We start from the raw sequence: 142,500 nt of genomic DNA on the forward strand, positions 1-142,500 counted from the left end.
TATATACAATCTGCTCTATAACCTGTAGATAGGACACTATATACAATCTGCTCCTCTATAACCTGTAGATAGGACACTATATACAATCTGCTCCTCTATAACCTGTAGATAGGACACTATATGCAATCTGCTCCTCTATAACCTGTAGATAGGACACTATATACAATCTGCTCCTCTATAACCTGTAGATAGGACACTATATACAATCTGCTCCTCTATAACCTGTAGATAGGACACTATATACAATCTGCTCTATAACCTGTAGATAGGACACTATATACAATCTGCTCTATAACCTGTAGATAGGACACTATATACAATCTGCTCTATAACTGTAGATAGGACACTATATACAATCTGCTCCTCTATAACCTGTAGATAGGACACTATATACAATCTGCTCTATAACCTGTAGATAGGACACTATATACAATCTGCTCCTCTATAACCTGTAGATAGGACACTATATACAATCTGCTCCTCTATAACCTGTAGATAGGACACTATATACAATCTGCTCTATAACCTGTAGATAGGACACTATATACAATCTGCTCCTCTATAACCTGTAGATAGGACACTATATACAATCTGCTCCTCTATAACCTGTAGATAGGACACTATATGCAATCTGCTCCTCCCTATAACCTGTAGATAGGACACTATATACAATCTGCCCCTCTATAACCTGTAGATAGGACACTATATACAATCTGCTCCTCTATAACCTGTAGATAGGACACTATATACAATCTGCTCTATAACCTGTAGATAGGACACTATATACAATCTGCTCTATAACCTGTAGATAGGACACTATATACAATCTGCTGCTCTATAACCTGTAGATAGGACACTATATACAATCTGCTCCTCTATAACCTGTAGATAGGACACTATATACAATCTGCTCCTCTATAACCTGTAGATAGGACACTATATACAATCTGCTCTATAACCTGTAGATAGGACACTATATACAATCTGCTCCTCTATAACCTGTAGATAGGACACTATATACAATCTGCTCCTCTATAACCTGTAGATAGGACACTATATACAATCTGCTCCTCTATAACCTGTAGATAGGACACTATATACAATCTGCTCCTCTGTAACCTGTAGATAGGACACTATATACAATCTGCTCTATAACCTGTAGATAGGACACTGTATACAATCTGCTCCTCTATAACCTGTAGATAGGACACTATATACAATCTGCTCTATATCCTGTAGATAGGACACTATATACAATCTGCTCCTCTATATCCTGTAGATAGGACACTATATACAATCTGCTCCTCTATAACCTGTAGATAGGACACTATATACAATCTGCTCTATAACCTGTAGATAGGACACTATATACAATCTGCTCCTCTATAACCTGTAGATAGGACACTATATACAATCTGCTCCTCTATAACCTGTAGATAGGACACTATATACAATCTGCTCCTCTATAACCTGTAGATAGGACACTATATACAATCTGCTCTATAACCTGTAGATAGGACACTATATACAATCTGCTCCTCTATAACCTGTAGATAGGACACTATATACAATCTGCTCCTCTATAACCTGTAGATAGGACACTATATACAATCTGCTCCCTCTATAACCTGTAGATAGGACACTATATACAATCTGCTCCTATAAACCTGTAGATAGGACACTATATACAATCTGCCCCTCTATAACCTGTAGATAGGACACTATATACAATCTGCTCCTCTATAACCTGTAGATAGGACACTATATACAATCTGCTCTATAACCTGTAGATAGGACACTATATACAATCTGCTCTATAACCTGTAGATAGGACACTATATACAATCTGCTCCTCTATAACCTGTAGATAGGACACTATATACAATCTGCTCTATAACCTGTAGATAGGACACTATATACAATCTGCTCCTCTATAACCTGTAGATAGGACACTATATACAATCTGCTCCTCTATAACCTGTAGATAGGACACTATATACAATCTGCTCTATAACCTGTAGATAGGACACTATATACAATCTGCTCCTCTATAACCTGTAGATAGGACACTATATACAATCTGCTCCTCTATAACCTGTAGATAGGACACTATATACAATCTGCCCCTCTATAACCTGTAGATAGGACACTATATACAATCTGCTCCTATATAACCTGTGATAGGACACTATATACAATCTGCTCTATAACCTGTAGATAGGACACTATATACAATCTGCTCCTCTATAACCTGTAGATAGGACACTATATACAATCTGCTCTATAACCTGTAGATAGGACACTATATACAATCTGCTCTATAACCTGTAGATAGGACACTATATACAATCTGCTCTATAACCTGTAGATAGGACACTATATACAATCTGCTCCTCTATAACCTGTAGATAGGACACTATATACAATCTGCTCTATAACCTGTAGATAGGACACTATATACAATCTGCTCTATAACCTGTAGATAGGACACTATATACAATCCTGCTCTATAACCTGTAGATAGGACACTATATACAATCTGCTCCTCTATAACCTGTAGATAGGACACTATATACAATCTGCTCTCTATAACCTGTAGATAGGACACTATATACAATCTGCTCCTCTATAACCTGTAGATAGGACACTATATACAATCTGCTCTATAACCTGTAGATAGGACACTATATACAATCTGCTCCTCTATAACCTGTAGATAGGACACTATATACAATCTGCTCCTCTATAACCTGTAGATAGGACACTATATACAATCTGCTCCTCTATAACCTGTAGATAGGACACTATATACAATCTGCTCTATAACCTGTAGATAGGACACTATATACAATCTGCTCTATAACCTGTAGATAGGACACTATATACAATCTGCTCCTCTATAACCTGTAGATAGGACACTATATACAATCTGCTCCTCTATAAACCTGTAGATAGGACACTATATACAATCTGCTCCTCTATAACCTGTAGATAGGACACTATATACAATCTCTCCTCTATAACCTGTAGATAGGACACTATATACAATCTGCTCCTCTATAACCTGTAGATAGGACACTATATACAATCTGCTCTATAACCTGTAGATAGGACACTATATACAATCTGCTCTATAACCTGTAGATAGGACACTATATACAATCTGCTCTATAACCTGTAGATAGGACACTATATACAATCTGCTCCTCTATAACCTGTAGATAGGACACTATATACAATCTGCCCTCTATAACCTGTAGATAGGACACTATATACAATCTGCTCTCTATAACCTGTAGATAGGACACTATATACAATCTGCTCCTCTATAACCTGTAGATAGGACACTATATACAATCTGCTCTCTATAACCTGTAGATAGGACACTATATACAATCTGCTCTATAACCTGTAGATAGGACACTATATACAATCTGCTCCTCTATAACCTGTAGATAGGACACTATATACAATCTGCTCCTCTATAACCTGTAGATAGGACACTATATACAATCTGCTCCTCTATAACCTGTAGATAGGACACTATATACAATCTGCTCTATAACCTGTAGATAGGACACTATATACAATCTGCTCCTCTATAACCTGTAGATAGGACACTATATACAATCTGCTCTATAACCTGTAGATAGGACACTATATACAATCTGCTCCTCTGTAACCTGTAGATAGGACACTATATACAATCTGCTCCTCTGTAACCTGTAGATAGGACACTATATACAATCTGCTCTATAACCTGTAGATAGGACACTGTATACAATCTGCTCCTCTATAACCTGTAGATAGGACACTATATACAATCTGCTCCTCTATAACCTGTAGATAGGACACTATATACAATCTGCTCCTCTATAACCTGTAGATAGGACACTATATACAATCTGCTCTATATCCTGTAGATAGGACACTATATACAATCTGCTCCTCTATACCTGTAGATAGGACACTATATACAATCTGCTCCTCTATAACCTGTAGATAGGACACTATATACAATCTGCTCTATAACCTGTAGATAGGACACTATATACAATCTGCTCCTCTATAACCTGTAGATAGGACACTATATACAATCTGCTCCTCTATAACCTGTAGATAGGACACTATATACAATCTGCTCTATAACCTGTAGATAGGACACTATATACAATCTGCTCCTCTATAACCTGTAGATAGGACACTATATACAATCTGCTCCTCTATAACCTGTAGATAGGACACTATATACAATCTGCTCTATAACCTGTAGATAGGACACTATATACAATCTGCTCCTCTATAACCTGTAGATAGGACACTATATACAATCTGCTCCTCTATAACCTGTAGATAGGACACTATATACAATCTGCCCTCTATAACCTGTAGATAGGACACTATATACAATCTGCTCCTATATAACCTGTAGCTAGGACACTATATACAATCTGCTCCTCTATAACCTGTAGATAGGACACTATATACAATCTGCCTCTATAACCTGTAGATAGGACACTATATACAATCTGCCCTCTATAACCTGTAGATAGGACACTATATACAATCTGCCTCTATAACCTGTAGATAGGACACTATATACAATCTGCCCTCTATAACCTGTAGATAGGACACTATATACAATCTGCCCTCTATAACCTGTAGATAGGACACTATATACAATCTGCTCCTCTATAACCTGTAGATAGGACACTATATACAATCTGCTCTATAACCTGTAGATAGGACACTATATACAATCTGCCTCTATAACCTGTAGATAGGACACTATATACAATCTGCTCTATAACCTGTAGATAGGACACTATATACAATCTGCTCCTCTATAACCTGTAGATAGGACACTATATACAATCTGCTCTATATCCTGTAGATAGGACACTATATACAATCTGCTCCTCTATAACCTGTAGATAGGACACTATATACAATCTGCTCCTCTATAACCTGTAGATAGGACACTATATACAATCTGCTCCTCTATAACCTGTAGATAGGACACTATATACAATCTGCTCTATAACCTGTAGATAGGACACTATATACAATCTGCTCCTCTATAACCTGTAGATAGGACACTATATACAATCTGCTCTATAACCTGTAGATAGGACACTATATACAATCTGCTCTATATCCTGTAGATAGGACACTATATACAATCTGCTCCTCTATAACCTGTAGATAGGACACTATATACAATCTGCTCCTCTATAACCTGTAGATAGGACACTATATACAATCTGCTCTATAACCTGTAGATAGGACACTATATACAATCTGCTCCTCTATAACCTGTAGATAGGACACTATATACAATCTGCTCTATAACCTGTAGATAGGACACTATATACAATCTGCTCCTCTATAACCTGTAGATAGGACACTATATACAATCTGCTCCTCTATAACCTGTAGATAGGACACTATATACAATCTGCTCCTCTATAACCTGTAGATAGGACACTATATACAATCTGCTCCTCTATAACCTGTAGATAGGACACTATATACAATCTGCTCCTCTATAACCTGTAGATAGGACACTATATACAATCTGCTCTATAACCTGTAGATAGGACACTATATACAATCTGCTCTATAACCTGTAGATAGGACACTATATACAATCTGCTCCTCTATAACCTGTAGATAGGACACTATATACAATCTGCTCCTCTATAACCTGTAGATAGGACACTATATACAATCTGCCCCTCTATAACCTGTAGATAGGACACTATATACAATCTGCCTCTATAACCTGTAGATAGGACACTATATACAATCTGCCCTCTATAACCTGTAGATAGGACACTATACAATCTGCTCCTCTATAACCTGTAGATAGGACACTATATACAATCTGCTCCTCTATAACCTGTAGATAGGACACTATATACAATCTGCTCTATAACCTGTAGATAGGACACTATATACAATCTGCTCCTCTATAACCTGTAGATAGGACACTATATACAATCTGCTCTATAACCTGTAGATAGGACACTATATACAATCTGCTCCTCTATAACCTGTAGATAGGACACTATATACAATCTGCTCCTCTATAACCTGTAGATAGGACACTATATACAATCTGCTCCTCTATAACCTGTAGATAGGACACTATATACAATCTGCTCCTCTATAACCTGTAGATAGGACACTATATACAATCTGCTCCTCTATAACCTGTAGATAGGACACTATATACAATCTGCTCCTCTATAACCTGTAGATAGGACACTATATACAATCTGCTCCTCTATAACCTGTAGATAGGACACTATATACAATCTGCTCCTCTATAACCTGTAGATAGGACACTATATACAATCTGCTCCTCTATAACCTGTAGATAGGACACTATATACAATCTGCTCCTCTATACCTGTAGATAGGACACTATATACAATCTGCTCCTCTATAACCTGTAGATAGGACACTATATACAATCTGCTCCTATAACCTGTAGATAGGACACTATATACAATCTGCTCCTCTATAACCTGTAGATAGGACACTATATACAATCTGCTCCTCTATAACCTGTAGATAGGACACTATATACAATCTGCTCCTCTATAACCTGTAGATAGGACACTATATACAATCTGCTCTATAACCTGTAGATAGGACACTATATACAATCTGCTCTATATCCTGTAGATAGGACACTATATACAATCTGCTCCTCTATAACCTGTAGATAGGACACTATATACAATCTGCTCCTCTATAACCTGTAGATAGGACACTATATACAATCTGCTCCTCTATAACCTGTAGATAGGACACTATATACAATCTGCTCTCTATAACCTGTAGATAGGACACTATAACAATCTGCTCTATAACCTGTAGATAGGACACTATATACAATCTGCTCCTCTATAACCTGTAGATAGGACACTATATACAATCTGCTCTATAACCTGTAGATAGGACACTATATACAATCTGCTCCTCTATAACCTGTAGATAGGACACTATATACAATCTGCTCCTCTATAACCTGTAGATAGGACACTATATACAATCTGCTCCTCTATAACCTGTAGATAGGACACTATATACAATCTGCTCTCTATAACCTGTAGATAGGACACTATATACAATCTGCTCTATAACCTGTAGATAGGACACTATATACAATCTGCTCCTATAACCTGTAGATAGGACACTATATACAATCTGCTCCTCTATAACCTGTAGATAGGACACTATATACAATCTGCTCTATAACCTGTAGATAGGACACTATATACAATCTGCTCCTCTATAACCTGTAGATAGGACACTATATACAATCTGCTCCTATAACCTGTAGATAGGACACTATATACAATCTGCTCCTCTATAACCTGTAGATAGGACACTATATACAATCTGCTCTATAACCTGTAGATAGGACACTATATACAATCTGCTCTATATCCTGTAGATAGGACACTATATACAATCTGCTCCTCTATAACCTGTAGATAGGACACTATATACAATCTGCTCCTCTATAACCTGTAGATAGGACACTATATACAATCTGCTCCTCTATAACCTGTAGATAGGACACTATATACAATCTGCTCCTCTATAACCTGTAGATAGGACACTATATACAATCTGCTCCTCTATAACCTGTAGATAGGACACTATATACAATCTGCTCCTCTATAACCTGTAGATAGGACACTATATACAATCTGCTCTCTAAACCTGTAGATAGGACACTATATACAATCTGCTCTCTATAACCTGTAGATAGGACACTATATACAATCTGCTCCTCTATAACCTGTAGATAGGACACTATATACAATCTGCTCCTCTATAACCTGTAGATAGGACACTATATACAATCTGCTCCTCTATAACCTGTAGATAGGACACTATATACAATCTGCTCCTCTATATCCTGTAGATAGGACACTATATACAATCTGCTCCTCTATAACCTGTAGATAGGACACTATATACAATCTGCCCTCTATAACCTGTAGATAGGACACTATATACAATCTGCCCTCTATAACCTGTAGATAGGACACTATATACAATCTGCTCTATAACCTGTAGATAGGACACTATATACAATCTGCTCCTCTATATCCTGTAGATAGGACACTATATACAATCTGCTCCTCTATAACCTGTAGATAGGACACTATATACAATCTGCTCCTCTATAACCTGTAGATAGGACACTATATACAATCTGCTCCTCTATAACCTGTAGATAGGACACTATATACAATCTGCTCTATAACCTGTAGATAGGACACTATATACAATCTGCTCCTCTATAACCTGTAGATAGGACACTATATACAATCTGCTCCTCTATAACCTGTAGATAGGACACTATATACAATCTGCTCCTCTATAACCTGTAGATAGGACACTATATACAATCTGCCCTCTATAACCTGTAGATAGGACACTATATACAATCTGCTCCTCTATAACCTGTAGATAGGACACTATATACAATCTGCTCTATAACCTGTAGATAGGACACTATATACAATCTGCTCCTCTATAACCTGTAGATAGGACACTATATACAATCTGCTCCTCTATAACCTGTAGATAGGACACTATATACAATCTGCTCTATAACCTGTAGATAGGACACTATATACAATCTGCTCCTCTATAACCTGTAGATAGGACACTATATACAATCTGCTCTATATCCTGTAGATAGGACACTATATACAATCTGCTCCTCTATAACCTGTAGATAGGACACTATATACAATCTGCTCCTCTATAACCTGTAGATAGGACACTATATACAATCTGCTCCTCTATAACCTGTAGATAGGACACTATATACAATCTCCTCTATAACCTGTAGATAGGACACTATATACAATCTGCTCCTCTATAACCTGTAGATAGGACACTATATACAATCTGCTCTATAACCTGTAGATAGGACACTATATACAATCTGCTCCTCTATAACCTGTAGATAGGACACTATATACAATCTGCTCCTCTATAACCTGTAGATAGGACACTATATACAATCTGCTCCTCTATAACCTGTAGATAGGACACTATATACAATCTGCTCTATAACCTGTAGATAGGACACTATATACAATCTGCTCTATATCCTGTAGATAGGACACTATATACAATCTGCTCCTCTATAACCTGTAGATAGGACACTATATACAATCTGCTCCTCTATAACCTGTAGATAGGACACTATATACAATCTGCTCCTCTATAACCTGTAGATAGGACACTATATACAATCTGCTCCTCTATAACCTGTAGATAGGACACTATATACAATCTGCTCTATAACCTGTAGATAGGACACTATATACAATCTGCTCCTCTATAACCTGTAGATAGGACACTATATACAATCTGCTCCTCTATAACCTGTAGATAGGACACTATATACAATCTGCTCCTCTATAACCTGTAGATAGGACACTATATACAATCTGCTCTCTATAACCTGTAGATAGGACACTATATACAATCTGCTCTATAACCTGTAGATAGGACACTATATACAATCTGCCTCCTCTATAACCTGTAGATAGGACACTATATACAATCTGCTCCTCATAACCTGTAGATAGGACACTATATACAATCTGCTCCTCTATAACCTGTAGATAGGACACTATATACAATCTGCTCCTCTATAACCTGTAGATAGGACACTATATACAATCTGCTCCTCTATAACCTGTAGATAGGACACTATATACAATCTGCTCTATAACCTGTAGATAGGACACTATATACAATCTGCTCCTCTATAACCTGTAGATAGGACACTATATACAATCTGCTCCTCATAACCTGTAGATAGGACACTATATACAATCTGCTCCTCTATAACCTGTAGATAGGACACTATATACAATCTGCTCTATAACCTGTAGATAGGACACTATATACAATCTGCTCTCTATAACCTGTAGATAGGACACTATATACAATCTGCTCCTCATAACCTGTAGATAGGACACTATATACAATCTGCTCCTCTATAACCTGTAGATAGGACACTATATACAATCTGCTCTATAACCTGTAGATAGGACACTATATACAATCTGCTCCTCTATAACCTGTAGATAGGACACTATATACAATCTGCTCCTCTATAACCTGTAGATAGGACACTATATACAATCTGCTCCTCTATAACCTGTAGATAGGACACTATATACAATCTGCTCCTCTATAACCTGTAGATAGGACACTATATACAATCTGCTCTATAACCTGTAGATAGGACACTATATACAATCTGCTCCTCTATAACCTGTAGATAGGACACTATATACAATCTGCTCCTCATAACCTGTAGATAGGACACTATATACAATCTGCTCCTCTATAACCTGTAGATAGGACACTATATACAATCTGCTCCTATAACCTGTAGATAGGACACTATATACAATCTGCTCCTCTATAACCTGTAGATAGGACACTATATACAATCTGCCCTCTATAACCTGTAGATAGGACACTATATACATCTGCTCCTATAACCTATGGCTAGGACACTATATACAATCTGCCCTCTATAACCTGTAGATAGGACACTATATACAATCTGCTCTATAACCTGTAGATAGGACACTATATACAATCTGCTCTATAACCTGTAGATAGGACACTATATACAATCTGCCCCTCTATAACCTGTAGATAGGACACTATATACAATCTGCTCCTCTATAACCTGTAGATAGGACACTATATACAATCTGCTCCTCTATAACCTGTATATAGGACACTATATACAATCTGCTCCTCTATAACCTGTAGATAGGACACTATATACAATCTGCTCCTCTATATCCTGTAGATAGGACACTATATACAATCTGCTCCTCTATAACCTGTAGATAGGACACTATATACAATCTGCTCCTCTATAACCTGTATATAGGACACTATATACAATCTGCTCCTCTATAACCTGTAGATAGGACACTATATACAATCTGCCGCTCTATAACCTGTAGATAGGACACTATATACAATCTGCTCTATAACCTGTAGATAGGACACTATATACAATCTGCCCCTCTATAACCTGTAGATAGGACACTATATACAATCTGCCCTCTATAACCTGTAGATAGGACACTATATACAATCTGCTCTCTATAACCTGTAGATAGGACACTATATACAATCTGCTCCTCTATAACCTGTAGATAGGACACTATATACAATCTGCTCCTCTATAACCTGTAGATAGGACACTATATACAATCTGCTCCTCTATAACCTGTAGATAGGACACTATATACAATCTGCTCCTCTATATCCTGTAGATAGGACACTATATACAATCTGCTCCTTCTATAACCTGTAGATAGGACACTATATACAATCTGCTCCTCTATAACCTGTAGATAGGACACTATATACAATCTGCTCCTCTATAACCTGTAGATTGGACACTATATACAATCTGCTCCTCTATAACCTGTAGATAGGACACTATATACAATCTGCTCTATAACCTGTAGATAGGACACTATATACAATCTGCTCTATAACCTGTAGATAGGACACTATATACAATCTGCTCCTCTATAACCTGTAGATAGGACACTATATACAATCTGCTCCTCTATAACCTGTAGATAGGACACTATATACAATCTGCTGCTCTATAACCTGTAGATAGGACACTATATACAATCTGCTCCTCTATAACCTGTAGATAGGACACTATATACAATCTGCTCCATAACCTGTAGATAGGACACTATATACAATCTGCTCCTCTATAACCTGTAGATAGGACACTATATACAATCTGCTCTATAACCTGTAGATAGGACACTATATACAATCTGCTCCTCTATAACCTGTAGATAGGACACTATATACAATCTGCTCCATAACCTGTAGATAGGACACTATATACAATCTGCTCCTCTATAACCTGTAGATAGGACACTATATACAATCTGCTCCTAATAACCTGTAGATAGGACACTATATACAATCTGCTCTATAACCTGTAGATAGGACACTATATACAATCTGCTCCATAACCTGTAGATAGGACACTATATACAATCTGCTCTATAACCTGTAGATAGGACACTATATACAATCTGCTCTATAACCTGTAGATAGGACACTATATACAATCTGCTCCTCTATATCCTGTAGATAGGACACTATATACAATCTGCTCCTCTATAACCTGTAGATAGGACACTATATACAATCTGCTCCTCTATAACCTGTAGATAGGACACTATATACAATCTGCTCCTCTATAACCTGTAGATAGGACACTATATACAATCTGCCCTCTATAACCTGTAGATAGGACACTATATACAATCTGCCTCTATAACCTGTAGATAGGACACTATATACAATCTGCTCTATAACCTGTAGATAGGACACTATATACAATCTGCTCCTCTATAACCTGTAGATAGGACACTATATACAATCTGCTCCTCTATAACCTGTAGATAGGACACTATATACAACACTATATACAATCTGCTCTATAACCTGTAGATAGGGACACTATATACAATCTGCTCTATAACCTGTAGATAGGACACTATATACAATCTGCTCCTCTATAACCTGTAGATAGGACACTATATACAATCTGCTCCTCTATAACCTGTAGATAGGACACTATATACAATTCTGCTCCCTCTATAACCTGTAGATAGGACACTATATACAATCTGCTCCTCTATAACCTGTAGATAGGACACTATATACAATCTGCTCCTCTATAACCTGTATATAGGACACTATATACAATCTGCTCTATAACCTGTAGATAGGACACTATATACAATCTGCCCCTCTATAACCTGTAGATAGGACACTATATACAATCTGCCCCTCTATAACCTGTAGATAGGACACTATATACAATCTGCTCCTCTATAACCTGTAGATAGGGACACTATATACAATCTGCTCCTCTATAACCTGTAGATAGGACACTATATACAATCTGCTCCTCTATAACCTGTAGATAGGACACTATATACAATCTGCTCTATAACCTGTAGATAGGACACTATATACAATCTGCTCCTCTATAACCTGTAGATAGGACACTATATACAATCTGCTCCTCTATAACCTGTAGATAGGACACTATATACAATCTGCTCCTCTATAACCTGTAGATTGGGACACTATATACAATCTGCTCCTCTATAACCTGTAGATAGGACACTATATACAATCTGCTCCTCTATAACCTGTAGATAGGACACTATATACAATCTGCTCTATAACCTGTAGATAGGACACTATATACAATCTGCTCTATAACCTGTAGATAGGACACTATATACAATCTGCTCCTCTATAACCTGTAGATAGGACACTATATACAATCTGCTCTATAACCTGTAGATAGGACACTATATACAATCTGCTATATAACCTGTAGATAGGACACTATATACAATCTGCTCCATAACCTGTAGATAGGACACTATATACAATCTGCTCCTCTATAACCTGTAGATAGGACACTATATACAATCTGCTCCATAACCTGTAGATAGGGACACTATATACAATCTGCTCCTCTATAACCTGTAGATAGGACACTATATACAATCTCCTCTATAACCTGTAGATAGGACACTATATACAATCTGCTCCATAACCTGTAGATAGGACACTATATACAATCTGCTCCTCTATAACCTGTAGATAGGACACTATATACAATCTGCTCCTCTATAACCTGTAGATAGGGACACTATATACAATCTGCTCCATAACCTGTAGATAGGACACTATATACAATCTGCTCTATAACCTGTAGATAGGACACTATATACAATCTGCTCCATAAACCTGTAGATAGGACACTATATACAATCTGCTCTATAACCTGTAGATATGACACTATATACAATCTGCTCTATAACCTGTAGATAGGACACTATATACAATCTGCTCCATAACCTGTAGATAGGACACTATATACAATCTGCTCCCTCTATATCCTGTAGATAGGACACTATATACAATCTGCTCCTCTATAACCTGTAGATAGGACACTATATACAATCTGCTCTATAACCTGTAGATGGGACACTATATACAATCTGCTCCATAACCTGTAGATAGGACACTATATACAATCTGCTCTATAACCTGTAGATAGGGACACTATATACAATCTGCTCCTCTATAACCTGTAGATAGGACACTATATACAATCTGCTCTATATCCTGTAGATAGGACACTATATACAATCTGCTCCTCTATAACCTGTAGATAGGGACACTATATACAATCTGCTCCTCTATAACCTGTAGATAGGACACTATATACAATCTGCCCCTCTATAACCTGTAGATAGGACACTATATACAATCTGCTCCTCTATAACCTGTAGATAGGACACTATATACACTCTGCTCTCTATAACCTGTAGATAGGGACACTATATACAATCTGCTCCTCTATAACCTGTAGATAGGACACTATATACAATCTGCTCCTCTATAACCTGTAGATAGGACACTATATACAATCTGCCCCTCTATAACCTGGAGATAGGACACTATATACAATCTGCTCCTCTATAACCTGTAGATAGGACACTATATACAATCTGCTGCTCTATAACCTGTAGATAGGACCACTATATACAATCTGCTCCTATAACCTGTAGATAGGACACTATATACAATCTGCTCCTCTATAACCTGTAGATAGGACACTATATACAATCTGCCCCTCTATAACCTGGAGATAGGACACTATATACAATCTGCTCCTCTATAACCTGTAGATAGGACACTATATACAATCTGCTCCTCTATAACCTGTAGATAGGACACTATATACAATCTGCTCCCTCTATAACCTGTAGATAGGACACTATATACAATCTGCCCCTCTATAACCTGTAGATAGGACACTATATACAATCTGCCCCTCTATAACCTGGAGATAGGACACTATATACAATCTGCTCCTCTATAACCTGTAGATAGGACACTATATACAATCTGCTCCTCTATAACCTGTAGATAGGACACTATATACAATCTGCTCCTCTATAACCTGTAGATAGGACACTATATACAATCTGCTCCCCTATAACCTGTAGATAGGACACTATATACAATCTGCTCCCCTATAACCTGTAGATAGGACACTATATACAATCTGCTCCTCTATAACCTGTAGATAGGACACTATATACAATCTGCTCTATAACCTGTAGATAGGACACTATATACAATCTGCTCCTCTATAACCTGTAGATAGGACACTATATACAATCTGCTCCTCTATAACCTGTAGATAGGACACTATATACAATCTGCTGCTATAACCTGTAGATAGGACACTATATACAATCTGCCCCTCTATAACCTGTAGATAGGACACTATATACAATCTGCTCCTCTATAACCTGTAGATAGGACACTATATACAATCTGCTGTATAACCTGTAGATAGGACACTATATACAATCTGCCCCTCTATAACCTGTAGATAGGACACTATATACAATCTGCTGCTCTATAACCTGTAGATAGGACACTATATACAATCTGCTCCTCTATAACCTGTAGATAGGACACTATATACAATCTGCACCTCTATAACCTGTAGATAGGACACTATATACAATCTGCTCTATAACCTGTAGATAGGACACTATATACAATCTGCTCCTCTATAACCTGTAGATAGGACACTATATACAATCTGCTGCTCTATAACCTGTAGATAGGACACTATATACAATCTGCCCCTCTATAACCTGTAGATAGGACACTATATACAATCTGCTCCTCTATAACCTGTAGATAGGACACTATATACAATCTGCTCCTCTATAACCTGTAGATAGGACACTATATACAATCTGCTCCTCTATAACCTGTAGATAGGACACTATATACAATCTGCCCCTCTATAACCTGTAGATAGGACACTATATACAATCTGCTCCTCTATAACCTGTAGATAGGACACTATATACACTCTGCTCTCTATAACCTGTAGATAGGACACTATATACAATCTGCTCCTCTATAACCTGTAGATAGGACACTATATACAATCTGCTCCTCTATAACCTATAGATAGGACACTATATACAATCTGCTCCTCTATAACCTATAGATAGGACACTATATACAATCTGCTCTATAACCTGTAGATAGGACACTATATACAATCTGCTCCTCTATAACCTGTAGATAGGACACTATATACAATCTGCTCCTCTATAACCTGTAGATAGGACACTATATACAATCTGCTCCTCTATAACCTGTAGATAGGACACTATATACAATCTGCCCCTCTATAACCTGGAGATAGGACACTATATACAATCTGCTCCTCTATAACCTGTAGATAGGACACTATATACAATCTGCTGCTCTATAACCTGTAGATAGGACACTATATACAATCTGCTCTATAACCTGTAGATAGGACACTATATACAATCTGCTCCTCTATAACCTGTAGATAGGACACTATATACAATCTGCCCCTCTATAACCTGGAGATAGGACACTATATACAATCTGCTCCTCTATAACCTGTAGATAGGACACTATATACAATCTGCTCCTCTATAACCTGTAGATAGGACACTATATACAATCTGCTCCTCTATAACCTGTAGATAGGACACTATATACAATCTGCTCCTCTATAACCTGTAGATAGGACACTATATACAATCTGCTCCCCTATAACCTGTAGATAGGACACTATATACAATCTGCTCCCCTATAACCTGTAGATAGGACACTATATACAATCTGCTCCTCTATAACCTGTAGATAGGACACTATATACAATCTGCTCTATAACCTGTAGATAGGACACTATATACAATCTGCTCTATAACCTGTAGATAGGACACTATATACAATCTGCTCTATAACCTATAGATAGGACACTATATACAATCTGCTCCTCTATAACCTGTAGATAGGACACTATATACAATCTGCTCCTCTATAACCTGTAGATAGGACACTATATACAATCTGCTGTATAACCTGTAGATAGGACACTATATACAATCTGCCCCTCTATAACCTGTAGATAGGACACTATATACAATCTGCTCCTCTATAACCTGTAGATAGGACACTATATACAATCTGCTGTATAACCTGTAGATAGGACACTATATACAATCTGCCCCTCTATAACCTGTAGATAGGACACTATATACAATCTGCTGCTCTATAACCTGTAGATAGGACACTATATACAATCTGCTCCTCTATAACCTGTAGATAGGACACTATATACAATCTGCACCTCTATAACCTGTAGATAGGACACTATATACAATCTGCTCTATAACCTGTAGATAGGACACTATATACAATCTGCTCCTCTATAACCTGTAGATAGGACACTATATACAATCTGCTGCTCTATAACCTGTAGATAGGACACTATATACAATCTGCCCCTCTATAACCTGTAGATAGGACACTATATACAATCTGCTCCTCTATAACCTGTAGATAGGACACTATATACAATCTGCTCCTCTATAACCTGTAGATAGGACACTATATACAATCTGCTCCTCTATAACCTGTAGATAGGACACTATATACAATCTGCTCCTCTATAACCTGTAGATAGGACACTATATACAATCTGCTCCTCTCTATATAACACTATATATGTTCTTCTAGTCTCCTATATGAAGTTCTGGGCGTCTTATTGTAGGATCTGGTCATGTTGGATTCGGCTCCAGGTTTCCCTGAGTTGCTTCTGATCAGTCAGTAGTAAATGCAGTTCATACCTATAGGATTATATATAGTAGTATATAGGGGAATTGCACATTGATCAGATTCTTTTTACTTACAGGACACATTGGACAGGCTCTTACGTATCGCACATTCATCGGACGCGCTCTCAGAGCCAGACAAGGAGCCGCCGCCCTGTAACAGAACAATCGGATGACGATAGAGCCGTATTCACACTGATAAATCTCATTAGACATCGGCCTATGGGTTATATCTCTAATTTTACCCTTTTGCACATACATGCCACACCTTTGTGCATAAGTTTTAGGCAGACCACGTGATCACCACATTCCCCGACATCTCTGAGACCTCAGTCTTAAATATCAATACTCAGAAGTGAAAGGGTTAAAAGCGTGTGCTCACCACGAGGGAGTCTATAGGCAGGTGTATACAGCTCAGGTGCGCGCTCAGGTCTTCTCTCTTGGCCACTTCCTGGAAGAAAACTGAGAATGACTCCAGAACTTATCGTGTCGCTCATCAGACTAGTCGACACCTCACAAGTTTCCATTAAAGGGGTTTCTCAACCAAAAACTTCTGTGAAATATACATTATATGTGAAGTCCAAGCTCTAGTGGCAACGAAACACCTGTGCTGCACAGCGCCAAGTAATGGTGACCGGGCCCCAGCACCGCTTATTATCTAGGCCAGAACCTCCTTTACTGGGTGTGCGGTGCTCCTGTAAGGCCCCTATGTAATATATAGGCGTCTGTGCCGTGCAGGATACGTCTGCAGGAAGAAATCTTCCCAATGCAATCGACTGATGATGACGGGTTTGGCTGCTGGAAATACCAGTGACCGGCTGAAGGTGACATGTTGTGTTTAGTATTACATGGGCAACCATCTTCTATATGGGCAACCATCTTATATATGGGCAACCATACTGTATATACAGTACATTCTGTCTGGATTTCCATGTCGGGCAGACACGACTACAGTCGGTCTGGATTACACTCCTGAGCGCACAAGACTACAGTCGGTCTGGATTACACTCCCGGGCGCACACGACTACAGTCAGTCTGGATTACACTCCCGGGCGCACACGACTACAGTCAGTCTGGATTTCCCTGCCGGGCGCACACGACTACAGTCAGTCTGGATTTCCCTGCCGGGCGCACACGACGACAGTCAGTCTGGATTTCTCTGCCGGGCGCACACGACTACAGTCAGTCTGGATTTCCCTGCCGGGCGCACACGACGACAGTCAGTCTGGATTTCTCTGCCGGGCGCACACGACTACAGTCAGTCTGGATTTCCCTGCCGGGCGCACACGACTACAGTCAGTCTGGATTTCCCTGCCGGGCGCACACGACTACAGTCAGTCTGGATTTCCCTGCCGGGCCCACACGACTACAGTCAGTCTGGATTTCCCTGCCGGGCGCACACGACAACAGTCAGTCTGGATTTCCCTGCCGGGCGCACACGACTACAGTCAGTCTGGATTACACTCCTGGGCACACACGACTACAGTCAGTCTGGATTTCCCTGCCGGGCGCACACGACGACAGTCAGTCTGGATTTCTCTGCCGGGCGCACACGACTACAGTCAGTCTGGATTTCCCTGCCGGGCGCACACGACAACAGTCAGTCTGGATTTCTCTGCCGGGCGCACACGACGACAGTCAGTCTGGATTACTCTGCGGGGCGCACACGACTACAGTCAGTCTGGATTTCCCTGCCGGGCGCACACGACGACAGTCAGTCTGGATTTCTCTGCCGGGCGCACACGACTACAGTCAGTCTGAATTTCCCTGCCGGGCGCACACGACTACAGTCAGTCTGGATTACTCTCCCGGGCGCACACGACTACAGTCAGTCTGGATTTCCCTGCCGGGCGCACACGACTACAGTCAGTCTGGATTACACTCCCGGGCGCACACGACTACAGTCAGTCTGGATTTCCCTGCCAGGCGCACACGACTACAGTCAGTCTGGATTTCCCTGCCGGGCGCACACGACTACAGTCAGTCTGGATTTCCCTGCCGGGCGCACACGACTACAGTCAGTCTGGATTACACTCCCGGGCGCACACGACTACAGTCAGTCTGGATTTCTCTGCCGGGCGCACACGACAACAGTCAGTCTGGATTTCTCTGCCGGGCACACACGACTACAGTCAGTCTGGATTATACTCCCGGGCGCACACGACTACAGTCAGTCTGGATTACACTCCCAGGCGCACACGACTACAGTCAGTCTGGATTTCCCTGCCGGGCGCACACGACTACAGTCAGTCTGGATTACACTCCCGGGCGCACACGACTACAGTCAGTCTGGATTTCCCTGCCGGGCGCACACGACAACAGTCAGTCTGGATGTCTCTGCCGGGCGCACACGACAACAGTCAGTCTGGATTTCTCTGCCGGGCGCACACGACTACAGTCAGTCTGGATTAAACTCCCGGGCGCACACGACTACAGTCAGTCTGGATTACACTCCCGGGCGCACACGACTACAATCAGTCTGGATTTCCCTGCCGGGCGCACACGACTACAGTCAGTCTGGATTTCTCTGCCGGGCGCACACGACTACAGTCAGTCTGGATTACTCTCCCGGGCGCACACGACTACAGTCAGTCTGGATTTCCCTGCCGGGCGCACACGACTACAGTCAGTCTGGATTTCCCTGCTGGGTGCACACGACTACAGTCAGTCTGGATTTCCTTGCCGGGCGCACACGACTACAGTCAGTCTGGATTTCCTTGCCGGGCGCACACGACTACAGTCAGTCTGGATTTCCCTGCCGGGCACACACGACTACAGTCAGTCTGGATTTCCCTGCCGGGCGCACACGACTACAGTCAGTCTGGATTTCCCTGCCGGGCGCACACGACTACAGTCAGTCTGGATTTCCCTGCCGGGCGCACACGACTACAGTCAGTCTGGATTTCCCTCCCGGGCGCACACGACTACAGTCAGTCTGGATTTCCCAACCGGGCGCACACGACTACAACCAGTCTGGATTTCCCTGCCGGGCGCACACGACTACAGTCAGTCTGGATTTCCCTGCCGGGCGCACACGACTACAGTCAGTCTGGATTTCCCTGCCGGGCGCACACGACGACAGTCAGTTTGGATTACTCTGCGGGGCGCACACGACAACAGTCAGTCTGGATTTCTCTGCCGGGCGCACACGACTACAGTCAGTCTGGATTTCCCTGCCGGGCGCACACGACTACAATCAGTCTGGATTTCCCTGCCGGGCGCACACGACTACAGTCAGTCTGGATTTCCCTGCCGGGCACACACGACGACAGTCAGTCTGGATTTCCCTGCCGGGCGCACACGACTACAGTCAGTCTGGATTTCCCTGCCGGGCGCGCACGACTACAGTCAGTCTGGTTTTCCCTGCCGGGCGCACACGACGACAGTCAGTCTGGATTACTCTGCGGGGCGCACACGACTACAGTCAGTCTGGATTTCCCTGCCGGGCGCACACGACGACAGTCAGTCTGGATTTCTCTGCCGGGCGCACACGACTACAGTCAGTCTGGATTTCCCTGCCGGGCGCACACGACTACAGTCAGTCTGGATTTCCCTGCCGGGCGCACACGACAACAGTCAGTCTGGATTTCTCTGCCGGGCGCACACGACTACAGTCAGTCTGGATTACACTCCTGGGCACACACGACTACAGTCAGTCTGGATTTCCCTGCCGGGCGCACACGACGACAGTCAGTCTGGATTTCTCTGCCGGGCGCACACGACTACAGTCAGTCTGGATTTCCCTGCCGGGCGCTCACGACTACAGTCAGTCTGGATTTCCCTGCCGGGCGCACACGACTACAGTCAGTCTGGATTACACTCCCGGGCGCACACGACTACAGTCAGTCTGGATTTCCCTGCCGAGCGCACACGACTACAGTCAGTCTGGATTACACTCCCGGGCGCACACGACTACAGTCAGTCTGGATTTCCCTGCCGGGCGCACACGACAACAGTCAGTCTGGATTTCTCTGCCGGGCGCACACGACAACAGTCAGTCTGGATTTCTCTGCCGGGCGCACACGACTACAGTCAGTCTGGATTATACTCCCGGGCGCACACGACTACAGTCAGTCTGAATTACACTCCCGGGCGCACACGACTACAATCAGTCTGGATTTCCCTGCCGGGCGCACACGACTACAATCAGTCTGGATTTCTCTGCCGGGCGCACACGACTACAATCAGTCTGGATTTCTCTGCCGGGCGCACACGACTACAGTCAGTCTGGATTTCTCTGCCGGGCGCACACGACTACAGTCAGTCTGGATTACTCTGCCGGGCGCACACGACTACAATCAGTCTGGATTTCTCTGCCGGGCGCACACGACTACAGTCAGTCTGGATTACTCTGCCGGGCGCACACGACTACAGTCAATCTGGATTTCTCTGCCGGGCGCACACGACTACAGTCAGTCTGGATTACTCTCCCGGGCGCACACGACTACAGTCAGTCTGGATTTCCCTGCCGGGCGCACACGACTACAGTCAGTCTGGATTTCCCTGCCAGGCTTACACGACTACAGTCAGTCTGGATTTCCTTGCCGGGCGCACACGATTACAGTCAGTCTGGATTTCCCTGCTGGGCACACACGACTACAGTCAGTCTGGATTTCCCTGCCGGGTGCACACGACTACAGTCAGTCTGGATTTCCTTGCCGGGCGCACACGACTACAGTCAGTCTGGATTTCCCTGCTGGGCACACACGACTACAGTCAGTCTGGATTTCCCTGCGGGGCGCACACGACTACAGTCAGTCTGGATTTCCTTGCCGGGCGCACACGACTACAGTCAGTCTGGATTTCCCTGCCGGGCACACACGACTACAGTCAGTCTGGATTTCCCTGCCGGGCGCACACGACTACAGTCAGTCTGGATTTCCCTGCCAGGCGCACACTACTACAGTCAGTCTGGATTTCCCTGCCGGGCGCACACGACTACAGTCAGTCTGGATTTCCCTGCCAGGCGCACACGACTACAATCAGTCTGGATTTCCCTGCGGGGCACACACGACTACAGTCAGTCTGGATTTCCCTGCCGGGCGCACACGACTACAGTCAGTCTGGATTTCCCTGCCAGGCGCACACGACTACAGTCAGTCTGGATTTCCCTGCCGGGCGCACACGACTACAGTCAGTCTGGATTTCCCTGCCGGGCGCACACGACTACAGTCAGTCTGGATTTCCTTGCCGGGCGCACACGACTACAGTCAGTCTGGATTTCCCTGCCGGGCACACACGACTACAGTCAGTCTGGATTTCCCTGCCGGGCGCACACGACTACAGTCAGTCTGGATTTCCCTGCCGGGCGCGCACGACTACAGTCAGTCTGGTTTTCCCTGCCGGGCGCACACGACGACAGTCAGTCTGGATTACTCTGCGGGGCGCACACGACTACAGTCAGTCTGGATTTCCCTGCCGGGCGCACACGACGACAGTCAGTCTGGATTTCTCTGCCGGGCGCACACGACTACAGTCAGTCTGGATTTCCCTGCCGGGCGCACACGACTACAGTCAGTCTGGATTTCCCTGCCGGGCGCACACGACAACAGTCAGTCTGGATTTCTCTGCCGGGCGCACACGACTACAGTCAGTCTGGATTTCTCTGCCGGGCGCACACGACTACAGTCAGTCTGGATTACACTCCTGGGCACACACGACTACAGTCAGTCTGGATTTCCCTGCCGGGCGCACACGACGACAGTCAGTCTGGATTTCTCTGCCGGGCGCACACGACTACAGTCAGTCTGGATTTCCCTGCCGGGCGCACACGACTACAGTCAGTCTGGATTTCCCTGCCGGGCGCACACGACTACAGTCAGTCTGGATTACACTCCCGGGCGCACACGACTACAGTCAGTCTGGATTTCCCTGCCGGGCGCACACGACTACAGTCAGTCTGGATTACACTCCCGGGCGCACACGACTACAGTCAGTCTGGATTTCCCTGCCGGGCGCACACGACAACAGTCAGTCTGGATTTCTCTGCCGGGCGCACACGACTACAGTCAGTCTGGATTTCCCTGCCGGGCGCACACGACTACAGTCAGTCTGGATTTCCCTGCCGGGCGCACACGACTACAGTCAGTCTGGATTACACTCCCGGGCGCACACGACTACAATCAGTCTGGATTTCCCTGCCGGGCGCACACGACAACAGTCAGTCTGGATTTCTCTGCCGGGCGCACACGACTACAGTCAGTCTGGATTATACTCCCGGGCGCACACGACTACAGTCAGTCTGGATTACACTCCCGGGCGCACACGACTACAATCAGTCTGGATTTCCCTGCCGGGCGCACACGACTACAATCAGTCTGGATTTCTCTGCCGGGCGCACACGACTACAATCAGTCTGGATTTCTCTGCCGGGCGCACACGACTACAGTCAGTCTGGATTACTCTGCCGGGCGCACACGACTACAGTCAGTCTGGATTTCTCTGCCGGGCGCACACGACTACAGTCAGTCTGGATTACTCTCCCGGGCGCACACGACTACAGTCAGTCTGGATTTCCCTGCCGGGCGCACACGACTACAGTCAGTCTGGATTTCCCTGCCAGGCTTACACGACTACAGTCAGTCTGGATTTCCTTGCCGGGCGCACACGACTACAGTCAGTCTGGATTTCCCTGCTGGGCACACACGACTACAGTCAGTCTGGATTTCCCTGCCGGGTGCACACGACCACAGTCAGTCTGGATTTCCTTGCCGGGCGCACACGACTACAGTCAGTCTGGATTTCCTTGCCGGGCGCACACGACTACAGTCAGTCTGGATTTCCCTGCCGGGCACACACGACTACAGTCAGTCTGGATTTCCCTGCCGGGCGCACACGACTACAGTCAGTCTGGATTTCCCTGCCAGGCGCACACTACTACAGTCAGTCTGGATTTCCCTGCCGGGCGCACACGACTACAGTCAGTCTGGATTTCCCTGCCGGGCGCACACGACTACAGTCAGTCTGGATTTCCCTGCCGGGCGCACACGACGACAGTCAGTCTGGATTACTCTGCGGGGCGCACACGACTACAGTCAGTCTGGATTTCCTTGCCGGGCGCACACGACTACAGTCAGTCTGGATTTCCCTGCCGGGCGCACACGACGACAGTCAGTCTGGATTTCTCTGCCGGGCGCACACGACTACAGTCAGTCTGGATTTCCCTGCCGGGCGCACACGACTACAGTCAGTCTGGATTTCCCTGCCGGGCGCACACGACAACAGTCAGTCTGGATTTCTCTGCCGGGCGCACACGACTACAGTCAGTCTGGATTTCCCTGCCGGGCGCACACGACTACAGTCAGTCTGGATTTCCCTGCCAGGCGCACACGACTACAATCAGTCTGGATTTCCCTGCGGGGCACACACGACTACAGTCAGTCTGGATTTCCCTGCCGGGCGCACACGACTACAGTCAGTCTGGATTTCCCTGCCAGGCGCACACGACTACAGTCAGTCTGGATTTCCCTGCCGGGCGCACACGACTACAGTCAGTCTGGATTTCCCTGCCAGGCGCACACGACTACAGTCTGTCTGGATTTCCCTGCCGGGCGCACACGACTACAGTCAGTCTGGATTACACTCCCGGGCGCACACGACTACAGTCAGTCTGGATTTCCCTGCCGGGCGCACACGACTACAGTCAGTCTGGATTACACTCCCGGGCGCACACGACTACAGTCAGTCTGGATTTCCCTGCCGGGCGCACACGACAACAGTCAGTCTGGATTTCTCTGCCGGGCGCACACGACAACAGTCAGTCTGGATTTCTCTGCCGGGCGCACACGACTACAGTCAGTCTGGATTATACTCCCGGGCGCACACGACTACAGTCAGTCTGAATTACACTCCCGGGCGCACACGACTACAATCAGTCTGGATTTCCCTGCCGGGCGCACACGACTACAATCAGTCTGGATTTCTCTGCCGGGCGCACACGACTACAATCAGTCTGGATTTCTCTGCCGGGCGCACACGACTACAATCAGTCTGGATTTCTCTGCCGGGCGCACACGACTACAGTCAGTCTGGATTACTCTGCCGGGCGCACACGACTACAGTCAGTCTGGATTTCTCTGCCGGGCGCACACGACTACAGTCAGTCTGGATTACTCTCCCGGGCGCACACGACTACAGTCAGTCTGGATTTCCCTGCCGGGCGCACACGACTACAGTCAGTCTGGATTTCCCTGCCAGGCTTACACGACTACAGTCAGTCTGGATTTCCTTGCCGGGCGCACACGACTACAGTCAGTCTGGATTTCCCTGCTGGGCACACACGACAACAGTCAGTCTGGATTACACTCCCGGGCACACATGACTACAGTCAGTCTGGATTTCCCTGCCGGGTGCACACGACTACAGTCAGTCTGGATTTCCTTGCCGGGCGCACACGACTACAGTCAGTCTGGATTTCCTTGCCGGGCGCACACAACTACAGTCAGTCTGGATTTCCCTGCCGGGCGCACACGACTACAGTCAGTCTGGATTTCCCTGCCGGGCGCACACGACTACAGTCAGTCTGGATTTCCCTGCTGGGCGCACACGACTACAGTCAGTCTGGATTACTCTGCGGGGCGCACACGACTACAGTCAGTCTGGATTTCCCTGCCGGGCGCACACGACGACAGTCAGTCTGGATTTCTCTGCCGGGCGCACACGACTACAGTCAGTCTGGATTTCCCTGCCGGGCGCACACGACTACAGTCAGTCTGGATTTCCCTGCCGGGCGCACACGACAACAGTCAGTCTGGATTTCTCTGCCGGGCGCACACGACTAAAGTCAGTCTGGATTTCCCTGCCGGGCGCACACGACTACAGTCAGTCTGGATTTCCCTGCCAGGCGCACACGACTACAATCAGTCTGGATTTCCCTGCGGGGCACACACGACTACAGTCAGTCTGGATTTCCCTGCCGGGCGCACACGACTACAGTCAGTCTGGATTTCCCTGCCAGGCGCACACGACTACAGTCAGTCTGGATTTCCCTGCCGGGCGCACACGACTACAGTCAGTCTGGATTTCCCTGCCAGGCGCACACGACTACAGTCAGTCTGGATTTCCTTGCCGGGCGCACACGACTACAGTCAGTCTGGATTTCCCTGCCGGGCGCACACGACTACAGTCAGTCTGGATTTCCCTGCCGGGCGCGCACGACTACAGTCAGTCTGGTTTTCCCTGCCGGGCGCACACGACGACAGTCAGTCTGGATTACTCTGCGGGGCGCACACGACTACAGTCAGTCTGGATTTCCCTGCCGGGCGCACACGACGACAGTCAGTCTGGATTTCTCTGCCGGGCGCACACGACTACAGTCAGTCTGGATTTCCCTGCCGGGCGCACACGACTACAGTCAGTCTGGATTTCCCTGCCGGGCGCACACGACAACAGTCAGTCTGGATTTCTCTGCCGGGCGCACATGACTACAGTCAGTCTGGATTACACTCCTGGGCACACACGACTACAGTCAGTCTGGATTTCCCTGCCGGGCGCACACGACGACAGTCAGTCTGGATTTCTCTGCCGGGCGCACACGACTACAGTCAGTCTGGATTTCCCTGCCGGGCGCACACGACTACAGTCAGTCTGGATTTCCCTGCCGGGCGCACACGACTACAGTCAGTCTGGATTACACTCCCGGGCGCACACGACTACAGTCAGTCTGGATTTCCCTGCCGGGCGCACACGACTACAGTCAGTCTGGATTACACTCCCGGGCGCACACGACTACAGTCAGTCTGGATTTCCCTGCCGGGCGCACACGACAACAGTCAGTCTGGATTTCTCTGCCGGGCGCACACGACTACAGTCAGTCTGGATTATACTCCCGGGCGCACACGACTACAGTCAGTCTGGATTACACTCCCGGGCGCACACGACTACAATCAGTCTGGATTTCCCTGCCGGGCGCACACGACTACAATCAGTCTGGATTTCTCTGCCGGGCGCACACGACTACAATCAGTCTGGATTTCTCTGCCGGGCGCACACGACTACAATCAGTCTGGATTTCTCTGCCGGGCGCACACGACTACAGTCAGTCTGGATTTCCCTGCCAGGCGCACACGACTACAGTCAGTCTGGATTTCCCTGCCGGGCGCACACGACTACAGTCAGTCTGGATTTCCCTGCCAGGCGCACACGACTACAGTCAGTCTGGATTTCCTTGCCGGGCGCACACGACTACAGTCAGTCTGGATTTCCCTGCCGGGCACACACGACTACAGTCAGTCTGGATTTCCCTGCCGGGCGCACACGACAACAGTCAGTCTGGATTTCCCTGCCGGGCGCGCACGACTACAGTCAGTCTGGTTTTCCCTGCCGGGCGCACACGACGACAGTCAGTCTGGATTACTCTGCGGGGCGCACACGACTACAGTCAGTCTGGATTTCCCTGCCGGGCGCACACGACGACAGTCAGTCTGGATTTCTCTGCCGGGCGCACACGATTACAGTCAGTCTGGATTTCCCTGCCGGGCGCACACGACTACAGTCAGTCTGGATTTCCCTGCCGGGCGCACACGACAACAGTCAGTCTGGATTTCTCTGCCGGGCGCACACGACTACAGTCAGTCTGGATTACACTCCTGGGCACACACGACTACAGTCAGTCTGGATTTCCCTGCCGGGCGCACACGACGACAGTCAGTCTGGATTTCTCTGCCGGGCGCACACGACTACAGTCAGTCTGGATTTCCCTGCCGGGCGCACACGACTACAGTCAGTCTGGATTTCCCTGCCGGGCGCACACGACTACAGTCAGTCTGGATTACACTCCCGGGCGCACACGACTACAGTCAGTCTGGATTTCCCTGCCGGGCGCACACGACTACAGTCAGTCTGGATTACACTCCCGGGCGCACACGACTACAGTCAGTCTGGATTTCCCTGCCGGGCGCACACGACAACAGTCAGTCTGGATTTCTCTGCCGGGCGCACACGACTACAGTCAGTCTGGATTATACTCCCGGGCGCACACGACTACAGTCAGTCTGGATTACACTCCCGGGCGCACACGACTACAATCAGTCTGGATTTCCCTGCCGGGCGCACCCGACTACAATCAGTCTGGATTTCTCTGCCGGGCGCACACGACTACAATCAGTCTGGATTTCTCTGCCGGGCGCACACGACTACAATCAGTCTGGATTTCTCTGCCGGGCGCACACGACTACAGTCAGTCTGGATTACTCTGCCGGGCGCACACGACTACAGTGAGTCTGGATTTCTCTGCCGGGCGCACACGACTACAGTCAGTCTGGATTACTCTCCCGGGCGCACACGACTACAGTCAGTCTGGATTTCCCTGCCGGGCGCACACGACTACAGTCAGTCTGGATTTCCCTGCCAGGCTTACACGACTACAGTCAGTCTGGATTTCCTTGCCGGGCGCACACGACTACAGTCAGTCTGGATTTCCCTGCTGGGCACACACGACTACAGTCAGTCTGGATTTCCCTGCCGGGTGCACACGACTACAGTCAGTCTGGATTTCCTTGCCGGGCGCACACGACTACAGTCAGTCTGGATTTCCTTGCCGGGCGCACACGACTACAGTCAGTCTGGATTTCCCTGCCGGGCACACACGACTACAGTCAGTCTGGATTTCCCTGCCGGGCGCACACGACTACAGTCAGTCTGGATTTCCCTGCCAGGCGCACACTACTACAGTCAGTCTGGATTTCCCTGCCGGGCGCACACGACTACAGTCAGTCTGGATTTCCCTGCCGGGCGCACACGACTACAGTCAGTCTGGATTTCCCTGCCGGGCGCACACGACGACAGTCAGTCTGGATTACTCTGCGGGGCGCACACGACTACAGTCAGTCTGGATTTCCCTGCCGGGCGCACACGACGACAGTCAGTCTGGATTTCTCTGCCGGGCGCACACGACTACAGTCAGTCTGGATTTCCCTGCCGGGCGCACACGACTACAGTCAGTCTGGATTTCCCTGCCGGGCGCACACGACAACAGTCAGTCTGGATTTCTCTGCCGGGCGCACACGACTACAGTCAGTCTGGATTTCCCTGCGGGGCACACACGACTACAGTCAGTCTGGATTTCCCTGCCGGGCGCACACGACTACAGTCAGTCTGGATTTCCCTGCCAGGCGCACACGACTACAGTCAGTCTGGATTTCCCTGCCGGGCGCACACGACTACAGTCAGTCTGGATTTCCCTGCCAGGCGCACACGACTACAGTCTGTCTGGATTTCCTTGCCGGGCGCACACGACTACAGTCAGTCTGGATTTCCTTGCCGGGCGCACACGACGACAGTCAGTCTGGATTACTCTGCGGGGCGCACACGACTACAGTCAGTCTGGATTTCCCTGCTGGGCGCATACGACTACAGTCAGTCTGGATTTCCCTGCCGGGCGCACACAACGACAGTCAGTCTGGATTACTCTGCGGGGCGCACACGACTACAGTCAGTCTGGATTACACTCCCGGGCGCACACGACTACAATCAGTCTGGATTTCCCTGCCGGGCGCACACGACGACAGTCAGTCTGGATTACTCTGCGGGGCGCACACGACTACAGTCAGTCTGGATTTCCCTGCCGGGCGCACACGACTACAGTCAGTCTGGATTTCCCTGCTGGGCGGACACGACTACAGTCACTCTGGATTTCCCTGCCGGGCCCACACGACTACAGTCAGTCTGGATTTCTCTGTGGGGCAGACACGACTACAGTCAGTCTGGATTTCCCTGCCGGGCGCACACGACTACAGTAAGTCTGGATTACACTCCCGGGCGCACACGACTACAATCAGTCTGGATTTCCCTGTCGGGAGCACACGACTACAGTCAGTCTGGATTACACTCCCGGGCGCACACGACTACAGTCAGTCTGGATTACACTCCCGGGTGCACACGACTACAGTCAGTCTGGATTACACTCCCGGGCGCACACGACTACAGTCAGTCTGGATTACACTCCCGGGCACACACGACTACAGTCAGTCTGGATTTCCCTGCCGGGCGCACACGACTACAGTCAGTCTGGATTTCCCTGCCGGGCGCACACGACTACAGTCAGTCTGGATTTCCCTGCCGGGCGCACACGACTACAGTCAGTCTGGATTACACTCCCGGGCGCACACGACTACAGTCAGTCTGGATTACACTCCCGGGCACACACGACTACAGTCAGTCTGGATTTCCCTGCCGGGCGCACACGACTACAGTCAGTCTGGATTTCCCTGCCGGGCGCACACGACTACAGTCAGTCTGGATTTCCCTGCCGGGCGCACACGACTACAGTCAGTCTGGATTTCCCTGCCGGGCGCACACGACTACAGTCAGTCTGGATTTCTCTGCGGGGCGCACACGACTACAGTCATTCTGGATTTCCCTGCCGGGCGCACACGACTACAGTCAGTCTGGATTTCCCTGCCGGGCGCACACGACTACAGTCAGTCTGGATTTCTCTGCGGGGCGCACACGACTACAGTCAGTCTGGATTTCCCTGCCAGGCGCACACGACTACAGTCAGTCTGGATTTCCCTGCCGGGCGCACACGACTGCAATCAGTCTGGATTACACTCCCGGGCGCACACGACTACAGTCAGTCTGGCTTTCCCTGCCAGGCGCACACGACTACAGTCAGTCTGGATTTCCCTGCCGGGCGCACACGACTACAATCAGTCTGGATTTCTCTGCCGGGCGCACATGACTACAGTCAGTCTGGATTTCCCTGCCAGGCGCACACGACTACAGTCAGTCTGGATTTTCCTGCCGGGCGCACACGACTACAATCAGTCTGGATTTCTCTGCCGGGCGCACATGACTACAGTCAGTCTGGATTTCTCTGCGGGGCGCACACGACTACAGTCAGTCTGGATTTCCCTGCCGGGTGCACACGACTACAGTCGGTCTGGATTTCCCTGCCGGGTGCACACGACTACAATCAGTCTGGATTTCCCTGCCGGGTGCACACGACTACAGTTGGTCTGGATTTCCCTGCCGGGCGCACACGACTACAGTCAGTCTGGATTACTCTCCCGGGCGCACACGACTACAGCCAGTCTGGATTTCCTTGCCGGGCGCACACGACTACAGTCAGTCTGGATTTCCCTGCCAGGCGCACACGACTACAGTCAGTCTGGATTTCCCTGCCGGGCGCACACGACTACAATCAGTCTGGATTTCTCTGCCGGGCGCACACGACTACAGTCAGTCTGGATTTCTCTGCGGGGCGCACACGACTACAGTCGGTCTGGATTTCCCTGCCGGGCACACATGACTACAGTCAGTCTGGATTTCCCTGCCGGGCGCACACGACTACAGTCAGTCTGGATTTCCCTGCCGGGCGCACACGACTACAGTCAGTCTGGATTTCCCTGCGGGGCGCACACGACTACAGTCAGTCTGGATTTCCCTGCCGGCGCACACGACTACAGTCAGTCTGCATTTCCCTGCCGGGCGCACACGACTACAGTCAGTCTGGATTTCCCTCCCGGGCGCACACGACTACAGTCACTCTGGATTTCCCTGCCGGGCCCACACGACTACAGTCAGTCTGGATTTCTCTGTGGGGCAGACACGACTACAGTCAGTCTGGATTTCCCTGTCGGGCGCACACGACTACAGTCAGTCTGGATTTCCCTGCCGGGTGCACACGACGACAGTCAGTCTGGATTACACTCCTGGGCACACACGACTACAGTCAGTCTGGATTTCCCTGCCGGGCGCACACAACTACAGTAAGTCTGGATTACACTCCCGGGCGCACACGACTACAATCAGTCTGGATTTCCCTGCCGGGCGCACACGACTACAGTCAGTCTGGATTTCCTTGCCGGGCGCACACGACTACAGTCAGTCTGGATTTCTCTGCGGGGCGCACACGACTACAGTCAGTCTGGATTTCCCTGCCGGGCGCACACGACTACAGTCAGTCTGGATTTCCCTGCCGGGCGCACACGACTACAGTCAGTCTGGATTTCCCTGCCGGGCGCACACGAGTACAGTCACTCTGGATTTCCCTGCCGGGCCCACACGACTACAGTCAGTCTGGATTTCCCTGCCGGGCGCACACGACTACAGTCAGTCTGGATTTCCCTGCCGGGCGCACACGACTACAGTCACTCTGGATTTCCCTGCCGGGCCCACACGACTACAGTCAGTCTGGATTTCCCTGCCGGGCGCACACGACTACAGTCAGTCTGGATTTCCCTGCTGGGCGCACACGAGTACAGTCAGTCTGGATTATACTCCCGGGCGCACACGACTACAGTCAGTCTGGATTACACTCCCGGGCGCACACGACTACAATCAGTCTGGATTTCCCTGCCGGGCGCACACGACTACAGTCAGTCTGGATTTCCCTGCCGGGCGCACACGACTACAGTCAGTCTGGATTTCCCTGCCGGGCGCACACGACTACAGTCAGTCTGGATTACACTCCCGGGCGCACACGACTACAGTCAGTCTGGATTACACTCCCGGGCACACATGACTACAGTCAGTCTGGATTTCCCTGCCAGGCGCACACGACTACAGTCAGTCTGGATTTCCCTGCCAGGCGCACACGACTACAGTCAGTCTGGATTTCCCTGCTGGGCGCACACGACTACAGTCAGTCTGGATTTCCCTGCCGGGCGCACACGACTACAGTCAGTCTGGATTTCCCTGCCAGGCGCACACGACTACAGTCAGTCTGGATTTCCCTGCCGGGCGCACACGACTACAGTCAGTCTGGATTTCCCTGCTGGGCGCACACGACTACAGTCAGTCTGGATTTCCCTGACAGGCGCACACGACTACAGTCAGTCTGGATTTCCCTGCCAGGCGCACACGACTACAGTCAGTCTGGATTTCCCTGACAGGCGCACACGACTACAGTCAGTCTGGATTTCCCTGCCGGGCGCACACGACTACAGTCAGTCTGGATTTCCCTGCCGGGCGCACACTACTACAGTCAGTCTGGATTTCCCTGCCGGGCGCACACGACTACAGTCAGTCTGGATTTCCCTGCCGGGCGCACACGACTACAGTCAGTCTGGATTTCCCTGCCGGGCGCACACGACTACAGTCAGTCTGGATTTCCCTGCCGGGCGCACACTACTACAGTCAGTCTGGATTTCCCTGCCAGGCGCACACGACTACAGTCGGTCTGGATTTCCCTGACAGGCGCACACGACTACAGTCACTCTGGATTTCCCTGACAGGCGCACACGACTACAGTCAGTCTGGATTTCCCTGCCAGGCGCACACGACTACAGTCAGTCTGGATTTCCCTGCCAGGCGCACACGACTATAGTCAGTCTGGATTTACCTGCCGGGCGCACACGACTACAATCAGTCTGGATTTCCCTGCCGGGCGCACACGACTACAGTCAGTCTGGATTTCCCTGCCGGGCGCACACGACTACAGTCAGTCTGGATTTCCCTGCCGGGTGCACACGACTACAGTCAGTCTGGATTTCCCTGCTGGGCGCACATGACTACAGTCAGTCTGGATTTCCCTGCCAGGCGCACACGACTACAGTCAGTCTGGATTTCCCTGCCGGGCGCACACGACTACAGTCAGTCTGGATTTCCCTGCCGGGCGCACACGACTACAGTCAGTCTGGATTTCTCTGCCGGGCGCACACGACTACAGTCAGTCTGGATTACACTCCCGGGCGCACACGACTACAGTCAGTCTGGATTTCCCTGCCAGGCGCACACGACTACAGTCAGTCTGGATTTCCCTGCCGGGCGCACACGACTACAGTCAGTCTGGATTTCCCTGCTAGGCGCACACGACTACAGTCAGTCTGGATTTCCCTGCCGGGCGCACACGACTACAGTCAGTCTGGATTTCCCTGCTAGGCGCACACGACTACAGTCAGTCTGGATTTCTCTGCCGGGCGCACACGACTACAGTCAGTCTGGATTTCTCTGCCGGGCGCACACGACTACAGTCAGTCTGGATTACACTCCCGGGCGCACACGACTACAGTCAGTCTGGATTTCCCTGCCAGGCGCACACGACTACAGTCAGTCTGGATTTCCCTGCCGGGCGCACACGACTACAGTCAGTCTGGATTTCCCTATAAGTAATTGGCCGCACTTCGCAGTCAATGTAAACACTTACAATAAAACATACGGCACAATCGTCCTCATTTATAAAGGATGAAGCTATAAGTAATGCTGCCCGGGCCGGGGATGATGAATGGAGTTAGTAATCGTCCTTGTTGTTATGATGAACATTCCCCGTCTACGCTGGAGCCGCCACCGGCCGTTCCGTACACTCAGCACAAAATCATTTCCCACTTGGTGGAAAGTGAATTTAGATTATGTGAATGCGAAATGAAGCAGCTTAAGAAAACAAGGCGTGCGTGCGGCCCGTACTGAGCCGGGGTGTGCGGAGCTTGTGTGGTCTCCTAGTACAGTACATGGAGTACCAGGTCGGCGACTACTTAGATACATGGACAGTATTATATAGAGATTTGTGTCTGATATCAGAGGTCAGGACCCGTGGTGTCTATGGAGTGGCCGAGCCTTCCCCTTATTGTAGTACAGACATCTCCTTCCTACTTTACTATCAGGGAGTTCTCATTATCGGCCATGTGATAGACCCAGTGGAGCTGCAGCCCAGTCACGGCCACTGCTTGTCCCATGTTAGTACACATAAGACAGAAGCAGATATAGAAGCGGCTTTATCATGGCATGTTATAGACTCGGTGGAGCTGCAGCCCAGTCACGGCCACCGGTTGTCCCGTGTTAGTACACATAGGACACAAGCGGCTTTATCATGGCACGTTATAGACCCGGTGGAGCTGCAGCCCAGTCACGGCCACCGGTTGTCCCGTGTTAGTACACATAGGACACAAGCGGCTTTATCATGGCACGTTATAGACCTGGTGGAGCTGCAGCCCAGTCACGGCCACTGCTTGTCCCATGTTAGTACACATAAGACAGAAGCAGATATAGAAGCGGGTTTATCATGACATGTGATAGACCCAGTGGAGCTGCAGCCCGGTCATGGCCACCGGTTGTACCGTGTTAGTACACATAGGACACAAATGGCTTTATCATGGCACGTTATAGACCCGGTGGAGCTGCAGCCCGGTCACGGCCACCGGTTGTCACATGTTAGTACACATAAGACAGAAGCAGATATAGAAGCGGCTTTGTCAAGGCTTGTTCATTTATTTTAGGTTCCTGTCTGAATTTTTGTACCATTTTTCTTAGCACGCCTCTTTCCTCAGCGCCTTGATGGGGAGAACCTCAGATGTCTCATTGATTCTACATAAGTGAGCCCACGAGTCCACGCCAGCTATCATTTCTGTTTAATCGCACAAACTCAGGAGGAAGTTTGGAAATGATGCTGAGGCCTGCACCTCTTATATATTATAGTGTAGGGGCAATGGTCTTGATAAAGGGGCCCTATAGGCCGAGGTGGACCACTGGGCTAGGATAGGAATGGCTTCTCTAGTTCTTCAGTAGCTTTTATAGAGCTCCTGTTTCTCTAACAAAGCTCTAATAATTGCAGCAATTAGTCATAAGCGGAGCCCCTTACATGAGACCTAACAGATCCTGTAGGTGGAGGTTTAGGATGGAATTGGGCCCCACAAGCACTCCCTTTGTTGTACACAATGTCTGTCCATCTCCGGAGTCATTGCCATTGCTGCTGTAAGTACAGGACTGTCCGTCAGACTCCCTGTAGTGCGCAGGTTACTGAGAGGTATACAGAAGATAGTGCGCAGGTTACTGAGAGGTATACAGAAGATAGTGCGCAGGTTACTGAGAGGTATACAGAAGATAGTGCGCAGGTTACTGAGAGGTATACAGAGGATAGTGCGCAGGTTACTGAGAGGTATACAGAAGATAGTGCGCAGGTTACTGAGAGGTATACAGAAGATAGTGCGCAGGTTACTGAGAGGTATACAGAAGATAGTGCGCAGGTTACTGAGAGGTATACAGAAGATAGTGCGCAGGTTACTGAGAGGTATACAGAAGATAGTGCGCAGGTTACTGAGAGGTATACAGAGGATAGTGCGCAGGTTACTGAGAGGTATACAGAAGATAGTGCGCAGGTTACTGAGAGGTATACAGAAGATAGTGCGCAGGTTACTGAGAGGTATACAGAAGATAGTGCGCAGGTTACTGAGAGGTATACAGAAGATAGTGCGCAGGTTACTGAGAGGTATACAGAAGATAGTGCGCAGGTTACTGAGAGGTATACAGAAGATAGTGCGCAGGTTACTGAGAGGTATACAGAAGATAGTGCGCAGGTTACTGAGAGGTATACAGAAGATAGTGCGCAGGTTACTGAGAGGTATACAGAAGATAGTGCGCAGGTTACTGAGAGGTATACAGAAGATAGTGCGCAGGTTACTGAGAGGTATACAGAGGATAGTGCGCAGGTTACTGAGAGGTATACAGAGGATTGCAGCTCTGTCTACACTGCACCTTGCTGGGTATATAGGACTCGTCTTCCTGCGCTGCCCAATATAGACATGGACCACTAGGCCTAAAGACAAAAAGTAACTCAAAGGGAAAATGGCCGAAATTACCCAACTTTTATTGGAAAATGAAAACTGTCACAAACCCAAGTCTATACCTAGACGTATCAGTCCTAGGATCCCGTGTAGTGTCGTCTGTGTCTGTATTAGGAGCGAGATCCTGCACCGCCACATAGACATCCTGTATCATGGCCCTGCAAAGAGATGACTGTACGGAAGTAATCTTAGTCAGTAAGGGGTTAACATTCCTAAGCAGTGGTGCCGACCACCAGGGCCTCACAAATGGGGGGTTTACGGCTTTCTTTATTATTTTGGGCAGAACTCTTTATCTTCTCTCCTGATGAATCTGGTGTTTATTATCGACACCGGAAGAAACGCGTCGGGGGTGTTTGTTGCATCTATACAGTACACGCGGGCGGTGACCCCTATATAACAGCTGACATCTCTGCACTGCTCTCGTCTTGTAGGTTTCTTACGCCGCCAGTCATCTCTTTGCAGGGCCATGATACAGGATGTCTATGTGGCGGTGCAGGATCTCGGTCCTAATACAGAGACAGACGACACGGGATCCTAGGACTGATACAGCTACTTATAGGGTTGTGACATCATAGAAGTCTGTGACATCATAGAAGTCTGTGACATCATAGAAGTCTGTGACATCATAGAAGTCTGTGACATCATAGATGTTCAGTTTTACTGTCATTTACCAATAAAGTTGACTTTTATCTTCCATCACGCTTCGGCCATTTTTCCTTTTGTTAGTGTTCAGACTGCGAGTGAATAAAACTCCCAAACCCCAGAGAGCCCTGGGTGGCAGATGAGAGATTTGGGATTATTCCCCTACAGTATCAGCGTCAGAGATAAATAACAATGAATAGACACCTAACATGGTTATAAAGCAATGAGACAATAAACAAGATGGCGGTCGGGTCCATATGATTGTGTAGTGGCGTGCGATTCATCCTGATTGCACTGAGACCCTGGAGAGGACAACCCAGTGGGGCGGCCTGGGCACCGCCTGCACCCATTCTATGGTCTCTATGTCATCTTCAGGGGTCCGGGACAAGAAGTCCAAGTCTCCAGGCCGGTAGCCGAGCAGATCGTTCAGACCATCAGCGTGTCGCGTCCTACAAGGTGGTCCTGATAACCCAATGTCAAAGGGGTGTCAAGGGGGGAAACCTGCCGCCATATAGAGACCCCCCTGCTCTGGCCTCTACTGCCGCACTGACAACTCCGACTACCCATGTGACCACTGCCGCCAATCACTGGCCAAATGGGGCCCCGCTTACCATCAATACTAGGGGTGTCTTCTATTATAAAGCTGCCCCCTCGGCCCCCCCTGCGGAGATGACACCCCATCATTAGACCTTTAGCCCCTTTGTATCGGACTTCGGCCTCCTACAAGACGACCTGCCAGGAGGAGTTACCTCGGTCTGAAATCCTTCCACCAGAATGGCCACCAGCAGGTTGAACAGGACGTAGTTCCCGAAGGTCATGAGTGCGATGAAGTAAAGTGCGGCCCACGACGACGTGGAGGCCATCCCATTGTACAGGACTTTATTCCAGTCTTCCTGCGTTAGGATCTACAACGACCAATGGAAAGAATAGAATCGGGACAAGCGGAACAATGGAGGGACGTTACACGGCAAGCGCCTCATACCTGGAAGACGGTCACCGTGGCCCAGAGCAGGGAGTCAAAGTTCTTCCTATCGGGCAGCGTGTCCCCGTCCTTCTCCGATGCAAATTTGCAGCCAAAGAGATGCATTCCTAAAATGCTGCAAACACCAAAAACAAGGGGGTCACTCTGCAGAACATCGCAACTCTCCACTGACGTTACAGCCGAGATAACCAAGGAATATATAGAAAATATACTAAGTGACGGGGGGATGGTGTGAAGTCCCCCGAGCACTGGCACCGCACCAATCCTTCTAGGGACGTAGCAGGGCCCGCACAATAGTGGAAGACACAAATCTGCCCAATAGGAACAAACATGTGCAAGTCTTTCCATCCTACAGAACAAGGCGCAATAAACCTCCCCCATAAACCTACCTGAATATGAAGATAAAGAGCATCAGCAGCATGCAGAACGTCGCCACGTTGTCCATCGTCTTCATCAGCACCACCAGCTGTCGCTGCAGGGCCGGCATGAAGCGAACCAACTTCAAGACCCTCATGAGACGGAAGGTTCTGAGCACGGAGAGGCCGCCGCCCTGTTGTCCGATGATCTCCCAGACGCTGCGCAGATAAGAAGACGTCACATACAACATTCTACACGTTCCGGATATTCGTGTTAACGGCCTGCGGGAGATAAACCCCGGCCCCGGAATCACCGGATCCCAATACTGACCAATCAGGGTCAATCGCCAGCCCGGCTGCTCCATGACATGGCTGAGACCCCCCTCCCCCAATATATCCGGGTGTCACGTAACGTGAGGCTGTATCTGCTCATATATAATACAAGTGACACAGGGACCATCGGGGCTTATTCACACTATGGGCGACACTTGGACAGCCCGAGGGCCCTTTGTACTGCTCGGGGCCCCAGCCTGTGTTACGGAGCCCCATCCCCCAGGCCCCAGTCACATGTTCGGGGTTTGGGCACCACATGACCGATTTCTGGCTGTGTTTAGGTCTGGCCGGCTCAGTACAAGTCACCGGCTCCATCTTTACGTCTGTCCACGTGATTCGCATCTGAGTAACGTCTGTTATAAACTGACCAATGGGTGGCGTCAACTCAAAGCTCCCGGGCCCCGCTGCAGAATCTGTAATGGGCCCCCTACCACCTGGGAGACGGGCGCACTCGGGAGTAAGAAAGACTCGGCACCTGCCGGTAAGTGAGAGCGCGAATAGCGGAGCCTTCTACTAATGAGCCCGTCCTAGTGACCCCGATCCCGGCCTAATCCTTTACACCAGGTGTCATGGCAGACGCAGAGCCCATCCCCCAGCACATGAATAATGACCTCATTATATATACTGTATATACACAACCCTACCCCATGTACCAGATAGTATTACGGTATTATTCAGCCATATCTTCCATCCTGGCACCTGCTCGGTGATCGCCGGGCTGGTAAGTTCTAGCCGTCTCTGTGATGGCCGGTCCCTAATCTTACACGTTCCCCGCACTAGTCACTGACTGATAGTAAGAATATAGTAACAGGGGATGAGTGTCCGCTCACCAGGGGTCCGACTACTATGATGAGGATGACAACCTCTGAGTGCACCGTGTGAATACGGCCTTGGTGCACGCGCTTGGCCGCCACTTATAGGCTTGTGATCCAATTTATGCTTAAAGGGATCCTATCATTACAACACAATATTCTGTGACCAACACGTAGGATTAGCCTTAAGAAAGCCCCTTCTTCTCCTACCCTTAGATGTCTTCTCCGTGCCGCCGTTCAGTAGAAATCCTGGTTTTTGTTGGTATGCAAATGAGTTCTCTCGCAGCACTAGGGGCGGGCCCCAAAACTCAAACAGCACCGGGGGCGGCCCCAATGCTGCCAGAGAACTCTCCAGCGCCACTTCCATCTTCTTAAGGAACGACCTCTCTGCGCGTCTTCTTCCGGCGGTGGGGGTGAAACTTCTAGGCACACAGTGTTACTACACAGTAAGTAAGCGGCCATTTTCTTGTAGCCAGCAGGCATGCACAGTCGGTTCTGCCCAAGGCCTAGAAGTTTCATCCCCACCACCGGAAGAAGACGTGCAGAGAAGTCATTCCTGAAGAAGATGGAGGCGGCGCTGGAGAGTTCTCTGGCAGCATTGGGGCCCGCCCCCAGTGCTGTTTGAGTGCTGGGGCCCGCCCCCAGTGCTGCGAGAGAAGTCATTTGCATACCAACGAAAACTGGGATTTTTACTGAACAGCAGCGGAGAAGACAACGAAAGGTAGGAGTAGAAGGGGCTTTCCTTAAGGCTACTCCTATGTATTCGTCACAAGAAATTGTGTTTTAATGATAGGATCCCTTTAAGGAAAGCGTTATTTAGTAAGGGAATATGTCACTGTCCAGTGGGCGCAGGCGCAGTTTTCGGAATTTACTAATGGGTATCAGGTAGTGTTTGCATGTAGCAGCTTTAATGGTGGGCCCTAGGCGTCTGACGCCGTGCTGGTGGGTTAGTGACCATGTGACCCTGGGAGAGGATCCCTTTAAGATAGACACTATTCATTAAATTGGGTAAAGCAGAATCACCTGATGATGACGATGATCCCATCGAATATATTATAGGGGTTCTTAATGTATCCGAATGGGCCGTACACCAAGAGCTTCAGCACCATCTCCAGGGCGAAGAGGCTGGTGAAGACGATGTTACTGATCTCCAGGGCGTTGGTCAGCTCTTCTGGCTGCCGGGAAAGAGGTTCATACATTAGTGAGGACAAAATGGAGGAAAACCCAACACTGAGACGAGCGGCTGCTCCGGGAGCTCTACAGCACATATACATATATATATAGGACAGGGGATAAGAGTCCAGGACCCCCAGCGATCACAGGAACTACCCCATGGCCATCATAGAGATGCAGTGCTCCGGCTCCTCTCCAGGGAATCCTGCGCAGCCGCACTGCAGTCACACATGGGGACCCCCAGCGATCACAGGAACTACCCCATGGCCATCATAGAGGTGCAGTGCTCCGTCACCTCTCCAGGGAATCCTGCGCAGCCGCACTGCAGTCACACATGGGGACCCCCAGCGATCACAGGAACTACCCCATGGCCATCATAGAGGTGCAGTGCTCCGTCACCTCTCCAGGGAATCCTGCGCAGCCGCACTGCAGTCACACATGGGGACCCCTGTGATCTCTCGGGCTCCTGGGAGTCATCCGTTTCCTATGGTTTCTGGAGGACATCCCCTTTAAGTGTCTGCTACACATGCCCGTACCTGTTCGTGATACTCAATGCCCATGCTCAGGGTATTTATCAGGATTGCGATCATGATCCCTCGGCCAAAGTACTTGCTGTCTACGATCTTCCTGAAGGTCTCGCACACCATCTTCCAGGCCCTCATCAGCTTGCTGGGGTTCTTGGCGACCGTCTTCCCCTTTTTCTGCTCCATTTTCTCATTGCACTGAGTGTCTTGAGAGAACTCGTAGGCGACGTCGCTGTCGGACTCCAGGTCCTCGTTGTCAGGGGGTTCGGGCTCTTTGCAGTGAGAACATAATTCCGGCTCTAGGGATTCGATCTCAGGACTCGCCGCTTGGACCGAGATTTTGCAGGATCCTTTGCAGATCCCTAAAGTCATAAGAAGAGATAAAAAGAACTCGGCAAAGGTTTCGAGCGAGTGACTTCTAGTTGCACATGCAGCTCACGTACGGCAGTATAAGGACCCCTGACAGTCACAGCAAAGCAAAGGAAAGACTCAACACTGTAAAGCGGCGCCGTCCATACATGATACCGCATATCGGGGCCCTACATCACATCGTAGTGTGGCCCTATATTACAGGAACGTTATGGATCTTATATATACCTAACCCCCTACACCAGGGTCACCCCCACATCTGCTGGGAGCCGCCATCAGCGAGTATATGTCATGTGATGGATCCAGAACTGGGGGGCACCAAGCCATAAAGGGGGCTTAAAGGGGGCTGGTTAGGTCAACGGCCAAGTGCCGAAGCTCCGTATATACATGCACACTTGGCTTGGCCTGAGTCTACGTCAGCGGAGTGTTACATCCCCTACAGCTTGGCCGTCATTAGGTGATCCAGGTCCCCCAGAGTCCTGGTCATCACTTTTGCAGGGGGCAGTGGGGGAGGCCGAATCTCCTGCACCTCTGCTGATGGCCGACTCCATTTCTCTCATGGACCTGTGGTCTGGTGAGGTCAGAGACAGTCGGAGCGGCTGTAGGGGGGAGGTATGAGAGTCCTCACCAAATGCCCCCTGCAAGAGAATAATCCGGGCTCTGGGGGCCAGGATGTTTATTAGTAATAAAGCAGATCCAGTGCAGGGAAGTCCGGACACATTTTAGGACTCCCAGATGATCCCTTTAAGAATATATCATTTCAGATGAAGATGGAACGTGTAGAAGTGTAAACATGGAACGTGGACAGAGGGTGACGATGACGATGGAAGATTTTCACCATCAGGACGGCTTGTCGGGTGACAATGAATGACTGACTCGCCCTGGCAGAGCAGAGGCTGGACCGCAGTCGCTCCATATGGCTGTATCTCGGGATTTACACCACCTAGAACAGCCGTTCTGAGACCGTATTAAAGCCGAGGTTCTAGCTGTGACTATAACACTGGAGATCTCACCCAGCTGGGAGTCAATGCCGTGTATGAGGACACGCGTCCATCTACTACACAGTACACACTACTACTACTGACTGATTCTGTGACCGGACAAGGACCCCTCTCTATACAGTGACGTCCCACACCCCCAGCACGGCCGGCTTTATGGCGTCAGGTTCCCGATGGAGTTTATGAACGGTCTCCATGTTCCTCTTTACGGCTCTTCTATTTGATATAAGGATCTATAAGGTACCACTTATTAACACTGGAGCACGGTACGTGGCCCGCTGCCCGACCACTACAACTGGCCAAAGCCCCCGGGGTCTGACGCCCACTGATCTCCATGTTACCCACTCACTCCAACCCCTTTAATGGGTATACCATTGAATATAGTTATATGCAGACCAATCAGGTAATGCTCAGAAGTCTATATGTCCCTATAAGCTTCCTATATGGGTAAGGTCCCACTTGGCAGCCAATAGTTGGTCCATAGTAGTCTGATACTGATAGCCTATTCTATAAATGCCTTGTGTGAATGCACGTCTATCAGTTAGATGGCGGTAGCGATTGCTCCATCAGTACCACAGATGGCGTGGAGCCCATTACCACCCTATTTACACACTTTGGGACCCCCATTCTCATGGTCGTTGACTATAACCATAGGTTGACTCTCGTTGACTCCCAGTAACCATACACCTATCACCTATGCTGTGGACAACCCCCTGACGCCTATGGAGATCTCCACCATTACCAGCTCTCTGATAACATGCAGGGACATACAATCCCCACTGGACTGCGTATTTGGGGAGAGTATATATTGCTAAGTCTATGCCAAAGCGAAGCATGCCTGCATGCCTACATGCGTCCATACACCGAGGGCCGGACCACCCTGGGCTCTCCAGCAAACCGCTTTCCTTCATAGTGCAGGATGTCCTAGCTGTGAATACAATGATATAATAGATGTAATAATAATCACTCGCCTGCTCGCATGCTCGGGACGTTTAACTAACTCCGGCTGAGACAGAACATGACGCTCTCTCGTGGCAAAACCTGGCAAGCATCAAACAAGAGAGCACCAATCACCTATAAGGTGCGGCACAGCAAGGTCCACCAGTTACCAGCTTTACGGATTATCGCCACACAGAGCATTCGCCGACATTCAGACAGATGGACGGACAGACAATACGACGTCATCAGAATCCAAACACACAACAGCCATAGAGCACCATGCCAGATGGCGGGCGTACCTGTACTCTGCGTCTCCAGCAGCCGGTTCATGGAGCTGTACATGGGCCCTGTGTAAAGGCTGGGGTCGCTGGTGATCACGAGGCTTTCGGAAACGTCCCCTTGCTCAGGTTTCTTCTGCAGCTCTGGCGAGACGCTCGGGTGTACGGTAGGATAGTTTTTATTTCCTACAATACTCGATTGTACAACCTCCGTATGTGGCACCACTGTACCAGGCTGGGCAAAGGCGGGCACGCAATGCACAGGTTCAAGATGGCAGTCGGCATGGTAGATGCTGTGAATGGATTGCGTGTTAGAGGCCGAAGCAGCGATGGGCGAGGTCGGAGCCCCGGAGAAGGAGAGCATCAGTCTAGTTCCATTATGAGGAGAATTGGTTTCCACTTCGCTGAGCTCGGGGCTGGCCTGGGGCGCTCGTAGGCTGCCATTTCCCAGGTGATAATGGTGATGATGATGGTGATGATGATGGATTAGATGGTGCACTGAAGACTTTCTTCTCCTATGCTTGCGGTTTGGCTTTTCATGGTTGGTCTTCACTGCAGGACTAGACGTGAAACCAAGTTTAAAGACGGCGGCTCGGTAGAGCTGGACGAGCCTCTTGCTCGCCTTCCGAGTCACATACACCAAATACTTGAGAAGCTCATCGTAACAGCTGCCAGGCTCAGAGAAGCTGGCCAAGGTGCTGGCATTGGAAAGAAAGCGGACTCGCTGCTCCTTCATAAGTTGGCTCTCCCGCTGCTTAGTTTCAGAAAACTGAGTAGCTATGACCACTAGACAAAGGTTGATCATGAAAAATGATCCAATCTAAAGAAATTCGAAGTAGTTCTAAGATTAGTACAAGCAAGTCAGGAAGGAGAACGGTATACTCAAGAACAATCGAAACGGAAATTTCACAATAAGTCGTCTGACCTGGAACAATTTTCTGATACCTGGACTAAGAAGACCGGAAAATCTGTCATGGCTTCCCTGGTTGATGACCAGGACCCGGGCTGTCTTCACTAAACTCCCCAATATGACAATTAGTGATACAGAGCCAGGAGCTAAACTGGAAGACCATGGTCCGAATCTGCTCCAGGGCACCAGCTGTCTGAATCCCATAGATATGATCAGGAGCTACCAGCGGGGCAATGCTGATGCTGGCCAAGACCAGGACCAAATGTGACCCGGAACTTGGAAGGAAAGTTTAGGGGTCTGGTCTGGGGTCTGATGAATATTAGAGGTCTGGTCTGGGGTCTGTATTAGTTTAGGGGTCTGGTCTGGGGTCTGTATTAGTTTAGAGGTCTGGTCTGGGGTCTGTATTAGTTTAGGGGTCTGGTCTGGGGTCTGTATTAGTTTAGGGGTCTGGTCTGGGGTCTGTATTAGTTTAGAGGTCCGGTCTGGGGTCTGTATTAGTTTAGGGCTCTGGTCTGGGGTCTGTATTAGTTTAGGGGTCTGGTCTGGGGTCTGTATTAGTTTAGGGGTCTGGTCTGGGGTCTGTATTAGTTTAGGGGTCTGGTCTGGGGTCTGTATTAGTTTAGGGGTCTGGTCTGGGGTCTGTATTAGTTTAGAGGTCTGGTCTGGGGTCTGTATTAGTTTAGGGGTCTGGTCTGGGGTCTGTATTAGTTTAGGGGTCTGGTCTGGGGTCTGTATTAGTTTAGAGGTCCGGTCTGGGGTCTGTATTAGTTTAGGGCTCTGGTCTGGGGTCTGTATTAGTTTAGGGGTCTGGTCTGGGGTCTGTATTAGTTTAGGGGTCTGGTCTGGGGTCTGTATTAGTTTAGGGGTCTGGTCTGGGGTCTGTATTAGTTTAGAGGTCCGGTCTGGGGTCTGTATTAGTTTAGGGCTCTGGTCTGGGGTCTGTATTAGTTTAGAGGTCTGGTCTGGGGTCTGTATTAGTTTAGAGGTCTGGTCTGGGGTCTGTATTAGTTTAGGGGTCTGGGGTCTGTATTAGTTTAGGGGTCTGGTCTGGGGTCTGTATTAGTTTAGAGGTCTGGTCTGGGGTCTGTATTAGTTTAGGGGTCTGGTCTGGGGTCTGTATTAGTTTAGGGGTCTGGTCTGGGGTCTGTATTAGTTTAGGGGTCTGGTCTGGGGTCTGTATTAGTTTAGGGGTCTGGTCTGGGGTCTGTATTAGTTTAGGGGTCTGGTCTGGGGTCTGTATTAGTTTAGGGGTCTGGTCTGGGGTCTGTATTAGTTTAGGGGTCTGGTCTGGGGTCTGTATTAGTTTAGGGGTCAGGTCTGGGGTCTGTATTAGTTTAGGGGTCCGGTCTGGGGTCTGTATTAGTTTAGGGTTCTGGTCTGGGGTCTGTATTAGTTTAGGGGTCTGGTCTGGGGTCTGTATTAGTTTAGGGATCTGGTCTGGGGTCTGTATTAGTTTAGAGGTCTGGTCTGGGGTCTGTATTAGTTTAGGGGTCTGGTCTGGGGTCTGTATTAGTTTAGGGATCTGGTCTGGGGTCTGTATTAGTTTAGAGGTCTGGTCTGGGGTCTGTATTAGTTTAGGGGTCTGGTCTGGGGTCTGTATTAGTTTAGGGGTCCGGTCTGGGGTCTGTATTAGTTTAGGGGTCTGGTCTGGGGTCTTTATTAGTTTAGAGGTCTGGTCTGGGGTCTGTATTAGTTTAGGGCTCTGGTCTGGGGTCTGTATTAGTTTAGAGGACTGGTCTGGGGTCTGTATTAGTTTAGAGGTCTGGTCTGGGTTCTGTATTAGTTTAGGGGTCTGGTCTGGGGTCTGATGAATATTAGAGATCTGGTCTGGGGTCTGATGAATATTAGGGGTCTGGTCTGGGGTCTGTATTAGTTTAGAGGTCTGGTCTGGGGTCTGTATTAGTTTAGAGGTCTGGTCTGGGGTCTGTATTAGTTTAGGGGTCTGGTCTGGGGTCTGATGAATATTAGAGATCTGGTCTGGGGTCTGTATTAGTTTCGGGGTCTGGTCTGGGGTCTGTATTAGTTTAGGGGTCTGGTCTGGGGTCTGATGAATATTAGAGGTCTGGTCTGGGGTCTGTATTAGTTTAGGGGTCTGGTCTGGGGTCTGTATTAGATTAGAGGACTGGTCTGGGGTCTGTATTAGTTTAGAGGTCTGGTCTGGGGTCTGTATTAGTTTAGGGGTCTGTATTAGTTTAGAGGACTGGTCTGGGGTCTGTATTAGTTTAGAGGTCTGGTCTGGGGTCTGTATTAGTTTAGAGGTCTGTATTAGTTTAGAGGTCTGGTCTGGGGTCTGTATTAGTTTAGAGGTCTGGTCTGGGGTCTGTATTAGTTTAGGGGTCTGGTCTGGGGTCTGTATTAGTTTCGGGGTCTGGTCTGGGGTCTGTATTAGTTTAGGGGTCTGGTCTGGGGTCTGATGAATATTAGAGGTCTGGTCTGGGGTCTGTATTAGTTTAGGGGTCTGGTCTGGGGTCTGTATTAGATTAGAGGACTGGTCTGGGGTCTGTATTAGTTTAGAGGTCTGGTCTGGGGTCTGTATTAGTTTAGGGGTCTGTATTAGTTTAGAGGACTGGTCTGGGGTCTGTATTAGTTTAGAGGTCTGGTCTGGGGTCTGTATTAGTTTAGAGGTCTGTATTAGTTTAGAGGTCTGGTCTGGGGTCTGTATTAGTTTAGAGGTCTGGTCTGGGGTCTGTATTAGTTTAGGGGTCTGGTCTGGGGTCTGTATTAGTTTCGGGGTCTGGTCTGGGGTCTGTATTAGTTTAGGGGTCTGGTCTGGGGTCTGATGAATATTAGAGGTCTGGTCTGGGGTCTTGTTTCCCACAAACAATCCTTGGTGTAGACTTTATAAATGTCACTATTAATGTTCCGCTCGGACCCTCACATGACTGCAGCCCCCGGTAAGTCAGCCATTACTAGGACCCCCGTATGGAGCTTTATAACAGGACTGAGCCGGGACTTGTATTTACTATAGTGACAATGGGTGGTAGCCTTCCATTGTTGGTCCTGAGGTGGGACACCCCTGCCGCTGTGACCTCCTAAGAGGGAAACCCCGCTCTACAACATCCATAGGCCTTAGTAGGGAATATAAACAGGGATGAGACAACCCTTGGACGCTCTACATACGACCAAGCCAAGACTCGGCAGTGGGCTTCAGGGATCTGTGTGGGATCTGATTTTTTTTCGGCATGCTCTAGATTTATGACCATCCATGTTACACAAGTATGTCCGGAGCCGGAGCACGACTTCATTAGGATTAATAGGGAAACAAAAGAAGAGACTCAGGCAATGAACGAAACATGTCCCGAAGCCTCAACTATGTGGATGTGTCTAATGAGCCTACGAATGTCCTCAGACCCAGAAGATATTCTGTAAGACCTCCGTCCTGTGTGTCTATGTGCATTTATACCCTGGATGACGGATAGGTAAACATCATGTAATTGGGAAGTAATATAGACCTAGAATAATGGAGCCCGATGACCCAGATGTGGATGGCTGGAGGCGACGTCTTCATTGTAGGTCCTATAAGGACACAAGCCAATGGTGTAAGGACTCAGCACTACATAGGCTTAGTAGGATCCTGTTCTCAGTACTATCATACAGGTGGTGCCAAAAAAAAAAAAATATATAAAAAAAAAAAATCTGGTGGCCCCTGGAACCTCAGCCCAACATGTCATGGGGGCCCCACTACTGGACTCCACCAATCTTCAGAACAGGGGGTTTCTAAGCTGAATGGAGCTACAGACCCTCCGAGGTGTCACCAAAAGTCTATGGACCTGATGGTTGAGAAAAGCAAATCGTCACCAGTCCCATAGACATTAAATAGAAGGAGACTTTGGGCCCGTCCCTTTAAGGTCTCCCAAACACGAGCATTATATTGTGTAGAAAGAACATTCAATAAATGTATAAAAACCAATAAACTTACTATAATTAGAAGAATAAAGTAGATAAAGTTGTAGAAGGAGTGAGCATCCATGACAAAATACATGATGTCCACCCAACCCTCCAGAGTAATCACCTGCAAACAAAGAGAGAGGAGCCATTAATATGGGGGGGAGGGGGTCTATGACGTGTAGGGTACATGTATGTGGGTGATCAGAGACTACATGGCAAACCTAACCAAATAGAACATAGGACATCGCCAAGTCACCGTAGAGCCAGCACTGCCCTATATACTGCTCCTGTAAGAGGATATCCGTCCAGACCTGGCCATAGGTCATCCATATCAGATTGGTGGTGGTCAATTAGTAGGGGCCGCCACCGATCAGCCGTTCTAAGCAGTCACTACAAAGAAAGCCAAGCCTGAAGAAGATAGAAGATCCATCATGGAGTGCCTGTATAGATATTGTATACATCACACTGCTCTCTTCTACCTCCTGCTTATATAGTCCACCATGGAGTGCCTGTATAGATATTGTATACATCACACCACTCTCTTCTACCTCCTGCTTATATAGTCCACCATGGAGTGCCTGTATAGATATTGTATACATCACACTGCTCTCTTCTACCTCCTGCTTATATAGTCCACCATGGAGTGCCTGTATAGATATTGTATACATCACACCGCTCTCTTCTGCCTCCTGCTTATATAGTCCACCATGGAGTGCCTGTATAGATATTGTATACATCACACCGCTCTCTTCTACCTCCTGCTTATATAGTCCACCATGGAGTGCCTGTATAGATACTGTATACATCACACCGCTCTCTTCTGCCTCCTGCTTATATAGTCCACCATGGAGTGCCTGTATAGATATTGTATACATCACACCGCTCTCTTCTACCTCCTGCTTATATAGTCCACCATGGAGTGCCTGTATAGATATTGTATACATCACACCACTCTCTTCTACCTCCTGCTTATATAGTCCACCATGGAGTGCCTGTATAGATACTGTATATATCACACCGCTCTCTTCTGCCTCCTGCTTATATAGTCCACCATGGAGTGCCTGTATAGATATTGTATACATCACACTGCTCTCTTCTGCCTCCTGCTTATATAGTCCACCATGGAGTGCCTGTATAGATATTGTATACATCACACCGCTCTCTTCTACCTCCTGCTTATATAGTCCACCATGGAGTGCCTGTATAGATATTGTATACATCACACTGCTCTCTTCTACCTCCTGCTTATATAGTCCACCATGGAGTGCCTGTATAGATATTGTATACATCACACCGCTCTCTTCTACCTCCTGCTTATATAGTCCACCATGGAGTACCTGTATAGATATTGTATACATCACACTGCTCTCTTCTGCCTCCTGCTTATATAGTCCACCATGGAGTACCTGTATAGATATTGTATACATCACACCGCTCTCTTCTGCCTCCTGCTTATATAGTCTACCATGGAGTGCCTGTATAGATATTGTATACATCACACCGCTCTCTTCTGCCTCCTGCTTATATACTCCACCATGGAGTGCCTGTATAGATATTGTATACATCACACCGCTCTCTTCTACCTCCTGCTTATATAGTCCACCATGGAGTGCCTGTATAGATATTGTATACATCACACCACTCTCTTCTACCTCCTGCTTATATAGTCCACCATGGAGTGCCTGTATAGATACTGTATATATCACACCGCTCTCTTCTGCCTCCTGCTTATATAGTCCACCATGGAGTGCCTGTATAGATATTGTATACATCACACTGCTCTCTTCTGCCTCCTGCTTATATAGTCCACCATGGAGTGCCTGTATAGATATTGTATACATCACACCACTCTCTTCTACCTCCTGCTTATATAGTCCACCATGGAGTGCCTGTATAGATACTGTATACATCACACCGCTCTCTTCTACCTCCTGCTTATATAGTCCACCATGGAGTGCCTGTATAGATACTGTATATATCACACCGCTCTCTTCTACCTCCTGCTTATATAGTCCACCATGGAGTGCCTGTATAGATATTGTATATATCACACCGCTCTCTTCTGCCTCCTGCTTATATAGTCCACCATGGAGTGCCTGTATAGATATTGTATACATCACACCACTCTCTTCTACCTCCTGCTTATATAGTCTACCATGGAGTGCCTGTATAGATATTGTATACATCACACCACTCTCTTCTACCTCCTGCTTATATAGTCCACCATGGAGTGCCTGTATAGATACTGTATACATCACACCGCTCTCTTCTGCCTCCTGCTTATATAGTCCACCATGGAGTGCCTGTATAGATACTGTATATATCACACCGCTCTCTTCTACCTCCTGCTTATATAGTCTACCATGGAGTGCCTGTATAGATATTGTATATATCACACCGCTCTCTTCTACCTCCTGCTTATATAGTCCACCATGGAGTACCTGTATAGATATTGTATACATCACACTGCTCTCTTCTGCCTCCTGCTTATATAGTCCACCATGGAGTACCTGTATAGATATTGTATATATCACACCACTCTCTTCTACCTCCTGCTTATATAGTCCACCATGGAGTGCCTGTATAGATATTGTATACATCACACCACTCTCTTCTACCTCCTGCTTATATAGTCTACCATGGAGTGCCTGTATAGATATTGTATACATCACACCGCTCTCTTCTGCCTCCTGCTTATATAGTCCACCATGGAGTGCCTGTATAGATATTGTATACATCACACCGCTCTCTTCTGCCTCCTGCTTATATAGTCCACCATGGAGTGCCTGTATAGATATTGTATACATCACACCGCTCTCTTCTGCCTCCTGCTTATATAGTCCACCATGGAGTGCCTGTATAGATACTGTATATATCACACCGCTCTCTTCTACCTCCTGCTTATATAGTCTACCATGGAGTGCCTGTATAGATATTGTATATATCACACCGCTCTCTTCTACCTCCTGCTTATATAGTCCACCATGGAGTACCTGTATAGATATTGTATACATCACACTGCTCTCTTCTGCCTCCTGCTTATATAGTCCACCATGGAGTGCCTGTATAGATATTGTATACATCACACCGCTCTCTTCTACCTCCTGCTTATATAGTCCACCATGGAGTGTCTGTATAGATATTGTATACATCACACTGCTCTCTTCTGCCTCCTGCTTATATAGTCCACCATGGAGTACCTGTATAGATATTGTATACATCACACTGCTCTCTTCTGCCTCCTGCTTATATAGTCCACCATGGAGTGCCTGTATAGATATTGTATACATCACACCACTCTCTTCTACCTCCTGCTTATATAGTCTACCATGGAGTGCCTGTATAGATATTGTATATATCACACCACTCTCTTCTACCTCCTGCTTATATAGTCCACCATGGAGTGCCTGTATAGATATTGTATACATCACACCGCTCTCTTCTACCTCCTGCTTATATAGTCCACCATGGAGTGCCTGTATAGATATTGTATACATCACACCGCTCTCTTCTGCCTCCTGCTTATATACTCCACCATGGAGTGCCTGTATAGATATTGTATACATCACACCGCTCTCTTCTGCCTCCTGCTTATATAGTCCACCATGGAGTGCCTGTATAGATATTGTATATATCACACCACTCTCTTCTACCTCCTGCTTATATAGTCCACCATGGAGTGTCTGTATAGATATTGTATACATCACACTGCTCTCTTCTGCCTCCTGCTTATATAGTCCACCATGGAGTGCCTGTATAGATACTGTATATATCACACCGCTCTCTTCTGCCTCCTGCTTATATAGTCCACCATGGAGTACCTGTATAGATATTGTATACATCACACCGCTCTCTTCTACCTCCTGCTTATATAGTCCACCAAGGAGTGCCTGTATAGATATTGTATACATCACACTGCTCTCTTCTGCCTCCTGCTTATATAGTCTACCATGGAGTGCCTGTATAGATATTGTATACATCACACTGCTCTCTTCTGCCTCCTGCTTATATAGTCCACCATGGAGTGCCTGTATAGATACTGTATATATCACACCGCTCTCTTCTACCTCCTGCTTATATAGTCCACCATGGAGTGCCTGTATAGATATTGTATACATCACACCGCTCTCTTCTGCCTCCTGCTTATATAGTCCACCATGGAGTACCTGTATAGATATTGTATACATCACACCGCTCTCTTCTACCTCCTGCTTATATAGTCTACCATGGAGTGCCTGTATAGATATTGTATACATCACACCGCTCTCTTCTACCTCCTGCTTATATAGTCCACCATGGAGTGCCTGTATAGATATTGTATACATCACACTGCTCTCTTCTACCTCCTGCTTATATAGTCCACCATGGAGTGTCTGTATAGATATTGTATACATCACACTGCTCTCTTCTGCCTCCTGCTTATATAGTCCACCATGGAGTGCCTGTATAGATATTGTATACATCACACCGCTCTCTTCTACCTCCTGCTTATATAGTCCACCATGGAGTGCCTGTATAGATACTGTATACATCACACCACTCTCTTCTGCCTCCTGCTTATATAGTCCACCATGGAGTGCCTGTATAGATATTGTATACATCACACCGCTCTCTTCTACCTCCTGCTTATATAGTCCACCATGGAGTGCCTGTATAGATATTGTATATATCACACCGCTCTCTTCTGCCTCCTGCTTATATAGTCCACCATGGAGTACCTGTATAGATATTGTATATATCACACCGCTCTCTTCTGCCTCCTGCTTATATAGTCCACCATGGAGTGCCTGTATAGATATTGTATACATCACACCGCTCTCTTCTGCCTCCTGCTTATATAGTCCACCATGGAGTGCCTGTATAGATATTGTATACATCACACTGCTCTCTTCTGCCTCCTGCTTATATAGTCTACCATGGAGTGCCTGTATAGATATTGTATACATCACACTGCTCTCTTCTGCCTCCTGCTTATATAGTCCACCATAGAGTGCCTGTATAGATATTGTATATATCACACCGCTCTCTTCTGCCTCCTGCTTATATAGTCTACCATGGAGTGCCTGTATAGATACTGTATACATCACACCGCTCTCTTCTGCCTCCTGCTTATATAGTCTACCATGGAGTGCCTGTATAGATATTGTATACATCACACTGCTCTCTTCTGCCTCCTGCTTATATAGTCTACCATGGAGTGCCTGTATAGATATTGTATACATCACACTGCTCTCTTCTGCCTCCTGCTTATATAGTCTACCATGGAGTGCCTGTATAGATATTGTATACATCACACTGCTCTCTTCTGCCTCCTGCTTATATAGTCCACCATGGAGTGCCTGTATAGATATTGTATACATCACACCGCTCTCTTCTGCCTCCTGCTTATATAGTCCACCATGGAGTGCCTGTATAGATATTGTATACATCACACTGCTCTCTTCTGCCTCCTGCTTATATAGTCTACCATGGAGTGCCTGTATAGATATTGTATACATCACACTGCTCTCTTCTGCCTCCTGCTTATATAGTCCACCATAGAGTGCCTGTATAGATATTGTATATATCACACCGCTCTCTTCTGCCTCCTGCTTATATAGTCTACCATGGAGTGCCTGTATAGATACTGTATACATCACACTGCTCTCTTCTGCCTCCTGCTTATATAGTCTACCATGGAGTGCCTGTATAGATATTGTATACATCACACTGCTCTCTTCTGCCTCCTGCTTATATAGTCTACCATGGAGTGCCTGTATAGATATTGTATACATCACACTGCTCTCTTCTGCCTCCTGCTTATATAGTCCACCATAGAGTGCCTGTATAGATATTGTATATATCACACCGCTCTCTTCTGCCTCCTGCTTATATAGTCTACCATGGAGTGCCTGTATAGATACTGTATACATCACACCGCTCTCTTCTGCCTCCTGCTTATATAGTCTACCATGGAGTGCCTGTATAGATATTGTATACATCACACTGCTCTCTTCTACCTCCTGCTTATATAGTCTACCATGGAGTGCCTGTATAGATACTGTATACATCACACCGCTCTCTTCTACCTCCTGCTTATATAGTCTACCATGGAGTGCCTGTATAGATATTGTATATATCACACCGCTCTCTTCTACCTCCTGCTTATATAGTCTACCATGGAGTGCCTGTATAGATATTGTAAACATCACACCGCTCTCTTCTGCCTCCTGCTTATATAGTCTACCATGGAGTGCCTGTATAGATACTGTATATATCACACCGCTCTCTTCTGCCTCCTGCTTATATAGTCTACCATGGAGTGCCTGTATAGATACTGTATATATCACACCGCTCTCTTCTGCCTCCTGCTTATATAGTCCACCATGGAGTGCCTGTATAGATATTGTATACATCACACTGCTCTCTTCTGCCTCCTGCTTATATAGTCCACCATGGAGTGCCTGTATAGATATTGTATACATCACACTGCTCTCTTCTGCCTCCTGCTTATATAGTCCACCATGGAGTGCCTGTATAGATATTGTATACATCACACCGCTCTCTTCTGCCTCCTGCTTATATAGTCCACCATGGAGTGCCTGTATAGATACTGTATATATCACACTGCTCTCTTCTACCTCCTGCTTATATAGTCCACCATGGAGTGCCTGTATAGATACTGTATATATCACACTGCTCTCTTCTACCTCCTGCTTATATAGTCTACCATGGAGTGCCTGTATAGATACTGTATATATCACACCGCTCTCTTCTACCTCCTGCTTATATAGTCCACCATGGAGTGCCTGTATAGATATTGTATACATCACACTGCTCTCTTCTGCCTCCTGCTTATATAGTCCACCATGGAGTGCCTGTATAGATATTGTATACATCACACCGCTCTCTTCTGCCTCCTGCTTATATAGTCCACCATGGAGTGCCTGTATAGATATTGTATACATCACACCGCTCTCTTCTACCTCCTGCTTATATAGTCCACCATGGAGTGCCTGTATAGATATTGTATATATCACACCGCTCTCTTCTGCCTCCTGCTTATATAGTCCACCATGGAGTGCCTGTATAGATATTGTATACATCACACCGCTCTCTTCTACCTCCTGCTTATATAGTCTACCATGGAGTGTCTGTATAGATACTGTATATATCACACCGCTCTCTTCTGCCTCCTGCTTATATAGTCCACCATGGAGTGCCTGTATAGATATTGTATACATCACACCGCTCTCTTCTACCTCCTGCTTATATAGTCTACCATGGAGTGTCTGTATAGATATTGTATACATCACACCGCTCTCTTCTACCTCCTGCTTATATAGTCCACCATGGAGTACCTGTATAGATATTGTATACATCACACCGCTCTCTTCTGCCTCCTGCTTATATAGTCTACCATGGAGTGCCTGTATAGATATTGTATACATCACACCGCTCTCTTCTACCTCCTGCTTATATAGTCCACCATGGAGTGTCTGTATAGATACTGTATATATCACACCGCTCTCTTCTACCTCCTGCTTATATAGTCCTCCATGGAGTGCCTGTATAGATATTGTATACATCACACCGCTCTCTTCTACCTCCTGCTTATATAGTCCACCATGGAGTACCTGTATAGATATTGTATACATCACACCGCTCTCTTCTACCTCCTGCTTATATAGTCCACCATGGAGTGTCTGTATAGATACTGTATACATCACACCGCTCTCTTCTGCCTCCTGCTTATATAGTCCACCATGGAGTGCCTGTATAGATATTGTATACATCACACCGCTCTCTTCTACCTCCTGCTTATATAGTCCACCATGGAGTACCTGTATAGATATTGTATACATCACACCGCTCTCTTCTGCCTCCTGCTTATATAGTCCACCATGGAGTGCCTGTATAGATATTGTATACATCACACTGCTCTCTTCTACCTCCTGCTTGTATACTCCACCATGGAGTGCCTGTATAGATATTGTATACATCACACTGCTCTCTTCTGCCTCCTGCTTATATAGTCCACCATGGAGTGCCTGTATAGATATTGTATACATCACACTGCTCTCTTCTACCTCCTGCTTATATACTCCACCATGGAGTGCCTGTATAGATATTGTATACATCACACTGCTCTCTTCTGCCTCCTGCTTATATAGTCCACCATGGAGTGCCTGTATAGATATTGTATACATCACACTGCTCTCTTCTGCCTCCTGCTTATATAGTCCACCATGGAGTGCCTGTATAGATATTGTATACATCACACTGCTCTCTTCTACCTCCTGCTTATATAGTCCACCATGGAGTGTCTGTATAGATACTGTATACATCACACCGCTCTCTTCTACCTCCTGCTTATATACTCCACCATGGAGTACCTGTATAGATATTGTATACATCACACCGCTCTCTTCTGCCTCCTGCTTATATAGTCCACCATGGAGTGCCTGTATAGATACTGTATATATCACACTGCTCTCTTCTACCTCCTGCTTATATAGTCCACCATGGAGTGCCTGTATAGATATTGTATACATCACACTGCTCTCTTCTGCCTCCTGCTTATATAGTCCACCATGGAGTGCCTGTATAGATATTGTATACATCACACCGCTCTCTTCTGCCTCCTGCTTATATAGTCTACCATGGAGTGCCTGTATAGATACTGTATATATCACACCGCTCTCTTCTGCCTCCTGCTTATATAGTCCACCATGGAGTGCCTGTATAGATACTGTATATATCACACTGCTCTCTTCTGCCTCCTGCTTATATAGTCCACCATGGAGTGCCTGTATAGATATTGTATACATCACACCGCTCTCTTCTACCTCCTGCTTATATAGTCCACCATGGAGTGCCTGTATAGATATTGTATACATCACACCGCTCTCTTCTACCTCCTGCTTATATAGTCCACCATGGAGTGCCTGTATAGATATTGTATACATCACACCGCTCTCTTCTGCCTCCTGCTTATATAGTCCACCATGGAGTGCCTGTATAGATATTGTATACATCACACTGCTCTCTTCTGCCTCCTTCTTGTAAGCACTGACAGGGAGAAACCTACCACAAGAAGGAGGCAACAGAAATGGGCTGAAGTTGCAAATTGCAAATAAGAAGACAATGGACTTTGGTGAGATTTAGATAGAATTCCTCTATAAAAGGTCTATCACTTGCTTCCCTTAGATAGGACTGAATCGAAAGAATGTGTAGTGTGATGAGACTCCACCCCTTTGTCTGTAAAGAGCCAGAGGTACCATGGGAAGAATAGGTTGCATAAGGGGAACTATATCAGCAGGAAAGAAGAAGCCAAGATGGCGGACAACAGACCAATGGCACAAGAACAGAGGAGATACAGACAAGAGCCTCCACATTATCCTTACATGGCAGCTACTATATATCTATATCTATACTGTAATATATATCTATACTGTACTATATATCTATGCCGCACTATACTGTACTGTATATCTATGCCGCACTATACTGTACTATATATCTATGCCGCACTATACATCTATACTGTACTATATATCTATACTGTACTATATATCTATGCCGCACTATACTGTACTATATATCTATGCCGCACTATACATCTATACTGTACTATATATCTATACTGTACTATACATCTATGCCGCACTATACTGTACTATATATCTATGCCGCACTATACATCTATACTGTACTATATATCTATACTGTACTATATATCTATGCCGCACTATACATCTATACTGTACTATATATCTATACTGTACTATATATCTATGCCGCACTATACTGTACTATACATCTATGCCGCACTATACTGTACTATATATCTATGCCGCACTATACATCTATACTGTACTATATATCTATGCCGCACTATACATCTATACTGTACTATATATCTATACTGTACTATATATCTATGCCGCACTATACATCTATACTGTACTATATATCTATACTGTACTATACATCTATGCCGCACTATACTGTACTATATATCTATGCCGCACTATACATCTATACTGTACTATATATCTATACTGTACTATACATCTATGCCGCACTATATATCTATATCTATACTGTACTATACATCTATACTGTACTATATATCTATACTGCAATATATATCTATGCTGCACTATATATCTATACTGTACTATATATCTATGCCTCACTATATATCTATACTGTACAATATACACTCACCGGCCACTTTATTAGGTACACCTGTCCAACTGCTCGTTAACACTTAATTTCTAATCAGCCAATCACATGGCGGCAACTCAGTGCATTTCGGCATGTAGACATGGTCAAGACAATCTCCCGCAGTTCAAACCGAGCATCAGTATGGGGGGGAAGAAAGGTGATTTGAGTGCCTTTGAACGTGGCATGGTTGTTGGTGCCAGAAGGGCTGGTCTGAGGATTTCAGAAACTGCTGATCTACTGGGATTTTCACGCACAACCATCTCTAGGGTTTACAGAGAATGGTCCGAAAAAGAAAAAACATCCAGTAAGCGGCAGTTCTGTGGGGGGCGGAAATGCGTTGTTGATGCCAGAGGTCAGAGGAGAATGGCCAGACTGGTTCCAGCTGATAGAAAGGCAACAGTGACTCAAATAGCCACCCGTTACACCCAAGGTAGCCAGAAGAGCATCTCTGAACGCCGCACAGTACGTCCAACTTTGAGGCTACAGATGGGCTACAGCAGCAGAAGACCACACCGGGGGCCACTCCTTTCAGCTAAGAACAGGAAACTGAGACTACAATTTGCACAAGCTCATCGAAATTGGACAATTGAAGATTGGAAAAACGTTGCCTGGTCTGATGAGTCTCGATTTCTGCTGCGACATTCGGATGGTAGGGTCAGAATTTGGCGTCAACAACATGAAAGCATGGATCCATCCTGCCTTGTATCGGTAACGGTTCAGGCTGGTGGTGGTGGTGTCATGGTGTGGGGAATATTTTCTTGGCACTCTTTGGGCCCCTTGGTACCAATTGAGCATCGTTGCAACGCCAAAGCCTACCTGAGTATTGTTGCTGACCATGTCCATCCCTTTATGACCACAATGTCCCCAACATCTGATGGCTACTTTCAGCAGGATAATGCAATGCCATGTCATAAAGCTGGAATCATCTCAGACTGGTTTCTGGAACATGACAATGAGTTCACTGTACTCCAATGGCCTCCACAGTCACCAGATCTCAATCCAATAGAGGAGCATCTTTGGGATGTGGTGGAACGGGAGATTCGCATCATGGATGTGCAGCCGACAAATCTGCGACTGCAACTGTGTGATGCCGCCATCATGTCAATATGGACCAAAATCTCTGAGGAATGCTTCCAGCACCTTGTTGTATCTATGCCACCAAGAATTGAGGCAGTTCTGAAGGCAAAAGGGGGTCCAACCCGTTACTAGCATGGGGTACCTGATAAAGTGGCCGGTGAGTGTATATATACTGCACTATATATCTATGCTGCACTATATATCTATACTGTACTATACTTCTATGCCGCACTATATATCTATACTGTACTATATATCTATACCGCACTATATATCTATACTGTACTACATAGGAAGGACACTATTAGCTTTACAACATCACAAAATCAAATCTTACAACATCGGGACCTCCCGATCTATCGACAATCTACTGATATTCTGATATTTCTGATTTTATCATTCATGTCTTGACATCTGTAATGTGAACGTTGCGAATCTCCAGCTAGAAGACCAAGCCTTGATGAGTGTGACACTAGATGGCGGCAGAGACTTACATGACTCAGCTTTACATTGTACATTATATGTTTACCATATGACGGTATTACAGACTCCTACCTACAAACCGCCTAACAACACAGACGGCTTTGTATGGAGAGCCGTCAGCTACATCAGGAAAATACACCGAAATACAAGAATCTGCCGCCGATTGCTGAGACGTTGTCGGGCGCCCGAGTCCTTGTTCTTACACACGGCATCAGATTAAAGAAATTCTACTGGAAAACAGAAACTTCCCCGATCCCCGAGCTCTGCCGTGCAGGACCTTTGTGGAGCCTCATCCTGCACATCTCTCTATAACAGGAACCTGCTATCATTGTGTCACATCAGTCTCTGCACATTACACCGCCATCTCCTGTAACTGCCTGATTGTGGTGACAGTCACTCTCTGCACACTACACCGCCATCTCCTGCAACCGCCTGATTGTGACCATAGCTGTGGTGACATCACTCTCTGCATATTACACCGCCTGGTAGTGCACAGCTGTGGTGACATCACTCTCTGCATATTACGCCGCCTGGTAGTGTACAGCTATGGTCACCGTCATTCTCTGCATAATACACCGCCTGGTAGTGCACAGCTATGGTCACCGTCATTCTCTGCATATTACACCGCCATCTCCGGCAGCCACCTGTTAGTGCACAGCTATGGTCACAGTCACTCTCTGCACATTACACCGCCATCTCCGGCAGCCACCTGTTAGTGCACAGCTGTGGTCACCGTCATTCTCTGCATATTATGCCGCCTGGTAGTGCACAGCTATGGTCACAGTCACTCTCTGCACATTACACCGCCATCTCCTGCAACCGCCTGGTAGTGCACAGCTGTGGTCACCGTCATTCTCTGCATATTATGCCGCCTGGTAGTGCACAGCTGTGGTCACCGTCATTCTCTGCATATTACACCGCCTGGTAGTGCACAGCTATGGTCACCGTCATTCTCTGCATATTACACCGCCATCTCCGGCAGCCACCTGTTAGTGCACAGCTATGGTCACCGTCATTCTCTGCATATTACACCGCCTGGTAGTGCACAGCTATGGTCACAGTCACTCTCTGCACATTACACCGCCATCTCCGGCAGCCACCTGTTAGTGCACAGCTATGGTCACAGTCACTCTCTGCATATTATGCCGCCTGGTAGTGCACAGCTATGGTCACAGTCACTCTCTGCACATTACACCGCCATCTCCTGCAACCGCCTGGTAGTGCACAGCTGTGGTCACCGTCATTCTCTGCATATTATGCCGCCTGGTAGTGCACAGCTATGGTCACAGTCACTCTCTGCACATTACACCGCCATCTCCGGCAGCCGCCTGGTAGTGCACAGCTATGGTCACAGTCACTCTCTGCATATTATGCCGCCTGGTAGTGCACAGCTGTGGTCACCGTCATTCTCTGCATATTACACCGCCTGGTAGTGCACTGCTGCAGAGATTCCCTGGCTCTATGAGTGCAGAGGCTGCTGTGATCACAGGACATTATACAATGGCAGGGTGCAGCCAAATCCCCAGACTGCGATATACGACACACAGACACATAAAGGTATCACCGCAGGGCACAATACAGGGAGACAATGGAGGGGAAGTTATTAAGAGAGGGACAACGTCCTACAACAGTCTCAAGAAAGTCCCCGACAGCCTTCAGTCTCCTAGGACATCAGGGGCGACACCATGAACCGAAACAACGGGAACCTGCAGCGGCCAGGAGCTGCACAGACTTACACCGGAGTAATCACAGAGCTGTCAGCTGAAACGTCCCAAACACTGGCAGCCAGGCTCAGGGCCAAAAATCCACCCCCGACACAGCCAAGAAGAGCATTGTGAGTAGCATTGTCTCCTGACACCGACATGTAGAGGAACATAGAGGAGCGGCGGACTCTTCTAGACTGCTGTGGTCAGAGCCTTGTTATACAGCAGAGACTGCCTGCAGGACATCACAGGGACATGTATACGGTATATACCAGGGGTAGGGAACCTTCGGCTCTCCAGCTGCTGTGCAACTACAACTCCCAGCATGCTCCATTCACTTCCATGGGAGTTCCCAGAACAGCAGAGCCAGTATGCATGCTGGGAGTTGTAGTTTTGCAACAGCTGGAGAGCCGAGGGTTCCCTACCCCTGATATATACCATTCCCATCACCCAGGTGACACCAGCGAGGGCCCCCTGATAACAAGCTTGCATCCTGCGGTGCCGTTCCCCTATGGCTCTATACTGGATCACCAGGGGTGGCCCCCCATTATAGGACATTATAGATGATGAGATGTTTGGATATTCGTACAGTTCTGAGGGATGAGCGCGAGTCACGCACCTGAAATATGGCGATCCAGGCGTAGCCGATATTATCGAAGTTGATAGCACCCTTAAAGGGGTTGTGTTCCCCGGCCGAGCAGTTGGTGTAATACTGATTCCAGTTGACACAAGAAGTATTGCTGGTGTTATTATAGAAGTTATAGTCCAGGGCGCACTCCAGGCCGTCCTCTCTGCGTGTCGGGACGTTGCGACAATACCGCATGCCGTTCTCTTTGGCTTGGGAACAGATAAACGGATTCTCGTCTTCGTTCTCGGTCTGATAGTAACGCTCTAATTCCAGGGAGACAGGACTGTGGGAGACAGAAGGCAGACGGGTCACTGAAAGGGACTGAGAGGGAACGTACAGTCCTATATGGGACAGCAACAACGTGCGGATGGCGATATACGAGGAAGAGAAATAAACGGACACCAGCGGCTCAGGCCTGTTTTACTGGTTATTTCATCTACACGTGTTACATTGGACTGGACCGTGCTGGGAGGACACCAGGGATGGGGGGGGGGGGGGACACCAGGGACAGGAGAGGACACCAGGGACAGGGGGCGGACCGCAGGAACAGGGGGTGGGGGAGGATCCCAGGGGCAGGGGAGGACACCAGGGACAGGAGAGGACACCAGGGACAGGGGGTGGGGGAGGATCCCAGGGGCAGGGGAGGACACCAGGGACAGGGGGTGGGGGAGGACACCAGGGACAGGGGGCGGACCGCAGGAACAGGGGGTGGGGGAGGATCCCAGGGACAGGAGAGGACACCAGGGGCAGGAGAGGACACCAGGGACAGGGGGTGGGGGAGGATCCCAGGGGCAGGGGAGGACACCAGGGACAGGAGAGGACACCAGGGACAGGAGAGGACACCAGGGACAGGAGAGGACACCAGGGACAGGAGAGGACACCAGGGACAGGAGAGGACACCAGGGACAGGAGAGGACACCAGGGACAGGGGGTGGGGGAGGATCCCAGGGGCAGGGGAGGACACCAGGGACAGGAGAGGACACCAGGGACAGGGGGTGGGGGAGGACCCCGGGGACAATAGGAGGGGAGGACCCCAGGGACAGGGGGTGGGGGAGGACACCAGGGACAGGAGAGGACACCAGGGACAGGGGGTGGGGGAGGATCCCAGGGACAGGAGAGGACACCAGGGACAGGAGAGGACACCAGGGACAGGGGGTGGGGGAGGATCCCAGGGGCAGGGGAGGACACCAGGGACAGGAGAGGACACCAGGGACAGGGGGCGGACCGCAGGAACAGGGGGTGGGGGAGGATCCCAGGGGCAGGGGAGGACACCAGGGACAGGAGAGGACACCAGGGACAGGAGAGGACACCAGGGACAGGGGGCGGACCGCAGGAACAGGGGGTGGGGGAGGATCCCAGGGGCAGGGGAGGACACCAGGGACAGGGGGCGGACCGCAGGAACAGGGGGTGGGGGAGGATCCCAGGGACAGGAGAGGACACCAGGGGCAGGGGAGGACACCAGGGACAGGAGAGGACACCAGGGACAGGGGGTGGGGGAGGATCCCAGGGGCAGGGGAGGACACCAGGGACAGGGGGTGGGGGAGGACACCAGGGACAGGGGGCGGACCGCAGGAACAGGGGGTGGGGGAGGATCCCAGGGACAGGAGAGGACACCAGGGACAGGAGAGGACACCAGGGACAGGGGGTGGGGGAGGATCCCAGGGGCAGGGGAGGACACCAGGGACAGGAGAGGACACCAGGGACAGGGGGCGGGGGAGGACACCAGGGACAGGAGAGGACACCAGGGACAGGGGGTGGGGGAGGATCCCAGGGGCAGGGGAGGACACCAGGGACAGGAGAGGACACCAGGGACAGGGGGTGGGGGAGGATCCCAGGGGCAGGGGAGGACACCAGGGACAGGGGGTGGGGGAGGACACCAGGGACAGGGGGCGGACCGCAGGAACAGGGGGTGGGGGAGGATCCCAGGGACAGGAGAGGACACCAGGGACAGGAGAGGACACCAGGGACAGGGGGTGGGGGAGGATCCCAGGGGCAGGGGAGGACACCAGGGACAGGAGAGGACACCAGGGACAGGGGGCGGGGGAGGACACCAGGGACAGGAGAGGACACCAGGGACAGGGGGCGGGGGAGGACACCAGGGACAGGAGAGGACACCAGGGACAGGGGGTGGGGGAGGATCCCAGGGGCAGGGGAGGACACCAGGGACAGGAGAGGACACCAGGGACAGGAGAGGACACCAGGGACAGGAGAGGACACCAGGGACAGGGGGTGGGGGAGGATCCCAGGGGCAGGGGAGGACACCAGGGACAGGAGAGGACACCAGGGACAGGGGGTGGGGGAGGATCCCAGGGGCAGGGGAGGACACCAGGGACAGGAGAGGACACCAGGGACAGGAGAGGACACCAGGGACAGGGGGTGGGGGAGGATCCCAGGGGCAGGGGAGGACACCAGGGACAGGAGAGGACACCAGGGACAGGGGGTGGGGGAGGATCCCAGGGGCAGGGGAGGACACCAGGGACAGGAGAGGACACCAGGGACAGGAGAGGACACCAGGGACAGGGGGTGGGGGAGGATCCCAGGGGCAGGGGAGGACACCAGGGACAGGGGGTGGGGGAGGACACCAGGGACAGGGGGCGGACCGCAGGAACAGGGGGTGGGGGAGGATCCCAGGGACAGGAGAGGACACCAGGGACAGGAGAGGACACCAGGGACAGGGGGTGGGGGAGGATCCCAGGGGCAGGGGAGGACACCAGGGACAGGAGAGGACACCAGGGACAGGAGAGGACACCAGGGACAGGGGGCGGGGGAGGACACCAGGGACAGGAGAGGACACCAGGGACAGGGGGTGGGGGAGGACACCAGGGACAGGAGAGGACACCAGGGACAGGAGAGGACACCAGGGACAGGAGAGGACACCAGGGACAGGGGGTGGGGGAGGATCCCAGGGGCAGGGGAGGACACCAGGGACAGGAGAGGACACCAGGGACAGGGGGTGGGGGAGGACCCCGGGGACAATAGGAGGGGAGGACCCCAGGGACAGGGGGTGGGGGAGGACACCAGGGACAGGGGGCGGACCGCAGGAACAGGGGGTGGGGGAGGATCCCAGGGATGGGGGGGGGGACACCAGGGACAGGAGAGGACACCAGGGACAGGGGGCGGGGGAGGACACCAGGGGCAGGGGAGGACACCAGGGACAGGGGGTGGGGGAGGACCCCGGGGACAATAGGAGGGGAGGACCCCAGGGACAGGGGGTGGGGGAGGACCCCGGGGACAATAGGAGGGGAGGACCCCAGGGACAGGGGGTGGGGGAGGACACCAGGGACAGGGGGCGGACCGCACGAACAGGGGGTGGGGGAGGATCCCAGGGGCAGGGGAGGACACCAGGGACAGGAGAGGACACCAGGGACAGGAGAGGACACCAGGGACAGGGGGTGGGGGAGGATCCCAGGGGCAGGGGAGGACACCAGGGACAGGGGGTGGGGGAGGACCCCGGGGACAATAGGAGGGGAGGACCCCAGGGACAGGGGGTGGGGGAGAACACCAGGGACAGGGGGCGGACCGCAGGAACAGGGGGTGGGGGAGGATCCCAGGGATGGGGGGGGGGACACCAGGGACAGGAGAGGACACCAGGGACAGGGGGCGGGGGAGGACACCAGGGACAGGGGGCGGACCGCAGGAACAGGGGGTGGGGGAGGATCCCAGGGGCAGGGGAGGACACCAGGGACAGGGGGTGGGGGAGGACACCAGGGACAGGGGGCGGACCGCAGGAACAGGGGGTGGGGGAGGATCCCAGGGGCAGGGGAGGACACCAGGGACAGGAGAGGACACCAGGGACAGGAGAGGACACCAGGGACAGGAGAGGACACCAGGGACAGGAGAGGACACCAGGGACAGGGGGTGGGGGAGGATCCCAGGGGCAGGGGAGGACACCAGGGACAGGGGGTGGGGGAGGACCCCGGGGACAATAGGAGGGGAGGACCCCAGGGACAGGGGGTGGGGGAGGACACCAGGGACAGGGGGCGGACCGCAGGAACAGGGGGTGGGGGAGGATCCCAGGGATGGGGGGGGGGACACCAGGGACAGGAGAGGACACCAGGGACAGGGGGCGGGGGAGGACACCAGGGACAGGGGGCGGACCGCAGGAACAGGGGGTGGGGGAGGATCCCAGGGATGGGGGGGGGGGACACCAGGGGCAGGGGAGGACACCAGGGACAGGGGGTGGGGGAGGACCCCGGGGACAATAGGAGGGGAGGACCCCAGGGACAGGGGGTGGGGGAGGACCCCGGGGACAATAGGAGGGGAGGACCCCAGGGACAGGGGGTGGGGGAGGACCCCAGGGACAGGGGGTGGGGGAGGACCCTGGGGACAGAGGGCGGGGGAGTCGGATTCTTTTCACCTCCTTCAGCCTAATTACACGTCTCTTCCATGAACCTTCACCTCCGGACTAATAACAGAACCCGCCATGTTTCTGTACCGATTCTGTATAATATTAGCTGACGTGACAAGGGGCGGGGCTGATGTTTAGGTCACATGATGTGTTCCGGAGTTAAAGGGCTTATCCAGTTTTAACAATATGGTCCAAATACCAGGACACATCAGTACAAGACACATCCTATATAGATCTGATTTGTTTTCAGGTCAGTGACCTCCGCTGTGATGGTTTTGTACAAGTTCAGTGCTCCTCCCTGTATGCAGTGCAGCCAGCAAACAGTATGATGCAGCATCATGTGACCTGGGCTGTGGGAGGGATTTATTACTTGTGATTGGAGAGTGGAGAAGGGAGGGGACACAGAAAGTGAGAGCAGGCAGATGAATGCTGGGACATGTAGTCCGTCCACAGAGTCACTGCATGGATATAACTCATTACTCTCCCAGCTAAACTGACATTCACTCTGAAGTCTCTGCTGAGGTCAGTCCTATTAATGCAAGATACACGGAATGCTAGAATGCAGAATACATCGTGTGATATGTCTATGATATGTGTATTAGATGTTGTATGATATGTCTATGATGTGTGTATTATATGTTGTATGATATGTCTATGATATGTGTATTAGATGTTGTATGATATGTCTGATACGTTTATGATATACATGTGGTATGTCAAGTTATATATCTATGATATGTGTATGGTATGTCTATGATATATTGTATGATATGACTATGATATGCATGTGATATGTCATATGATAGGTCTATGATATGCCAAGTGATATGTCGTGTGATATGTGGTATGATGTAAGTATGATATGTTGTGTGATATGTGATATGATATGTCTATGTTATACATGTGATATGTCATGTGATACGTCTATAATATGTCTATGAAATGTCGTGTGATATGTCTAGGTTATACATGTGATATGATATGTGGTATGATAGGTCTATGTTATACATGTGATATGTGATATGATATGTCATGTGATATATGTGATATGCCGTGGGATATGTCTATAATACGTCTATGATATGTCATGTAATACATCAATGTTATATATGTGATATGTGGTTTGATATGTGGCATATGTGGTATGATATGTCATGTGATATGTCTATGTGTTTATGATATGTCGTATGTTATGTCTATGTTATACATGTGATATGATATGTGGTATGAAATGTCTATGTTATACATGTGATATGTCGTGTGATACGTCTATAATGGGTCTATGATATGTCATGTAATATGTCTATATGTTTATGATATGTTGAGTGATATGTCGTATGTTATACATGTGATATGTCATGTGATACGTCTATAATATGTCTATGAAATGTTGTGTGATATGTCTATGTTATACATGTGATATGATATGTGGTATGATATGTCTGTTATACATGTGATATGTGGTATGATATGTCGTGTGATATGTCTATATGTATATGATATGCGGTATGATATGTCTATGTTATACATATGATATGCCATGGGATACGTCTATAATACGTCTATGATATGTCATGTGATATGTCTATGTTATATATGTGATATGTGGTTTGATATGTGGCATATGTGGTATGATATGTTGTGTGATATGTCTATATGTTTATGATATGTGTTATGTTATACATGTGATATGTCATGTGATATGTCTATGTGTTTATGATATGTCGTGTGATATGTCTATGTTATACATGTGATATGTGGTATGATATGTCGTGTGATATGTCTATATGTTTATGATATGCCGTATGTTATACATGTGATATGTCATGTGATATGTCTATGTGTTTATGATATGTCGTGTGATATGTCTATGTGTTTATGATATGTCATATGTTATACATAAGATATGTCATGTGATATGTCTATGTGTTTATGATATGTCGTGTGATATGTCTATGTTATACATGTGATATGTGGTATGATATGTCGTGTGATATGTCTATATGTTTATGATATGTCGTATGTTATACATATGATATGTCGTGTGATACGTCTATAATAGGTCTATGATATGTCATGTGATATGTCTCTGTGTTTATGATATGTCGTGTGATATGTCGTATGTTATACATGAGATATGTCATGTGATATGTCGTGTGATATGTCTATAATAGGTCTATGATATGTCATGTGATATGTCTCTGTGTTTATGATATGTGGTGTGATATGTCGTATGTTATACATAAGATATGTCATGTGATATGTCTCTGTGTTTATGATATGTGGTGTGATATGTCGTATGTTATACATGTGATGGCAGTCCCGCACACCCTACTAGTGATGTATAGTCGCTCTCACAATCCTCAGCCCTGACTCTCTGACTATTACTCCTGACTGTAGCTGTAGACAGGTAACACAGTAACACGGACACTTCTAGTGACTTCTAGAACAGAACGTCCTGGAAAAACAAAAAATTATGAAAAATAAAGAAGAAAAACATGAAAAGATTGTTCACTATTCGGCCAACTGGAAATAAAAGCCTTTCCTACAATATTTCCTCGTGTCTTTGACGTCTTCTAATAACCACATTCCCAACTTACAGACTGAAGTTCTCAGGGAGGAAGCAGCGGTTTCTGAGCAGACCGGCCCAGAGCTGAACTCCGACTATGCCAAATATGAAGAAGACAAAGAAGCAGAGCAGGAGAACATTGCCCAACATCGGAAGGGTATCCAGCAGCAACGTGACCAGGATCCGCATACCTGCAAACATCAAGGCAGACACCATCACTTATATCATCAATAACAAGGCAGGTCAGAGGTCAGACGGGCATCGCCCAAGCAGGCCATATACAATCTACTAGGAATTCTGGGAAAGGAATATGCAAATAAGTTCTCCTGAACAGGAAAAGGAAAACTCACTCTTGTGCAAACTTGTGTAAGGTCACACCTTATAGATCAATGCCTGGTCTTCTAGAAAACCTAGAGCCACTGTCTGGAAATAAAGACAGAACATCTCCTGTAAAACTCAGATCCATCCACAGACGGCTGCGGCACTAGAGTCAGACCCATCCACAGACGGCTGCGGCACTAGAGTCAGACCCATCCACAGACGGCTGCGGCACTAGAGTCAGACCCATCCACAGACGGCTGCAGCACTAGAGTCAGACCCATCCGCAGACAGCTGCAGCACTAGAGTCAGACCCATCCACAGACGGCTGCGGCACTAGAGTCAGACCCATCCACAAACGGCTGCGGCACTAGAGTCAGACCCATCCACAGACAGCTGCAGCACTAGAGTCAGACCCATCCACAGACGGCTGCGGCACTAGAGTCAGACCCATCCACAGACGGCTGCTTCACTAGAGTCAGACCCATCCATAGACGGCTGCGGCACTAGAGTCAGACCCATCCATAGACAGCTGCGGCACTAGAGTCAGACCCATCCACAGACGGCTGCGGCACTAGAGTCAGACCCATCCACAGACGGCTGCGGCACTAGAGTCAGACCCATCCACAGACGGCTGCTGCACTAGAGTCAGACCCATCCACAGACGGCTGCGGCACTAGAGTCAGACCCATCCACAGACGGCTGCGGCACTAGAGTCAGACCCATCCGAAGACAGCTGCGGCACTAGAGTCAGACCCATCCACAGACAGCTGCGGCACTAGAGTCAGACCCATCCGCAGACAGCTGCGGCACTAGAGTCAGACCCATCCACAGACGGCTGCGGCACTAGAGTCAGACCCATCCACAGACGGCTGCTGCACTAGAGTCAGACCCATCCACAGACGGCTGCTGCACTAGAGTCAGACCCATCCACAGACGGCTGCGGCACTAGAGTCAGACCCATCCACAGACAGCTGCGGCACTAGAGTCAGACCCATCCAGAGACGGCTGCGGCACTAGAGTCAGACCCATCCACAGACGGCTGCGGCACTAGAGTCAGACCCATCCACAGACGTCTGCTGCAGCACTAGAGTCAGACCCATCCACAGACAGCTGCGGCACTAGAGTCAGACCCATCCAGAGACGGCTGCGGCACTAGAGTCAGACCCATCCACAGACAGCTGCTGCACTAGAGTCAGACCCATCCACAGAAGGCCGCTACACTAGAGTCAGACCCATCCACAGACGGCTGCGGCACTAGAGTCAGACCCATCCACAGACGGCTTCGGCACTAGAGTCAGACCCATCCACAGACGGCTGCTGCACTAGAGTCAGACCCATCCACAGACAGCTGCGGCACTAGAGTCAGACCCATCCACAGACGGCTGCGGCACTAGAGTCAGACCCATCCACAGACAGCTGCTGCACTAGAGTCAGACCCATCCACAGACAGCTGCGGCACTAGAGTCAGACCCATCCACAGACGGCTGCGGCACTAGAGTCAGACCCATCCACAGACGGCTGCGGCACTAGAGTCAGACCCATCCACAGACAGCTGCTGCACTAGAGTCAGACCCATCCACAGATGGCTGCGGCACTAGAGTCAGACCCATCCACAGACGGCTGCGGCACTAGAGTCAGACCCATCCACAGACAGCTGCGGCACTAGAGTCAGACCCATCCACAGACGGCTGCTGCACTAGAGTCAGACCCATCCACAGACGGCTGCTGCACTAGAGTCAGACCCATCCACAGACGGCTGCGGCACTAGAGTCAGACCCATCCAGAGACGGCTGCTTCACTAGAGTCAGACCCATCCGCAGACAGCTGCGGCACTAGAGTCAGACCAATCCACAGACGGCCGCTACACTAGAGTCAGACCCATCCACAGACGGCCGCTACACTAGAGTCAGACCCATCCACAGACGGCTGCGGCACTAGAGTCAGACCCATCCACAGACGGCTTCGGCACTAGAGTCAGACCCATCCACAGACAGCTGCGGCACTAGAGTCAGACCCATCCACAGACAGCTGCTGCACTAGAGTCAGACCCATCCACAGACGGCCGCTACACTAGAGTCAGACCCATCCACAGACGGCTGCTGCACTAGAGTCAGACCCATCCACAGACGGCTGCTGCACTAGAGTCAGACCCATCCACAGACGGCTGCGGCACTAGAGTCAGACCCATCCACAGACGGCTGCGGCACTAGAGTCAGACCCATCCAGAGACGGCTGCTGCACTAGAGTCAGACCCATCCACAGACGGCTGCGGCACTAGAGTCAGACCCATCCACAGACGGCTGCTGCACTAGAGTCAGACCCATCCACAGACGGCTGCTGCACTAGAGTCAGACCCATCCACAGACGGCTGCGGCACTAGAGTCAGACCCATCCGCAGACAGCTGCGGCACTAGAGTCAGACCCATCCACAGACAGCTGCTGCACTAGATTCAGACCCATCCACAGACAGCTGCGGCACTAGAGTCAGACCCATCCACAGACGGCTGCGGCACTAGAGTTAGACCCATCCACAGACGGCTGCTGCACTAGAGTCAGACCCATCCACAGACAGCTGCGGCACTAGAGTCAGACCCATCCGCAGACGGCCGCTACACTAGAGTCAGACCCATTCACAGACGGCTGCGGCACTAGAGTCAGACCCATCCACAGACGGCTGCTGCACTAGAGTCAGACCCATCCACAGACGGCTGCGGCACTAGAGTCAGACCCATCCACAGACAGCTGCGGCACTAGAGTCAGACCCATCCACAGACGGCTGCTGCACTAGAGTCAGACCCATCCACAGACAGCTGCAGCACTAGAGTCAGACCCATCCACAGACGGCTGCTGCACTAGAGTCAGACCCATCCACAGACGGCTGCGGCACTAGAGTCAGACCCATCCACAGACAGCTGCGGCACTAGAGTCAGACCCATCCACAGACGGCTGCTGCACTAGAGTCAGACCCATCCACAGACAGCTGCGGCACTAGAGTCAGACCCATCCACAGACGGCTGCGGCACTAGAGTCAGACCCATCCACAGACAGCTGCTGCACTAGAGTCAGACCCATCCACAGACAGCTGCGGCACTAGAGTCAGACCCATCCACAGACGGCTGCGGCACTAGAGTCAGACCCATCCACAGACAGCTGCGGCACTAGAGTCAGACCCATCCACAGACAGCTGCTGCACTAGAGTCAGACCCATCCACAGACGGCTGCGGCACTAGAGTCAGACCCATCCACAGACGGCTGCGGCACTAGAGTCAGACCCATCCACAGACAGCTGCTGCACTAGAGTCAGACCCATCCAGAGACGGCTGCTGCACTAGAGTCAGACCCATCCACAGACGGCTGCGGCACTAGAGTCAGACCCATCCACAGACGGCTGCGGCACTAGAGTCAGACCCATCCACAGACGGCTGCTGCACTAGAGTCAGACCCATCCACAGACAGCTGCGGCACTAGAGTCAGACCCATCCAGAGACGGCTGCGGCACTAGAGTCAGACCCATCCACAGACAGCTGCGGCACTAGAGTCAGACCCATCCACAGACGGCTGCTGCACTAGAGTCGGACCCATCCACAGACGGCTGCTGCACTAGAGTCAGACCCATCCACAGACGGCTGCGGCACTAGAGTCAGACCCATCCAGAGACGGCTGCTTCACTAGAGTCAGACCCATCCGCAGACAGCTGCGGCACTAGAGTCAGACCCATCCACAGACAGCTGCTGCACTAGAGTCAGACCCATCCACAGACGGCCGCTACACTAGAGTCAGACCCATCCACAGACGGCTGCTGCACTAGAGTCAGACCCATCCACAGACGGCTGCTGCACTAGAGTCAGACCCATCCACAGACGGCTGCGGCACTAGAGTCAGACCCATCCACAGACGGCTGCGGCACTAGAGTCAGACCCATCCAGAGACGGCTGCTGCACTAGAGTCAGACCCATCCACAGACGGCTGCGGCACTAGAGTCAGACCCATCCACAGACGGCTGCTGCACTAGAGTCAGACCCATCCACAGACGGCTGCTGCACTAGAGTCAGACCCATCCACAGACGGCTGCGGCACTAGAGTCAGACCCATCCGCAGACAGCTGCGGCACTAGAGTCAGACCCATCCACAGACAGCTGCTGCACTAGATTCAGACCCATCCACAGACAGCTGCGGCACTAGAGTCAGACCCATCCACAGACGGCTGCGGCACTAGAGTTAGACCCATCCACAGACGGCTGCTGCACTAGAGTCAGACCCATCCACAGACAGCTGCGGCACTAGAGTCAGACCCATCCGCAGACGGCCGCTACACTAGAGTCAGACCCATTCACAGACGGCTGCGGCACTAGAGTCAGACCCATCCACAGACGGCTGCTGCACTAGAGTCAGACCCATCCACAGACGGCTGCGGCACTAGAGTCAGACCCATCCACAGACAGCTGCGGCACTAGAGTCAGACCCATCCACAGACGGCTGCTGCACTAGAGTCAGACCCATCCACAGACAGCTGCAGCACTAGAGTCAGACCCATCCACAGACGGCTGCTGCACTAGAGTCAGACCCATCCACAGACGGCTGCGGCACTAGAGTCAGACCCATCCACAGACAGCTGCGGCACTAGAGTCAGACCCATCCACAGACGGCTGCTGCACTAGAGTCAGACCCATCCACAGACAGCTGCGGCACTAGAGTCAGACCCATCCACAGACGGCTGCGGCACTAGAGTCAGACCCATCCACAGACAGCTGCTGCACTAGAGTCAGACCCATCCACAGACAGCTGCGGCACTAGAGTCAGACCCATCCACAGACGGCTGCGGCACTAGAGTCAGACCCATCCACAGACAGCTGCGGCACTAGAGTCAGACCCATCCACAGACAGCTGCTGCACTAGAGTCAGACCCATCCACAGACGGCTGCGGCACTAGAGTCAGACCCATCCACAGACGGCTGCGGCACTAGAGTCAGACCCATCCACAGACAGCTGCTGCACTAGAGTCAGACCCATCCAGAGACGGCTGCTGCACTAGAGTCAGACCCATCCACAGACGGCTGCGGCACTAGAGTCAGACCCATCCACAGACGGCTGCGGCACTAGAGTCAGACCCATCCACAGACGGCTGCTGCACTAGAGTCAGACCCATCCACAGACGGCTGCGGCACTAGAGTCAGACCCATCCACAGACGGCTGCGGCACTAGAGTCAGACCCATCCGCAGACAGCTGCGGCACTAGAGTCAGACCCATCCGCAGACAGCTGCTGCACTAGAGTCAGACCCATCCACAGACAGCTGCGGCACTAGAGTCAGACCCATCCAGAGACGGCTGCGGCACTAGAGTCAGACCCATCCACAGACAGCTGCGGCACTAGAGTCAGACCCATCCACAGACGGCTGCTGCACTAGAGTCAGACCCATCCACAGACGGCTGCTGCACTAGAGTCAGACCCATCCACAGACGGCTGCGGCACTAGAGTCAGACCCATCCAGAGACGGCTGCGGCACTAGAGTCAGACCCATCCACAGACAGCTGCGGCACTAGAGTCAGACCCATCCGCAGACAGCTGCGGCACTAGAGTCAGACCCATCCACAGACGGCCGCTACACTAGAGTCAGACCCATCCACAGACGGCCGCTACACTAGAGTCAGAGCCATCCACAGACGGCTGCGGCACTAGAGTCAGACCCATCCACAGACGGCTTCGGCACTAGAGTCAGACCCATGCACAGACAGCTGCTGCACTAGAGTCAGACCCATCCACAGACAGCTGCGGCACTAGAGTCAGACCCATCCACAGACAGCTGCTGCACTAGAGTCAGACCCATCCACAGACGGCCGCTACACTAGAGTCAGACCCATCCACAGACGGCTGCTGCACTAGAGTCAGACCCATCCACAGACGGCTGCTGCACTAGAGTCAGACCCATCCACAGACGGCTGCGGCACTAGAGTCAGACCCATCCACAGACGGCTGCGGCACTAGAGTCAGACCCATCCAGAGACGGCTGCTGCACTAGAGTCAGACCCATCCACAGACAGCTGCGGCACTAGAGTCAGACCCATCCACAGACGGCTGCTGCACTAGAGTCAGACCCATCCACAGACGGCTGCTGCACTAGAGTCAGACCCATCCACAGACGGCTGCGGCACTAGAGTCAGACCCATCCGCAGACAGCTGCGGCACTAGAGTCAGACCCATCCACAGACAGCTGCTGCACTAGATTCAGACCCATCCACAGACAGCTGCGGCACTAGAGTCAGACCCATCCACAGACGGCTGCGGCACTAGAGTTAGACCCATCCACAGACGGCTGCTGCACTAGAGTCAGACCCATCCACAGACAGCTGCGGCACTAGAGTCAGACCCATCCGCAGACGGCCGCTACACTAGAGTCAGACCCATTCACAGACGGCTGCGGCACTAGAGTCAGACCCATCCACAGACGGCTGCTGCACTAGAGTCAGACCCATCCACAGACGGCTGCGGCACTAGAGTCAGACCCATCCACAGACAGCTGCGGCACTAGAGTCAGACCCATCCACAGACGGCTGCTGCACTAGAGTCAGACCCATCCACAGACAGCTGCAGCACTAGAGTCAGACCCATCCACAGACGGCTGCGGCACTAGAGTCAGACCCATCCACAGACGGCTGCTTCACTAGAGTCAGACCCATCCACAGACGGCTGCGGCACTAGAGTCAGACCCATCCACAGACGGCTGCTTCACTAGAGTCAGACCCATCCACAGACGGCTGCGGCACTAGAGTCAGACCCATCCAGAGACGGCTGCGGCACAAGAGTCAGACCCATCCGCAGACGGCCGCTACACTAGAGTCAGACCCATCCACAGACGGCTGCGGCACTAGAGTCAGACCCATCCACAGACGGCTTCGGCACTAGAGTCAGACCCATCCACAGACAGCTGCGGCACTAGAGTCAGACCCATCCACAGACAGCTGCGGCACTAGAGTCAGACCCATCCACAGACAGCTGCTGCACTAAAGTCAGACCCATCCACAGACGGCCGCTACACTAGAGTCAGACCCATCCACAGACGGCTGCTGCACTAGAGTCAGACCCATCCACAGACGGCTGCTGCACTAGAGTCAGACCCATCCACAGACGGCTGCGGCACTAGAGTCAGACCCATCCACAGACGGCTGCGGCACTAGAGTCAGACCCATCCAGAGACGGCTGCTGCACTAGAGTCAGACCCATCCACAGACGGCTGCGGCACTAGAGTCAGACCCATCCACAGACGGCTGCTGCACTAGAGTCAGACCCATCCACAGACGGCTGCGGCACTAGAGTCAGACCCATCCGCAGACAGCTGCGGCACTAGAGTCAGACCCATCCACAGACAGCTGCTGCACTAGATTCAGACCCATCCACAGACAGCTGCGGCACTAGAGTCAGACCCATCCACAGACGGCTGCGGCACTAGAGTTAGACCCATCCACAGACGGCTGCTGCACTAGAGTCAGACCCATCCACAGACAGCTGCGGCACTAGAGTCAGACCCATCCGCAGACGGCCGCTACACTAGAGTCAGACCCATTCACAGACGGCTGCGGCACTAGAGTCAGACCCATCCACAGACGGCTGCTGCACTAGTGTCAGACCCATCCACAGACGGCTGCGGCACTAGAGTCAGACCCATCCACAGACAGCTGCGGCACTAGAGTCAGACCCATCCACAGACGGCTGCTGCACTAGAGTCAGACCCATCCACAGACAGCTGCAGCACTAGAGTCAGACCCATCCACAGACAGCTGCGGCACTAGAGTCAGACCCATCCACAGACGGCTGCTTCACTAGAGTCAGACCCATCCACAGACGGCTGCGGCACTAGAGTCAGACCCATCCACAGACGGCTGCTGCACTAGAGTCAGACCCATCCACAGACGGCTGCGGCACTAGAGTCAGACCCATCCAGAGACGGCTGCGGCACAAGAGTCAGACCCATCCGCAGACGGCCGCTACACTAGAGTCAGACCCATCCACAGACGGCTGCGGCACTAGAGTCAGACCCATCCAGAGACGGCTGCTGCACTAGAGTCAGACCCATCCACAGACAGCTGCGGCACTAGAGTCAGACCCATCCGCAGACGGCCGCTACACTAGAGTCAGACCCATCCACAGACGGCTGCGGCACTAGAGTCAGACCCATCCACAGACGGCTGCTGCACTAGAGTCAGACCCATCCACAGACGGCTGCGGCACTAGAGTCAGACCCATCCACAGACAGCTGCGGCACTAGAGTCAGACCCATCCACAGACGGCTGCTGCACTAGAGTCAGACCCATCCACAGACAGCTGCAGCACTAGAGTCAGACCCATCCACAGACGGCTGCGGCACTAGAGTCAGACCCATCCACAGACGGCTGCTTCACTAGAGTCAGACCCATCCACAGACGGCTGCGGCACTAGAGTCAGACCCATCCACAGACGGCTGCTGCACTAGAGTCAGACCCATCCACAGACGGCTGCGGCACTAGAGTCAGACCCATCCAGAGACGGCTGCGGCACAAGAGTCAGACCCATCCGCAGACGGCCGCTACACTAGAGTCAGACCCATCCACAGACGGCTGCGGCACTAGAGTCAGACCCATCCAGAGACGGCTGCGGCACTAGAGTCAGACCCATCCACAGACGGCTGCTGCACTAGAGTCAGACCCATCCACAGACAGCTGCTGCACTAGAGTCAGACCCATCCATAGACGGCTGTTGCACTAGAGTCAGACCCATCCAGAGACGGCTGCGGCACAAGAGTCAGACCCATCCGCAGACGGCCGCTACACTAGAGTCAGACCCATCCACAGACGGCTGCTACACTAGAGACAGACCCATCCACAGACGGCTGCGGCACTAGAGTCAGACCCATCCAGAGACGGCTGCGGCACTAGAGTCAGACCCATCCACAGACGGCTGCGGCACTAGAGTCAGACCCATCCACAGACGGCTGCGGCACTAGAGTCAGACCCATCCACAGACAGCTGCTGCACTAGAGTCAGACCCATCCACAGACGGCTGCGGCACTAGAGTCAGACCCATCCAAAGACGGCTGCTGCACTAGAGTCAGACCCATCCGCAGACAGCTGCTGCACTAGAGTCAGACCCATCCACAGACAGCTGCTGCACCAGAGTCAGACCCATCCGCAGACAGCTGCGGCACTAGAGTCAGACCCATCCACAGACGGCTGCTGCACTAGAGTCAGACCCATCCACAGACGGCTGCTGCACTAGAGTCAGACCCATCCACAGACGGCTGCTGCACTAGAGTCAGACCCATCCACAGACGGCTGCGGCACTAGAGTCAGACCCATCCACAGACGGCTGTGGCACTAGAGTCAGACTCATCCACAGACAGCTGCGGCACTAGAGTCAGACCCATCCACAGACGGCTGCTGCACTAGAGTCAGACCCATCCACAGACAGCTGCAGCACTAGAGTCAGACCCATCCACAGACGGCTGCGGCACTAGAGTCAGACCCATCCACAGACGGCTGCATCACTAGAGTCAGACCCATCCACAGACGGCTGCGGCACTAGAGTCAGACCCATCCACAGACGGCTGCTGCACTAGAGTCAGACCCATCCACAGACGGCTGCGGCACTAGAGTCAGACCCATCCAGAGACGGCTGCGGCACAAGAGTCAGACCCATCCGCAGACGGCCGCTACACTAGAGTCAGACCCATCCACAGACGGCTGCGGCACTAGAGTCAGACCCATCCAGAGATGGCTGCGGCACTAGAGTCAGACCCATCCACAGACGGCTGCTGCACTAGAGTCAGACCCATCCACAGACAGCTGCTGCACTAGAGTCAGACCCATCCACAGACGGCTGCAGCACTAGAGTCAGACCCATCCACAGACGGCTGCATCACTAGAGTCAGACCCATCCACAGACGGCTGCGGCACTAGAGTCAGACCCATCCACAGACGGCTGCTGCACTAGAGTCAGACCCATCCACAGACGGCTGCGGCACTAGAGTCAGACCCATCCAGAGACGGCTGCGGCACAAGAGTCAGACCCATCCGCAGACGGCCGCTACACTAGAGTCAGACCCATCCACAGACGGCTGCGGCACTAGAGTCAGACCCATCCAGAGACGGCTGCGGCACTAGAGTCAGACCCATCCACAGACGGCTGCTGCACTAGAGTCAGACCCATCCACAGACGGCTGCTGCACTAGAGTCAGACCCATCCACAGACAGCTGCTGCACTAGAGTCAGACCCATCCACAGACGGCTGCGGCACGAGAGTCAGACCCATCCACAGACGGCTGCTGCACTAGAGTCAGACCCATCCACAGACGGCTGCTGCACTAGAGTCAGACCCATCCAGAGACGGCTGCGGCACAAGAGTCAGACCCATCCACAGACGGCTGCGGCACTAGAGTCAGACCCATCCAGAGACGGCTGCGGCACTAGAGTCAGACCCATCCACAGACGGCTGCGGCACTAGAGTCAGACCCATCCACAGACGGCTGCGGCACTAGAGTCAGACCCATCCACAGACAGCTGCTGCACTAGAGTCAGACCCATCCACAGACGGCTGCGGCACTAGAGTCAGACCCATCCACAGACGGCTGCTGCACTAGAGTCAGACCCATCCGCAGACAGCTGCTGCACTAGAGTCAGACCCATCCACAGACAGCTGCTGCACCAGAGTCAGACCCATCCGCAGACAGCTGCGGCACTAGAGTCAGACCCATCCACAGACGGCTGCTGCACTAGAGTCAGACCCATCCACAGACGGCTGCTGCACTAGAGTCAGACCCATCCACAGACGGCTGCTGCACTAGAGTTAGACCCATCCACAGACGGCTGCGGCACGAGAGTCAGACCCATCCACAGACAGCTGCGGCACTAGAGTCAGACCCATCCACAGACGGCTGCTGCACTAGAGTCAGACCCATCCACAGACAGCTGCAGCACTAGAGTCAGACCCATCCACAGACGGCTGCGGCACTAGAGTCAGACCCATCCACAGACGGCTGCTTCACTAGAGTCAGACCCATCCACAGACGGCTGCGGCACTAGAGTCAGACCCATCCACAGACGGCTGCTGCACTAGAGTCAGACCCATCCACAGACGGCTGCGGCACTAGAGTCAGACCCATCCACAGACGGCTGCTGCACTAGAGTCAGACCCATCCACAGACGGCTGCTGCACTAGAGTCAGACCCATCCACAGACGGCTGCGGCACTAGAGTCAGACCCATCCACAGACGGCTGCGGCACTAGAGTCAGACCCATCCACAGACGGCTGCTGCACTAGAGTCAGACCCATCCACAGACAGCCGCTACACTAGAGTCAGACCCATCCACAGACGGCTGCTGCACTAGAGTCAGACCCATCCACAGACAGCCGCTACACTAGAGTCAGACCCATCCACAGACGGCTGCGGCACTAGAGTCAGACCCATCCACAGACGGCTGCAGCACTAGAGTCAGATTTTCTTTTTCCATGTAGAACATATCTGAATATTCCTTTACAAAACGTAAGAACATTTGCCCCTTTAGGCTACTGGTCTATACATAACTATATAATGGATGATGACACTTTAGACTAGTCCAGATCTCCCGGAGTGCTGCAGTGTGAATAGTGGGCGCCATACGTGGCAGCCGTATATAGAGCCACATATAGTCTTCTCCAGACGTCCACGGCCCTCTGATGAGGTTATTTATCATCTCCTGGACACAAAGACACTTACTATGGAATAAATGATATAAGGCCTGGGGGACATATCAGACGTGGGCCGAATGTTCTGCCGCCCCCCACACAATGTCATTGACTTACATAGCTGGAAAGGAACTTACTTGGCACCCGGTTAATGGCTCGCAGTGGACGTAAAACCCGGACTGTGCGCACGGCGGAGAAGCTGACATTCTGAAGATCCAAAGAATATTCCAGCATCCTAAAGGAAGGAACAGGAATCAAAGGTGAGAATTGTATAAATAGTAGAAAGGACTCTCCATAATCATATATACTAGCCAACCATATATATATATATATATATATATATATATATATATATATATATATATATATATATATATATATACACCTGATAATATATATACCCATATACACTTGATAATATATATACCCATATGTACCTGATAACTGTATATATACTACTAAACTAATCTAATCTATATCTGACAGTTTGGATGTTTGTTCCTCAATCACACAGAAACGAGTGAGCGGATTTGGATGAGATTTGTCCCTTAGATACTCTGTAACCTGGAGTAACACATCGGCTACTTTGTATCCTGGTAAATGACATGGCTTCACTACTGTTCTGGATTTATGGTCACATACTATATTACATTTCCCATAGATACTCTGTAACCTGGAGTAACACATCGGCTACTTTGCATCCCGGTACATGACATGGCTTCACTACTGTTCTGGATTTATGGGCACATACTATATTACATGTCCCATAGATACTCTGTAACCTGGAGTAACACATCGGCTACTTTGTATCCCGGTAAATGACATGGCTTCACTACTGTTCTGGATTTATGGTCACATACTATATTACATGTCCCATAGATACTCTGTAACCTACAGTAACACATCGGCTACTTTGTATCCCGGTAAATGACATGGCTTCACTACTGTTCTGGATTTATGGTCACATACTATATTACATGTCCCATAGATACTCTGTAACCTAGAGTAACACATTGGCTACTTTGTATCCCGGTAAATGACATGGCTTCACTACTGTTCTGGATTTATGGTCACATACTATATTACACTGCTCCTGCAGCCGCTTATCTCAGGTCCCAGGTCTGTTATCTTTCTATGTAACACTCAGCTAACCCTCAGTCCATTGTGTACAAGCATCTGCATATTATCTGATCTGCTCCAGTGCTGACACACTGGAGGGGAAAACACCTTTACTCCACATTGGCAGTTTGCTGATATTAAACATGGCGGGAAAAAGAAAATCTAATTTGTCACAAACAACGAGATCTATGAAGGAGCCAGAAGTCACAGAGTTCTCCTCAAGTGGAGCTGACGGGATCATCGGCGCCGACAACACGCTCATTATATGGCGTCCCAGAGAGCTGCTGAGATGCCGGAACAATCACAGGCACAGCATGAGGAACAAGATCAGCAGCAGGACAGCTGAGAGCTGCCGAAACACCGGAGCAGGGAAACCATCGACGGCAGAAATTTGCTGAATATAAGGCGGATCATCGACTCCAACAACACGCAGACGAGGTCACTGGGCAGAGCCTAGTATATATATATATATATATATATATATATATATATATATATATATATATATATATATACCTGATAACCATATATATTCCCATATACAGCAGATACTTAGGTTTTCTGGCTGCACATTACAATGATCTGTCCTTGCTGTTATAGGATTAATCTCTCCAAGCTCCGACCTGCTGGTTATTATATACAGCGGCCAATCAGAGGAGGGAGAGCAGCAGCCTTAGCCAATGGTTATCTGGGGGCGTGTCTCAGACTCCCGGCAGACACTGAGCTATACTGGAGTCACAGACAGCGGCTCTACTAAGCGAACAATGAGTGATCAGGGAACCCTCCCCTGTAGGCGCCGTCTTATAGATCAGGTCTGAGCTCTGACAGTGACCGGTCTGCCAAGTCCATAATAATGGTCAGTACAAGTCCAGGATCTGGTTCGGTGCGTTGCGAGTGTCTGTGGCTCTGTATCTGGTACCAAAGACATATAAAAGACTTCCAGAGATAGCGTATGACATCACCTATACTGCACGCACCGTATGACATCACCTATACTGCACGCACCGTATGACATCACCTATACTGCACGCACCGTATAACATCACCTATACTGCACGCACCGTATGGCATCACCTATACTGCACGCACCGTATGACATCACCTATACTGCACGCCCCGTATGACATCACCTATACTGCACGCACCGTATGACATCACCTATACTGCACGCACCGTATGACATCACCTATACTGCACGCACCGTATGACATCACCTATACTGCACGCACCGTATGACATCACCTATACTGCACGCACCGTATGGCATCACCTATACTGCACGCACCGTATGACATCACCTATACTGCACGCACCGTATGGCATCACCTATACTGCACGCACCGTATGACATCACTATATTGCACGCACCGTATGACATCACATATACTGCACGCACCGTATGACATCACTATATTGCACGCACCGTATGACATCACTATATTGCACGCACCGTATGATATCACCTATACTGCACGCACCGTATGACATCACCTATACTGCACGCACCGTATGACATCACCTATACTGCACGCACCGTATGACATCACCTATACTGCACGCACCGTATGACATCACCTATACTGCACGCACCGTATGACAACACCTATACTGCACGCACCGTATGACATCACCTATACTGCACGCACCGTATGACATCACCTATACTGCACGCACCGTATGACATCACCTATACTGCACGCACCATATGACGTCACCTATACTGCACGCACCGTATGACATCACCTATACTGCACGCACCGTATGACATCACCTATACTGCACGCACCGTATGACATCACCTATACTGCACGCACCGTATGGCATCACCTATACTGCACGCACCGTATGACATCACCTATACTGCACGCACCGTATGACATCACCTATACTGCACGCACCGTATGACATCACCTATACTGCACGCACCGTATGACATCACCTATACTGCACGCACCGTATGACATCACCTATACTGCACGCACCGTATGACATCACCTATACTGCACGCACCGTATGACATCACCTATACTGCACGCACCGTATGACATCACCTATACTGCACGCACCGTATGACATCACCTATACTGCACGCACCGTATGACATCACCTATACTGCACGCACCGTATGACATCACCTATACTGCACGCACCGTATGACATCACCTATACTGCACGCACCGTATGACATCACCTATACTGCACGCACCGTATGACATCACCTATACTGCACGCACCGTATGACATCACCTATACTGCACGCACCGTATGACATCACCTATACTGCACGCACCGTATGACATCACCTATACTGCACGCACCGTATGACATCACCTATACTGCACGCACCGTATGACATCACCTATACTGCACGCACCGTATGACATCACCTATACTGCACGCACCGTATGACATCACCTATACTGCACGCACCGTATGACATCACCTATACTGCACGCACCGTATGACATCACCTATACTGCACGCACCGTATGACATCACCTATACTGCACGCACCGTATGACATCACCTATACTGCACGCACCGTATGACATCACCTATACTGCACGCACCGTATGACGTCACCTATACTGCACGCACCGTATGACGTCACCTATACTGCACGCACCGTATGACGTCACCTATACTGCACGCACCGTATGACATCACCTATACTGCACGCACCGTATGACATCACCTATACTGCACGCACCGTATGACATCACCTATACTGCACGCACCGTATGACATCACCTATACTGCACGCACCGTATGACGTCACCTATACTGCACGCACCGTATGACATCACCTATACTGCACGCACCGTATGACATCACCTATACTGCACGCACCATATGACATCACCTATACTGCACGCACCGTATGACATCACCTATACTGCACGCACCGTATGACATCACCTATACTGCACGCACCGTATGACATCACCTATACTGCACGCACCATATGACATCACCTATACTGCACGCACCGTATGACGTCACCTATACTGCACGCACCGTATGACGTCACCTATACTGCACGCACCGTATGACATCACCTATACTGCACGCACCATATGACATCACCTATACTGCACGCACCGTATGACATCACCTATACTGCACGCACCGTATGACGTCACCTATACTGCACGCACCGTATGACGTCACCTATACTGCACGCACCGTATGACATCACCTATACTGCACGCACCGTATGATAGGTATTATTTTTAGCCGTCTAATAATACCAGGCGCTATAAACGCTCCCATCCTATTGCTAACATGTCTTGGTTCTCTTTTTGATTTCGTCCAAGGCTCCTGACACCCCCTCCCCTCCCCCGCCCTCTCCAGACATCCCGTGGGCCACAACTTTAAAGGCTCGGAGTTGCCTTTCCAGGAAATTCCAGTTCATTAGAGCGAGCTGTGCGTGTACGCCATGGAAGGCTCGCCATGCCTGATGCCTCAGGAACACCGCACTTTTGGCCGCGCTGTGCAGATTTTTATGTGGATTCTTCGCCCCGGCCAGGAGATTCTTGTGCGCTGAAACAGACTTTAATGTAAACCAGGTGTCTGCGCGAAGGCCGAGCCCAGGAGGAAAAATGTCACCGAAGAAAGAAAACAATAATACGTCTGCTTACGGAAACGGGTAACACCTCGCACTTAAAGGAACATTCCCCGGCACGGGCCAGGCCGGAGCGGACGCACTGGTTTTGCGGTTTTGCAGGTCATGTGACGACTCTGTTGGTCGGTGTTGGAGACGACTTTCCGTGAGGTTCAGCATTCCTCGTTATTACACTCCGGGGTTTGGGATATTTGGGTTTCCACATTGTCCAGGTCTCGGATTCCTGCAGTTTGTGGGGCATCGCCAGTCATGTCAGACGCAGGGCGCCACATCTCCAGGTAGCCCCTCAGAACGCCAAAGGAGCCACATACTATAGCGCAGTACACAGCTGGCTGCCCCACCATTCAGTATAGTAGCCCACTACAAGCCAGGGCTGCCCCACCATTCAGTATAGTAGCCCACTACAAGCCAGGGCTGCCCCACCATTCAGTATAGTAGCCCACTACAAGCCAGGGCTGCCCCACCATTCAGTATAGTAGCCCATACAGGCCAGGGCCGCCCCACCATTCAGTATAGTAGCCCATACAAGCCAGGGCTGCCCCACCATTCAGTATAGTAGCCCACTACAGGCCAGGGCTGCCCCACCATTCAGTATAGTAGCCCACTACAAGCCAGGGCTGCCCCACCATTCAGTATAGTAGCCCACTACAAGCCAGGGCTGCCCCACCATTCAGTATAGTAGCCCACTACAAGCCAGGGCTGCCCCACCATTCAGTATAGTAGCCCATTACAAGCCAGGGCTGCCCCACCATTCAGTATAGTAGCCCATTACAGGCCAGGGCTGCCCCACCATTCAGTATAGTAGCCCACTACAAGCCAGGGCTGCCCCACCATTCAGTATAGTAGCCCACTACAAGCCAGGGCTGCCCCACCATTCAGTATAGTAGCCCATTACAAGCCAGGGCTGCCCCACCATTCAGTATAGTAGCCCATTACAGGCCAGGGCTGCCCCACCATTCAGTATAGTAGCCCATTACAGGCCAGGGCTGCCCCACCATTCAGTATAGTAGCCCATTACAGGCCAGGGCTGCCCCACCATTCAGTATAGTAGCCCACTACAAGCCAGGGCCGCCCCACCATTCAGTATAGTAGCCCATTACAGGCCAGGGCTGCCCCACCATTCAGTATAGTAGCCCATACAAGCCAGGGCTGCCCCACCATTCAGTATAGTAGCCCACTACAAGCCAGGGCTGCCCCACCATTCAGTATAGTAGCCCATACAGGCCAGGGCTGCCCCACCATTCAGTATAGTAGCCCACTACAAGCCAGGGCTGCCCCACCATTCAGTATAGTAGCCCACTACAAGCCAGGGCTGCCCCACCATTCAGTATAGTAGCCCATTACAGGCCAGGGCTGCCCCACCATTCAGTATAGTAGCCCATACAAGCCAGGGCTGCCCCACCATTCAGTATAGTAGCCCACTACAAGCCAGGGCTGCCCCACCATTCAGTATAGTAGCCCACTACAAGCCAGGGCTGCCCCACCATTCAGTATAGTAGCCCACTACAAGCCAGGGCTGCCCCACCATTCAGTATAGTAGCCCACTACAAGCCAGGGCTGCCCCACCATTCAGTATAGTAGCCCACTACAAGCCAGGGCTGCCCCACCATTCAGTATAGTAGCCCACTACAAGCCAGGGCTGCCCCACCATTCAGTATAGTAGCCCACTACAAGCCAGGGCTGCCCCACCATTCAGTATAGTAGCCCACTACAAGCCAGGGCTGCCCCACCATTCAGTATAGTAGCCCATTAAAGGCCAGGGCTGCCCCACCATTCAGTATAGTAGCCCACTACAAGCCAGGGCTGCCCCACCATTCAGTATAGTAGCCCACTACAAGCCAGGGCTGCCCCACCATTCAGTATAGTAGCCCATACAGGCCAGGGCTGCCCCACCATTCAGTATAGTAGCCCACTACAAGCCAGGGCTGCCCCACCATTCAGTATAGTAGCCCACTACAAGCCAGGGCTGCCCCACCATTCAGTATAGTAGCCCATACAAGCCAGGGCTGCCCCACCATTCAGTATAGTAGCCCACTACAAGCCAGGGCTGCCCCACCATTCAGTATAGTAGCCCACTACAAGCCAGGGCTGCCCCACCATTCAGTATAGTAGCCCACTACAAGCCAGGGCTGCCCCACCATTCAGTATAGTAGCCCACTACAAGCCAGGGCTGCCCCACCATTCAGTATAGTAGCCCACTACAAGCCAGGGCTGCCCCACCATTCAGTATAGTAGCCCATTACAGGCCAGGGCCGCCCCACCATTCAGTATAGTAGCCCATACAAGCCAGGGCTGCCCCACCATTCAGTATAGTAGCCCACTACAAGCCAGGGCTGCCCCACCATTCAGTATAGTAGCCCACTACAAGCCAGGGCTGCCCCAGCATTCAGTATAGTAGCCCACTACAAGCCAGGGCTGCCCCACCATTCAGTATAGCAGCCCATACAGGCCAGGGCCGCCCCACCATTCAGTATAGTAGCCCACTACAAGCCAGGGCTGCCCCACCATTCAGTATAGTAGCCCACTAGCTCCACCATTCAGTATAGTAGACCATACAAGCCAGGGCTGCTCCACTATTCTGTATAGTAGCCCATACAAGCCAGGGCTGCTCCACCATTCAGTATAGTAGCCCACTAGCCCCACCATTCAGTATAGTAGCCCATACAAGCCAGGGCTGCTCCACCATTCAGTATAGTAGCCCACTAGCCCCAGTATTCAGTATAGTAGCCAACTACAAGCCAGGGCTGCCCCGGCAATCATTCCGGGGGGTATTATTAGTGTGTAGGTGCCCTATTACTGTGGGGTATTATGGGGGCAGCTGTATAAGGGCATTACTACTACTATCACTGTGGAGGGGCAGGAGGGGGCAGCCATTACTTTTGGTACCAGTGACCATTATTTGGGCCGCAGAGATGAATGTGACTCTATGACAAGGTGTGTACAAGAAGCCATAAAACATTCATCACCACTCCCCCGACCTTCCTCTTCTTTCTTCCTTCATCTTCTCCTTTGATCTTATTTTGTCTCATATTACAATTAAAATTGAGAAATATTCTGTGAATGTTGTGGGAGCTCGGCCATGTCCCCTCCTCCTCCTCCTCCTCCTCCTCAATATCCCGAGGCTCATTCACACAGCGAGGTTCACCAGCTGTATACTACCTTGTATACTTGTATTACTGGCCTGCACACGTCGCCATAGATAATTCACACGACCGTGGACGCACCGGATGACTAGACTGGTTTGCCATAAGGCTACTCCAGACAGCATTGTCTAACTGGTCCCCTAATATTCACCCTTAAACACCCCAGCAGGTCAAGAGACGCCCATCTATGGGTGAGACGTGGTAAAAGATCAACCTGAGGTCAAGGTAGGCAAAGTACGAGGAATACGGTACATAGACACTTGGTCCAGCACAAGGCACAGAATCAATGTGGTAACCAGGCAGAAGTCAGGACAGGCAAAACAGTATCAGAGTCAGGAACCAGGCAGAAGTCAGGACAGGCAAAACAGTATCAGAGTCAGGAACCAGGCAGAAGTCAGGACAAGCGAAACAGTATCAGAGTCAGGGAACCAGGCAGAAGTCAGGACAGGCGAAACAGTATCAGAGTCAGGGAACCAGGCAGAAGTCAGGACAGGTGAAACAGTATCAGAGTCAGGGAACCAGGCAGAAGTCAGGACAGGTGAAACAGTATCAGAGTCAGGGAACCAGTCAGAAGTCAGGACCGGTGAAACAGTATCAGAGTCAGGGAACCAGGCAGAAGTCAGGACAGGTGAAACAGTATCAGAGTCAGGTAACCAGTCAGAAGTCAGGACAGGTGAAACAGTATCAGAGTCAGGGAACCAGTCAGAAGTCAGGACAGGTGAAACAGTATCAGAGTCAGGGAACCAGGCAGAAGTCAGGACAGGCGAAACAGTATCAGTCAGGTAACCAGTCAGAAGTCAGGACAGGTGAAACAGTATCAGAGTCAGGGAACCAGGCAGAAGTCAGGACAGGTGAAACAGTATCAGAGTCAGGAACCAGGCAGAAGTCAGGACAAGCGAAACAGTATCAGAGTCAGGAACCAGGCAGAAGTCAGGACAAGTGAAACAGTATCAGAGTCAGGAACCAGGCAGAAGTCAGGACAAGCGAAACAGTATCAGAGTCAGGAACCAGGCAGAAGTCAGGACAAGTGAAACAGTATCAGAGTCAGGAACCAGGCAGAAGTCAGGACAAGCGAAACAGTATCAGAGTCAGGGAACCAGGCAGAAGTCAGGACAGGTGAAACAGTATCAGAGTCAGGGAACCAGGCAGAAGTCAGGACAGGTGAAACAGTATTAGAGTCAGGGAACCAGGCAGAAGTCAGGACAGGTGAAACAGTATCAGAGTCAGGGAACCAGGCAGAAGTCAGGACAGGTGAAACAGTATCAGAGTCAGGTAACCAGGCAGAAGTCAGGACAAACGAAACAGTACAGAGTCAGGGAACCAGGCAGAAGTCAGGACAGGTGAAACAGTATCAGAGTCAGGAACCAGGCAGAAGTCAGGACAAGCGAAACAGTATCAGAGTCAGGAACAGGCAGAAGTCAGGACAGGTGAAACAGTATCAGAGTCAGGAACCAGGCAGAAGTCAGGACAAGCGAAACAGTATCAGAGTCAGGAACCAGGCAGAAGTCAGGACAGGTGAAACAGTATCAGAGTCAGGGAACCAGGCAGAAGTCAGGACAGGTGAAACAGTATCAGAGTCAGGGAACCAGGCAGAAGTCAGGACAGGTGAAACAGTATCAGAGTCAGGGAACCAGGCAGAAGTCAGGACAGGTGAAACAGTATCAGAGTCAGGGAACCAGGCAGAAGTCAGGACAGGTGAAACAGTATCAGAGTCAGGGAACCAGGCAGAAGTCAGGACAGGTGAAACAGTATCAGAGTCAGGTAACCAGGCAGAAGTCAGGACAGGTGAAACAGTATCAGAGTCAGGGAACCAGGCAGAAGTCAGGACAGGTGAAACAGTATCAGAGTCAGGAACCAGGCAGAAGTCAGGACAGGCGAAACAGTATCAGAGTCAGGGAACCAGGCAGAAGTCAGGACAGGTGAAACAGTATCAGAGTCAGGGAACCAGGCAGAAGTCAGGACAGGTGAAACAGTATCAGAGTCAGGGAACCAGTCAGAAGTCAGGACAGGTGAAACAGTATCAGAGTCAGGGAACCAGTCAGAAGTCAGGACAGGTGAAACAGTATCAGAGTCAGGGAACCAGGCAGAAGTCAGGACAGGCGAAACAGTATCAGAGTCAGGTAACCAGTCAGAAGTCAGGACAGGTGAAACAGTATCAGAGTCAGGGAACCAGGCAGAAGTCAGGACAGGCGAAACAGTATCAGAGTCAGGGAACCAGGCAGAAGTCAGGACAAGCGAAACAGTATCAGAGTCAGGAACCAGGCAGAAGTCAGGACAGGTGAAACAGTATCAGAGTCAGGGAACCAGTCAGAAGTCAGGACAGGTGAAACAGTATCAGAGTCAGGGAACCAGTCAGAAGTCAGGACAGGTGAAACAGTATCAGAGTCAGGGAACCAGGCAGAAGTCAGGACAGGCGAAACAGTATCAGAGTCAGGTAACCAGTCAGAAGTCAGGACAGGTGAAACAGTATCAGAGTCAGGGAACCAGGCAGAAGTCAGGACAGGCGAAACAGTATCAGAGTCAGGAACCAGGCAGAAGTCAGGACAGGCGAAACAGTATCAGAGTCAGGGAACCAGGCAGAAGTCAGGACAGGTGAAACAGTATCAGAGTCAGGAACCAGGCAGAAGTCAGGACAGGCAAAACAGTATCAGAGTCAGGAACCAGGCAGAAGTCAGGACAAGCGAAACAGTATCAGAGTCAGGGAACCAGGCAGAAGTCAGGACAAGCGAAACAGTATCAGAGTCAGGAACCAGGCAGAAGTCAGGACAAGCGAAACAGTATCAGAGTCAGGGAACCAGGCAGAAGTCAGGACAAGCGAAACAGTATCAGAGTCAGGAACCAGGCAGAAGTCAGGACAGGCGAAACAGTATCAGAGTCAGGAACCAGGCAGAAGTCAGGACAGACGAAACAGTATCAGAGTCAGGGAACCAGGCAGAAGTCAGGACAGGTGAAACAGTATCAGAGTCAGGTAACCAGTCAGAAGTCAGGACAGGTGAAACAGTATCAGAGTCAGGGAACCAGGCAGAAGTCAGGACAGGTGAAACAGTATCAGAGTCAGGGAACCAGGCAGAAGTCAGGACCGGTGAAACAGTATCAGAGTCAGGGAACCAGGCAGAAGTCAGGACAGGTGAAACAGTATCAGAGTCAGGGAACCAGGCAGAAGTCAGGACCGGTGAAACAGTATCAGAGTCAGGGAACCAGGCAGAAGTCAGGACAGGTGAAACAGTATCAGAGTCAGGTAACCAGTCAGAAGTCAGGACAGGTGAAACAGTATCAGAGTCAGGGAACCAGTCAGAAGTCAGGACAGGTGAAACAGTATCAGAGTCAGGGAACCAGGCAGAAGTCAGGACAGGCGAAACAGTATCAGAGTCAGGTAACCAGTCAGAAGTCAGGACAGGTGAAACAGTATCAGAGTCAGGGAACCAGGCAGAAGTCAGGACAGGCGAAACAGTATCAGAGTCAGGGAACCAGGCAGAAGTCAGGACAAGCGAAACAGTATCAGAGTCAGGAACCAGGCAGAAGTCAGGACAGGTGAAACAGTATCAGAGTCAGGGAACCAGTCAGAAGTCAGGACAGGTGAAACAGTATCAGAGCCAGGGAACCAGTCAGAAGTCAGGACAGGTGAAACAGTATCAGAGTCAGGGAACCAGGCAGAAGTCAGGACAGGCGAAACAGTATCAGAGTCAGGTAACCAGTCAGAAGTCAGGACACGTGAAACAGTATCAGAGTCAGGGAACCAGGCAGAAGTCAGGACAGGTGAAACAGTATCAGAGTCAGGAACCAGGCAGAAGTCAGGACAGGCGAAACAGTATCAGAGTCAGGGAACCAGGCAGAAGTCAGGACAGGTGAAACAGTATCAGAGTCAGGAACCAGGCAGAAGTCAGGACAGGCAAAACAGTATCAGAGTCAGGAACCAGGCAGAAGTCAGGACAAGCGAAACAGTATCAGAGTCAGGGAACCAGGCAGAAGTCAGGACAAGCGAAACAGTATCAGAGTCAGGAACCAGGCAGAAGTCAGGACAAGCGAAACAGTATCAGAGTCAGGGAACCAGGCAGAAGTCAGGACAAGCGAAACAGTATCAGAGTCAGGAACCAGGCAGAAGTCAGGACAGGCGAAACAGTATCAGAGTCAGGAACCAGGCAGAAGTCAGGACAAGCGAAACAGTATCAGAGTCAGGAACCAGGCAGAAGTCAGGACAAGCGAAACAGTATCAGAGTCAGGGAACCAGGCAGAAGTCAGGACAAGCGAAACAGTATCAGAGTCAGGAACCAGGCAGAAGTCAGGACAGGCGAAACGGTATCAGAGTCAGGAACCAGTCAGAAGTCAGGACAGGTGAAACAGTATCAGAGTCAGGGAACCAGGCAGAAGTCAGGACAGGTGAAACAGTATCAGAGTCAGGGAACCAGGCAGAAGTCAGGACCGGTGAAACAGTATCAGAGTCAGGGAACCAGGCAGAAGTCAGGACAGGTGAAACAGTATCAGAGTCAGGGAACCAGGCAGAAGTCAGGACCGGTGAAACAGTATCAGAGTCAGGGAACCAGGCAGAAGTCAGGACAGGTGAAACAGTATCAGAGTCAGGTAACCAGTCAGAAGTCAGGACAGGTGAAACAGTATCAGAGTCAGGGAACCAGTCAGAAGTCAGGACAGGTGAAACAGTATCAGAGTCAGGGAACCAGGCAGAAGTCAGGACAGGCGAAACAGTATCAGAGTCAGGGAACCAGGCAGAAGTCAGGACAAGCGAAACAGTATCAGAGTCAGGAACCAGGCAGAAGTCAGGACAGGTGAAACAGTATCAGAGTCAGGGAACCAGTCAGAAGTCAGGACAGGTGAAACAGTATCAGAGCCAGGGAACCAGTCAGAAGTCAGGACAGGTGAAACAGTATCAGAGTCAGGGAACCAGGCAGAAGTCAGGACAGGCGAAACAGTATCAGAGTCAGGTAACCAGTCAGAAGTCAGGACACGTGAAACAGTATCAGAGTCAGGGAACCAGGCAGAAGTCAGGACAGGCGAAACAGTATCAGAGTCAGGAACCAGGCAGAAGTCAGGACAGGCGAAACAGTATCAGAGTCAGGGAACCAGGCAGAAGTCAGGACAGGTGAAACAGTATCAGAGTCAGGAACCAGGCAGAAGTCAGGACAGGCAAAACAGTATCAGAGTCAGGAACCAGGCAGAAGTCAGGACAAGCGAAACAGTATCAGAGTCAGGGAACCAGGCAGAAGTCAGGACAAGCGAAACAGTATCAGAGTCAGGAACCAGGCAGAAGTCAGGACAAGCGAAACAGTATCAGAGTCAGGGAACCAGGCAGAAGTCAGGACAAGCGAAACAGTATCAGAGTCAGGAACCAGGCAGAAGTCAGGACAGGCGAAACAGTATCAGAGTCAGGAACCAGGCAGAAGTCAGGACAGACGAAACAGTATCAGAGTCAGGGAACCAGGCAGAAGTCAGGACAGGTGAAACAGTATCAGAGTCAGGTAACCAGTCAGAAGTCAGGACAGGTGAAACAGTATCAGAGTCAGGGAACCAGGCAGAATTCAGGACCGGTGAAACAGTATCAGAGTCAGGGAACCAGGCAGAAGTCAGGACAGGTGAAACAGTATCAGAGTCAGGGAACCAGGCAGAAGTCAGGAACGGTGAAACAGTATCAGAGTCAGGGAACCAGGCAGAAGTCAGGACAGGTGAAACAGTATCAGAGTCAGGGAACCAGGCAGAAGTCAGGACAAGCGAAACAGTATCAGAGTCAGGTAACCAGGCAGAAGTCAAGACAAACGAAACAGTATCAGAGTCAGGGAACCAGGCAGAAGTCAGGACAGGTGAAACAGTATCAGAGTCAGGAACCAGGCAGAAGTCAGGACAAGCGAAACAGTATCAGAGTCAGAGAACCAGGCAGAAGTCAGGACAGGCGAAACAGTATCAGAGTCAGGGAACCAGGCAGAAGTCAGGACAGGTGAAACAGTATCAGAGTCAGGAACCAGGCAGAAGTCAGGACAAGCGAAACAGTATCAGAGTCAGGTAACCAGGCAGAAGTCAGGACAAGCGAAACAGTATCAGAGTCAGGGAACCAGGCAGAAGTCAGGACAGGCGAAACAGTATCAGAGTCAGGTAACCAGGCAGAAGTCAGGACAAACGAAACAGTACAGAGTCAGGGAACCAGGCAGAAGTCAGGACAGGTGAAACAGTATCAGAGTCAGGAACCAGGCAGAAGTCAGGACAAGCGAAACAGTATCAGAGTCAGGAACCAGGCAGAAGTCAGGACAAGTGAAACAGTATCAGAGTCAGGAACCAGGCAGAAGTCAGGACAAGCGAAACAGTATCAGAGTCAGGAACCAGGCAGAAGTCAGGACAGGTGAAACAGTATCAGAGTCAGGGAACCAGGCAGAAGTCAGGACAGGTGAAACAGTATTAGAGTCAGGGAACCAGGCAGAAGTCAGGACAGGTGAAACAGTATCAGAGTCAGGGAACCAGGCAGAAGTCAGGACAGGTGAAACAGTATCAGAGTCAGGAACCAGGCAGAAGTCAGGACAAGCGAAACAGTATCAGAGTCAGGAACAGGCAGAAGTCAGGACAGGTGAAACAGTATCAGAGTCAGGAACCAGGCAGAAGTCAGGACAAGCGAAACAGTATCAGAGTCAGGAACCAGGCAGAAGTCAGGACAGGTGAAACAGTATCAGAGTCAGGGAACCAGGCAGAAGTCAGGACAGGTGAAACAGTATCAGAGTCAGGGAACCAGGCAGAAGTCAGGACAGGTGAAACAGTATCAGAGTCAGGGAACCAGGCAGAAGTCAGGACAGGTGAAACAGTATCAGAGTCAGGGAACCAGGCAGAAGTCAGGACAGGTGAAACAGTATCAGAGTCAGGTAACCAGGCAGAAGTCAGGACAGGTGAAACAGTATCAGAGTCAGGGAACCAGGCAGAAGTCAGGACAGGTGAAACAGTATCAGAGTCAGGGAACCAGTCAGAAGTCAGGACAGGCGAAACAGTATCAGAGTCAGGTAACCAGGCAGAAGTCAGGACAGGTGAAACAGTATCAGAGTCAGGGAACCAGGCAGAAGTCAGGACAGGTGAAACAGTATCAGAGTCAGGGAACAAGGCAGAAGTTAATGCCGGCAAAGCAGTATCAGAGTCAGGGATCCAGGAAGAAGTCATGGCCGGAGAAATCAATTATACTATTGATGGCTCAGCCCCAGGACTGACACTGACCAGCAGAATGATGGGACTGTCCATATATGAGTGCGGCTCGTCATGCAGCGCAGTCACTTTAAGGGGGTGTCCAACTTGTGAGTGACCTCAGCAATGACGCACTGTTGGAGGCCACTGATTGGTCACAAATAGATGTCCATATTATAGTCTATTATACTGTATTATAGTGTATTAAGGCTGCGTTCACACGATGTAACGTGCAGCGTGATGTGGCACGTATACGGCATGTGAGAGTTTGCGCGCCGTAAAAGCTCCCATTGATTTCAATGGGAGTTCGGATCGTATACGCCGCGTTATTTTGCGGCCATATCAGCTGATCGGTGTAGGGCTCGGGTGTCGGACCCCGATGACCTGTGTTTATCTTCAGGTCCTAGATAACTCCTTTAAGAGCCTGAGACACTGAAGATTCTGTAAAACTTTAATGCAGAGAACAGAACCGACCCCCGGACCTACCTAAGAGGTATCATTGGGGGTATCAGGGTGACTCGTATAGGTGACGTCGTCCATACAGTGGCTTCTCTTAGTACCGGCCATATGATCCTAGTCACATATGGACAGGTGTATACACAGCCTACAATAAGTGTATACGTCTACAGGGCTCAGTGTTACCGACACAACTCGCACAATCTCTACAAGCGATCACAAGTCCTCTAGTGACAAAAAAGTGAAAAGTTTAAGAAAATCTTACAAAAGACGAATTAATAAGGAAACTACTAAACCCCCCTGTGATTGTCAGACGTCTGTGAGACCAAAGCTCCTCTGAAAATACAAGGCCCGACTCAGAGGTCACTACAGATCTCAGGATACAGAGACACAAAGACAAGAGAGTGAGAACACACAGAAACCGCAAGAGATCTGAGAGTGCTGAAATCGCAACGATCCACCGAATAAAGGAGCAGAAGCTGGACACCGTATAACACCGCAGCGCATATCACACGCAACGTCCTGACAACAAACGGAAACCAATAAACTAGAAGCTGCAAGAGATCTGAGAGTGCTGAAATCGCAACAATCCACCGAATAAAGGAGCAGAAGCTGGACACCGTATAACACCGCAGCGCATATCACACGCAACGTCCTGACGACAAACGGAAACCAATAAAATAGAAGCTGCAAGAGATCTGAGAGAGCTGAAATCGCAACAATCCACCGAATAAAGGAGCAGAAGCTGGACACAGTATAACACCGCAGAACGTAATACACGCAACGTCACATGTCCATTATGGAGGGGTCACAGAGGCCAATCACTTGGGAGATGATTTCTCTGCAGGTCAAGGAGAGAAGGGCAGAACAATCCCTTTAAGGCCGGTGTTTAGTGAGCGCCATATTGTGCCTTGCCCTATGACTGGGTCCGGCCCTGACCCCTGACCCCCTGGCCTAGACGCTGTATCAGAGGAATCTTCTCCTTTATGACAATCCCTTTAATATCTAATACTAGTCTGCACACCATTACTGGAGCAGGACTATTATGGGGGGGGGGGGGGGCAGCACTTACCCCGCCATCACTATGAAGAAATCCAGGCGGTTCCAGGTGTCTCCCAGATAACATTTCTGCCCAAATATTCCCAGAGCAAACATCTTTATAATCATCTCCACCGCGAAAAAGGCAAAAATAAAGTCATCAAATCCCTGAAAGAGAGAAAGTCATTACAGAAGAGAACAATCCGGGAGGGGGAGGGGGGTCCGAATATACAAAGTCCTGGATACAAATATATATACACATATATACTGTCTATATAACTATATACTCATATATATACTGCCTATATAAGGAGGAAAGAACAACGATCGAGCGGTGGAGGGGCGAATCTGAAAATAGACACATTCCTGTATATACTGCCTATATAACAATACACATATATATGGCACCTGATTATATATACACACACTCATACACTGTCTATATACATATACGTATATATATATATATATATATATATATATATATATATATATATATATAGTGCGCTTTGTTCTGTGAGGTCACTGATGTTCCTGATGAGATGGTTTTGGACCTATAGGTTCCTATATGATACCTGGAGGCGTCTGCTGACAGAAGAGGGGGATATTGGATAAACATGTAAGATCTTTGCCCGTTCGGCGTCATCTTCCAGCCTCAGGCCGCGGCACAGGAGGCGCGTTCAGCTGTGATTTCTTTTTCTGGATTCTTCTCGCATTGTCTGAACACTGTCCTGTTCTTTCACCTTGTTACTGATTTCCCACCACGCCCATCTCCTTCACCTTCATTTCTCTCTGCTCCTCTAATAGTTAATATCCGCCTTGCTCTGTGATTGGCAGCCAGCCGTCCTATCAGGTTCAGGCGACTTCTTCCTCCCTATTTATTCCTGGCTCACATTGGTGCTTGCTATTGCCTTGTGCGTGCTGGCTTTCCCTTGCTGTTTCTTCTTGTATTCTGACCCTTGACCTCTGGCTTTCCCTCTTGACGACTCTTTTGGATATTGATTATGACACTCCATCACTCGCCTGTTACTGACCCCTGGCTCGCTGACCTCCCTTTCTTGTCCTGACCACGTTTTGTGTGTCACGTATTTAGGAAGGGTTTTGTCGTCCAGTTGTCGCCTATTACCTAGGATAGGAACGGCAAGCAGGAAGGGACAGTGTGTGTGTGTGGGGGGGGGGGGTCAGACCAGGGCTCCCTGTCTCTTGTGCCCCTCCCCCCAGGGTTCATCTACAGCACTGGGGAGCTGCTGCCTAACACTCTAACAAGACAATGATGTTTCAGCACTATTACTTTATGCAAAGTCTGATGTCACGTGACCATTAAGTGAGCGATTGTTTTGTTCCATTTAGACTGACGTATAGAACAGACATTGATAGGACTTAGTTTGTGGCACTTTATTTGGGGCACTCCAGCCACGGCCACCTTGTGTTCACATTCACATTCACCCATCTCTGTGTAATTGTGGAACAGGAGACTACCCTATAGAGACAGAGGTGAGCGTGGCCTCTATAGGTGGTGTACATGATGGCGGTGGTAGAATTACACCCACCCTCGTCACCTCTGCAGGTCCTCGCGTTCCTCACTGTCACCCCCTTTAGGCTTCAGAGTATTTACTTTGGTATTTTCTGTACTTTAGAAGCTAGAAATGATTAGGAACACATGTCTAGAGATCTCCAGATTTGGGAAGGTAATAACAGACTGGCTCCATGAATAAATTATCGCTCCGCCACAAACTTAGTCATTTCAGTCACATGAAAATCTACAGACAATGTCCCTGAGAGAGAAGCTGCTTACCTGCAGAATCTTGCAACGCTGGGAGTCGCAGGCGATGTCTTCACATGGATGGAACATTCCCAGGGTGACACAGTTCAGGAGGATGACCAGCATACTGAAGCGTTCAAACCAGGTAGAGGACGCCAAAGTCAAGGAAAAATCAGCAAGCAAAGGTGACAAACTACGAGAACAGCAAGGAGAGTATCGCAACGCCACCCGGGATACAAGAGGTTGCATCTGAGACCAATGTGCGAGCGCTCGTATGATCCTGGAAGTGACTATAAAGAGGGACTCCACTATCACATAAGACTACATAGGTGTGACACGACCCCACAATCACACAAACAGCCGCCATCACCCACTGACAATAGACAAGACATGGATACACCCAGACCGCTCGCACCGACACACCGGCAGATAGGTAACAAACCTAAGCAAGTCTTTATACAGGGTCATGGAGACGTAAAGGAGAAGCTTATCACATACTAAGATACACAAAAAGGAAAAAGATCTAATAAAAACATATAAGTACAAGTAGACACTCACTATAGAGAGTGGAAGGGACTTCACACGAGCCTGACGGATAATCGGGCAGAGCCGCCGCCCCAGGTATCGGACTAAGGGGTCCTGGACATCACCATATTTCCCCCTCCTGCTTTTAGGAACCTTCCACTTGTGGCTGGGGCTTGATAATGACGTCTCAGATTCAGAAAGATATGACCTATTTTGGATGGGTGGGCACCACATATAAGTACGACGTGATGCCAAACATTCTTACAAGTCCAGGCCTCCCAAACATGAAGGGTAAACCAAACCCCCTCCGCCAGATACATAACTTGGGATAGTTGTGTGTTCCAGCGGATTGACACCAGAGACTTCTCCATATTTCTGCATATAGACGGTTATGAAACATGAATTATGTCGGAGACTCCTGTGATATTATGTATTGCCCTTACATAATTGCCCATCCGCCCCCCGACCTGCTAAATGACATTACAAACATATTAGGGCCTCGATTTGGCTTCTCTTTAGTAGTCCAATGTACGTACGGCCGGGCTGGTTTATTTATGGTCTCCGCTTTCCCTCTCCATCCTTAGAGTCCATACATGACTGGCAGCACAAGGACAACTCTACAGCCACGACACGAGAACGTCTCACAATCCATCGCTGGGTCCATCTTATATGTTATTACTTACACAGTTTAATAAAGAATATCATTAGCACAATCACCCCCCCCCCCCCCAGAGAAAACGACTTAGGCACGAAACATAGAGATGTCCCATCTGTCCTGGACTTGAGTCATTTGTGTCTTGAGAATTCCTTCTAAATGAAGATATTAATATTAATGTCACTTTAAGTTGATACAGGAAGGAGAATAAATCAGGAAAACCCTCAATATAACAAGTCCGCAAGATGGTTAGTGACACACAAAACACACAGCCGGAGATCTGTGTACACACAACGTCTCCATGATACACTGGAAGTGCTGCACAAGGCACAGGCCGGGCTCTGAGGTTTGTGAAGCTTCCCCCATGTCTACAGCTCAAGCGATGCCTCAAAATCTCACACTTTAATGCAAATTAGTAAAAAATCACGGGGACATGTAAAACCAGAAAATGTAATATCACGTGGCGGTGTATAATATAAACCCTTGAAGTCCGTGGTGCAAGAGCAGTCAGAGCCCGGCCTGTCCCTTGTGCAGCACTTACAGTGTATCACAGAGATGTTGTATGTACATAGATCTCTGGCTGTTTTGTGCATCACTAACTATCTTGCGGACTTGTTATAATGAGGGATTCTAGCCGGACTAACCATGGTAACGCCCCGATCTCACCATCAGGTTCTCTAGCCGGACTAACCATGGTAACGGCCCCGATCTCACCATCAGGTTCTCTAGCCGGACTAACCATGGTAACGGCCCCGATCTCTCCATCAGGTTCTCTAGCCGGACTAACCATGGTAACGGCCCCGATCTCACCATCAGGTTCTCTAGCCGGACTAACCATGGTAACGGCCCCGATCTCACCATCAGGTTCTCTAGCCGGACTAACCATGGTAACGGCCCCGATCTCACCATCAGGTTCTCTAGCCGGACTAACCATGGTAACGGCCCCGATCTCACCATCAGGTTCTCTAGCCGGACTAACCATGGTAACGGCCCCGATCTCACCATCAGGTTCTCTAGCCGGACTAACCATGGTAACGGCCCCGATCTCACCATCAGGTTCTCTAGCCGGACTAACCATGGTAACGGCCCCGATCTCACCATCAGGTTCTCTAGCCGGACTAACCATGGTAACGGCCCCGATCTCTCCATCAGGTTCTCTAGCCGGACTAACCATGGTAACGGCCCCGATCTCACCATCAGGTTCTCTAGCCGGACTAACCATGGTAACGGCCCCGATCTCACCATCAGGTTCTCTAGCCGGACTAACCATGGTAACGCCCCGATCTCACCATCAGGTTCTCTAGCCGGACTAACCATGGTAACGGCCCCGATCTCTCCATCAGGTTCTCTAGCCGGACTAACCATGGTAACGCCCCGATCTCACCATCAGGTTCTCTAGCCGGACTAACCATGGTAACGGCCCCGATCTCGCCATCAGGTTCTCTAGCCGGACTAACCATGGTAACGGCCCCGATCTCACCATCAGGTTTTCTAGCCGGACTAACCATGGTAACGGCCCCGATCTCGCCATCAGGTTCTCTAGCCAGACTAACCATGGTAACGGCCCCGATCTCACCATCAGGTTCTCTAGCCGGACTAACCATGGTAACGGCCCCGATCTCTCCATCAGGTTCTCTAGCCGGACTAACCATGGTAACGGCCCCGATCTCTCCATCAGGTTCTCTAGCCGGACTAACCATGGTAACGGCCCCGATCTCGCCATCAGGTTCTCTAGCCGGACTAACCATGGTAACGGCCCCGATCTCGCCATCAGGTTCTCTAGCCGGACTAACCATGGTAACGGCCCCGATCTCACCATCAGGTTCTCTAGCCGGACTAACCATGGTAACGGCCCCGATCTCACCATCAGGTTCTCTAGCCGGACTAACCATGGTAACGGCCCCGATCTCACCATCAGGTTCTCTAGCCGGACTAACCATGGTAACGGCCCCGATCTCGCCATCAGGTTCTCTAGCCAGACTAACCATGGTAACGGCCCCGATCTCACCATCAGGTTCTCTAGCCAGACTAACCATGGTAACGGCCCCGATCTCACCATCAGGTTCTCTAGCCAGACTAACCATGGTAACGGCGCCGATCTCACCATCAGGTTCTCTAGCCGGACTAACCATGGTAACGGCCCCGATCTATCCATCAGGTTCTCTAGCCGGACTAACCATGGTAACGGCCCCGATCTCACCATCAGGTTCTCTAGCCGGACTAACCATGGTAACGGCCCCGATCTCACCATCAGGTTCTCTAGCCGGACTAACCATGGTAACGGCCCCGATCTCACCATCAGGTTCTCTAGCCGGACTAACCATGGTAACGGCCCCGATCTCACCATCAGGTTCTCTAGCCGGACTAACCATGGTAACGGCCCCGATCTCTCCATCAGGTTCTCTAGCCGGACTAACCATGGTAACGGCCCCGATCTCACCATCAGGTTCTCTAGCCGGACTAACCATGGTAACGGCCCCGATCTCACCATCAGGTTCTCTAGCCGGACTAACCATGGTAACAGCCCCGATCTCTCCATCAGGTTCTCTAGCCGGACTAACCATGGTAACGGCCCCGATCTCACCATCAGGTTCTCTAGCCGGACTAACCATGGTAACGGCCCCGATCTCTCCATCAGGTTCTCTAGCCGGACTAACCATGGTAACGGCCCCGATCTCACCATCAGGTTCTCTAGCCGGACTAACCATGGTAACGGCCCCGATCTCACCATCAGGTTCTCTAGCCGGACTAACCATGGTAACGGCCCCGATCTCTCCATCAGGTTCTCTAGCCGGACTAACCATGGTAACGGCCCCGATCTCACCATCAGGTTCTCTAGCCGGACTAACCATGGTAACGGCCCCGATCTCACCATCAGGTTCTCTAGCCGGACTAACCATGGTAACAGCCCCGATCTCTCCATCAGGTTCTCTAGCCGGACTAACCATGGTAACGGCCCCGATCTCTCCATCAGGTTCTCTAGCCGGACTAACCATGGTAACGGCCCCGATCTCTCCATCAGGTTCTCTAGCCGGACTAACCATGGTAACGGCCCCGATCTCACCATCAGGTTCTCTAGCCGGACTAACCATGGTAACGGCCCCGATCTCACCATCAGGTTCTCTAGCCGGACTAACCATGGTAACGGCCCCGATCTCACCATCAGGTTCTCTAGCCGGACTAACCATGGTAACGGCCCCGATCTCTCCATCAGGTTCTCTAGCCGGACTAACCATGGTAACGGCCCCGATCTCACCATCAGGTTCTCTAGCCGGACTAACCATGGTAACGGCCCCGATCTCACCATCAGGTTCTCTAGCCGGACTAACCATGGTAACGGCCCCGATCTCACCATCAGGTTCTCTAGCCGGACTAACCATGGTAACGGCCCCGATCTCACCATCAGGTTCTCTAGCCAGACTAACCATGGTAACGGCCCCGATCTCTCCATCAGGTTCTCTAGCCGGACTAACCATGGTAACGGCCCCGATCTCTCCATCAGGTTCTCTAGCCGGACTAACCATGGTAACGGCCCCGATCTCTCCATCAGGTTCTCTAGCCGGACTAACCATGGTAACGGCCCCGATCTCACCATCAGGTTCTCTAGCCGGACTAACCATGGTAACGGCCCCGATCTCACCATCAGGTTCTCTAGCCGGACTAACCATGGTAACGGCCCCGATCTCACCATCAGGTTCTCTAGCCGGACTAACCATGGTAACGGCCCCGATCTCACCATCAGGTTCTCTAGCCGGACTAACCATGGTAACGGCCCCGATCTCACCATCAGGTTCTCTAGCCGGACTAACCATGGTAACGGCCCCGATCTCACCATCAGGTTCTCTAGCCGGACTAACCATGGTAACGGCCCCGATCTCACCATCAGGTTCTCTAGCCGGACTAACCATGGTAACGGCCCCGATCTCGCCATCAGGTTCTCTAGCCGGACTAACCATGGTAACGGCCCCGATCTCTCCATCAGGTTCTCTAGCCGGACTAACCATGGTAACGGCGCCGATCTCACCATCAGGTTCTCTAGCCGGACTAACCATGGTAACGGCCCCGATCTCACCATCAGGTTCTCTAGCCGGACTAACCATGGTAACGGCCCCGATCTCACCATCAGGTTCTCTAGCCGGACTAACCATGGTAACGGCCCCGATCTCTCCATCAGGTTCTCTAGCCGGACTAACCATGGTAACGGCCCCGATCTCACCATCAGGTTCTCTAGCCGGACTAACCATGGTAACGGCCCCGATCTCTCCATCAGGTTCTCTAGCCGGACTAACCATGGTAACGGCCCCGATCTCACCATCAGGTTCTCTAGCCGGACTAACCATGGTAACGGCCCCGATCTCACCATCAGGTTCTCTAGCCGGACTAACCATGGTAACGCCCCGATCTCACCATCAGGTTCTCTAGCCGGACTAACCATGGTAACGGCCCCGATCTCTCCATCAGGTTCTCTAGCCGGACTAACCATGGTAACGCCCCGATCTCACCATCAGGTTCTCTAGCCGGACTAACCATGGTAACGGCCCCGATCTCTCCATCAGGTTCTCTAGCCGGACTAACCATGGTAACGGCCCCGATCTCGCCATCAGGTTCTCTAGCCGGACTAACCATGGTAACGGCCCCGATCTCACCATCAGGTTCTCTAGCCGGACTAACCATGGTAACGGCCCCGATCTCACCATCAGGTTCTCTAGCCGGACTAACCATGGTAACGGCCCCGATCTCACCATCAGGTTCTCTAGCCGGACTAACCATGGTAATGGCCCCGATCTCACCATCAGGTTCTCTAGCCGGACTAACCATGGTAACGGCCCCGATCTCTCCATCAGGTTCTCTAGCCGGACTAACCATGGTAACAGCCCCGATCTCTCCATCAGGTTCTCTAGCCGGACTAACCATGGTAACGGCCCCGATCTCACCATCAGGTTTTCTAGCCGGACTAACCATGGTAACGGCCCCGATCTCGCCATCAGGTTCTCTAGCCAGACTAACCATGGTAACGGCCCCGATCTCACCATCAGGTTCTCTAGCCGGACTAACCATGGTAACGGCCCCGATCTCTCCATCAGGTTCTCTAGCCGGACTAACCATGGTAACGGCCCCGATCTCACCATCAGGTTCTCTAGCCGGACTAACCATGGTAACGGCCCCGATCTCACCATCAGGTTCTCTAGCCGGACTAACCATGGTAACGGCCCCGATCTCACCATCAGGTTCTCTAGCCAGATTAACCATGGTAACGGCCCCGATCTCACCATCAGGTTCTCTAGCCAGATTAACCATGGTAACGGCCCCGATCTCACCATCAGGTTCTCTAGCCAGATTAACCATGGTAACGGCCCCGATCTCTCCATCAGGTTCTCTAGCCGGACTAACCATGGTAACGGCCCCGATCTCTCCATCAGGTTCTCTAGCCGGACTAACCATGGTAACGGCCCCGATCTCACCATCAGGTTCTCTAGCCGGACTAACCATGGTAACGGCCCCGATCTCTCCATCAGGTTCTCTAGCCGGACTAACCATGGTAACGGCCCCGATCTCACCATCAGGTTCTCTAGCCGGACTAACCATGGTAATGGCCCCGATCTCACCATCAGGTTTTCTAGCCGGACTAACCATGGTAACGGCCCCGATCTCGCCATCAGGTTCTCTAGCCGGACTAACCATGGTAACGGCCCCGATCTCACCATCAGGTTCTCTAGCCGGACTAACCATGGTAACGGCCCCGATCTCTCCATCAGGTTCTCTAGCCGGACTAACCATGGTAACGGCCCCGATCTCACCATCAGGTTCTCTAGCCGGACTAACCATGGTAACGGCCCCGATCTCACCATCAGGTTCTCTAGCTGGACTAACCATGGTAACGGCCCCGATCTCACCATCAGGTTCTCTAGCCGGAATAACCATGGTAACGGCCCCGATCTCACCATCAGGTTCTCTAGCCGGACTAACCATGGTAACGGCCCCGATCTCACCATCAGGTTCTCTAGCCGGACTAACCATGGTAACGGCCCTGATCTCGCCATCAGGTTCTCTAGCCGGACTAACCATGGTAACGGCCCCGATCTCACCATCAGGTTCTCTAGCCGGACTAACCATGGTAACGGCCCCGATCTCACCATCAGGTTCTCTAGCCGGACTAACCATGGTAATGGCCCCGATCTCACCATCAGGTTCTCTAGCCGGACTAACCATGGTAACGGCCCTGATCTCGCCATCAGGTTCTCTAGCCGGACTAACCATGGTAACGGCCCCGATCTCACCATCAGGTTCTCTAGCCGGACTAACCATGGTAACGGCCCCGATCTCACCATCAGGTTCTCTAGCCGGACTAACCATGGTAATGGCCCCGATCTCTCCATCAGGTTCTCTAGCCGGACTAACCATGGTAACGGCCCCGATCTCACCATCAGGTTTTCTAGCCGGACTAACCATGGTAACGGCCCCGATCTCGCCATCAGGTTCTCTAGCCAGACTAACCATGGTAACGGCCCCGATCTCACCATCAGGTTCTCTAGCCGGACTAACCATGGTAACGGCCCCGATCTCTCCATCAGGTTCTCTAGCCGGACTAACCATGGTAACGGCCCCGATCTCACCATCAGGTTCTCTAGCCGGACTAACCATGGTAACGGCCCCGATCTCGCCATCAGGTTCTCTAGCCGGACTAACCATGGTAACGGCCCCGATCTCACCATCAGGTTCTCTAGCCGGACTAACCATGGTAACGGCCCTGATCTCGCCATCAGGTTCTCTAGCCGGACTAACCATGGTAACGGCCCCGATCTCGCCATCAGGTTCTCTAGCCGGACTAACCATGGTAACGGCCCCGATCTCTCCATCAGGTTCTCTAGCCGGACTAACCATGGTAACGGCCCCGATCTCACCATCAGGTTCTCTAGCCGGACTAACCATGGTAACGGCCCCGATCTCGCCATCAGGTTCTCTAGCCGGACTAACCATGGTAACGGCCCCGATCTCGCCATCAGGTTCTCTAGCCGGACTAACCATGGTAACGGCCCCGATCTCACCATCAGGTTCTCTAGCCGGACTAACCATGGTAACGGCCCCGATCTCACCATCAGGTTCTCTAGCCGGACTAACCATGGTAACGGCCCCGATCTCTCCATCAGGTTCTCTAGCCGGACTAACCATGGTAACGGCCCCGATCTCTCCATCAGGTTCTCTAGCCGGACTAACCATGGTAACGGCCCCGATCTCACCATCAGGTTCTCTAGCCGGACTAACCATGGTAACGGCCCCGATCTCACCATCAGGTTCTCTAGCCGGACTAACCATGGTAATGGCCCCGATCTCTCCATCAGGTTCTCTAGCCGGAGTAACCATGGTAACGGCCCCGATCTCTCCATCAGGTTCTCTAGCCGGACTAACCATGGTAACGGCGCCGATCTCACCATCAGGTTCTCTAGCCGGACTAACCATGGTAACGGCCCCGATCTCACCATCAGGTTCTCTAGCCGGACTAACCATGGTAACGGCCCCGATCTCACCATCAGGTTCTCTAGCCGGACTAACCATGGTAACGGCCCCGATCTCACCATCAGGTTCTCTAGCCGGACTAACCATGGTAACGGCCCCGATCTCTCCATCAGGTTCTCTAGCCGGACTAACCATGGTAATGGCCCCGATCTCTCCATCAGGTTCTCTAGCCGGACTAACCATGGTAACGGCCCCGATCTCTCCATCAGGTTCTCTAGCCGGACTAACCATGGTAATGGCCCCGATCTCACCATCAGGTTCTCTAGCCGGACTAACCATGGTAACGGCCCCGATCTCACCATCAGGTTCTCTAGCCGGACTAACCATGGTAACGGCCCCGATCTCACCATCAGGTTCTCTAGCCAGATTAACCATGGTAACGGCCCCGATCTCACCATCAGGTTCTCTAGCCAGATTAACCATGGTAACGGCCCCGATCTCACCATCAGGTTCTCTAGCCAGATTAACCATGGTAACGGCCCCGATCTCTCCATCAGGTTCTCTAGCCGGACTAACCATGGTAATGGCCCCGATCTCACCATCAGGTTCTCTAGCCGGACTAACCATGGTAACGGCCCCGATCTCACCATCAGGTTCTCTAGCCGGACTAACCATGGTAACGGCCCCGATCTCACCATCAGGTTCTCTAGCCAGATTAACCATGGTAACGGCCCCGATCTCACCATCAGGTTCTCTAGCCAGATTAACCATGGTAACGGCCCCGATCTCACCATCAGGTTCTCTAGCCAGATTAACCATGGTAACGGCCCCGATCTCTCCATCAGGTTCTCTAGCCGGACTAACCATGGTAACGGCCCCGATCTCTCCATCAGGTTCTCTAGCCGGACTAACCATGGTAACGGCCCCGATCTCACCATCAGGTTCTCTAGCCGGACTAACCATGGTAACGGCCCCGATCTCTCCATCAGGTTCTCTAGCCGGACTAACCATGGTAACGGCCCCGATCTCACCATCAGGTTCTCTAGCCGGACTAACCATGGTAATGGCCCCGATCTCACCATCAGGTTTTCTAGCCGGACTAACCATGGTAACGGCCCCGATCTCGCCATCAGGTTCTCTAGCCGGACTAACCATGGTAACGGCCCCGATCTCACCATCAGGTTCTCTAGCCGGACTAACCATGGTAACGGCCCCGATCTCTCCATCAGGTTCTCTAGCCGGACTAACCATGGTAACGGCCCCGATCTCACCATCAGGTTCTCTAGCCGGACTAACCATGGTAACGGCTCCGATCTCACCATCAGGTTCTCTAGCTGGACTAACCATGGTAACGGCCCCGATCTCACCATCAGGTTCTCTAGCCGGAATAACCATGGTAACGGCCCCGATCTCACCATCAGGTTCTCTAGCCGGACTAACCATGGTAACGGCCCCGATCTCTCCATCAGGTTCTCTAGCCGGACTAACCATGGTAACGGCCCCGATCTCGCCATCAGGTTCTCTAGCCGGAATAACCATGGTAACGGCCCCGATCTCGCCATCAGGTTCTCTAGCCGGACTAACCATGGTAACGGCCCCGATCTCACCATCAGGTTCTCTAGCCGGACTAACCATGGTAACGGCCCCGATCTCACCATCAGGTTCTCTAGCCGGACTAACCATGGTAACGGCCCCGATCTCTCCATCAGGTTCTCTAGCCGGACTAACCATGGTAACGGCCCCGATCTCGCCATCAGGTTCTCTAGCCGGACTAACCATGGTAATGGCCCCGATCTCACCATCAGGTTCTCTAGCCGGACTAACCATGGTAACGGCCCCGATCTCTCCATCAGGTTCTCTAGCCGGACTAACCATGGTAACGGCCCCGATCTCGCCATCAGGTTCTCTAGCCGGACTAACCATGGTAACGGCCCCGATCTCACCATCAGGTTCTCTAGCCAGACTAACCATGGTAACGGCCCCGATCTCACCATCAGGTTCTCTAGCCGGACTAACCATGGTAACGGCCCCGATCTCACCATCAGGTTCTCTAGCCAGACTAACCATGGTAATGGCCCCCGATCTCACCATCAGGTTCTCTAGCCGGACTAACCATGGTAACGGCCCCGATCTCACCATCAGGTTCTCTAGCCGGACTAACCATGGTAACGGCCCCGATCTCACCATCAGGTTCTCTAGCCGGACTAACCATGGTAACGGCCCCGATCTCACCATCAGGTTCTCTAGCCGGACTAACCATGGTAACGGCCCCGATCTCACCATCAGGTTCTCTAGCCGGACTAACCATGGTAACGGCCCCGATCTCGCCATCAGGTTCTCTAGCCGGACTAACCATGGTAACGGCCCCGATCTCGCCATCAGGTTCTCTAGCCGGACTAACCATGGTAACGGCCCCGATCTCACCATCAGGTTCTCTAGCCGGACTAACCATGGTAACGGCCCCGATCTCGCCATCAGGTTCTCTAGCCGGACTAACCATGGTAACGGCCCCGATCTCACCATCAGGTTCTCTAGCCAGACTAACCATGGTAACGGCCCCGATCTCACCATCAGGTTCTCTAGCCAGACTAACCATGGTAACGGCGCCGATCTCACCATCAGGTTCTCTAGCCGGACTAACCATGGTAACGGCCCCGATCTATCCATCAGGTTCTCTAGCCGGACCAACCATGGTAACGGCCCCGATCTCACCATCAGGTTCTCTAGCCGGACTAACCATGGTAACGGCCCCGATCTCACCATCAGGTTCTCTAGCCGGACTAACCATGGTAACGGCCCCGATCTCACCATCAGGTTCTCTAGCCGGACTAACCATGGTAACGGCCCCGATCTCACCATCAGGTTCTCTAGCCGGACTAACCATGGTAACGGCCCCGATCTCTCCATCAGGTTCTCTAGCCGGACTAACCATGGTAACGGCCCCGATCTCTCCATCAGGTTCTCTAGCCGGACTAACCATGGTAACGGCCCCGATCTCACCATCAGGTTCTCTAGCCGGACTAACCATGGTAACGGCCCCGATCTCACCATCAGGTTCTCTAGCCGGACTAACCATGGTAACAGCCCCGATCTCTCCATCAGGTTCTCTAGCCGGACTAACCATGGTAACGGCCCCGATCTCACCATCAGGTTCTCTAGCCGGACTAACCATGGTAACGGCCCCGATCTCTCCATCAGGTTCTCTAGCCGGACTAACCATGGTAACGGCCCCGATCTCACCATCAGGTTCTCTAGCCGGACTAACCATGGTAACGGCCCCGATCTCTCCATCAGGTTCTCTAGCCGGACTAACCATGGTAACGGCCCCGATCTCACCATCAGGTTCTCTAGCCGGACTAACCATGGTAACGGCCCCGATCTCACCATCAGGTTCTCTAGCCGGACTAACCATGGTAACGGCCCCGATCTCACCATCAGGTTCTCTAGCCGGACTAACCATGGTAACGGCCCCGATCTCTCCATCAGGTTCTCTAGCCGGACTAACCATGGTAACGGCCCCGATCTCACCATCAGGTTCTCTAGCCGGACTAACCATGGTAACGGCCCCGATCTCACCATCAGGTTCTCTAGCCGGACTAACCATGGTAACGGCCCCGATCTCACCATCAGGTTCTCTAGCCGGACTAACCATGGTAACGGCCCCGATCTCACCATCAGGTTCTCTAGCCAGACTAACCATGGTAACGGCCCCGATCTCTCCATCAGGTTCTCTAGCCGGACTAACCATGGTAACGGCCCCGATCTCTCCATCAGGTTCTCTAGCCGGACTAACCATGGTAACGGCCCCGATCTCTCCATCAGGTTCTCTAGCCGGACTAACCATGGTAACGGCCCCGATCTCACCATCAGGTTCTCTAGCCGGACTAACCATGGTAACGGCCCCGATCTCTCCATCAGGTTCTCTAGCCGGACTAACCATGGTAACGGCCCCGATCTCACCATCAGGTTCTCTAGCCGGACTAACCATGGTAACGGCCCCGATCTCTCCATCAGGTTCTCTAGCCGGACTAACCATGGTAACGGCCCCGATCTCTCCATCAGGTTCTCTAGCCGGACTAACCATGGTAACGGCCCCGATCTCTCCATCAGGTTCTCTAGCCGGACTAACCATGGTAACGGCCCCGATCTCACCATCAGGTTCTCTAGCCGGACTAACCATGGTAACGGCCCCGATCCCGCCATCAGGTTCTCTAGCCGGACTAACCATGGTAACGGCCCCGATCTCACCATCAGGTTCTCTAGCCGGACTAACCATGGTAACGGCGCCGATCTCACCATCAGGTTCTCTAGCCGGACTAACCATGGTAACGGCCCCGATCTCGCCATCAGGTTCTCTAGCCGGACTAACCATGGTAACGGCCCCGATCTCGCCATCAGGTTCTCTAGCCGGACTAACCATGGTAACGGCCCCGATCTCACCATCAGGTTCTCTAGCCGGACTAACCATGGTAACGGCCCCGATCTCACCATCAGGTTCTCTAGCCGGACTAACCATGGTAACGGCCCCGATCTCACCATCAGGTTCTCTAGCCGGACTAACCATGGTAACGGCGCCGATCTCTCCATCAGGTTCTCTAGCCGGACTAACCATGGTAACGGCCCCGATCTCTCCATCAGGTTCTCTAGCCGGACTAACCATGGTAACGGCCCCGATCTCACCATCAGGTTCTCTAGCCGGACTAACCATGGTAACGGCCCCGATCTCGCCATCAGGTTTTCTAGCCGGACTTTCACTCTCTTTTCTTCCTCACTGGTTTTTGGCAAAGTCACTGAATGGTTTCCCAGATGGATTTAATAGGAATAAAGCAGACGAAGAATAAATATGGAAAGTAAACCCCACCGGAGCCTTTGTATGCAGACTGGATAGGCCGGAGACACACGAGGAGGAGGCGGGGACCTTCCTTAGCCATACACATTTGTCCTCCAGGTTATGCAACAGGCTGCTAGTCATACAAGGCCAAGCTCGCAGGACAGAGCGGAGCTGCACGGCTTGGAAACAATTCCCACTTGGCTCTGAGTTTGAGCTCAGATTTCGTGAGGATTTGATCAAGGCTGTATTGCTCATGTCTGAAATGCAAGGCTTGTATGCTAATCTCTTAAAGAGACAGATATCTCTAAATGTATATACTGTATATGAATATATACAGACAGGTGAGGGATAAAGCCTGCACACACCATCTCTGGTGCAAGAACATCTGGAGCAACCATGAGCCTTAGCTCCAACCTCTTCACCATCGGAGATGACACAGGTCAGAGAGGAGACTTACAAGACCCCCAGGAATGCTGGGAAATATATGTAAATTACACTGCTATCACATCCCCTAACACAAGGGATGACAAGCCTTGACAAAGAGTCGCTATAGTCTCGAAACACGTCAGCATTTTTTAAGGGTTTTTTTGTTTTTTGTTCTGAATTTTCCTTTTCGATATATTTTTGTCCCGTTTTTTTTATTTTTGATTTATCCTTGTTCCCTTTGGTCTGTTTCTGCCACTCCTTTCCAGTCCAGGAATTGTCCGCACACCCTGAAGAAATCACCGGCTAGCAAACTCAATATTTGTATACAGGTGAGCCGCGGACAGGCTCTTTGTATCTGTAACGCCAGACCGTATCTGACTATATACCACTCTCTATACACTGTCTATATACTTCTGTGTCACTGAGTCTGTTTTCAGGCCACTATTGATCGGTCAGATACTTTCCTGTTGTCCATTGTATTGATGTTTCGGGGCCCCACGTGACCTCCCCTATTGATCCGCAGCTGTATGACCTACGTAGGGAGCGAGTTGTCTATAACACGGACTCTCCGGCCCCCGAGCTTATATAATGCTTGCTATCCTATAGGTTACAGCTCTTATATCACCTATATACTTGGCTTGTTTGATACATTGAGCAGATTTACATCATAGGAATTATTTTAGGGCCTTTTGTATCTGTCCTATGGATACGGGACAGGAGACGGATCACAGTACGAAAGTCTGTATGGCCACCAAGTGCCGCCTATCATCCTGCAATAAAGACGGCAAAAACCCCACAAGGTGAAGACAAAGTTATTCAGATTAGAGGAAAAACTCCAAAATCTAATAGTGAATATAAAGTCTAAGATCTCTTCCCTTATAGGACTGGTCTCCCCGTATACGGCTGCAGAGGAGGCCCCAGGCTTAGCACTTCCTCGGTCCTATATGTGACAAGTCACAGGTTCTCTGGACTGGTTCTGCCCCCAAGATGGCGCCACCGCCTCCCTATGCTCCCGTGTACGTTAACTGCTCTATAGGGTGACTACGTTATTGTAACAGTAAGGCCGAGCCCCATAGTACAGGTAACTGGCACTGTATATGGGAAAAGAGGGAAGAGGCAGAGCGACGTGAGCGTCGGGTGTGATCATGTGACCTGAGGTCAAAACCATCCAGAAACATCACGAATAGAACTACAGAAAAAGTAAGTCGTGAACTAGTCCCTGGAGATCCCCTTTAATGTCCTGGGGATGAAGAGATCCTAATAATTCCATATAATCGCAGGGAAGGGTAGTCAGTGGGGCGAATACCTCCGACCATGTCCTGCAGGTCACCTCCTGGGCTGGGGCAGAGCTGAGGGGGTCCTGTAAAGGAGATGGTGGTGGTAGATCCCCCATGAGACTTCCTGAAGGTCTTCCGAACCAGAAGGGCCCTTGATGGGTTATGCAGACCCCGACTCCCCCTCCTGGGGTATCCTCAGCAGGGTTCATCCCTCCCCTTTACCCAATGGGAATAGCCCCACTGGACATGCACCATATCTGCAGATCGTAACTCATAGGGTCGTCCCTTCTCTGCTCTCTTATCCTCCACCTTCCCTTATACGGCGTGTCTGTCACCCCAGATATGGCGCTATATATAGTATTGTATAACGTGTATATAGGATCACCGTGTGCTATATGGATTTTCTTTACATGAAACTGCACAATGAAAGACAACATGTCCGTCTCTAAAGAGGAACGTTACGATGAGATTGTCTGAATGAAAGAGCTGAAAGTGAGCAGTGAGGATGGAACGTGATCTACAATATGTACGCGGCAGATTGTGTCAGCGCTGGAAGCTCTATCCTTGGCACTGGCACCGCAAAGCTGTTTATTAGCTGCTCAATGAGGAGCCGATAATGCCAAAACATCTCCACGTCATCCAGGAGAAGGAAACCGGGACAAGAAGTGGCACCAGGTCTGACCCTACAGCCCACCACCAGGTCTGACCCTGCAGCCCACCAACAAGTCTGACCCTACAGCCCACCACCAGGTCTGACCCTACAGCCCACCAAGTCTGACCCTACAGCCCACCACCAGGTCTGACCCTGCAGCCCACCAACAAGTCTGACCCTACAGCCCACCACCAGGTCTGACCCTACAGCCCACCAAGTCTGACCCTACAGCCCACCACCAGGTCTGACCCTACAGCCCACCAACAAGTCTGACCCTACAGCCCACCAACAAGTCTGACCCTATAGCCCACCACCAGGTCTGACCCTACAGCCCACCAACAAGTCTGACCCTACAGCCCACCACCAGGTCTGACCCTATAGCCCACCACCAGGTCTGACCCTACAGCCCACCACCAAGTCTGACCCTACAGCCCACCAACAAGTCTGACCCTACAGCCCACCAACAAGTCTGACCCTACAGCCCACCAACAAGTCTGACCCTATAGCCCACCAACAAGTCTGACCCTACAGCCCACCAACAAGTCTGACCCTACAGCCCACCAACAAGTCTGACCCTACAGCCCACCAACAAGTCTGACCCTACAGCCCACCACCAGGTCTGACCCTACAGCCCACCAACAAGTCTGACCCTACAGCCCACCACCAGGTCTGACCCTACAGCCCACCAACAAGTCTGACCCTACAGCCCACCACCAGGTCTGACCCTATAGCCCACCAACAAGTCTGACCCTACAGCCCACCACCAGGTCTGACCCTACAGCCCACCACCAGGTCTGACCCTGCAGCCCACCAACAAGTCTGACCCTACAGCCCACCACCAGGTCTGACCCTACAGCCCACCACCAGGTCTGACCCTACAGCCCACCACCAAGTCTGACCCTACAGCCCACCAACAAGTCTGACCCTATAGCCCACCAACAAGTCTGACCCTACAGCCCACCAACAAGTCTGACCCTACAGCCCACCAACAAGTCTGACCCTACAGCCCACCACCAGGTCTGACCCTACAGCCCACCACCAGGTCTGACCCTACAGCCCACCACCAGGTCTGACCCTACAGCCCACCAACAAGTCTGACCCTACAACCCACCACCAGGTCTGACCCTACAGCCCACCACCAGGTCTGACCCTACAGCCCACCAACAAGTCTGACCCTACAGCCCACCACCAGGTCTGACCCTACAGCCCACCAACAAGTCTGACCCTACAGCCCACCACCAGGTCTGACCCTACAGCCCACCACCAGGTCTGACCCTACAGCCCACCACCAAGTCTGACCCTACAGCCCACCAACAAGTCTGACCCTATAGCCCACCAACAAGTCTGACCCTACAGCCCACCAACAAGTCTGACCCTACAGCCCAACCCCAAGTCTGACCCTACAGCCCACCACCAGGTCTGACCCTACAGCCCACCACCAGGTCTGACCCTACAGCCCACCCCCAGGTCTGACCCTACAGCCCACCCCCAGGTCTGACCCTACAGCCCACCACCAGGTCTGACCCTACAGCCCACCACCAAGTCTGACCCTACAGCCCACCACCAGGTCTGACCCTACAGCCCACCAACAAGTCTGACCCTATAGCCCACCAACAAGTCTGACCCTACAGCCCACCAACAAGTCTGACCCTACAGCCCACCAACAAGTCTGACCCTACAGCCCAACCCCAAGTCTGACCCTACAGCCCACCACCAGGTCTGACCCTACAGCCCACCACCAGGTCTGACCTTACAGCCCACCACCAAGTCTAACCCTTTCTACAGCCCACCAACAAGTCTGACCCTACAGCCCATCACCAGGTCTGACCCTGCAGCCCACCAAGAAGTCTGACCCCTTTCTACAGCCCACCACCAGGTCTGACCATACAGCCCACCAAGTCTGACCCTACAGCCCACCACCAGGTCTGACCCTACAGCCCACCACCAGGTCTGACCCTACAGCCCACCACCAAGTCTGACCCTACAGCCCACCAACAAGTCTGACCCTACAGCCCACCACCAGGTCTGACCCTACAGCTCACCACCAGGTCTGACCCTACAGCCCACCACCAAGTCTGACCCTACAGCCCACCACCAGGTCTGACCCTACAGCCCACCACCAGGTCTGACCTTACAGTCCACCACCAGGACTGACCCTACAGCCCACCACCAAGTCTAACCCTATCTACAGCCCACCAACAAGTCTGACCCTACAGCCCATCACCAGGTCTGACCCTGCAGCCCACCAAGAAGTCTGACCCCTTTCTACAGCCCACCACCAGGTCTGACAATACAGCCCACCAAGTCTGACCCTACAGCCCACCACCAGGTCTGACCCTACAGCCCACCACCAGGTCTGACCCTACAGCCCACCACCAAGTCTGACCCTACAGCCCACCACCAGGTCTGATTCTACAGCCCACCACCAAGTCTGGCCCTTTCTACAGCCCACCAACAAGTCTGACCCTTTCTACAGCCCACCACCAAGTCTGACCCTTTCTACAGCCCACCACCAAGTCTGACCCTTTCTACAGCCCACCACCAAGTCTGACCCTTTCTACAGCCCACCACCAGGTCTGATCCTTTCTACAGCCCACCACTAAGTCTGACTCTACAGCCCACCAACAATTCTGATCCTATAGTCCACCAAGTCTGACCCTTTCTACAGCCCACCACCAAGTCTGACCCTTTTACATCTCACCACCATGTCTGACCCTTTCTACAGCCCATCACCAAGTCTGACTCCTTTCTGGCGTATTCTGAAATCCCTTTAACAATGGGGAGCGCTGGGTAAATTATTCTCATATAGGGGAGGGGCACATTATGATCCAAGTGGACATAACATATGGCGGGGAATTTATCCGGTGACTTGTGCCACAAAACCAAGAAGTTTCCAACAAATTTATGAAAGGCATTTTCCAAGTGTGTTACGTCCAGTGACTGATGGTGGACGGGGTGCCGGAGAGGTCTCATACTGAGGGCCTAATATAATGAACTATTACCGAGGCCCTAAAAACCACAGAAAGCATCGCAGCTTTATCTCCACTCCATGGGAACACCCACTCTTTGGACAACCCCTGGAAAAAACCTAATAAGGCCGGGGACCCCCATGACAGGCCCCCCAGTGGTCCACAGCCTTAGGTCGGCGCCCCGCATGGCATAAACACTGTAGTTTGGCCACAATGACAATGCCGCAGTGTTCTACAGTCCCCACCACGTGGACAATAATTCTAGGGAATCCCATCCACACACGGCAGAAAAATACACACAACGGAAACCTCAGCATGTCAATAATCCGTACGGAGACGCTGGCGTATTCCCTATAGGGGTAATGGGAGCAGAAAGTCCGTATAGGAAACCTCTGCAACCTTCTGGAACAAGACACGCAGGAAGATCCCGATGCTTCCCCTTTGGTTTTCTTGGCTGCGGCTCCTCCCTGGGGTCTTGTTACGTCGCCTGGAGCCCCCGTCACTGAGGGTTGCGGCACGGGGTGACATATTAGTAGGATCGCCCCCTCTATGACTGTAGTCGCCACCAGGCAGCTTTTGTTAGGATTTTTTAGGAACTGAATTGATAAAGATTCTTCTCCTTCTCTTAGATTCTGGCATCGTGTCAAATAAAACTGCATCAAAAACTCCATGTGTGACTGGTGCTTTATTTGAAGTCCAGTGTCAGAAGCTTGTGGTATCCGTTGCGAGTCGGTACGTTACACGACATGCAGGATATAGAAGAATATCATCACGTGTCAGACCCTCGGCCGAGCGACGATTCCCGGGGTCTCCCTCGTTACGGCTCATTACAGAGCTCCATTAATGAAACTATGTAACACAATATTTGGAAGGTTGCCATGGCTACTGCAGGCCTTTGTTACTAAGTGAAGTTCAGTGGTTTCCATGGTTACCAGAAATATGTGTCAGCGGGCGGTCCTTACCGGTTACTATGGTAATGAGAGCAGATATCCCTGAGCGCACGGTGAGATATCCGAGGTGTCGCCGCACAGTCTCAGATATCAGGGCTCCCGAGGGCTCCGGGCACAACCGCTGGCCAAAAACTTCTGCAAACTTGTCCTGCCGGCCCCCGGACATGACTACATGCTATATATACTCATATACATATATATATAGCCCCTAATGGAACAAGGGGTAGCAATGGCGTATCCTAGTAAGGCGGCTGATCAGCGCGGATCCCACCAGGGGACATTATATACCACATGCATGGAGAAGCTGGTCAGGCCCCCTCCATTGTCTTCTACGGGGCTAGTGGAGTACAGTACTCTATGGAGGGATATATATATATACACACACGGGAAGTAAGAGGTATATACAGGAGGGGAGAGATATATAAAGGAGAAGTGAGGTATATACAGGGGAGGAGATAAAGATATATACCTCCACAAGATGAGAGGTATATAGGAGGGGCAAATATATCCAGGAGAGGTAGGTATATACCAGAGGGGAGAGGTATACACAGGAGAGGTAGGTATATGCAGGAGAGGTAAATATATACAGGAGAGATAGATACGGTATATACAGGAGAGGTAGGTATATACACTGGAGGGGAGAGGTATATACAGGAAGGTAGGCGTATACTGTAAGGGAGAGGTATACACAGGAGAGGTAGATACGGTACATACAGGAAAGGTAGGTATATACACCAGAGGGCAGAGGTATATACAGGAAAGGTAGGTATATACAGGAGAGGTAGGTATATACTGTAAGGGAGAGGTATACACAGGAGAGGTAGGTATATACAGGAGAGGTAGGTATATACTGTAAGGGAGAGGTATACACAGGAGAGGTAGGTATATACAGGAGAGGTAGGTATATACACCAGAGGGCAGAGGTATATACAGGAGAGGTAGGTATATACTGTAAGGGAGAGGTATACACAGGAGAGGTAGGTATATACAGGAGAGGTAGGTATATACACCAGAGGGCAGAGGTATATACAGGAAAGGTAGGTATATACAGGAGAGGTAGGTATATACTGTAAGGGAGAGGTATACATAGGAGAGGTAGGTATATACAGGAGAGGTAGGTGTATACTGTAAGGGAGAGGTATACACAGGAGAGGTAGGTATACACAGGAGAGGTAGATATATACAGGAAGGTAGGCGTATACTGTAAGGGAGAGGTATACACAGGAGAGGTAGGTATATACAGGAGAGGTAGGTATATACACCAGAGGGCAGAGGTATATACAGGAGAGGTAGGTATATACTGTAAGGGAGAGGTATACACAGGAGAGGTAGGTATATACAGGAGAGGTAGGTATATACACCAGAGGGCAGAGGTATATACAGGAAAGGTAGGTATATACAGGAGAGGTAGGTATATACTGTAAGGGAGAGGTATACACAGGAGAGGTAGGTATATACAGGAGAGGTAGGCGTATACTGTAAGGGGGAGGTATACACAGGAGAGGTAGGTATACACAGGAGAGGTAGATATATACAGGAAGGTAGGCGTATACTGTAAGGGAGAGGTATACACAGGAGAGGTAGGTATATACAGGAGAGGTAGGTATATACACCAGAGGGCAGAGGTATATACAGGAAAGGTAGGTATATACAGGAGAGGTAGGTATATACTGTAAGGGAGAGGTATACACAGGAGAGGTAGGTATATACAGGAGAGGTAGGCGTATACTGTAAGGGGGAGGTATACACAGGAGAGGTAGATGCAGTATATACAGACCACTGTGACATGTAATCTAGTCTTATCATTTACACTACAAGTCTCAGCTGCTCCAGAACCTGAAGACAAAGAGCGAGTCCAATGGCTGATGGGAGACATCCTACTCCACAGCACAAGGGAGCACAGGTGTGTATATAGTACAGGCAGTATGATACAGAGTAGCCTCTATATACTACTACTATTATATATAGGGTGTTATACTGTATGTCCTACTACTATTATATACAGCTGTCACCAACTAAGAGGAAGATGAGACTCCACGGACTGTTATACCCCAAACCACCCACCCCACTCCCACCTCCCCATATAGCAGTCACCAACTAAGAGGAAGATGAGACTCCACGGACTGTTATACCCCAAACCACCCACCCCACCCCCACCTCCCCATATAGCAGTCACCAACTAAGAGGAAGATGAGACTCCACGGACTGTTATACCCCAAACCACCCACCCCACCCCCACCTCCCCATATAGCAGTCACCAACTAAGAGGAAGATGAGACTCCACGGACTGTTATACCCCAAACCACCCACCCCACCTCCCCATATAGCAGTCACCAACTAAGAGGAAGATGAGACTCCACAGACTGTTATACCCCAAACCACCCACCCCACTCCCACCTCCCCATATAGCGGCCACCAACTAAGAGGAAGATGAGACTAAACAGGCTGTTATACCCAAAATCACCACCCCCATACTCTCCCCCTCGACTCCCGCCCCCCCCCCCACACACACACACACACACTTAACTAGCTTTGGCAATGCCAAATATCTATTCGGACGTGCCAATAAAGCTTGTTTGATTTGATTTATATAGAGTGTTCTATTATATATAGTGTTATACTGTATATCCTACTAATATTATATATGTGACAGTTTGGATGTTTGTTCCTCAATCACACAGAAACCACTGAGCGTATTTGGATGAGATTTGTCCCATAGATACTCTGTAACCTGGAGTAACACATCGGCTACTTTGTATCCCGGTAAATGACATGGCTTCACTACTGTTCTGGATTTATGGGCACATACTATATTACATGTCCCATAGATACTCTGTAACCTGGAGTAACACATCGGCTACTTTGTATCCCGGTAAATGACATGGCTTCACTACTGTTCTGGATTTATAGTCACATACTATATTACATGTCCCATAGATACTCTGTGACCTGGAGTAACACATCGGCTACTTTGTATCCCAGTAAATGACATGGCTTCACTACTGTTCTGGATTGATGGTCACATAATATATTACATGTCCCATAGATACTCTGTAACCTGGAGTAACACATCGGCTACTTTGTATCCCGGTACATGACATGGCTTCACTACTGTTCTGGATTTATGGTCACATACTATATTACATGTCCCATAGATACTCTGTAACCTGGAGTAACACATTGGCTACTTTGTATCCCGGTACATGACATGGCTTCACTACTGTTCTGGATTTATGGTCACATACTATATTACATGTCCCATAGATACTCTGTAACCTGGAGTAACACATCGGCTACTTTGTATCCCGGTACATGACATGGCTTCACTACTGTTCTGGATTTATGGTCACATACTATATTACATGTCCCATAGATACTCTGTAACCTGGAGTAACACATCGGCTACTTTGTATCCCGGTAAATGACATGGCTTCACTACTGTTCTGGATTTATGGTCACATACTATATTACACTGCTCCTGCAGCCGCTTATCTCAGGTCCCAGGTCTGTTCTCTCTCTATGTAACACTCAGCTAACCCTCAGTCCATTGTGTACAAGCATCTGCATATTATCTGATCTGCTCCAGGCAGTGCTGACACACTGGAGGGGAAAACCCCTTTACTCCACATTGGCAGTTTGCTGATATTAAACATGGCGGGAAAAAGAAAATCTAATTTGTCACAAACAACGAGAGCTATGAAGGAGCCAGAAGTCACAGAGTTCTCCTCAAGCGGAGGTGACGGGATCAATGGCCCCAACAACATGCTCATTATATGGCGTCCCAGCGAGCTGCTGAGATGCCGGAACAATCACAGGCACGGTGCGAGGAACTAGGTCAGCAGCAGGACAGCTTAACTGCCGAAACGCTGGAGCAAGTGAACCATCCATGCCAACAACACGCAGACAAAGTCGCAGGCAGAGACACACAAACGATATACAATATACACGAGTGCAAAATTGGACAATTCTTATAGGGCCACTACACAAAGAAAAGATGAAATCTACCCGAACAAAGCCACGTCCTCCTGCTAGTATATATAGTATATATGTGCCTGTGTGTATATATGTGTACATGTATATCCATAGGTAGATGTAGATAGATAGGTGATAGATAGCTGTATGTGTAAATAGACAGGTAGGTGTGTCTTGTATACAGGTGTTTATTTCATTAAAAAAACAACACCCCCCCCAAAAAAAAAAGAAAAAAAGGTTAGGCCTCCTTTGTGGCGGAGGTCTGAGGGTTTTCTCCCTGTGTAGAGTCCTCAGAGTCCGTGTATGAGGCACCTGAGTATCTTCCACCTCCTCCTCGTCCTTCCTCCTCCTCCCCGGCCCCCTCCTCGTCTTCGCTCCCATCCCTCTTCTTCTCGCTGTCTCCTTACAGCTGTGTGTGGGTGGCTGGAAATTATTTTTCTCTACTTATCCTACTAAACCGCTGATCACAATTTCTTAGATTGCCAAAGCTGCAATTTAAAATCATTTTATGGGAATAAAATGTGAACAGGCGGGAAGGAAAAATCACCGAAAATCTCTTCTATTATATAATCACGCCTCCATATCCTTCCACAGACCCTTCACCCCACTAAAGTGTTCTCTTCTGTAAGACGCTTGTTTACTCAAGGAGGGAGCGTTCTGGGGCCGACAGGTCAGAGTACAGAACCCTATATAATGCATTACCCTATATAATACAGCACCCTATGTAATACAGCACCCTATGTAATATATCACCCTATGTAATACAGCACCCTATATAATACAGCACCCTATATGATATATCACCCTATATAATGCATTACACTATATAATACAGCACCCTATATAATACAGCACCCTATATAATACAGCACCCTATGTAATATATCACCCTATATAATGCATTACCCTATATAATATATCACCCTATGTATATCACCCTATATAATACAGCACCCTATATAATACAGCACCCCATGTAATATATCAACCTATATAATACAGCACCCTATATAATACAGAACCCTATATAATACATTACCCTATATAATACAGCACCCTATGTAATATATCACCCTATATAATACAGAACCCTATATAATACATTACCCTATATAATACAACACCCTATGTAATATATCACCCTATATAATACAGCACCCTATATAATATATCACCCTATATAATACAGAACCCTATATAATATATCACCCTATATAATATATCATCCTATATAATACAGCACCCTATGTAATACAGCACCCTATATAATGTATTACCCTATATAATACAGCACCCTATGTAATATATCACCCTATATAATGTATTACCCTAAATAATACAGCACCCTATGTAATATATCACCCTATGTAATATATCACCCTATGTAATATATCACCCTATATAATATATCACCCTATGTAATATATCACCCCTATATAATACAGTACCCTGTGTAATATATCACCCTATATAATACAGCACCCTATGTAATATATCACCCTATATAATACATTACCCTATATAATACAGCACCCTATGTAATATATCACCCTATATAATACAGAACTCTATATAATATATCACCCTATATAATATAACATCCTATATAGTACAGCACCCTATATAATGCATTACCCTATATAATACAGCACCCTATGTAATATATCACCCTATATAATATATCATCCTATATAATACAGCACCCTATGTAATATATCACCCTATGTAATATATCATCCTATATAATACAGTACCCTGTGTAATATATCACCCTATATAATACAGCACCCTATATAATATATCACCTTATATAATACAGCACCCTATATAATACAGCACCCTATGTAATATATCACCCTATATAATACAGCACCCTATGTAATACAGTACCCTATATATCACCCTATATAATACAGCACCCTATGTAATATATCACCCTATATAATACAGCACCCTATGTAATATATCACCCTATATAATATAGAACCCTATGTAATATATCACTCTATATAATACAGCACCCTATGTAATACAGCACCCTATATAATACAGCACCCTATATAATATATCACCCTATATAATACAGCACCCTATATAATACAGTGCCCTATATAATATATCACCCTATATAATACAGCACCCTATGTAATATATCACCCTATATAATGCATTACCCTATATAATACAGCACCCTATGTAATATAGCACCCTATATAATACAGGACCCTATATAACACAGCACCCTATATAATATATCACCCTATATAATATATCACCCTATATAATGCATTACCCTATATAATACAGCACCCTATGTAATATAGCACCCTATATAATACAGGACCCTATATAACACAGCACCCTATATAATATATCACCCTATATAATACAGCACCCTACGTAATATATCACCCTATGTAATATATCACCCTATATAATAAAGCACCTTATGTAATATACCAACCTATATAATAAAGCACCCTATGTAATGCAGCACTCTGTAATACAGCACTCTATGTAATACAGTACCCTATATAATATATCATCCTATATAATACAGCACCCTATGTAATATATCACCCTATATAATACAGTACCCTATATGATATATCACCCTATATACCAATATAATACAGCACCTTATGTAATATACCACCCTATATAATACAGCATCCTATGAAATATACCACCCTATATAATACAGCACCCTATGTAATATATCACCCTATATAATACAGCACCCTATATAATATATCACCCTATATAATACAATACCCTATATAATACAGCACCTTATGTAATATACCACCCTATATATTAAACCACCCTATATAATACAGCACCCTATGTAATATACCACCCTATATAATACAGCACCCTATGTAATATACCACCCTATATAATACAGCACCCTATGTAATATACCACCCTATATAATACAGCACCCTATATCATCCTATATAATACAGCACCTTATGTAATATACCACCCTATATATTACAGCACCCTATGTAATATACCACCCTATATAATACAGCACCCTATATCACCCTATATAATACAATACAGCACCCTATATAATACAGTACCCTATATAATACAGCACCTTATGTAATATACCACCTTATATATTACACCACCATATATAATACAGCACCCAATGTAATATACCACCCTATATAATGAAGCACCCTATCACCCTATATAATACAGCACCCTATATACCTATATAATACAGCACCTTATGTAATATACCACCCTATATAATGAAGCACCCTATCACCCTATATAATACAGCACCCTATATACCTATATAATACAGCACCTTATGTAATATACCACCCTATATATTACACCACCCTATATAATGCAGCATCCTATACCACCCTATATAATACAGCACCCTATATACCTATATAATACAGCACCTTATGTAATATACCACCCTATATAATACAGCATCCTATGAAATATACCACCCTATATAATACAGCACCCTATGTAATATATCACCCTATATAATACAGCACCCTATATAATATATCACCCTATATAATACAATACCCTATATAATACAGCACCTTATGTAATATACCACCCTATATATTAAACCACCCTATATAATACAGCACCCTATGTAATATACCACCCTATATAATACAGCACCCTATGTAATATACCACCCTATATAATACAGCACCCTATGTAATATACCACCCTATATAATACAGCACCCTATATCATCCTATATAATACAGCACCTTATGTAATATACCACCCTATATATTACAGCACCCTATGTAATATACCACCCTATATAATACAGCACCCTATATCACCCTATATAATACAATACAGCACCCTATATAATACAGTACCCTATATAATACAGCACCTTATGTAATATACCACCTTATATATTACACCACCATATATAATACAGCACCCAATGTAATATACCACCCTATATAATGAAGCACCCTATCACCCTATATAATACAGCACCCTATATACCTATATAATACAGCACCTTATGTAATATACCACCCTATATAATGAAGCACCCTATCACCCTATATAATACAGCACCCTATATACCTATATAATACAGCACCTTATGTAATATACCACCCTATATATTACACCACCCTATATAATGCAGCATCCTATACCACCCTATATAATACAGCACCCTATATACCTATATAATACAGCACCTTATGTAATATACCACCCTATATAATACAGCATCCTATGAAATATACCACCCTATATAATACAGCACCCTATGTAATATATCACCCTATATAATACAGCACCCTATATAATATATCACCCTATATAATACAATACCCTATATAATACAGCACCTTATGTAATATACCACCCTATATATTAAACCACCCTATATAATACAGCACCCTATGTAATATACCACCCTATATAATACAGCACCCTATGTAATATACCACCCTATATAATACAGCACCCTATGTAATATACCACCCTATATAATACAGCACCCTATATCATCCTATATAATACAGCACCTTATGTAATATACCACCCTATATATTACAGCACCCTATGTAATATACCACCCTATATAATACAGCACCCTATATCACCCTATATAATACAATACAGCACCCTATATAATACAGTACCCTATATAATACAGCACCTTATGTAATATACCACCTTATATATTACACCACCATATATAATACAGCACCCAATGTAATATACCACCCTATATAATGAAGCACCCTATCACCCTATATAATACAGCACCCTATATACCTATATAATACAGCACCTTATGTAATATACCACCCTATATATTACACCACCCTATATAATGCAGCACCCTATACCACCCTATATAATACAGCACCCTATGTAATATATCACCCTGGCCAAGGCCAGGACCACTACCTCCGACCAGCCCACTTCTTCCATTGCTCCATGGTCCCATTACTGGCATGTTTCGGTTGTGGCCACAGGTTACCTTACTATGGAGTCCCAATGTCATACATTTGCACCTGAGTATCTTCCCTAAAGGACTGGGGCAGATGGGCTCGTCTTCACCCCACGACACATGACTACACATTGACGTTGTGCGCAGGACCCCCTATACAGACTACGCCAAGTGCACCAGAAAACTGATGTATAAGAGAGGCGGTGGGGGCAGGGCAGGGTCACTTACACCATCTGTACCAGCAAGAGCCTGGGGGAGATTCCTGGTTAGGGGAGCGGTGTGGGTCATGCCGATATCGTATTTGGTATGTAATAACCACTATAGACCACGACCTGCCATTGTTACCAGGTAATCCGCGCGGCTCACATCACTGGTTTTAATGTTATGGCTAATGGGTGAATATATATTCAGGACTACATAAGAAGAGCGAAGTGTAAAGCCGGTCACCATGGCAACATGTAATAACCGTATAAAAGGCACCAAGAGACAAGAAAACACAATATTACAAGTCATCAAAGTGAAGGAACGATTCAACATATCCAACATCCGGCACGTATCCCATAGGAGAGATTAGGACGTGTTCACACAGGGGTGCTAATGAATGCAACATCTACGTATAACACAGGGCGATCGGAACGTGCCAACAAATCACAGAGAATACAACGCAGTATATGGGATAGTATATAATATATCACATGGAGTAATACAATACAGTATATGGGATAGTATATAATATATCACATGGAGTAATACAATACAGTATATGGGATAGTATATAATATATCACATGGAGTAATACAATACAGTATATGGGATAGTATATAATATATCACATGGAGAAATACAATACAGTATATGGGATAGTATATAATATATCACATGGAGTAATACAATACAGTATATGGGATAGTATATAATATATCACATGGAGAAATACAATACAGTATATGGGATAGTATATAATATATCACATGGAGTAATACAATACAGTATATGGGATAGTATATAATATATCACATGGAGTAATACAATACAGTATATGGGATAGTATATAATATATCACATGGAGTAATACAATACAGTATATGGGATAGTATATAATATATCACATGGAGTAATACAATACAGTATATAGGATAGTATATAATATATCACATGGAGTAATACAATACAGTATATGGGATAGTATATAATATATCACATGGAGTAATACAATACAGTATATGGGATAGTATATAATATATCACATGGAGTAATACAATACAGTATATGGGATAGTATATAATATATCACATGGAGTAATACAATACAGTATATGGGATAGTATATAATATATCACATGGAGAAATACAATACAGTATATGGGATAGTATATAATATATCACATGGAGTAATACAATACAGTATATGGGATAGTATATTATATATCACATGGAGTAATACAATACAGTATATGGGATAGTATATAATATATCACATGGAGAAATACAATACAGTATATGGGATAGTATATAATATATCACATGGAGTAATACAATACAGTATATGGGATAGTATATAATATATCACATGGAGTAATACAATACAGTATATGGGATAGTATATAATATATCACATGGAGTAATACAATACAGTATATGGGATAGTATATAATATATCACATGGAGTAATACAATACAGTATATGGGATAGTATATAATATATCACATGGAGTAATACAATACAGTATATGGGATAGTATATAATATATCACATGGAGAAATACAATACAGTATATGGGATATGTCACGGGATGGTTAGAGTCCGGCAATAGGCAATGTGTAATATATATTTCATGTGGAATGTATTCTCTAACCTGTTGTAAACATCAGTGTGTAGTTGGCTGATTAGGGTCTAGTGTGTTAGCACATTGTATGCAAATACCTCTAACTAGTGAGGACAATGGGTGGAGATAATCTGATCAGTGTCTCCAAGAAGATGTTGGACTGTGCATTGTCCATAGTAGACAGGGAGTCTGCTCTCCTTGGTATAGGTGAGGGGGGAAGGATCTGTGACTCAGCCCTTCCCCCCCACAGATATAGGTGTAACAGTCTTAGTATATAGTATATAGCTAGCAGTTAGTATGTGTTAGCCGGCCTGTGCACAGCTCTGTAGAGAGCCAGGACTTAGTTACAGGACCAAGGAACCAAAGCTATCATTGGATTGTGACTTCTGTGGACTTATTGTTATTACGGTTGATGTGACCGCCGCCGGCTACTAACTTTGTGGATTACAATAAATTGCTGTTGTCTCCCGACCTCTTGTGTCCGTGTTGATTCAAAAGACCTTCCGGAGGAAGACGTATACCTTTGCTCCGTGACAGGATAGTATATAATATATCACATGGAGTAATACAATACAGTATATGGGATAGTATATAATATATCACATGGAGTAATACAATACAGTATATGGGATAGTATATAATATATCACATGGAGTAATACAATACAGTATATAGGATAGTATATAATATATCACATGGAGTAATACAATACAGTATATGGGATAGTATATAATATATCACATGGAGAAATACAATACAGTATATGGGATAGTATATAATATATCACATGGAGTAATACAATACAGTATATGGGATAGTATATAATATATCACATGGAGTAATACAATACAGTATATGGGATAGTATATTACATATCACATGGAGTAATACAATACAGTATATGGGACAGTATATATCACATGGAGTAATACAATACAGTATATGGGATAGTATATAATATATCACATGGAGTAATACAATACAGTATATGGGATAGTATATAATATATCACATGGAGTAATACAATACAGTATATGGGATAGTATATAATATATCACATGGAGTAATACAATACAGTATATGGGATAGTATATTATATATCACATGGAGTAATACAATACAGTATATGGGACAGTATATATCACATGGAGTAATACAATACAGTATATGGGATAGTATATAATATATCACATGGAGTAATACAATACAGTATATGGGACAGTATATATCACATGGAGTAATACAATACAGTATATGGGATAGTATATAATATATCACATGGAGTAATACAATACAGTATATGGGATAGTATATAATATATCACATGGAGTAATACAATACAGTATATAGGATAGTATATAATATATCACATGGAGTAATACAATACAGTATATGGGATAGTATATAATATATCACATGGAGTAATACAATACAGTATATGGGATAGTATATAATATATCACATGGAGTAATACAATACAGTATATGGGATAGTATATAATATATCACATGGAGTAATACAATACAGTATATAGGATAGTATATAATATATCACATGGAGTAATACAATACAGTATATGGGATAGTATATAATATATCACATGGAGTAATACAATACAGTATATGGGATAGTATATAATATATCACATGGAGTAATACAATACAGTATATGGGATAGTATATAATATATCACATGGAGAAATACAATACAGTATATGGGATAGTATATAATATATCACATGGAGTAATACAATACAGTATATGGGATAGTATATAATATATCACATGGAGTAATACAATACAGTATATGGGACAGTATATATCACATGGAGTAATACAATACAGTATATGGGATAGTATATAATATATCACATGGAGTAATACAATACAGTATATGGGATAGTATATAATATATCACATGGAGAAATACAATACAGTATATGGGATAGTATATAATATATCACATGGAGTAATACAATACAGTATATGGGATAGTATATAATATATCACATGGAGTAATACAATACAGTATATAGGATAGTATATAATATATCACATGGAGTAATACAATACAGTATATAGGATAATATATAATATATCACATGGAGTAATACAATACAGTATATGGGATAGTATATAATATATCACATGGAGTAATACAATACAGTATATAGGATAATATATAATATATCACATGGAGTAATACAATACAGTATATGGGATAGTATATAATATATCACATGGAGTAATACAATACAGTATATGGGATAGTATATAATATATCACATGGAGTAATACAATACAGTATATGGGATAGTATATAATATATCACATGGAGTAATACAATACAGTATATGGGATAGTATATAATATATCACATGGAGTAATACAATACAGTATATGGGATAGTATATAATATATCACATGGAGTAATACAATACAGTATATGGGATAGTATATAATATATCACATGGAGTAATACAATACAGTATATGGGATAGTATATTACATATCACATGGAGTAATACAATACAGTATATGGGACAGTATATATCACATGGAGTAATACAATACAGTATATGGGATAGTATATAATATATCACATGGAGTAATACAATACAGTATATGGGATAGTATATAATATATCACATGGAGAAATACAATACAGTATATGGGATAGTATATAATATATCACATGGAGTAATACAATACAGTATATAGGATAGTATATAATATATCACATGGAGTAATACAATACAGTATATGGGATAGTATATAATATATCACATGGAGTAATACAATACAGTATATGGGATAGTATATAATATATCACATGGAGTAATACAATACAGTATATGGGATAGTATATAATATATCACATGGAGTAATACAATACAGTATATGGGATAGTATATAATATATCACATGGAGTAATACAATACAGTATATGGGATAGTATATAATATATCACATGGAGAAATACAATACAGTATATGGGATAGTATATAATATATCACATGGAGTAATACAATACAGTATATGGGATAGTATATAATATATCACATGGAGTAATACAATACAGTATATGGGATAGTATATAATATATCACATGGAGTAATACAATACAGTATATGGGATAGTATATAATATATCACATGGAGTAATACAATACAGTATATGGGATAGTATATTATATATCACATGGAGTAATACAATACAGTATATGGGATAGTATATAATATATCACATGGAGTAATACAATACAGTATATGGGATAGTATATAATATATCACATGGAGTAATACAATACAGTATATGGGATAGTATATAATATATCACATGGAGTAATACAATACAGTATATGGGATAGTATATAATATATCACATGGAGTAATACAATACAGTATATGGGATAGTATATAATATATCACATGGAGTAATACAATACAGTATATGGGATAGTATATAATATATCACATGGAGTAATACAATACAGTATATGGGATAGTATATAATATATCACATGGAGTAATACAATACAGTATATGGGATAGTATATTATATATCACATGGAGTAATACAATACAGTATATGGGATAGTATATAATATATCACATGGAGAAATACAATACAGTATATGGGATAGTATATAATATATCACATGGAGTAATACAATACAGTATATGGGATAGTATATAATATATCACATGGAGTAATACAATACAGTATATGGGATAGTATATAATATATCACATGGAGTAATACAATACAGTATATGGGATAGTATATTATATATCACATGGAGTAATACAATACAGTATATGGGATAGTATATAATATATCACATGGAGTAATACAATACAGTATATGGGATAGTATATAATATATCACATGGAGTAATACAATACAGTATATGGGATAGTATATAATATATCACATGGAGTAATACAATACAGTATATGGGATAGTATATAATATATCACATGGAGTAATACAATACAGTATATGGGATAGTATATAATATATCACATGGAGTAATACAATACAGTATATGGGATAGTATATAATATATCACATGGAGTAATACAATACAGTATATGGGATAGTATATTATATATCACATGGAGTAATACAATACAGTATATGGGATAGTATATAATATATCACATGGAGAAATACAATACAGTATATGGGATAGTATATAATATATCACATGGAGTAATACAATACAGTATATGGGATAGTATATATCACATGGAGTAATACAATACAGTATATGGGATAGTATATAATATATCACATGGAGTAATACAATACAGTATATGGGATAGTATATAATATATCACATGGAGTAATACAATACAGTATATGGGATAGTATATAATATATCACATGGAGTAATACAATACAGTATATGGGATAGTATATAATATATCACATGGAGTAATACAATACAGTATATGGGATAGTATATAATATATCACATGGAGTAATACAATACAGTATATAGGATAATATATAATATATCACATGGAGTAATACAATACAGTATATGGGATAGTATATAATATATCACATGGAGAAATACAATACAGTATATGGGATAGTATATTATATATCACATGGAGTAATATAATACAGTATATGGGATAGTATATAATATATCACATGGAGTAATACAATACAGTATATGGGACAGTATATAATATATCACATGGAGTAATACAATACAGTATATGGGATAGTATATAATATATCACATGGAGTAATACAATACAGTATATGGGATAGTATATTATATATCACATGGAGTAATACAATACATATATATTATACATATATTATATTACTCTATATTATCCTATGGCTTGTATTATATGTTATTACCCCATGTATTATATTATTCTATATACTGTATTACGTCATCCCGTGTATTATCATGATGTTATATATTATATTACGTTATCTCTTGTATTACTCATCATATTACATCATAAGATATATACTATAATAGCTGTTATAGACAAGTAGAGGGTGAGATTGTGCCCCTGAGGGGGGTAAGGAGTGGGATTTGTGGCTGCTCCTCTCCTCCAGGTGTACAGACATCCTGGGATAATATAGAATATATGGGGTAATATAGCTTATCATATAATACTTGGCTTAATTATTAAGATGTCCATTTGATTGAAGACAAAGTAACGTTGTTGCATTAGTCAGAGTCAGATTGAGGCCGAGGCCCCACGTTGCGGATACGCAGATTTGTTTGGTTGCAAATTTTGCTGCATTTTCTTGAGCCAAAGCCAAGAATGGACTGAGTAGGAGAAGTCTAAGAAGCTCCACATATATATACATATACACACACACTTATATACACACACTTATATACACACGCACACATATATATATACATATACACACACTTATATATACATATACATACACACTTATATATACACACACACACTGTATATATACATATACACACTTATATACACACACTTACTGTATATACACACACACACTTATATATACATACGCACACATATATATATATATATATATATATATATATATATATATATACACTTCATTACTTTTGTCACCATTCCCGGCTTTAGATTAAAAATCTGCAACAACCCCCCCCCCCCCCCCATAAACCAGTTTTTCCACCATGTGGGGCCTCACGAGGTTCCCCAGACTAAATAATTGGTGAAGGCTCCTTAGGACAGGCCGACAATCAGAGTTGGTTCCAGGTTGGGCTCCCTGGCTGATCAGCACTGCACCAAGCACAGCGCCACTCACTGGATAGTGGTGGTGATTGGTATAACAGCTCAGACTTAGTGAGCGCTGAATGTGACGCCTCCTCATACAGCTGGTCCATGGGGGTCCTGGGCGTGTAAAGGGTCCCCTGCCCCTCTCTATAGCACCTCCTCTGTAGTATATATCATGTATACATCGCAGCACTGTCTATTCCACACATCAGGGTCAGTAAGTCCTGCAGACAAGCACAGGACAGATACAGATGTGTCCGCCATTACTAGCCATATACAATGCCACTAACACAGGCTGCAATACCCAGCACGACCACCAGGCGGCTCCGCAGACACCTGCAGCACAGACATCATGTGACAGAGTAGCACAAAACCTTCTTGTTCTAATAATCTGATGATCTTGTGACGCAGAGCTGAGGATAAGATGGCGGCACAGCAGACCCCTGGCGGAGCGCTCCTCTCCTGACTGCGCGCACTACTTACATGGCGACGTCTTCGTGTTCTGCGAATTCTCATGTATTATCTGACATCTCCATAACAACCAGCGTCACACAACGCCATTGTCGCAGGTGCCGAGTTGTCGCTTACAAGTCCTTGTACATCCACCAATGTTATCATGGCGCTAATTTACCCCATTACACCGTATAGGTGTCGTTGATGCTCCGCACAGCTCGGCCGTGTTACTCTAGGTGTAGTCGGTGCGCACTGAGCGCCGGGCGGTACACGAGGGTCTCACGGATATGGCGACCACTGCAGAGGATGGAAGCTGTGAATGGACTGAACTAATATCTGATCCGCTGACTGATATAGCGGTGTAGCGCCCTTATATAAGTGATGTCATCTGCTGCTCGGATGTAATACAGGAGATATATATATACTAGCTGGTACCCGCGACTTGGTCTGCGGTGATTGTAGCAGTGGGTATATACAGGCGCGGGTAAGGTTTTCGTACTGTGTATAAGGTCTGGGATATGAAATGTAACTTTGTATCTTGTTTTTTCTGTAATTCAGAGAATCCGTGAGACTTTTGTGTTGCAGTTACTTTGTATTAGAGCTGCTATATATACGGTGTTGGTATATACTGTACATAGTGACTTTGGGACAGAAGGATTTGAAGTTAACCCTTTCCCGCCGATGGCATTTTTTGATTTTCGTTTTTGACTCCCCTCCTTCTAAACCCCATAACTTTTTTATTTCTCCGCTCTCAGAGCCATATGAGGTCTTAATTTTTGTGGGACAAATTTTTCTTCCTGATGCCGCCATTAATTATTCTATATAATGTACTGGGAAGTAGGGAAAAAATTCAGAATGGGGTGGATTTGAAGAAAAAATGCATTTCTGCGACTTTCTTACGGGCTTTGGTTTTACGGCGTTCACTGTGCAACCAAAATGACCTGTCCCCTATATTCTGTGTTTCGTTACGATTCCGGGGATACCAAATTTATATGGTTTTAGTTACATTTTGACCCCTTAAAAAAAAATCCAAAACTGTGTTAAAACATTTTTTTTTGAAAAGTCGCCATATTCCGACAGCTGTAACTTTTTTATACGTGCGTGTACGGGGATGTATAGGGCGTCTTTTTTTGCGGGGTCGGGTGTACTTTGTAGTTCTACCATTTTCGGGAAATGTTATTGCTTTGATCACTTTTTATTCAAATTTTTATCAGAATCAAAAGAGTGAAAAAACGGCGGTTTGGCACTTTTGACCATTTTTCCCGCTACGGCATTTACCGAACAGGAAAAATATTTGTATAGCTTTGTAGAGCGGGCGATTTCGGACGCGGAGATACCTAACATGTATGTGTTTCACAGTTTTTAACTACTTTTATATGTGTTCTAGGGAAAGGGGGGTGATTTGAATTTTTAATCCTTTTTTTTGCATTTATTAGACGCCTAGGGGTATTGATATGGGTGGGCGGTGTCGCGGATTGTCAGAGCGGTGGGGGTGGGCAAACATGGCTGCTCCGGAGCGTTATAGAGCGCCTCCTGGAGTATCAGTAAGGTGGGGGCAAAGTGGTAAAGTCTATGTATATGAGATTGTGTGTGGTCAGGGGCGAGGCTGTAGAGGGCAATAGGAATTTTGGGGCTTGCTATGGTCCAAAGTGTGTGAGATTGCAGAGATGGTGGTGTGAGTTTGGGTTTTGTGGGGGTCCTGGGAAAAACGTATGTGCGCTATTGTGACGAAAAGTAGCCTATTGCGCAATCGGGTGTATTAACTATGTTTGTGGAAAATTTCAGCCAAATCGGTCGAGCGGGTTTTGCGTGATTGAGGAACAAACATCCAAACTCACAAACCCACAAACATCCAAACCCACAAACTTTCACATTTATAATATTAATAGGATATATATATATACTGAGGTCATAGGAGCTGACACAGGGTGACAAGAATAATAATACCGCCATAGCGCCGAGCCGCAGTGTAGGACACTGAGTGACTTGAGGGAATCCCCTGAGATTAGTCGGTGACTGGCGTGTCCATGTGACGTCTTCCCAGAATCCCCCTTTCCAGTCTGTGTAATAATTCGGATCATGTGACTGAGAGCTGTAATTACTGGTAACCTCACCAATGATATTCGTAATATCGGAGCCGCGCGCTGAATTTCTAATTAATCTCCCACGGTTTAATTGTGGGGTTCTGAACATCATCAAGTCGGGAACGTCAAACTTGTGAAGGCTTAAACCATGGCCGTCACGTCGAGAGTGGGAATCTGACATCAATGTCCCAAGCGAGACACGTAGGGAGAAGATCGGTGCGACCACGTCAATGTAAGACAAAGCCACGGAAAGCGAACGACGTGGTGACAACCGTCCTGGGGTTCTCAGGAGGGTGAGAAGTGTTCGATGGCAGCGGGTCTGACAACTGATCTCATGTCACCAGTCTATGGGGCTTCTGAGGATACAGTATGGAGCTATGACCTGTGGCACGTGAAGATCCAGCCAATCAGAATGGCCATTGCACCGGTATGAGCGGAGTGCACGCACTTAGTGGCTCCCTATGGTACTAGATGTGCAGGACTGATACTTACCTTCTCCCATGTGCTGTGCGGGGCTATAAGACTTCTAACCTCCATTTTTTAGCAGTGTCCCCTCTACACAATCTCTCAGCTGTCCGTGGGCTAGTTGGTCGGGTCTGCCCGCTATAGATGGAAGACACCGGAGATTCTGCTCCCCCACTCACTCAGATGCAGCAGCGTATAGGACAATAGAGAGCAGTGCTGAGCAGTATTACTATTAATAAGAGAGTGAGGGGTGAGATAGAAAACTTACTGCTTACTACAGCGGCAGGTCTAGTTCTGTGCTTCGCTCTCACTCGGCTCCTCTTCCAACTCTCCATACACTTCTATGGGCAGCAGCAAACCTATTACAGTGAGCAGAGAGTTCACATGAAGCTTGTTATACTCACTTGTACTACTGATTTATGCAAAGTTTGCTGAAAAGTTAATGATCCAGTAATTAAGGGCATATGGAACGAAATATTGGACCTGAAGAGAACCTCTCGCCACCTTCATCCTCGTACGTAGGGAGACGATGGAAGACAATGTGACAAAGCGAAGATGGGGGGGGGGGGGTTGGCTCTACTTAGACCAGATGGGAGGTCCAAAGACTAATGACCGGCCCCTACATGAGGACATTTCCGTCTGCACCCCTGGGGGTAATTCTATGACACTGGAATCGTCTTGTCTTCCCTTGTGCGATAATATCAGACGTTATAGGTATTGCTGTAAGTAAATCCGTCCTTTTCGCTCTAAACGCAGTGAATGGAGAGGGGAGGGCTTGATTCTCTTCACAGCCTGCACAGACATGTTACTCTGTGCAAAGGACTTACCATTCTGCACAATGCACAGCTTACAGTGTAAAGTCTTCTATGTCCTTGTATCTACTCCTGCGGTTACAGATGGGAGACTATTCACAGACAGCAGCGGTTTTACTGACTATTTTTTATGCTTCACCTCGTGACGTTGGGGTCACACTCACATTTGAGTTTCCATTCTTCAGATCTACTTGGGGAGCCAAGAAACAGAAACCCTATCTGCTTAAAAAGCGGACTCCGTAGGACTATAATGGGGTCCTCTGGGTTTCTGCCCGGTATCTGCCAAAATCGGCAGAGACAAAGATCGTTCTTGTATATTCTATGCGGAATGGGGGATGGGGCCCCAGAGCGGTCAGATAACGGCGGTGTGAGCGCGGCCTTAGTACATAGACGGACTGATATACTCCGCGGCCCCTTCCTACTGACTGTCCGGGTACCAATGAGATATCCAGTGTCCCATAATACAGAACACGTTGTGACTCCAAGCCCAGCTTGACATTTTGGAGTTCGGACACGCTGAGCTCGGCCTGTTTGTGTCTGAGGCGACTCCTTTTACCCTCTTACAAGACGGGAATCGGCGTTTGGCGTGTGTAAATACCATGTGCCGTGACCCCGTTACCCTGCTGGGAGAGCGCCGCATACCGAGGGGCCAAACCTATTGTTATTACATCCAAAATAAAGTTCACGGCATTTTTTTTAGTAATGGCAAGAAGTTGTGTTTGTGGGATAGAAAGGTTACTGAAACAGATGGCGAGCAGAAGGAGCGCGAATAACAGAGACAGGTCCGCGGCACGGCGAGACCACCACAACAACTACGCGTTACAGGGAGACAAAGAGTTACTTAAAGGGAGCTCGTCAGTGGGAAACAGTCAGTGGGAAACAGTCAGTGGGAAACAGTCAGTGGGGAACCAGTCAGTGGGGAGCCAGTCAGTGGGAAACAGTCAGTGGGAAACAGTCAGTGGGAAACAGTCAGTGGGGAACCAGTCAGTGGGGAGCCAGTCAGTGGGGAGCCTGTCAGTGGGGAGCCTGTCAGTGGGGAGCCAGTCAGTGGGGAGCCCGTCAGTGGGGAGCCTGTCAGTGGGGAGCCTGTCAGTGGGGAGCCAGTCAGTGGGGAGCCCGTCAGTGGGGAACAGTCAGTGGGGAGCCAGTCAGTGGGGAGCCAGTCAGTGGGGAGCCAGTCAGTGGGGAGCCTGTCAGTGGGGAGCCCATCAGTGGGAGCCCGTCAGTGGGGAGCCAGTCAGTGGGAGCCTGTCAGTGGGGAGCCAATCAGTGGGGAGCCCATCAGTGGGGAGCAAGTCAGTGGGGAGCCCGTCAGTGGGGAGCCTGTCAGTGGGGAGCCTGTCAGCGGGAAACAGTCAGTGGGGAGCCCGTCAGTGGGGAGCCCGTCAGTGGGAAACAGTCAGTGGGGAGCCAGTCAGTGGGAGCCCGTCAGTGGGGAACAGTCAGTGGGGAGCCCGTCAGTGGGGAACAGTCAGTGGGAAAGAGTCAGTGGGGAGCCAGTCAGTGGGGAGCCCGTCAGTGGG

The 142,500-nt window shown here is 48.5% G+C and overlaps 1 protein-coding gene across 1 annotated transcript; it reads right to left on the minus strand.

Moving 5' to 3' along the window:
• Positions 1-17,912: 17,912 nt before the first annotated feature.
• On the minus strand, positions 17,913-101,066 carry LOC142187291 (voltage-dependent T-type calcium channel subunit alpha-1G-like; the record flags this gene model as incomplete). The annotated part of the gene is made up of 14 exons (XM_075261516.1): positions 100,909-101,066; positions 99,148-99,281; positions 82,706-82,803; positions 70,586-70,745; positions 63,629-63,920; positions 49,566-49,658; positions 44,758-45,556; positions 42,165-42,514; positions 41,479-41,630; positions 39,344-39,529; positions 38,955-39,069; positions 38,722-38,877; positions 18,217-18,285; positions 17,913-17,988 (listed from the first exon to the last, which is right to left on the minus strand). Coding segments are annotated over exons 1-14 (2,773 nt in total), but the record flags the coding sequence as incomplete, so codon positions are not given.
• Between the last annotated feature and the right edge of the window lie 41,434 nt (positions 101,067-142,500).

Source organism: Leptodactylus fuscus, unplaced genomic scaffold (genome assembly GCF_031893055.1).
Source record: "Leptodactylus fuscus isolate aLepFus1 unplaced genomic scaffold, aLepFus1.hap2 HAP2_SCAFFOLD_171, whole genome shotgun sequence".
Taxonomy (NCBI): Eukaryota; Metazoa; Chordata; class Amphibia; order Anura; family Leptodactylidae; genus Leptodactylus; species Leptodactylus fuscus.